A 135,657-nucleotide genomic window follows, 5' to 3' on the forward strand; every position below is an offset into this window, starting at 1 on the left:
CGAGGTGAGGCGGCCACCCTCTGCGGCCACAGCGGAGCCGCGGTGTCCATGCTGCAGGCTCCTGCGTGCCACCACGGGGCCGGCCGACCAGGGCACCGCCTCCTGCCCAACCCCCGGGTCCGCCGGACCTGCTGCCACCTGCTTCTGTGCAGCTGGTGGACAAGGAGTGGCTTTTATCTTTTCACATGCATGTTTCCACGTGCGCACTGTGGCCGTGCAGACGTGCGTGGGCCGGCCTCGGACCGCAGGCGGGCCCCTGGTGGGGACCGGCAAGGTGACACAGACAGACAGACGTCCGAGCCGCCAGGAGGGGCGGCTGAGCAGGGAGGGACCGCAGTTGGGGGGCAAACGAGGGAGGCCCAGGGCAGGGAACGGGCGTCTGCGGTGTGGGGCCCGAGCAGTGGGAGGGGAGCTGCGGGCAGGCACCCCGGGAAGGCGTGGAGAGGAAAGCAGCGTGGGCGGCAGGCCGGGGCATCAGCGCTGCGGCGCCGGCCGCGGGTGGGCGGGGCCTGAGCAGCCGCCGCAGGGACGCTCCGCACGCGCTGGCGTGGGAGGAAGCGGATGCTGGGGTGGCAACGTCACCACGGACCCCGGGGGCCCAGCACGCGGCACGTGAAGCAGGGGTGACGGCGCTGAAGCCGCTCCTGAGCCGGAGCGTGAGCCGCCTCTGTGTTGGTGGGACGGCGCTCCGCCGCACTGCCGGCTCACGGGCTGGGGGCCCAGCGCAGATGGCACGCACTGCAGGGGGGGGGGCCCGGGGCGGGGAGGGGGGGCCAGCTGGGTGGTCTGGGCGGTCTGGGCCAGGGCGGAGCTTCTCTGTGCCCGAGCGAGGGTCCCTCTGAGGGCCCAGGAACAGCACCTGGGGGCACTCTGGCGCCCAGCCAGGCCCGGGCTGGAAGAGCCCCACTGCCGCTGGCCCGGCCTGCTCACACAGACGGTGTCCTGGTCCCTAAGCTGGGGGGCGGGCGGAAAGGGCCCCGGAGCCGTGGCTGGCCTGGTGTCGGCCCTACTCAGAGACACAGGCCTCCTGAGGACGGCCGGTCCTGCCACAGCGGCCCGCCAGCTCGTGGACTCCCTCCGCACCTGCTTTCTGCTCTCCTTGGAGGTCTGCCAGTTGCCGCAGGGCGGGTCCCCGGCCACGGGGCGCTCCGGGAAGACGGCGTCTCTGTGGCTGCCCAGAGCCTGCTTCTCTGCCGCCCTGCGGGGAGGGAGGAGGGAGGGGGGAGCGACAACCCCTGAGAGCCGCCTGAACGGCGCCGGCCTCTCGGTCTCCTCGTGTGTCTGCCCTGCACGTGGTCACTGCCTCCGCTCTTTCCCGGGAGCTTCTCCAGGACCTTTTCCCCTTTGCTGTCCCGGCCCCACAGCCTCTGGGCTGCAGCAGAGGGGACTCTGTGAGTTGTGGGTGTGGCCCTGCCACAGGCCCGCCCCTGCCCGGGACTCGAGGTCAGGGTCAGACTTCAGCTGCACGGTCACACGCAGGAGTGGCCAGAGGTGTGGGGTCAGACGCCGTGGGCGTGCACTTCCCACGCTGGGTGCACACGATGCCCGCTCGGACCTCACAACCAGCTCACCCCGTTCACCCTGGGGTGTGCAGGGGGCCCCCCCCCATCCTAACAAGGGAGTGCTCCGGGTGTTTCAGAAAAGGGCGGGTCAGACAGAGCGCTGTCCGGGGCCCCTCCGGCCTGCCCCACAGTCTCCCGAGCGCCCACCTCTGCTCCCGGAAGTAGGGGTGCTGCAGGGCCTGGTGGGCCGTGATTCTCTCGTCGGGGTCATAGGCCACCATGGCGCGCAGCAGGCAGAGGCCTTGCGGGGGCAGGCTGGCCGTCGGGAGAGGTATCCCTGACCCCTTTTTAAAAGGAAAATCAAAACTCATAGCTCTCGACCTGCATTGGGAGCCCAACGACAACAAGCGGTCACGCCGTTACTGAGTGCACGCGGCCGTCGTCACGACGACTCTACAGGGCCCTGCACTGGGGGCCCGTCCGCCACCCGAGGGGCCCGGCCGTGCAGCGCCCAAACCACAGCACGTGCCGCCCGGGCTCGGCCCCGTGGGGACGGTGGGCTCACGGCACGGGGCCAGGTCCTCGCACTGGCAGACGTGCCCCGAGGGTGCCGCCAGCGGTGCGGTGGGGGGGGGTCTCTTCTCTGTCCTCCCCCCCCTCCCCCCAGGCTCTGCTGCGAGCCTCAAACTGCTCTAACGCGTGCGGTCCTGGGGCGTAAAGGAGGGGCAGCGGTGAGGCCCGTGCGCGGTGAACGGAAGAGCAACGCCCTTCCTCAGACAGACCGACACCACGCTTCCACCCGAGGACAGTGGGAGGGGGGGGCTTCCCCAGCAGCCGTCACTCCTCGCTTTCCTCGGTCTCGGGGCTGCTGGGTGCCGCCCACCCCTCAAGCCCACGGGGCCCTCGCGGGGGGGGGGGGCCACTCCCCGGCTCTTCTTCCTCATTGAGCAGCTCAGCGCCCTAGAGTCCTGGTGCCCTGGCTGGTGCCGGGGCGTGGGCGAAGCGGGGTGGCCGCTCGCAGCCCTCCTGCACCCGAGGGCCCTGCGTTGGGTCGGTGCCCAGGCTGCTGCCCGCAGCGGGGTGGTGGGGGCTGTCCCGTGACACTCTCGGCAGAGCGCCCCCCTGTGCCCCCGGGGCTCTGAGGGGCTTGCAGCCCCTTCGGCGGCAGCGGGGACCCCGGTGGACTGAGGGGCCCCACCCCCGGGCCCCCTGGCTGCCCCCACGGGACCCTCGGGGCCACAGGGCACTTACTGCTTGAACTTGGTGAGGGTCTTGGCGGGAGGGGTGCCCATGACGTCGTGGATCTTCGAGATCTGGTCCAGCTCGTTGACCCCGGGGAAGAGGGGCTGCAGGCTGGGGGGACGCGACGGGGCTGTGGTCAGGGCCGTCCCCGGCACCCTGGTCACCCCAACCCCGCGGCCCTGCGACGCCCACCCGAAGTAATTCACGGCCTCGGAGCGCGAGAGAGGGCGGGCTCCCCGCGCTTTTGGACTCAGGGGAGTCACCCATCCGAGTGGTCCCGGGCCAAAGGTGTGCACTTGCATCGGGACCGGTCACGCAGCCAGCGGGGGAGGAGGCAGGAGGCCTGGGCACCCCCCCCGCCCCCCGCTGTCCTGCGCTGGTGTGCATCCCCCCCCAGACGGTGAGCGCGCCCCACGCCTGACCGCCCGCTGTGAGCCATTGAGGACCCGGCTTGGGCAGCTTCGGGCTGCCCCCCGGGCCCCCTCCTCCCTTCTTGCCATGCCATGTCCCGTCCCGGGGGGAAGCCCCAAGGCCAGGGTGTCAGGCCCGGGGCCACCGCTCACACCCCCACGGCAGGACCCCCGGGTGGCGGTAACAAGTTTCCGCTCAGTTCCTAGCTTGGCGGCTGGTCGTTTCACCGCCGCCGCCGCCGAGGCAGAGACCCAGGGCAGGGGGTGCCGGGGGAGGAAGGCGCGGACCCCGTCCTGTTCTCCGTCACCAGCAAGCAGGAAATGTGCCGACAGGAAGCACGGTCCCACGGAAAGCAGGCACAGCCCCGGGACGACCGTGACACCGTGTGGCACAGGCGCCCCCCCCCCACCCCGAGAGCGCGAGGCCTCGCCCGCGGCCCTACCTGGCCATCTCGTAGAGGACGCAGCCGGCGCTCCACAGGTCCATCTTGTAGCTGTAGCAGCCGTCCGTGAGCAGGCACTCCGGGGCGCGGTACCAGCGGGTGGAGATGTACTCCGTGTGCGGCTGCTCGGCGTAGACGCTGCAGCAGGACCCGAAATCCCCGAGCTTCAGGACGTCCTGCTGCGAGGGGGGGGGAGGCAGGGACACTGCCCTCTGTCCTGGGGGGGAGGGCTGTTGCGCCGTGGGCCACCCCCAGCAGTCACGGGCATGGGGCTGGGGGGTCACCAGCACCTGCCCGGCTTGTAAAATGCAAATTCCCGGCTCTCCCTTTCTAAGCACCTGGAGGTGCCCCTCACAGGTAAGGAGGCGGGGCTTCCCTTCAGCAGGCCGTGTTGACAGGTGTTCTGGCTGTGCTTTACCAAGCTTTCCAAATGGCCACAGGTCCCGGAAAGAGTCAGGTCGCAGCGCCAGGCTGCGAAGGAGCCGCACCCCGCGGTCAGCTGCCGCGCCGCCTGCCCCGGGGCAGCCCGGCCTGGCCGGCACCCGTGGGCTCGCTCTTTGGAGCAGGTCGGGCGGACCCGGGAAGAAGCGGGTTTCAGGATATCCCCGCCGTTCTCCTTGCCCCTCACTTTCAGGTAGTAAAACCCAGGCTGTCGGTGACTTCGCGGCCCCGGCATTCACGGCCGCAGCGGACATTCCGCTCGGCGCGGCTCTGAGCCCGCCGGCCCGGGAAGCTCCGCGGGCCGCGCCTCCGCGCCCACTCCCCAGCGCGCCTCGCGGGGCTCGCGACGGAAAGGGCGAGGCGCGTCGGGAGGCAGGAGAAGCGCAGCCTGGGAACACAAAGCGGGGGCCTCGGGCCGGGGCGCCTCCGCAGTAACGGGGCTCCGACGGAAAGAGCGGACGGCAAGGCCGAAGGGGCGGGGTCCGCGGGGAGATGGAGACTCTAAGATAAAGAGTCAGAAGGAGACGCTAAAGCATATTTTCTCTAACTGGCAAAAATGAAACAGGACTCTGCCGGGCGGCCCGACGGACGGCACGCAGCCGAGGGAGGAGCCAGGTGGGCGGGCCGCCAGCCGTGCCCCGCGCGTGCGCGCGCACAGAGGAGATCCGGCCGGGACAGAGGGGAACGCCCAGCAACTCGGGGGGCGGGGGGCGGTTTCCAAAGGCGAGGCCCAGGTCCGGCGACTCGGCCGAATCCCAGGATAGCGACGCTGAGGGACAGCAGCCGGACCGGAGAAAACTGCATTCCAGCCACTTCCATCTATAGAGCCTTCTGGACAATGGAAACTAATCCTGTGACAGCAGAAAGCCAGCTGCTCTGCGCCTGGGTCGAGGGCTGGGGCAGGGGGCACCCGCGGGCCGTCCCCTCGCCACGGTGAGGGCTGCGGTGCCGGCGTCCCGGGTGGGCGCACGTGCCGAAGCCGCCGCTCGTTCACGTGGCTTTGGGGGCGCAGACCAGAGCCGGGGCCCCGACTCTCCCACTTTGAGGTTCCGAATGTTTAGGATGATAGTTTGAAAGGGGCTTGATTTTGGATATCGTCTGAGCCAGGTGCCCGAGATTGTCTTCTTCCACCACATGTACGGCATCGGTGACGTTTATCAACTAAGCCGTTTTTCCCAACCGGGAGGGAACACGGAAAAACAGGAGCAGACCCCGCAGCCAGGTATCATCTGGGCTTGAAAGCGCACCCAGCGGGAACCGGAGGTTCCACCTTTACGCCGATACCCATTTTTCACACAGACGCCCTTACCTTTATTAATATATTTTCCGGTTTGACATCTCTGTGAAATATTCCACTCCTGCGTTCAACAGAAAAGGAAGGACACAATTGGTCGCGCCTCACTCGCGCCAGTTGCTCCGCGCGGCCGCGGGGGGGCGCCGCGCCCGGCGCACCTGTGCACGTGGTCCAGGGCCCGGCACAGCTGGTACGCGTAGCGCGCCACCTTGCGCTCCGACAGCGGGCGTCTTCTCCCTGCGCGGCAAGCAAACGGCCCGGCGCCGGCGCCGGTACCGGCGGTACTTAGGCCCTTTTTGTACATAAAAAGCAGAACCCATTCTTACTTAACAGAGTGTGAAAATCTAGCCTCCCCTGTGAGAAGCCACGGGAAGCAGTCGTACGGGAAACATGGAGTGCGCCTACGGAACGAGCCGCTTACGTTCTCCCCAGCAGCGTGGCTCCGCCTGGCGCGACGGTGCCCGCGTGCCCTTCGCCGTGGGGGCGGTGTCGGGTAAGACCCCCGGGGCAGCCTGGTCTGACACACCTGCCGGGGCCTGGGGGCTTCCCCAGGACGCCGCCCCTCCGATTGCAGACCAGGGAGCGTCGGGAGTCCCCCGGGAACCCAGAGTTTTCCTGGGCTCCGGTCTGGACGGAAAGGTCCACTCAGAGGGGGACAGACCGCGGCCGCAGGGCAGCAGGGCCTCACTTCGCTCCCAGAAGACCGATGGCTTCTCTGCCGTCCTGCCCGGCTCTAACCAGGGGCCGCCTGCTGCCCCACTGGGCTGACGCGGGCGAGCAGCACGCCAGCTCGCTGGGCGTCCGCGCCGCCTGTGTCCCACGTGGCCCGCCCCGCCCCGCAGGCCTGTGGGACGTGCTACCCCTGACCGCACTCCGGCGCCCTCCTTCTCCTGGTTCGGGGACTCGTCGCTGCTCACTCGGTTTTAATGGCACAGGCGTGTGCTTTAAGCTATTACTTTTTAAATCTGTAAAGTAACCATTCTCACTTACCAACTCCGAACACCAGGAGCACGTCCCATCGGCACTATTGGCCCCGTGTTTCCTCTTTGGTCCCAGTGGAGGAGCCCGCTCCCCGCTCCTGGGCACCCCGCCCCTCTGCAGCCCTGGGTGAGGGCGCGGTGCCGCCCCCACCCCGGAACCCCCGCCCCTGAACCCCCTCCCGATGGAGGAGCGAAGCTGCTGGGGAAACAGGCGCCCTGTCTGCTCCAGCACCCTGACCAAGTTCAGTTTCACCAAACCCTCTCATCCGGAACAGTCCGAGCGTTGCCACGGGCAACACTAGTCACGTGGCAAAGTTCAAGTCAGCACGAGGATCACCTACGGCCTTTGCTGTCCTCCGTGCTGAGGGACGGTGGCTGCCAGCATGGCCTGCTGTGACAGAGTCATGGCACACACCCCCTCCCGCCAGAGACCACGGTCCCCAGGCCTGTGCCTGGCTTGGCTGGCCGGGCTTGGAGGCACCCTTGGGGGCCACCACAGTGTCCACGGCACCGCTCACACGCTCGCCCCCGGTGTCTCCGAAGGACGCACGGCCCCAACTGGCAGGGGGCGAGTCAGGCCCAGTGTGGAGCCTGGGCACGGACGGCGGCCCACGTCGTCGGTCCCGGCCACTCTCGAGGGCGGCCCTCCCGCTCTGCTCGCCTAGGCTGGCCCCTCTTGCACACGCGCTCCAACTCAGGACCCGCCGCCGCGGAGCCCACGAGTGCGTGCTGGCTCGCCTAGGCTGGCTCCGTGGACTGAGTGCTGGTCTGCGAACCAAAGGGTCGCTGGTTCCACTCCCAGTCAGGGCGCAGGCCTGGGTTGCAGGTCAGGCCCCTGTTTGGGGGCGTGTGAGAGGCAACCACACATCGATGTTTCTGTACCTGTCTTTCTCCCTCCCTTCTCTCTCTGAAAATAAACAAATAAATGAATAAATAAACACATGAAAGTTCTTGGATTAGCTTTCAAATGAGTCCACGTACCTCGTATCAGCTCATAAATATTCACGTCCATCAGTTCACATATCAGCGCAAGAGACCCAGATTTTCTGTCGCTGAAGAAGAAAGCAGGACTTTAAGGGCGTTGTCAGGCCTTCGTCAGAAAAGACAATCAAACATCTGACTCATCTGCAAACATTTCTGGTAAAAATGACGCACTCCCACACCAGACAGAGTCTAAGGGGTAATGACTGAAAGAGGAGAAGTTTTTACTTTAAGTAAATATTCCAGGTAAAATTAATTTGAAATCACAGCAGAACTGCACTTCAGGCAAACACTTTAACCCCTTCCCACCCGCCGGTTTCCGAAGCCGCGGGTCGTGACCCCGGAAACTCTGCTCTGGGCACAGAGAAGCCCGAGGGCGGGGGCGGGGCCCAGCAGAACCTCGGGGGGAGAGGGGGGGTGCAATAGCCCTGTGACCGCGACCTCGGTTTCATTGTACCTGAACAGCACCCATGGGGTTGGGGTACTCCTCAACGGGGAGCAGAGCCCAGGAGCCGGTCGGGAAAAGGGGGAAAGATGAGAGACATCACCCTTGTGGGGGGTGGGGGCAGGGGGCGGGTACCGTGGCCTCTGGCTGAGCCGCCAGCTTCTCCTGAGCTCACACAGCCCCGAAAGGGACCCCCGGCCCCAGGCCGGGCAGCCCGTGGGCCCCCACTGGCTCTGGGTGCCTCGGGTGGGGCTGGGAGGAGGCCCACGCCAGCTCCGGACAGAGACGCTTTCTGAAGGACTCGTGAAGCGCCGCTGCCGCGGGCCGGGCCGGGCCTGTGCCCCGCAGACGGCCGTCTCCAGGCCCAGCCCAGACTGACCGCTCCGGACGGCGCCGGCCAGGAGGCCACACAGCCAGGGCCAGGGAGCTGACGCCACGTTTAAAACTGCTCGCGCCTCTGGGAACGCCTGCCGCCCGCAGCTGTCGGAGGCTGTGGCTGCTGGCCGGGTCGTAAAGTCCAGGCTGCCTTCTCGGGACCCGGGCTGCGCTGGCCCAGGGCAGGCGGGACCTGGATGCCCTGAGGAGCCTGGCCCCCCATCTGGGTCCGGGTCCCGGTCCCGGGTGCAGGGCCCAGTCGCCCACGCCTGCAGACTGGCTGCATCTGGCTCTCCTGGCTGGTAAGCGAGCCTATGGACGCAGCCCACAGTTAGACCAGAAATGGCACCCCCTCACCCCTGAAACTGTGCGGTCGGAGGGAGAGCGGCTGCAGGCAACCACGGAGCGAGCGCGGCAGGGGAAGGGAGAGCCGTCCGAGGTGCGCCCACAGAGCCATCCCTGAGGGCTGCGGCTTGCACCGGGTGGGGGCTGGGGGGTGGGGGGTGTGGGGGGGTCTCCGTGCCCAGAGCCGCCACTGGCCCACAGCAGCCTCACTGGCCGGGAGCCGGGGACTCCGTGCGCTCGAGCGTGGCCTGGGTGGAGGCCCTGCTGCCTTAGGGGTCGGGCACACGGCCACGGGTCAACAGGCGACTTAAGATGAAAACCGTGACTCTCAGAGCAGCTAAGCAAACGTCTAAAATGCCCACCTCGGTTTTATTTTTCTTAAAGAGAGATTCAGTCACCGCCATCGAGTCCAGACACCGCCGCCGGGCCCGGGCGTACTTACAAGACCACCTCGTGCAGCGTGAGGATGTGCGGGTGCGGGTTCAGGTGCCGCAGGGCTCGGACCTCCCGGAGGCTGTTGGCCTGCTCCAGGCTGCTGTGCGGGCAGAGACAGGGCGCCCCGCGTCACTCGGGCCGGCCGCCGAGGCCGGCCAAGACGCCGCTAGCAGCCCCCCGCGGTCGCAGCTGGAAGACGCAGCAGGCTCAGCCGTGCCTCTCCCATGGGCGGCTACAGTTCAGCTTGTCGAGGTTCCGCACTGTCTCACGGAAGCCAGGGTCCCCCCAGCCCCAGCAGACGGGCAAACCATCCCACCTACGCTCCTGGAGGGGTACCCCGGTGGTTTCTGCTGCTGTTAATACATGCAGACACAGATAATAAAACCCCCTGTTCATCAGTTTATGGGAGCTAACCACCTGAGCGGTGTAAGCGCCACGTGAAAAGGAGCATTTTTAATTTCACGGATGGACCCACCCTTCCTTCTTATCGTTTCTGAGGGCTGCGCATCTTTTCAGCTTCCTTCACCTGGCCACAGGTGTCCCCTCAGCACCCGGGGGACACGCGGCCGCACGGCCCGCCCCAGAGTTCTGAGGGGAAGCGATGGTGGGGTGCCCTCTCCTCGGGCGGGCGAGTCCGCCCCGCTGCCCTCTGACCCGTCTCTCGCGCCGGCCAGCGGCTGGGGGCCCGGTGGGGAGGAAGGAGACCCCCCGAGCCGTCTGAGAGTGAGGTCGCCTCAGGCTAGAATGTTCTGGCGTCTCGGGGACGCACTGGAGGAAGAACTCGGGCCACACATTAAAGGCATTGCGACACGTAATTGCAAACAAATTCCCGTAATGTTTTAAGTGAATTTGTGATTTTGTGTTGGGCCACATTCATGGCCATCCCGGGAGGCCCCCGGCCTGCAGGCCATGGTGGGACACCCCTGTTCTAGACCCTTCTTTCATTGCCACCCGCAGTCCCCTCCCACTCAGGACAAAGAACAAAAAAGATGCTGCCCACCACGTGGGGCCAGGTCCAGAAGGAGGGCCCTCTGGTGGCTGGAACGGGGGCACAGGGGGGCTGGGGGTGCTGGGCAAGGAGCCAGGAGCAGGGCGGGGGGGGCCGCACCCCGGACGCTCAGGCGGCGGCCGCTGGCTGCCCAGAACAGGCGGCGCTGCCTTGGCCGAGCCCCGGCGGCAGTGGCGGCAGGAGTCGTCCAGGCGGACCACAGGGTCGGCTGCACCATCGCGTCCCTTTCCGGACCCTCACTCCCGCTGGGTGGCACTCCGGTGCGTGAGTGGCCTCTCATGAACGCTTCACAAAAACCTTACGAAAACCCAAATTATTTGGCAAGGCTCTATCTGAGTCTTTTAAAAATAATTTCAGATGCTCTTTTATTTAGAAACCCTGTGCCTCCTTGTTTTGATCAAGTCACACAGCCTGTCTTCAGCTATTTAAAAAATGCTGCCTAAAATAGAGCCGTACTTCTAAAATAGCCACTGACGGCGATGCCAGCCGGTCGAGAGCCGGGGGACCCAGTGCTGCCACTGATGTCAGCCCCCGCAGCTCGGCCCCCACCACCCCGGCCTCACCCTCCCTCTGCGGGCCGTGGGTCCTTCGGTCCCAGCGTGCCCTGACTTGACCCCACCCGCCCCGTCGCCGCTCAGCCTTGACGGGCGTCCGAAGGTGTCGAACTGGCCATCGGCCTTCAGCGGGGACCCTGCGCCGGGGACCCTGCGCCGGACCCCCTCACAGCGACTGCGGCCCCCCGGGGCACGGCAGTGACGGTTCTTCTAGTCCTGAGGACGTGGTCTGTGTGTGAGTCTCTCGTCCACGGACACGGAACTTGTGAGTGAAATACCGGTGCCTTCAGGTTCCCCGCTCTCGCCAGCGGCCCGGCGACAACGCCCTTGCGCACGCGGTGTGGCTCTCCCTGCACCCCAGCTGCACCGGAAGGCGGTCCCCGCTCGGCGCTGAGGCGTCTGCGGCCGGCCGTGCGCGTTTCTGGAGGCATCTGTGTGTCTGTCCCACGCATCAGCTCCACGCAGGCCCGGGTCCCTAGGGTGTGGGTCCTTCTGCGTCAAGGCGGTGGCCACAGTCTCCCACAGGCGGTCAGAGACCTGGTCAGAAACGCGCTCCACAGCCCGGACCCCCACGGCACTGGCGGCCGGCGCCCCGTCCGAGCCTCCAGCACCCGGTGCCACGGAGGCGCGGCGCTGTCCTCGCCCGCCGCTGCGGCGTCTCCGGGGCTGCAGCCCTCACGGAGGGGGAGCCTCCCACAGGGACGCCGCCCTGCAGCCCCGGGTGATTTCCCCGGGGAACGGTTGCAAACACTCAAGAAAGGAACACTCCGGCACATTTCACACAAGGAGAGGCACGGAGCACCAGCAAGCAGCGGACCTGCAGGGCGGGTCCCACACTCGGCCCCAGCACTGGCCGCCGGTGACGCCAGGCAGGTTAGGGACCTTCTCTCTCTGGCCCACGGCCCCTGGTCTGAAAGGAGGCAGCAGGGCCTCCGCCTCCAAGGGCCATGCGCGGGCGGTGACGCGAGGACAGGTGACGCGTGGGCGAGTGACGCGTGGGCGAGACCCACCCAGGGCTGGCAGGGTGGGCAGCGGGGCTCGGAGCGGCTGCCGCAGTCGCCTGGCATGGCTGCCGTCGCCGCCTTGAGTCTCTCCCGCCGCCCACACCCTGCGCAGGGCCGTCCGGAAGGGCGGAGAGAACAGCAGAGAGGTTTTCACCGTAGGGGAGAGCTAGTCGTTTGATGCTGCTGCTGGAGACTCCAGAACTCGGAAAGCGAGACAGAGTGTCTTCCGGGTTCAAAACCAAAACCAAAGAACAGCATTCAATGTGGGGATCAAGACTCAGCGACACGCCTTGGTTGGCGTAGCTCAGTGGACTGAGCGCGGGCTGCGAACCAAAGTGTCGCAGGTTCGATTCCCAGTCAGGGCACATGCCTGGGTTGCAGGCCATGACCCCCAGCAACCGCACATTGAAGTTTCTCTCTCTCTCTCTCTTTCTTCCTCCCTTCCCTCTCTAAAAATAGATAAATAAAATATTTAAAAAAAAAGAATCAGTGACACGAGAGCATCCAAAAATTATTAGCAACCTCATTCCTAGAAATGACACCAAAGTGCTTCACTTTCTAGAAGAAACATAAAGTCGTTTCTTCCTACCATTCGGAAACAGCAGCCATACCTTCCCCAACAGAGAAAGCTCACTCCAGACCTCCTGGGGCTGGCTGGGTGGTTTCACTTGACTGTTGTGCTTTTCAGTTTGAAACGATTTCAGACGCACAGCTGAGTCGCAAGGATGGTGCGGAAAGCTCCTGTCGCCACCCACCCCCGACGTTCACACCTCACCCAGCAATGATCAAAACCGAATTAACGTGGGCACGGCTCTGCTAGTTCAACCAGACGCTCTACTCAACCCCCCCGCCCCCCATTCTCCCACTACTGTCTTCTCCTCTTCCGGGGTCAGGACGCCGCCCTGCACTCGGGGGCCCTCAGGCACCTCCGCTCCCGGATGGTTCCCGGGGGGGGGGGGGGGGCCCTGTGTCGCGTCCCGGACAGGTGTGAGCGCCCCGGGCAGGCGTTGCGCAGGGGCGCCTGCACCTGCCTGGTCCGATGCGTCCTCACAGTTAAACTGAGACTGCGGGTCTCTGGGAAGCGACTCCGTGGAGGTGACGAGCCCCTCCCATCCCAGCAGGCAGGCCAGAGAGCGCGGAGCATCGCCTGTCCCATTCCTGATGGCGTCCCGTCAATCAGCTGGCTAAGTGGCAGCGTCCAGGCATCTCGCGGTGCAGCTGCTGCCTTTCCCTTTTCACTGTCTGTTCTGGAGACACAAGGCCCTGAGCCCAGCCCACGTTCAAGGGAAGGAACGCGGGCCCTGCCTCCCAGAGGGAGGCATATCCAGTAACTCGAGGACACAGTTGAAACCACCACGGTAATTACCAACAGGGAGGGGAGGGCGGGCGGCGGCGGCGGCGGAGGCCGTGCGTGCGGAAGCCCCGTTCCCCGGAGCCTCCCTCCCGTGGGCGCGGTCTGTCTGTCCGGCCGGCGGGGGTTACTGCCGCGCCTCTCCGGTGGCCTTCTCTTTCCCTCGCTCCCGCCGTGTTTGCTAACGGGATTCTCCTCCTGTGAGTCAGACCTGCCCGGCCCCGGCGTGTTTACCCACGCGGGCATTTACCCAGGTCGGCGTGCACTCGTGGTTATCTGCCTGGGGGGGGATGGAGGGACGGATGCAGAAGTGGAGAGAGGCGGAGGGTGCGCGCACCGGCCAGCGCGCACCGGCCAGCACGCACGCGCACTGGCCGCGGCCACCGAGCTCGCCCGCCGGCGGGCGGTGCCACTCCGGCCGCAGTGAGCGCACGTGGTGCGGGAACCTGGTCTCCCGGCGTCCTCCTGCAGCCCAAGGAGCCAGGGCTCCTCAGAGACGCGGAGGGTCCGAGGGCCTGCGGCGCGTGTCTCCACGGGAGGCTGCTCCGCCACACGGGCCGTCAGCACGCGGGCCTCGCCTCCTGCACTGCCTGCCCGAGGCGCAGCGGTGGAGGTGGAGGCGGGGAGAGGGACCCCGAGAACGCAGCGCCGGGAGGACCGGCCGGAGCAGAGGACCGCGCGAGGCCGGCAGCTGCAGTCGTAGCAGAGCCGGTCAGCGGCCACCCGCTCCGGGCGGCCGAGGAGACGTCTGGACGCAGAGCTGGCTCTGCCTCCCTGCGACCCAGAGGGACAACTGTCGCGTGGCGTCACATCTCTAAGCACCTGTGCTCCTGCACAAACCAGCGCTGACCGCCTCAGTCCCATGGGGACGTCAGGAGGACGAAATTAGCGTCCTCCGCCCTCTCGGACTCCAGTGACTGCCCCACCCGCCCTTCTGCTCTGCGGGGCCATTTTTCACGCGGAGGGCCTGCAGCCCAGGCCTGCCCCCCAGCCCCGCAGAAGGCTCTGCGTCGTGGGGGAGGGTGACTGCCTGGGGAAACGTGCGTAGGGGTGCGGAGACCTCGACCCTCTGCACTGGAGGCCGGTCTCCCCCTCCCCCTCCCCCTGGTCTGCCGTGGGGCAGGCTCCGCGGTGAACCCGAAGACCCGGGAGGCTGCTCTGAGGGGCGGGGCCGCCGCCGCCGCCCTCCAGGGCACGAACCCACACCAGAGAGCCCCCCCCTCCACAGATGCCACCCGCGGAGCCAGCATCCCCAGCGCTGAAGGAAAGCTCGGTTCCTCGAGTCACAAGCCATTAAACCGCACGGGCGTCCGGTGCCCTGGGACGGAGGTTTCATTGCAAAAGCCCAGCACACACGACTTCACGGAAACGGGGAGTGTTGAGAGTGAGGCACGCGTGTGCAGTTTAAACTCCTGGTGGCCGTGAGTCACTGGCAGCACAGTGAACGGGGACGCCCGTGACACCCAGCACGGGAGGCCCAGGGCTAGCCCTCGCTGCCTGCGGAAGCCTGTGCCTCGCGAGCCGCCGCGTGCGTGCGGCCCCCCGCGGACAGACGCCGCCCCTGGCTCGAACCCGCAGCCGCGCGGTGCCCGCGGGGCCGGCCGCCTACCTCTCGAAGGGCTGCCTCATCTGCTTGCCTGCGTAGCAGCGTCCGTCCCGCAGGCTCTGCATCTTCACCACTTCCGAGAACGTCCCCTCGCCTATTTTGCCGATTACTCTGTAGTCTGCGAGCGAAACGACCACGAAAACCAGCTGCCCGTCACGCGCGCGCGCACTGTGCGCTCGTTCCCAGCCGGCGAGCCTCTTCTCTGTAACCAGCTGGCGGCCTGCGTCCAGGCTGGTTCTCCTCCCCCCCGCCCCCCGGGGTTCAGGGCGCCCCTCACTGGCTGTGCGGGCCGGAGCACCCCGGCCTCTCTGCGCTCCCCACCCGCACCCCAGGGCAGGGGACTGGTGACCAGCACCCTGGCGGGGTGCCAGGCCCAGAGCCACAAGACCTGGAGAGCAGAGGGGCAGGGGGGCCGGCGGGGGTGGCTCCGGGGGACATGGGCCTGGGCATGTGGTGGTGGGGGCGCTGCCCAGCAGCCTTGGGGTCACCCTCTCTGGTCCCATGGGGGCTGGGGCAGCTGCCTGCCCCTCCTGCAATCCCTGGCGTCCTGAAACCGACGGCAGCAGCACCCAGCCTCGCCGCCACCGCTGTCATCACCTGCAGAGGTGACAGTTTCACGAGCCTCTGATTCACGATGGGCGACCCCCTCCTGCCTGAAATGCCCAGTTGCAGCCCCCCCGCCCACGCCTTTCAGACACGGCACCTCTTTCACACCTGGTGTGCACTCTGGTTTGTTCACACCAGCAGGGAAAAGGTTAATATATTTTTAGAAGCAATGGAGGCTTTTAGAAATGATGCGTACTTTTTTAAAGTTCCTATTTCAGTCAATTTCCTACTTGGTTTTTACTGATAACAAGCTCTGAATGTACCCCTGGCTGGTGTGGCCCAGTAGGTTGGGCACTAGTCCGCGAACCAAAGGGTGGCCGGTTCGATTCCCAGTCAGGGCACATGCTGGGGTTGCGGGCCAGGTCCCCAGTAGGGGGCATGAGAGGCAGCCACACACGGATGTTTTTTCTCCCTCTCTTTCTCCCTTCCGTCCCTTTTCTCTAAAAATAAATAAATATTTTAAAAAAAAAACAGGACAGAAGAAATGGAAGGGCAAACTACTGTCTGAGAAAATATTTGCAACAAATACGACACCACCTGCCATGTTCATGAAGGTGTCTCCTTTTGCACCAGCGCCTGCCTCGCGAGCCTGGCTTTGTGTGGCGACGGGCACCGCACCTCGTCTTTGTCCGGTGGCACCAGGATGGCAGTGTACAGGGACACAGACGAGGCCCCCCGCAGGGCCGGCGGCAGCTACTGAAGGTCAGGGTGCAGCGGCCAGAGGGGTGCAGGGTTGAGCGGAAGCGGGAATCTCACTCCAGTGTGCACTCGACCACAGCTGCACTGAGCAAACCCCCTTCCGACAACAACGACGACAACGGCGACACCGTGCGCTTTAAGGCGGCTGAGCGCGAGCTCCGAGTGCGCGCCGCCGCTGTGGGGGCCGACCAGAGACCATCACCACCGACCAGCGGTGAGCGATGGAGGGGCTGGGGGGGAAAGGGCCACCTTCCCCAAGGCTCCGCCCTTGTGCTGGGGATGAACCGAGGATGAAAGGCAGGGGAAGAAAACAAAGAGGAAAGCCCCCATGAAAAATCTCCTGGGAAAGTATTTTCCTGCTCTTCTCCGACAGGGTCTGGCGTAGTCCCACAGGCCGTGAAGGTCAGACGAGACTCTGGTGCTGGCGCGGAGGTGGGGACCCTCTGCACCCTGGGTGGGCGGGCAGACTGGGGCGGCCTCTGGGGAGAGCAGCGTGGAGACGCCTCAGAAAACTGAAGATGGATCTGCCTTTTGACCCAGCGATCTGATCCCACTCCTGGGAGTGTGTCCGAAGGAACCCAGAACACTAATTGGAAAGAACGTAAGCGCCCCTGAGTTCACTGCAGCGTTATTCACGATCACTAAGACATGAAAACAGCCCCAGCGTCCATGGGTGGATGAGTGATGAGTGAATGAAACAGCCAGGGGACGACGTTTACACGGTGGAAGACGACTCGGCTGTAAAAACGAAGAAGAGTTAGTACGGACGGACCTGGAGAACATGATGCTCGGTGAACTGGGCCAGGCGGAGAGAGTCAGACACCAGGCGATCTCACGCACACGTGGGATCTAACAAACAAACTGAACCGACAAGGAACACGGGGGCAGACTCACGGAGAGCAGGATGACCGCGAAGCGGGGCAGGGGAAGGGGCGGGAGGATCGAGCAGAAAGGAAAAAGGACTCATGGACGCACACATACACACCAGCATGGAGATTGCTGGGGGGAGAGGGGCACAAGGGGACAAACGGGTGATGGAAAAAGTGCAGTAAAAACCCAGGAAGTTAGAGGAGAAGCGCGAAGACACCCGCCGCTGCGAAGGGTGCGGAGCTGTGCCCGCGAAGACAGCCACCCCGCGCACATTAACGGGAGGAGAGACGATCGGCAGCCGCCAAAACACAGAACAGACCCCCACCCAGGCTCCACCGGAAAGAGGACGCACTGTCACCGAATGGAAACGGTGGAGGAAAGGAAGATAAAGGAGACCATTTGTGTTCATTAAGAGTCTATTCACTTTTATTAGGCCGAGGCTTGTTTGTTTAAGTGGGATCTAAGCCTTATTTAACCGTGGAAGTGGAGGTCAAATTCACTTCTTGTGAAAGGAGAAACTTGTCAGGCCCAAGCGCAAACATTTGTATTCAAGCACGGCCCCTGGAGACATTTTTTCCCCTAAAGGCCTTAATCGAGGCAGGTGAGCCGCATCATCCGGGCTGGCGCCCAGCCGGCTGAGGAGGGTGGAGGAGGGGGGCAGGGGGCGGGCGGGGAGGGGGGCAGGGGGCGGGCAGGGGAGGGGGGGTAGTGACTGTGCGAGACCCAGGCTCCACCACGGCTGCCGGGAAGGGGCCTCAGCTTCTCGTCTCCACTCTCTTCAAGAGGTTAGCTCCCACGTGCACCCACCACAAGGACGGGGACCCCCGAAAAGAGGGCTGCGCCCATTAGTCACACGGTGCAGTGAGGAAGACCGTGACCTTAGTTAGCACGTGTCATGAAAACACACAAGGACAATGTTCCTAAACTCAAAGAAACTTTACATTTAAATCGCGCCCGGGAGCCCAGTGAGTCCACGGCTAGGGATGTCCACCACACAAAGCAGCAAGGTCCTAGCAGGTCGCGGCACAGCAGAAACGACCCCGCGTAGCCCCGGGGTGTCCGTCCGGGGAACAGACCCATGAAACACGCACGGAGAAAGTCTGGAAGCCGGTGGGAGGAAATGGGAACCGCGACTGACTCAGCCAGTGGGAGGGGAGGGTCCCGAGACTGACTCCAAACCCTCTGTCTGAACCGAGCGCAAAGCCAGCATCACTGTCACTTAGTTTTGTCTCAGTGTAAAGGGGGAAAGCCGCCAGCTGATGCATCTTGCTATGGAGACAGAAGGTGATGCGCACTGGGAAAAGGAGAACAGAGCAAGATTATTGGAGGTACCTTGCAGCTTTGACTCTATAGAAATACACTCATGAGGGACAGAAAGTTGACACCTCACTGCAATTACAACAGATAATTTCAAAAACTCTTTCTGTGATATAATGCACTGCGACTGTTTTAAGAGCAGGTGCCCCCATCAGGACACATACAAGAATCAACCGATGGATCCATAAATAAGTGGAACAGCAACATCGACGTTTCCTCTCTCCCCACCCCCTTCCTCCCTCTCTCTAAAAGCAATAAATAAAAAATGAAATAAACAGCCCTGGCTGGTGTGGCTCAGCCTGTGAACCAAAAGGTTGCCGGTTCAATTCCCAGTCAGGGCACATGCTTAGGTTGTGGGCCAGGTCCCCAGTAGGGGGCAAGCAAGAGGCAACCACACATTCATGTCCCCTCTGTCTAAAAATAAATAAATAAAATCTTTTAAAAAATTAAATAAATAGATAAATAAAAGTGGGGATAGACACACATTTATAAAGACACGTATAAATATATACATGTACAGATACCTGTTTAACATACAGGGTGGGGCAAAAGCAGGTTTGCAGCTGTTCATGTGGAACACACAATAACTAACAAATAACAGCACAAGAAAACTGTCCTGTGCACTCGGGACTGCGACCCTGCTTCTGCTGACCCTGTACACACGTCCGTAGGCACAGGAAACTGGCCGGAGCGGTTGCCTCCGGCAGAGGGGCCCAGGGGCTCTAAGAAGCAGAGGGATGCTTTCTTAGAAGCATCCTCTAAGAAACAGGATGACTGAGCGATCAAACCTAACGTCACCGAAACTGGGGCACGCTGCCATGCCACTGTAGATGGGACACACTGACAGGGACACGTCCCCTCTGACATAGTTCTGACAAAAACATTTGGGCTAAAGCTAAACACGAGGAAAAAATCAGACAAATCCACAGTGAGGAGCATTTAGCAAAACACATGGCGTGGACTCTTGATACATGCACCGAGCCCTGCAGCTCATTTGCTTGGAGCATCATCCGACACACCGAGGTGGTGGGTTCAATCCCCGGTCAGGGCCCGTATAAGAATCAACCAATGGCCCTGGTGGGTGTGGCTCAGAGGACTGAGCACCAGCCTGTGAGCTGATAAGCTGCTGGTTCGATTCCCAGTCAGAGCACGTGACTGGGTTGCAGGCCAGGTCCCGGGTTGGGGAATGTGAGCGAGGCAATCGATCTATGTTTCTCTCTCTCTCTTTCTCCCTCCTTTCCCTACTCTCTAAAAATAAATAAATAAAATGCGTAAATATTAGATTAAAAAAGTGTCAACCAATGAATGCATCCCTAAGTGGAACAGCAAACTAATGTTTCTCTCTCTTTCTCAAAAAAAAAAAAAAAATCAATAAAAAAATCTTTTAAAAAGAAAGAAAAATGTTGTCATGAAAGGCACAAGAGGCAGGACACTGTGTAGATTAAATTAGACCACAGAGACAGGACAACAAAATGCAATTTTGTTGGTTTTGATTGGACTCTGGAAAAAAAGAAAACCCACGATAATGGACATGAGTGGGAAGACTGGGAGCATCTGAAACACAGGCCACCCGCTGCGTCAGCAGGTTCCGTGTGCCCTGCCTCCGTAGGACAGTGTCCTTGTTCCGGGCAGACACTTGCCGAATTCCGAGGGGGGAAACGTCAGGATGTCTACGATGAACTCTCTCTCAAAAGGTCCGCGGAAAATAAGTCCATGATCTGGAGAGAAAACGCCAGAGCACAGAGGGGCATCTCGGGTGAAGGGTTTATGAACATTTGAGGAACTCTTCTCGCAACTCTTCCGTAGATTCGAAAAGTTTCAAAACAAGTAGTTGAAAAGTTCAAAGGAATATGGTAAAAAAAAAGTGTGTATGTAAGTTCACACTGTAAGCAAAAGTGCACCGTCTGGATTCTAGCCCGGGCTCTGGGTGCCTTAACGAGGAAGATGGACGCGTCAACACTGTCCAGCAGGAGAAAGTAAGGGAGCTTGGAAGGGGCGAATGAGATCAGTTATTTTTACTGTCTTCGTTACACCGTTTATCCCACGTGCCGACCGACAGTCAGGACACGCTGCAGACTGAACATTACAACTATACCGACATGGTCTGATCTCTTCACAACAAAGGAGATCGCAATTTTATTGGCACCTCCGGCTCACCGGCCCTGACAGCCCAGGGAGGCCCGGGGTCCCGAGAGGCGCCGAGGACGATGAGGCACGCCCAGACCTACGTGTTCCGACCGGTCCCGCCACTCACACTCGCGTCCCCTCCCCTCCCTGGCCCCACTCACTTTTCATCCTCGATGCGGAAGCCGGCGACAACCCCGTGCCGACACTGGACGGAGAAGAAAGGGGCAGGGAGGGTGGCCCCTGGCTTCCACTCCTCCGAGGCAGGGTCCCGTACTGGGACCTCCGCGTGGGTCGCTGGTCCGAGAGCAGGGATCGGGCCGCCCTGTGGTAGCCCTGTCACCCTGGCAACCGTCAAGCCCAGCGCAGCCAGAGGCCGCCTCCCGCACGTGCGCAAAACCTTCCGCCGGCCGCGTGGTGCGTGCGCCCTGTGGCCCGCGGTTGGATCTCGTTGCTAAGCGACCTCCCGGGTAGCTTTACAGCTATTCAGTGTAGGCGCCCTACGCTAGGACCGTTCTGCGCAACCCTCCTGGGAATTTACGGGTTCGGGACCTAAGTCCTTGACGGACGACAGCCTGGAGCTTTAACTGGGTTGGGGGCGCACTAGATAATTGTGGACTGCAGTCCCATCCAACGGCTGAGCGACTATTAACTGGTCTGGCGCGCCGCGGTCCGTTGGTAAGCCTTTCTCTTGAACGCCACAGACGTGGAGCTGCAGGCACCGTCGCAGGCCTTGGGGGTGTAAAGGAGGGCAGCGTGGACAAGGTCCCTGACTTCCTGAGACTTGCATTCTCCTGCAAAGTTGAAGAAATTACTATGTGAGTGAACGATGCGTGCAAATGTGGTGACGGAGCAGACAGTGGCTCAGCCCTCGGGGAACCGACAACGCTATGAAAACCGCAATAATAACCATCTCTGTATCGGTTCAGCGTTTTAGGAAGCTCCTTGTCTTTCACGGGCGTATCTCATCCTGACTACTCCGTGAGATCAGGTATCCCTGTTTGTTTTTTACTATTAACCTTTGAAAATAAAGGCGTAAAATGTGCCTGTTGTACAAAAATCAAAGTGCAAACATATATAAAGTAAAATTTGAAATAATCCCTTCAAAGCACGTCCATCCTTCTCGTGGCCCACCCTCCCCAGAGTTAACCTCGGACAACAGAGGGGTGGCATCTTTGCAGAATTTCTGTGGATGAATTTGGACTGATTTTCCCCATCATTGAAAATTATAGATGCTCTTCTATAATTTGTGTGTTTTTTTTCAATTAATAAATCCTAGTCATCTTTTGAAAAGATCTTGTTTATTTATTTTTAGACAGGGGGAAGGGAGGGAGAAAGAAAGGGAAAGAAACATTTATGTACAGTTGCCTCTCATCAGCACCCCCCCCCCCAACACAGGCATGTGTCCTGACTGGGAATCAAACCTGCAGCTCTTCAGGTTGCAGGCCAGCACTCAATCCACTGAGCCACGCCAGCTGGTGGTAAACACACTCTTCTTTAACATGACACATAGAGAGCTACCCTATGCTTTTTAAGTGCTTCATAATATTTCATAGTATCCATATACTCTCAGTTTTTAGTCACTTTTCCTTTTAATGTTTGTTTACCATTTCTGCTATTACAAATGATACTTCAGAAAATACCTGTGTGTAGATCTTAGAGCACATGTGTAACTGTTTCTGTATGAAATGATAGGTTGAAAGGCACCTACTTTAAATGTGGAGTGAGATTAGATCACTCTCCAAAGACACTGTGTCAGTACACACAGGTCTACTTATATGAATTCTCTCCTCCCCACACTGCTTGGATGCCAAATAGTATCCAGGAAGGTTGAAAAGCCATTCCGGAAAAGGTCAGCACATGAAATTTTATTTCATCACGGTTTCCAGCTCTCTCTCATCCTCCTTCCAGAACACGATTCGTCTCTTCTCCTCTCAGTGGAAGCTCCCTCCTTCTCAGTGCAGCAGAAGCTCCTCCCCCACAAACGGTCCCTCAACACTCAGCGGGCCCCACCATCTTTCACCCAGAGCTACCTTCCTGGGACCCCGTCTCAGCTGAGGGCAAAACCGCTGCCCACGTGTACCCCGGCTGACACCTCCTTCCTCACCATTCCCCCTGTGGACCCCAGTTTCCTGCTCACCCCTCCTTCTTCTTCTACCCGCCTCACCTCTTGCTTGTCCCAGCCTCTCCTCCAGCCCCACTGTGACCAAGTCTCCCCAAGTGCCTGGCACAATATAAACCCAGATTCTTCAACCCGCATGCAATCTCCCTCCACCTGAAATATTCACCCCTAACCCTTGGCCCACCCCATTTTCTCCCTTTCCCCTCTTCTCACACCTTGGCACCCAAACTGATTTTGGTTTAGACAGTCATTCCTGCCTCCTTGATGCCAGCAGCCAGATGCGGATTCCATGCACAAGAGATGCTCGAGAAACGGAAACACCATCGGTGTTGTTCTAAAGTATTTTTTAAAGATTTTATTTATTTATTTTTAGAGACCGAAGGGAGGGAGATAGAGAAAGAGAGAGAAACATCAATGTGCGGTTGCTGGGGGTCATGGCCTGCAACCCAGACATGTACCCTGACTGGGAATCGAACCTGCGACACTTTGGTTCGCAGCCCGCGTTCAATCCACTGAGCTGCGCCAGCCAGGGTAAAGTAAATCTTTATCCGGAAGTTGTACAGTGATGTGCAACAGAGAAGCCAGTCCTGAAGAGCCTCACCCTGTTTGGTGTTCTGCTCACAGTAGCAATTTCTGGTTGTTGTTGCTAATATTATTACCATTGTCTGTCCTTCCCCCACTGGGCTGTGGAGCACCTACCCCGGGGCTTGGCGCAGGCTGTGGGCTCACGGACAAATGAACAGGGGCGGGTTGAGAATTTTCTGCCCGACAAATTTCTCTTGGACTCGGGACAAAGGGGTCTGCACACCCTGGCCCCAACTCACTCAGTTCGTAGGTTAGAGCTCAGCTTTTGAACTCTGCAGGGACGCTGCCTAATTACAGCCACTTGCGTTTTTTTTTTTTACTCATTCTAGAACTCTTCCTCAGACATCGGCTTGTCGCTATTTTCCATTAGGCTGCGTTTAGCAGACGACCTGTTCCCTTCTTAGTGATGATGCGTCAGTTTAGACACCCTTGGACAAGACATGATCGCCACCTACTCTGTCTTCGCTTCCGTACAAAGGTTCCGATCCATACACAGAACGATAAACTTTATAAGCTGAGTTTAAAGCAGATGGACCATCGAAAATCCAAAGTTATCTTTCATGCACAAAAGTCCCCCCTCTCGAACATTTAAAAACTCGAATACTAACACTGTACTATTTAACTCTGCTCATGTATCTGCGTTTTCCCAGCTCAGAGAATGAAAATTAGGACTCGTTTGTCTCGGAAGAGCAGGTAGACGGAGTGAGAACCGGTGGGAGAAGTCAGAGAGGGGGTTGGGAGAAGAGCAGGGCCCCGCAATCCCCTTCCCCCCATCACCTCCGGTCCGGAGGAGCCAGGCGCCCTCCGGGTGAGGAGCCACGGCGTCGGTCTCGGGTGCCCCCTGCCGTCGGCCTTCAGTCACTGCGTCTCTCAGACCGTGGGACCCGCCTCCCCGCCCGCTCAGCAAACGTGGATGGGGTTCCGGCCCGAGTGCGTTAAGGCCGGACCTCTAACGGATGACGGTCACCTGAGCTTCACTCGACACGCCTTCATCGCCACCTGCTCAGCGCCAGGCACTGTTCTAGGTGCCTGTGATGCAAAACAGAGATCAGCGCGCCCCTGCAGTTCAAGGCATAAGCAAGCCCTGGAGGAAACAGAGGGATTCTGGGTGCGGGTCGCGATTGTAAAAACAGGGGTCTGGGAAGCTTGCTGACACTGACGTGACATTGACGCACTGGGACCTAGAGGGGACGAGGGAGGCGGCCTGGGCGGTGACTCGGGGGCCGGGGGCCAGGACGCAGGAACAGAAGCCCCACGGCCTGGTGAGCAGGTACCGGGAGGGAGGGTGGTGGGGCCGCTGGGGCTGGAGCAGAGGAAACGGGGGAAAGGGCAGGTTAGATGGGGTCTTTCTTTTTAATTTTTTTTTAAAAATTATTGATTGATTTTAGAGAAAGAGGGAGAAAGGGAGGGGGAGAGGGAGAAACATCGATTTGTTTTTCCACTGATTTATGCGTTCTGTGGCTGACTCCTGGCCAGGGATCCACCCGCAGCCTTGGTACATGCAAACGACGCTCTAACCGGCTGAGCCACCCGGCCAGGGCTAGACTGGGGTGGGGTGTCGTTCGAATTGCTGCTACTTTGGGGTGCAGGGTTGCCAACAGGACTCCCAAAGTTGAATTTCAGGTAAACAACCAATGCCGGTTTAGTGTAAGTATGTCCCAAATACTGCATAAGGCATACTTACATGAAATTACTGGCTAAACCTGGCAATCGGATCAGGGCCGGGCCAGAGGGGAGCGTTTGAACAGAGAAGTGACTTCGTCGTGCAACGTGGGATGAGTCTGGAGCTAGCTCATTCGTCCGTCTGACTCCTACTCCAGACAGTTCGCTAGGCTCTGAGCATTCTGATGAAAACGAACGGACAGACGCCTGCCGCCACCGGCAGCTCCCTCCGCCCAGATCTTCCCAACATTATTATTATTATTATTATTATTATTATTATTATTACTACTACTACTACTACTACTACATACAGATCCTATTCCTTTGGCGCGAATACTGTCAGTTGCCCACCCAGCAACTAGTTCATGATTTATTCGTGTGCTAGTTAACGCGAGGCAAAATGAAAACATTTTCCAGACACTAAAAAAGGGCGAGGAGACACGGAGGAACCATTTGAAATGCCATTTGCAATTATTTAAGGATAGGCTTATGAGAGAATATTAAATACAAAAAGGAAGATTAAAAATTATATTCTTTTAAGCAAGGTTACATTGAATTCCAGATATATCTATATCTATATCTATATCTATATCTATCTATCTGGGGCGTGTGTATATATACACACACACACATATGTACATACATATACATAGAGTTACACACACACACACACCCCTGCACAGTGAAAAAAAAAAAAAAATTGGCAGGAAGGAGGCCAAGACCCCAGCGGCGGTTACTACCGGGAGGTGGGGAATTTGGTGGTTCTTTTGTCCTTTCTCGGGTTTTACGTTATTTTCTAAGCTTTATTTAGCCATACCAAAAAGCTGTGGATACACGAAGTTTCCAAGCTGCAAAGATTCTCGACGATTAAAAAACAGCATTGAGATGCACTATTTGAAAACCTTTCTCCCGAGCCAGGGCTCCAAAGTGCAATTTGCATTTTCTCTGTGAAAGCCTCCCATTCGCTCTGAGGAGCCGCCTCCCTTCTGCTGGAAATCTCCGGGCTCTCAGGTTTTTCTCCGGCTGCAGGGAACCACGACAGGTACCGCGGAAATCGGATGGAAACTGGCGTCGCTGAGTCAGCCTGAACGCGCTTGGCTGGCCGGGCGCAGGCTTGGCTTCCTCATAGAGGCTCTGGCGGCTTTCTGACGCCAGCCGGCCGGTTAGCTCAGTTGGTTAGAGCGTGGTGCTAATAACGCCAAGGTCGCGGGTTCGATCCCCGTACGGGCCAGGTGCAATTCACTTTTTAAATCAAATTACTAGTCGCTTTACACTTCCGGTATTTTGAAAAACGCTCTTTTCCAGAGCTGCAAACCGCGTGCAAACCAGAGAGAGTCGCGGAACGATTCCGCACTCTGTCTAGAGTGGTCGCAGACGGCCCGGGAGGAGGCGGGGCAGGGTCCCGCCTACGCGTGGCCTCCCTGCGGGGCTTTTTTAGGGTGCTCTCAAGCGCTGCCACCCGTTGCTTCCCGGTGCAGGGCTTCCGAGGGCCTTCGGCGGAGACTCCGGTCTTCCGGAGTTCGTAGAGCCGAAAGCCAGACTTGGAATTCATTCCCCCTGCAAACAAGTACGGAGAGCCGAGGGCGTGCCCCGCCGCGCGGGGGCCCGGAGCAGATCGGGAGGTGGGAGACACCGGAGCCAGCCCCCGCGCAGGTAGCGCCACTCGCTGAGCCAGGCGGTCTCCTTGTGGACGCCTTGGAAACCTTCTCTTGCCCCTTTGTTGCTTTTCAGAGAGACCCTGGGCTTCGTATTTCTCCCTCGTGGGCCCGCAATTTGCAGCCACTCGCGCTCAGGTCTGCAGGTGTGGTCAGGCGTGTTTACTTGAACAAAAGCCAGCTTTTCAGGGTCGGTGTCGTTTCGTATCAGGGTCCTGCAAGGGCTCCAGCCACTTTGGGAAAATCTCCGGTGAGAACATCTACTACGCCACTCGTTCCTTTTTCAGGCAGGTGTTGGCTCGGACTCAGGTTACAGCTCAGGCCCGCCGGCCACGGCGAAACGCCCAGGCCCGGTCTCGGGGTGTCGTGCAGCTGCTCCGGTGCGCACGGACGCCGGCAACCGGCCCGCTGTCCCGGTGCACGGCCGGTTAGAAGGAGAGCCTGGGTTGCTGACACCCGGTCAGACTCCGGCAGGTCGCGTCTGTGTCAGGCTCCTTGTCACATGCAGGGGCGCACAGAGGAGGAGGCAGCCGAGAGGGCTGCCCGCAGAGTGCACGCTGTCACGCGCCAGGCCTCGAAGGGGTCCAGACTATGTCTCTGGGACGGAAAAAGTATTTTGAGCAGAAGGCATTTGAGTTCCCGGTCTTTTCTGCCGAAAGGCGGAGCCTTCCTAAAGAACTCCAGAGGATTCAGCCGTCATCAATCGCCTGCCCTTGGGGGCCCTCATCGCCGGAGGCGGCGCACCGACCTAGGCAGGCCCCAAAGCCAGCCCAGCTCGCGCTACCGGCCCCAGCAGTCGTGCGTTTCCCCGAGCGCCCTTCTCTCCTTCCCTCCCCCACGCAGACAGCGTGTAAGCCGCGCATTCCACCTGCCTCTGACTCACGTTTTCCTGGGAACTTCTGGTAGGTACATTAATAAAAAGGCATCGTCAAATTTTTGTCTCTTCTCTTGTAAATTTGTCTTTTGTCCTTTTAATTGGCAGATCCCCCCCCACCCCGCCCCCAAATAGCTTAAGTGGGTAGAGGAAAAGTTTTTCTTCCCCAACATTTGAAAAGGTGACAAAGTGGGGTCCTGGATGAAGGGGGACCTTCTTGGCTTAGGGGTCAGAGGGAACCTTTCCGACATCCGAGGATGAGAGGATGAGGAGGGCTTTCTTGTAAAACTTGATTGAAACGAATTCCACAACCTGACCTCCCCTCTGGCCAGTCCTCAGTGAGGCCCCTAATGAACTGAGTTACAGCGCTGCAGAGAGCACAGGTGAATGTAACAGAGGTACTGATGATTGTGGTGGTGGTGATGATGATGATGATGATGATGATGATGATGATGATGGTCCTGTGGAGAGAAAAATGATCCGAAAGTCTTCCAGAGCCTTCTCTCCCACCAGCCTTGCCCTCAGCCTCCCCCTTAGGGGTATGATGGCGCTCACAACATTATACTGCAAATGCCAGTTTTCTCTTTCTATTTCCTGCCAAAACTGACCTACGGAAGGCAGGCTATCGGACAGACGCTGAATAAGTGTTAGTTGACTTACGGCCCTTCTCTCTCCTCTTTGGGGAGAGAAGCTGAGACGGACCGAGGCACACAACGGCAGCTCCAGGACTCACAGAGCCAGGAGAGCAAAGGGAGAGCGGAGTGGGAAATGCTGGGCTGAAGAGAGGGGGCGGCAGAGCTGGGGACGGAATGTGCACAAGGGTGGGAAGCTTTCTTAGCTGGTCCCCCCATTCATTCATTCATTCCTATTCATCCACCCATCATTCATTCCTGGAGGTGCGCTCTGGGTCGGGGCTCGTGCGCCCAGTCTGGGTGAGTGGCTAGAGTGGGGTGGCTCGCCCTGGGAACAGTTTGGGGTTTGGGAGTACACTCGTTAGAAATGCACATTTAGAATTCCTTCCCAGATCTATTAACTCAGAAGGTCTGGGGGTGGGGACTAGGAATCCACAAGTCCAGACAGGATCCTCAGGGGACTCTGACGCACGAGCCGCTGAGACTATTTGGGTAGTGTGATGTCAGGTCGGGGGCGCTGGGACCCCGAAGATCTCCGCCCAGGAGACCCTGGACAGATCCTGGAGAAGGTGACCTCCGGAGGTTAAGGCCACGACAGGCGTCCCCTCATTGGCTGATTGGGTAGTCGATAAAGCGGGAAGAGGCGTGGCCCTCTCGGACCCCGCCCACCGCCTGCTCCCGCGGCGGCCGCCTTCCGAGGTTTCTTGGCTTGCGGGGCACTCGTAGCCGCCCCTTTTCCAGCTGACGCACTTTGGAGCCGCCGTCACTCAGCAGCGGCGGTTCGAATCCCCGCGTCGGCCGCCATGGCGGGCGCGGAGCCGGAGGCTAAGGGCAGCGGCGAGGGCGGTGGCGGCGGCGGCCGGGCTCCCCCCTCCCGGAGCGGCAGCGCCGTGCGCGTGGCCCCGCTGGGCCCCGAGCAGCTGCGGCGGGTCCTGGAGCAGGTGACGAAGTCGCAGCCGCCCGCCAAGCCGCCGCCGCCGCCGCCGCCGCCCTTCGTGCTGCAGGACGCGGTGCGGCGGCTGCGGGACGCGGCCCAGCAGGCCGCCCTGCAGCGTGGCCCGGGCTCCGAGCCCCTGCGCCCGCCGCGCCTGCTGCCGCCTCAGGTGAGGCGCCGGGAGGGACCTGGGGAGCTGAGGCCGGGGGTGGGGCGCGCCTCCGCGTCACCGCACGGCCCAGACCTGCGGGGCCGAGAGGCCGGAGGCGCCCGCCTGAGAGCCCGGAGTCCGCACACTAAGCCCCGCACGCCCTCTCTGCCCCACGGCCCCTCTCCCAGGCCCGTGTCTCGCAGTCCGCACGTTTTGGGACCTAGTGCGTACACGCCCTACACGGGGAGCGCGGGACAGACTCGAGGAGTGACGAGGGGCCGCTTTAGAGCGAGCCGTCCCTAGGCCCGACACCGGAGACCTGGTTGGATTGAAAGGAACCGGGTGGCAGGTGCAGTGACTCGACTCGGGACAGAACGAAGTCCGTGGTGGTGCCCGGCGCAGGACCTGGCGCCCTGGGTTTGTAACGCAGTGCCCAGCACGGCGCCTGGCGCGCGCTTCGTGTGTGAAATGTGCAGAAGCACTCGGTACACGACAGAACCCCGTTTCTCAGTGGCGTCATCTCCAGGGACACACAGCTGCGGGCTCCCGGGGCAGGAGGGACTGCAGCAGGGGCTCCCAAGCCCAGAGGGTCCAGTGTAGCCCCCGAGGGCCAAAACCACTATGATTCTGCCCAAATGCTTCCTTCCCAAAGCTGTGACTGTGGATAACAATCTCTTGGGCCTCTGGTTTCCTTATTTGCAAGAGGGATGGTTCACTGGGTGAGTTTCCTGGGTCTTACTCTGCCGTGGAGACCAATGCCTCCCCGTAAGCTGGGCACAGCATGTCCCTGGAGGCAGAACCAGGACCGTGGCTGCTGTTTGCAGAGACGCTGCGCGGCGCCTGGCACTGTGCTGGGCCGCCTGGTTCTCAGCGCGCTCGGAAGCGTTTGCATCAGCATTTTACGGTCGAGGAGCACGCGCAGAGAGGCTGAGGAGCTTGGCCCAGGGTCCCCCAGGTGTGGCTGCATTCCAGGGCCTGTTGAAGGTGGCCACAGTTTTTTGGGTTTGGAGTGGCAACTTAGGAAAAAGTTCCAGAATGACATTTTCCATCAAATGAAAGCAAAGTTAATTGGAGTTAGGCGGCCCCATTGTTTCTGTAGCTAATCTCATCAGGACGACCTCAGTTCTGCCCAAATTCACAATAATGTGACCGGCGGCCCATCCGGCTGATCCTCGCTGAGCCCCAGCTGGGCCTTGGAGGCCTCAAGGCAAACCGGGGGTGTGCCTTGCCCCCCAGGAGGGTGTAATCTAACCAGGGAGGTGAAAGGGGCCTCAGGTAACTTCCGACCACCGAGAGCTAGAGACACTCTTGGAGGAAGGGAGAGGCCACTTCCGGCTGAGGGACCAGAGGAAACCTGGTGGCACAGGTGACGGCCGAACTAGATTCGGAAGGGTGGGTGCCCTTTGAAAGCGCATGGGGCTGAGAGGCAGCGTTGAGGGTGGGGTGGGTGGTGGGGGTCAGGTGAAAGGCCAAGGCCAAGTGGATACACACTCCCGAGGGTCAGAGTTCGGCTCCCGTCCCTCCCCACTGCTCCCCGCCCCCCGCCCCCGCTCCTGCCCCACAGAAACATCGCTTCCTCCCACTGACAGGCCGAGCCCTGTCGTTTCTCCCTACGCCTAGGATGCCCTTTCACCTGGCGACAGTTCTGCGCAGCCCCCGGCCCCCGCAGAGGTCGCCTCTCCCGGGAAGCCTCTCGGGCTGCCCCTGCCCCCTGCCGCTCTCGCTGCCCCTGGTGCGCGTGCATGGTGGCATTGTTTCCCCGGCTGCGCTCCTTGGGGGCCCGGTCTGCCTTCCGAGTCAGCAGGGGAGCCTTCGCACTTACAGGTCTGGGGCAGGAGGTCTGATCCAGCTGGTCTGCGGGTGGTCAGCTGAGGCAGGGCAGGGACACTGCCCACCTCCCCAGGGGGCGGCCGGGCTCTGCTCACGTTCGAGTGTTGGCGCCCGGAGAGGCCCGGGAAATGTCCGCCGAGGGAAGCGAGCACACGACAAAGCGCCCCGTCGGATGCCCGCACGGTGGACTAGTGTCCACGGCAGGTGAAACGTTCAGGCCGCCTGCCGCGGTGACAGTCCTCAAACAATAGGGTCTGGTGCACGCACACAGGGTGTGCATGTGCGTGCGTGCGTGCGTGTGCACACGTGTGGAAACCTGGGTTTAACGGCCTTACCAGGCAATGTCCTTAGAGCTTGGAGAAACATTTTAAGTGACTGATAGCCAAGTGAAACAAATGTGGTTCTCAACATGCAGTGTAAATCTAACTGTCGTTATCGGCCTCCATTTAGTAAAAGGGGGGGTCTAAAGAGGGCCTGTCGATGGCCCCGGATCAGTGGTTCTTGTCTGGGGACACTGGCAATGTCTGGAGACATGTCTGGTTGTCGCAGTGTGGGGGGTGCTGCTGGTGCCCCACGGACAGAGGCAGGGCTGCCTGTCAACACCCTGTTGTGTGCACGACAGCATTACTGGTCCAGGTGCCAGCCGTGCCGGGGTTGGCAAAGCCTGCCCAGGCCGACGAGGTTCATCTCTCCTCTCCCCCTGGAGAGGGCCACTCGTTGTACCTGCTTTGTGAGGGCAGGGACGCTGCCGCGCCGCCCCTGCCTTGAGCCCAGGACAGCCGTGTCCCTGACACCCAGACCATTACCTCGGGCACATGGTCACTGCCCAGTAACTGTCTGTGGGTCGTCGTGGGTCACAGTGCCCCCCTCGGTGGGCACCCTGCTGTTAGGGACGGTGGGTGCTGCCTGGAGCACCCAGGCGCGTGTCTCTCCGCCTGTGCTAGGCTTTCATGCGGGGTTCAGGGAGCGGAATGGCTGGGCCAAAAGCACGAGTGTTTCGAAGTTTGTTCGGTGTTTTTAAAACAGCTCATTGAGGATATTACAGCCCCGCTCCTACTACAGATGTGCCCTGGAGAAACACACACACACACACACACACACACACACGAGCGTGAAGGCTCACAGCAGACCCCAGAGTACAGGGTTGGAGACCACCGATCCACGCTCGGGAGAGTGCTGGGGTCACACGGCCGGGGAGGAACCCCCAGAGCCGCCCGCCTCGACACGGACGCATTTCACAAGCAACAGAGCGAGTGAAAAGCTCCACTAAGTCGCAGGAGATGATATGCATTTATACAAAGTTTAAAAAATTATACAAAGTTTAAAAACATGTCGAAACTGAACTACGTATTTTTAGGGATGGCCACATGTAATATGAAAGATGCATGAGGATGGTCAGCAGCGCATCCGGGCGGGGCGGGGCGGGGCGGGCGCCGGGGCCTGGTTCTTTGTGGCTGTTTGGGTTTCTAAAACGTCGTTAGACTTTTAAAAGCGAGCCTACATGCTGAATTGCGTCCACTTTAGGGCACAGAACTCCAAGTAAATACACCTGTAAACCTGTAAGGGAGGATATTAGCAGGTCGTGAAATCAGTTCAGTGGATTATGATAGTACGGTAGATATAATCGGAGGCATTTATGCAGGAATGGTAAGTAGTTTCATGAACTTGTAATATTATTTACATATGCAAATGTTGCTGTCCTCACCTATGGTTGTGAAGGAAAAGATGCCACTCTGGTCAGAAAGATTAGGAAACATCACTCTGCAAAGTGCAGATACACAGACTTGTATATGTGTGAGATGCATTTTGTAATTTAGAAAAACTCTCAATAGTGGATTTAAGGTGAGAACAGAATTGCGGAGCCGTTGATGAGCTAAACGCGTCTTCTCTCTTTAAGCAGCTGGAAGCCGTCTGTGTCAAGGTGACGCCTGGGGAAACGGAAGGTCCGGAGAGGCCGACGCCCCGACTGGCCGCCATCCAGCCCCGGACGGCCAGGCCGAGCCAGCTGCCTGGGCGGCACGGCAGCGTGCTGGGGCCCAGGGTCCCCAGTCTTCAGCTGCTTGGGGCGCGGCCCCTCCTGAGCACCCAGCCACAGCCTCCTGTTCGGGCGCCCGCACAGAGGCCGCTGCCCGCCCTCCGACCAGTCCCTGCGAAGAGAGCCGAGGTCCCCCCGGGTCTGAACGGACCGGGTGCCACGCCGGCCCCTCAGTCTGCCTCTGACCCGCTGGCAGTGACCCCCGTTTCACCCAGGTCAGCAAATTTATTTATCCCCAGCCTGCACACGAAGCACCCTGAGAAACCGAAAAAGACTTTAAAGGTGAAAACACGTTCTGGGCGGATATCTCGACCTCCCAAGCACAAGGCCAAAGATTACAAGTTCATAAAAATGGAGGACCTGGCCGACGGCCACCCGTCGGACTCGGACGACTACGCGGAGCTGAGCGTGGAGGAGGAGGAGGAGGGGCCGCGGGAGCAGCCGGCGCTCTTCGACCTTCCGAGCTGCTCCCTGCGGCCCAAGACCTTCGGGTGCCAGGCCTGCGCCAAGTCCTACATAGGGAGGGGGGGGCTGGCCCGGCACTTCAGACTCCACCCGGGCCACGGCCCGCCCCAGCCTGAGGCGTCGCCGCGCGGGAAGGCCGGCAGGAGCGTCGCCCAGGGCCTGCCGTCAGCACGGGGTGGCCTGCAGGTAACGGTTCTGTCTGGTCACCGTGTTCTTGTCGCCGCCCGTCACCTGAAGCGAACCTTTGCCGTGTTGGGGTGGGGGGGGTCAGGCTGAGGCTCACGCAGAAGCCCAGTCATCGTGGGGGGAACCTGAGGCCCCACCCGCCAGCCCCTCGGCCAGGCGAGCGAGGCGTGTGCTCTGTCTGCAGTGGCGGGCGTAGGGGGCCGCCTCTTCAGTCCGGGCGGTAAGACTGCTTGCTGCTCGCCCTTGGTTGACCTGGCGGAGGGTCTCGGGGACGTCGGGATGGGGGACAGCGGGCCGCAGGGTTGCTGCCTCGGGCACCAGCAGTGACTCGCTGGGCAGTGACGTGCTGGGCATGTCCGTCCTGTGTTGCTCCTTCCAACACCATCCAGAATGGTCAGTCTGTAGAAGCTGAAGAGGCGACGGTGTCGGACCCAGCAGGCGGAAGTTGCTCAGCCCTCTCGGAAGCCGAGAGACACCCAGGACCCACGGGGGGCTGCGCCGCGGCCCCCGCACAGCCCGGTGCCGCCGCCCTGCAGCGTACCTCCAGGAGCAGCACCCGCCTCCGGGAGGTACGTGGCTCTCAGACTCTGCTCCTGAAACCCGTCTGGCGTGCCGTGTGGCAGTTCGCTATGAGGCTTCTGAATTTACAAGTAAAATGCCCAGCGACTCCGGGTCCCCCTCCTCTCCCGCCTGCATTCGGCTCGGGTGTCCTGACTGGCCGCCTCAGGGCTCGTTTGCATTTCCATCTCTGGCGCTGGCTGCAGGGGAGGGCAGGGGTGTCCCCAGAGCCATGTCCTTGTCCAGAACCCGGTCTCCACGCATGCTCGGGGCTGTCGCAGGGCATCAACTTCTCTGAGGCCAGGACTGATCACGGGACTGTGCGAGAGGGTGGGCGGGGGTGCTGCTCACCACGGCGGGACATCCGTGGTGAGAGTTGCTTCACTGCTGAGGTTTCGGGGACTTCCTGTCTCCCGTGTTTATCGCACCCCCTTGTTGGCTGCTGGGAGATGCCTGTGGGCTCTCGGAGGCGTCAGACGCCTTCTTCTGGTAGTTTCTCCACCAGTGTGACCAGCAGGACCTGGTGGAGTTGGCACTGCCCCAGCTGGCGCAGGTTGTGACCGTGTATGAATTTCTTCTGATGAAGGTGAGTCCTCTTCACGTTTCTAAATGATCTGGGGGACGATCAGAAGTTATGCAGAATGAGCCAGGCCTTCTGGGATCATTTCCCTCCGGGCCAGAGCTGCAGTGAGGCTGCTGGTCCTGCCGACGCCTGGGCGGGGCCGCTGCCCACACGGCCAGGTCTCGGGCGGGCCCCCCCTGGACCCCCTTGTCGCTTTAGCTTTGTGTGGGAGGCACCAAAGGGGGGCAGCAGACCTCGGCCCCCACCCTCGCCTCCTGCCTCCTCTATACGGGGCTCTGCTCCCCGGCGAGCCCACTCTGAGGAGGCGGCCTGGCTGGCTGCAGCCGCACTGCCCACTTCCAGGCCTGGACCTCCTCCCCGCACCGGGCCGTGAACACGCCCGCCCTCAGGCCTTCCTGCCACCCCCACTCCCCCAGGCCCTCCTGCTGGGGCACGGCAGGCTCTCACCGGGGCATGCAGGACGCCCCTGCCTCCGCCGGGCCTCCGCTGGGGCCTGAGGAACCTGTGTGCTCCCCGACTTTAAGTTTCCGGCCGTGTTTCCCGCGCCATCGCCTCGGGTGTAAACCCCGCCGTCATCTTTACCCCCACGAAGGTTGGGAAGGACCGTCCGGCGAAGCCTCTCTTCCCAGCCGTGTACAAGGAGTTCGAAGAGCTGCACAGAATGGTTAAGAAAATGTGTCAGGATTACCTCCGCAGTTCCGGCCCCCGTCCCCAGGAGCCCCTGGAGATCAGTGACGGCGAGGTAACCGTCCCGCGGGGACAGCTGTCCCTGGGAGCTCGCGGGCGAAGGGCGTGCGCCAGGAGGGAGAGCGGTTTCTGGAGCGGCACCTTCACCGCGGCCTCTCTTCCGCTCTCCTCCTGTCAGGCACAGGGTTTCCTCTCCATACGAAAGTGGCACATGCTTTTTTTTTTCTTTTAAAGAAAACTCAGAAAGGCAGATAAGGTAAAAGAAAATTGACAACACCGGCCCTGGCCGGGTAGCTCCGGTGGTGAGTGTGTCGTCCCCATGCGCCGAGGTTGCGGGTTCAGTTCCCCTGTTCCCCCATCGGGGCACATGCAAGTGTCAGCCAGAGATCAATAAGGGGAACAGCAAACCGACGTCTGTCTGTCTGTCTGTCTGTCTCCCCCCACCCCCCGCCCTGCGCCGTTCCCCTCTTCTCTAAAAATCAATAAGTAGGAAAACTGACAGCACTGGACTCCCCTCCCCCACTGATTATCAGAGTTAACGCCGTGGTCACCAGGGTTTCCTTCATTCTGCAGGTTTCTGGGGGCGGGCCACAGAGAGGCCAACAGCTGTTGTTTCTGGTGGTTCTGACGGATTTCTCATTTCAGTGTCATTGTTATCATCACATTTCCTGCATCTGTATTGGGCCCTTGATGGGAACATGTTTTTATTTTTAAAGATTTTATTTATTTTATTTTTAGGGAGAGGGGACGGGAGGGAGGAAGGAAGAGAGGGAGAGAAACATCAGTGTGTGGTTGCCTCTCATGCGCCCCCTACTGGGGACCTGGCTCACAACCCAGGCGTGTGCCCTGACTGGGAATCGAACCAGTGACCCTCTGGCTCTCAGGCCAGTGCTCAATCCACTGAGCCCCACCAGCCAGGGCCGACACATGTTTTTAAAAAGACGTTTGGCTTATCGTGGACCGACCCTTTGCTGGGTGTAGCGTGCACCACGTGGTCAGGTCATTCGGGGGCCCTCCCTGGCCAGCAGGGAGACCCGGGGCCCCGCCCCCACTGCCGGTGCCTGGGAGCCTTCCATCGTCTCTGACAGAGTCCCCGCATGGTTCGCAAGGCCACCCTGTCAGCCTGGTAGACGCTAAACCTGCCAATCCCCAATCCTTCCTCTAACCTGGCTGTGCCCTCACTTCCCCGCCCCGCCCCCACCTGCTGTGTGTTCTCTCTGTGAGGTCCACGCAGCTGTCACTCATGACCTTCACACCTGCTGCTGCTCGTGTGGACTCTGATGCGCTCCTCGCCAAACCCCTTCGCGGCCGCGGAGGTCTCAGATGGGCGGCTGCCGAGGCGGCCCAGGCCCTGAGCGGAGAAGCCGGGCTCCAGCGTCGGGCCCCAGCCCCCCACACCCGCGCCCTCCCCACCAGCTGGGGAAGGAGACCTGGTCCAGAGTAGGCAGGATCACTTCCCTGAAGGAGGCGGAGCGGGCCAGAAAGTGACCTTGGTGTCAGACTCACATCACTGAGCTTGTGGTGACACTGGAGAGAGTGTTTGACAGTTTTTAGAAAACCGCTGTAGTGTCTTCTGAACTGCTGACCCGGAACGTCTGGCCCTGATCATGGCCCGTCTCGCCATCAGCTCCTCCATGGAGCTCGTGCGGACCTTCCTTTTCCTCAGCGTTTGGGCGGCGCCTCCCAGGACAGAGGGACGCCGCAGGCGTGCACGCAGGCCTTTCATCCTCACACCTTGCTCTCCCCAGGTCGCCGAGTCCCTGGGGATCCCCGAAGGGTTCCTGCGGAGGAGAGAGACTCGCTCGGATGGTGGTCCGCACCCGTGCAGCAGCCAGGGGCCGGCCGGGGCAGACGGGCGGGGGCCGGAGGCCGCGGTTCCCAGGAAGAGGGAGAGCGAGGTGGGCGTGGCGCACAGGGGGCCGGGGCTCCGCGGGGTGCTGCGGCTTCCCTTCTGGAACTCTCCACGCTTCTCCGGGAGGAAGGGGTGCCGTCTGCCCGCTTCCTGCTAGTCTCAGCTGTTTGGGTCTTCTCCTCCTAGACCGTGGAGGCGGGGCTGGCCTCAGCGAAGAGGACCAGGAGGGCAGCTCTGCCCCAGGAGCCCACTGCGTCTTCTGCTGACAGCGCGGGCGCCCCGGCGGCCGGCGAGGGTAAAGTGCTTGCCCTGGTCGTGCCCCGCGGCTCAGAGGCCTGCTTTGCAGGGTTGCTGCCCCTGTGGGAGCGTCTGGGAGCCCTCCGGTTCCTCCAGACTTTGATTCCAGCGCCCCCACGTTTCAGAGCTGCTGTGGTGGGGGGTGGGCGGTGGGGTGGGGGGTGCTGAGAAGCGGGGCAGCGCCGAGAGCAGGGCCGGGCCCCAGGTGCACCGCGTCTGTGGCTGGGTTCCCCAGACTCGGCTCTGGGTGCCGGCTGAGGTCTCACCTGCGACAGCCAGGCCTCCATCCTGCGCCGGCCAGAACCCCTCAGCCAGCTTCTGAACAGACGGCCCGCTGAGAGTGACAGTAAAGTTCCGAAAGCTTCTGGGGCGGTGGCCTCTGGTTTGAGGAGGGGCCATCCTCCGTTTTCGGACTTGGGACCTCACTCCCTGGTGGGTGGGGCGGTGGGGCGCTCTCGAGAACAGTGAGAACCCTGGCACCCGCTCTCCTCGCCTCCCGGGCCTGCGTTTCCTCTCGCAGCTGCTTCTGCACCGGGAAGCTCCCATGCCAAGTTGCAAGGAGCGTTTATGTGTTCCCTTTTCTTGCAATAAGATTAATCTGGACCAGCTTATTCGGACGGTGCATGCGACAAACGGGCCTCAGCGCGGCTCACGCGTGACCACCTGCTCTCCCCACTGTCTAGGTCCCGCCCCCCGAGCGCACGGGAGCGCCTGCCGCGGTCCTGAAGACGGCCACACACCCCCGGTTTCTGACCGCGACCCCGGTACGCCCCAGGCCGGCGGGCAGCTGAACGCGCTTGCTGACTGCGCAGCCCCCAGCGGGCCTGCAGACCCCGCCCCCTCGCACCAGGATACGCAGCGGGGACGGCCTGGCGCGCTGACCCCGGAGCAGGCGGTAGCGTTCCCCACGGAGGATGCTCAGGGACACTCTTCAGACCTACACGCCGGGGACAGCCTGGGGAGCTGCGGACTCTGCAGCAGCTCGATGTCCGAGGAAGGAGTGGCATCCCTGCTGCCTGGCGGTTCTGGACGCAGCGGGGCAGGACCGCTCGGCCAGGTGCCAGGCTCCCCCGTGAGTGGCCAGCGCGCCAGCCCCGCCAGCCCGGGGGAGGCCCCTCCGCTGGGGGACGTCCTGTCTGTGCGCGTGGTGCCGGTGCCCGCCACCCGCAGCACCGAGCCTGAGCCGAGGCCTCCGCTCTCCACACAAGGGGGTCTTGGGAGCCCTGCGGCGGACGCGGACCAGGCCCCCCACGGGACGGGGACACACGCTGACCAGAGAGGACGGGGGAGCACGGCGGCCGCGGGTGAGGCCGCGGTGGTGGGGATCGCCGGCGGGTGCGGCGTGCTGCCTCGGGGGCGGGAGCAGACCCTCGTTCAGACTGCCGGCGGGCTTCTCCCACCCCGCCCGGGTTCCGCGGCGTCCGGGGAGGAGGGAGTGGCCACACTGACCGAGGCGGAAGGGCCCGTCCTGCACACGTGCCCACCGGAGGGGCTCCTCGCGCAGCCGTGGGGGCAGCGCCCGCCTGGTGAGAGCCAGTCAGAACCGTAGTCCCAGCCGTGCGTGTGTTTGACCCGAGGAGGGTCGGCTTCAAGCGACACGTGTTGCGCCGACGGGAGCGCAGGCAGAGACGAGCATTTATAAAGAGCGGCGCCTCCCCCTCGTGGTTGTGGCCGCAGCGCGGTCCCCACGCGAGGAGTTTCTCCCCACGTCTGGCTCCCAGAAGCTGCTGGTGCAGCTCTGTCCCTGCCGCCCACCGGGACTCGACCGTCCCCTTGCTCCTCGACGCATGCTGCTGTCTCACCGCACTGGGTCCATGCTAGAAGCTGCTTCTGGGGTCAGTAAGAAAACAAGCAAACGAGCTAGCCGTTCTGGGCAGCATTGTACCGGGGAGCAGGGAAGAAAGTTGTGTCTCCTTGCATCTCACAAACGAGGCACATGAGGCTTCTGTAAAAGGTGGAGCCTGGATGACCCCCGGGCAGCGCGCACGAGAAGCCGGTCAAATCCGGCCGAGGCCTGTGGAGTGCGTGTCTACTCTCTCCCTACAGGACGTTCCTCGAGGGAGTGTCCCAGCACGCCTCCGCTTCACCGTGGTGTGGGCGCCGCTGTAAGCGGGCAGTGAGTTTGCCAGTGGAGGAAGACGTGCCCGCCGTGCGTGTGTGTGCGCTCCGCAGCGCGGGAGGCTCCGGCGGCGCAGCCGCAGAGTCCCCACACATGTGACACAGGACTGACCTCGGCCACCGGGGCCTGTGCCCTCTCTGCGGGGGCAGCGTCCACAGGGCCCCCAGCACCGAGACGGAGAGGAGCCAGCGTCATCATTGTCACGGCACCGCACCGACGGACGGACGTGACCTTAACTCAGAAACCACGGGAAGTGTCCCATCCCCATCAAGAACTCTCTGGTGTACAGAGCACTTGAAGCGCAGCAGCGAAGGGGCCCTGGACAGACACCGGACGCGCACACCGCCCAGGGGGAACCGCAGGGCGGCTGCCGTGGGCCTCTGGGGTGCCCCTGTGTGTGCAGCACTGACCGTGGCACCCAGGCCGGTTCAGCAGCGGCACCCGGCCAGGCTCCCGAGGCAGCAGGCCCCCCACGCCCACCAGGTCGTGGGGGTGCGGACCGGTGAGCAGGAAGCAGGGGCGGTGGGAGTCGGTCTGCAGTGCCCTCTGAGGTCCGTATGTTTTTAATTTATTGACTCTAGAGAGACAGAAACATCGATTTGTCGTCCCACCTGTCTGTGATTCACTGATTCTTGTGCGTGCCCTGGCCAGGGATCGAACCTGCAACCTTGGTGTGGCGGGACGACGCTCCAACCAACCGAGCTAACCGGCCAGGGCTAAGGACCGTGTTTTTCAGATACATTTTTGTTTTCATCTCGGGAACAACATGCCCGTAGTTTGAAATGTCCAAAGGGCTACCAAAGGGCCTTGACGAGCAGCGCCAGCCCCGACCTCAGCCCTCAGGTGCCCTGTGACTGCGGCTGCCCTGCTGCCTTGACTTGTCCGTTGGCTGTGGTCCGTGGGCGAACCACTGACACGTGGGGATGGTGCACACCCCCCTCCCCCGCACTCTGTCGCACACGTTGGTGTTAACTCAGGACTTGCTTCATACACTGGAGTGTAAATACTGTTCACCGCTGAGCCTCTGAGCTGTAAGGATATTTTCTTGTGAGCTTTGGTTTTCCTAGAGATAATGGCCTTGGATTTTTTAAAAAGAGATTTATTTATTTATTTTTAGAGAGGGAAGGGGGGGAGAGAGAGAGAAACACCAATGTGTGGTTGCTGGGGGTCATGGCCTGCAACCCAGGCATGTGCCCTGGCTGGGAATCGAACCTGCGGTGCTTTGGTTCGCAGCCCACGCTCAATCACTGAGCTACGCCAGCCAGGGCGGCCTTGGAATTTTTTAATTTGCTTTTCTTTAAATTAATCTTTTTAGAGAGGGAGCTAAATATCCATGTGAGAAACATAGATTGGTTGCCCCCATCTGGGGGTCTGGTCCACAACCTGAGTATGTGCCCTGACCGGGAATAGAACCAGCAAACCTTCAGTTTGCAGGCTAGCGCTCAATCCACAGAGCCACACCAGCTGAGACTGGTCTTTGGTTATTTTTAACAAAATCACACATGCATATAGTTTAAGGTGTCAATTTCCTAAGATGTATTTATTTTTTAAAGAAAGGTGGCGCTCCTTTTTATGACATGCAAATGCTGTGCACAGCTGAGCTCTGTGTGGTACATTGTGATTACTTTTTTTCTTAAAGATTTAATTTATTTATTTTTAGAGAGGGGGGAGGAGGGAAAAAAGGAGAGAAACATCAATGTGTGGTTGCCAACCGGGGACCTGGCCTGCAACCCAGGCATGTGCCCTGACTGGGAATCAAACCTGCGACCCTTTGGTTCACAGGCTGGTGCTCAATCCACTGAGCCACACCAGCCAGGGCCATTGTGATTATTTTTATGCTTTTGTATTTCTTGGAGTTTTATATGTATAAACATATATATGTTTACATATGTATGTTTTTAGTTTTAATTAAAGGTACTTTTCATGAATTCGTCCCCAAACCTTTCCCCCAACCCTGTTCTGTTTTGTTGGTACTTTCACGCTCCTGCACTGCCCGCTGGGCGGGATTTCTGGGGGCACAGGAGAGAACTGTGACTCAGCCGCTGTGGTCAGGAGTCTGCTGTGGTTCTCTCGGGACTCCGTGGTTTCTTTGGGGTAGAAACTGCATTGCAGATTGTCTAGAATCGTGCAGACTTCGGGATGCGGCAAATTCAACCCCCGGAGATCTCTTCCGTCAGTCTGGTCCCTCGGTGCGAGGTCTCTGGGTGAGTGCCACCCGGTAATGTGTTCCTCACTCAGCGCTTTTGGTTCTGCTTGTCCTTCGCAGCATCGATTCTTCCTATTAATGGCCAATGTGGTGTCCAGGGGATGAGGCATCAGGAAACAGGAAACGTCCCAGAAAGGCCTACAAATTGTTCTGTGTCTCCCCTGAAGAGCATTTGTCTCGGAGTGTCCCCCCAAACACGAAACTGCCCACAGACCCGTGCCTCTGGGGGCCCCGCCCACCTGTCCCGGCTCAAGCGCCAACCACGTGGTTCCCAGCCTGCAAGACATACCATGGGAAACTTCTATGAGGTTGGATTTCCGCAAATACTGCAAAGGCAGAGGCAAGAGAAATTCTAAAAATTGTTGCCTGTAAGTGCTTTTGATGGGTCAGCCTGCACAGTCAGGGCGCCGGACTTCTCCTCGGAATAGCCCGCCGGGGACCGAGCCTTTCACTGGCGGCCTGCGTCCTCTCCTTCCCCGGGGAGGCCCTTGTTTCCAGGGTAACGGAACTTCAGTGTCTCGAGGCCCCACCCGGTATCCCACAGCGCGAAATTTCTCAGGCCTCTGTTCCTGGGGAGCACGGCAGAACTGACCCTCCCGCCCTCCGTGTTTCTCTGCGACCACTGCCACGCCACAGGATTTATGCCAGGAGAGCCACGCGGAAGCACCACCACTCGGGTGGTTGCCGATGGGCCATTTTTTTTATAGGGGGTGATCCTTTTCATGGTGCCATCGTTGCCCAGGTGACCCTGTGGTATTTTAAACATCAGCCGTAATTGCAAAACTAATACAGCCCCAGAAGTTCAAACAATACCAGCAAGTATAAAGTATAAATACTAAACCAGGGACTCTGTCCACAAATGTGAGCCCTGTAAAATACACCTGGCTTACAAAGACAGGACCACTCCATTGCTCTGGAGGAAGGAGCTCATTTATTTCACGCCCAGGTCCTCGTGGCCGACAGGCTCGCCACAGGGACGGATGGCGCCGAGTGGCAGATGGCGCGCAGCAGTTAACGGGCGTGTCTGGAGAGGCCACAGGGAGCGGTGCAAGGGTCCTGTCCGGGAGACCCTAGAAGGTGGGCGGGTGGCCGTGCCAGAGTCCGGGCATGGCGCCGGGGTGCGGGCGTGGGTCCCCACTGTGGGACGGTCCGTGTGGGGGCTGCGGGAGCCTGCGGCGAAGGCAGGGCTCTGGAGATGGCACGCGGACCGTGGTGGGAAGTCACAGAGCTCGGTGCCCTGTTTCAAGCAGCATGCTTTCCAGGAGCAGCCTGCTGTCGCTGCGCACGCAGGGCTGGTGCAGCCACAGGGACAGGTAGGTCAGGGTGAGGTTGCGGTCCGTGGTGTGCGCCAGCCCCGCGACGATGGCGCGCTTCAGGAGCAGCTCCTCCCGGTACATGGCCAGGAGCTGGCGGGCCACCTCGTCTGGAACGCGAGAGCCTCCCTTCAGTGGCAGGATCCGAGGGGGCAGCCTTGCCCGGGAAAGGCTGCCGCCCGCACGCGCTCCTTGCCGCCCCCCAGAATCGGCAGCGGCACCAGGACTGAGGACCGACAGCTGGAGCCCGTTAGCAGGAGCTGCTGCGGTGAGTACCGCGAATGAAAAGTGACTCTGCCCTTTCTCCTCAACTAAGGACCCGCGATGATTATAAAGAGCAGGTCAACCCCAAACTGACAGTATTTCAACACACCAGGCTAGCTGACTTGACCTTTTCCTCCCTCATTTAAAAGTGAGATCTCACATCGATATCAAAAAGCTTAGCCCTTCTTTTGAACTAATAAAGCTAAAAATAACAGTGTCTCATAGAGGTTGTTCAAGTAATGAATTCCAGTTTCCAAGCAGTCTTCTTCCATGAGGTTCACTGAAGTTTTTTCATTAAAACAAAATGAAAAACGAAACAAAACACCCACAAAAAAAAAAAACTTCAGGAAAAAAGTCAAGATTTCTGTCTTTGCAGAAGTGGCAGACTTTATTCTACTCACTGGTTTTAAAGGGCCAGTCACGGCAGCTTGCTGCCTGGGTCTCTAATTACTTTGTCACCATTCTCTGGTGGTTAAAACGCAGCGCCGGCGCCCTGCCGCCCTGCGGCCCCCCACAGGCCCCCCCCCCGCCCCGCGGCCCCGCGGGGAGCACTCACAGAAGCGGGCCGTAGGCCACGTGTGGAACAGCGGGGGCCGTGGGCCGTCCTCCCCATAGTGGTAATTTTCCAGTTCACACACTCCCTTGGTAGTTGAAGAGAGCTTTTCCATTTTCACCTGTATTTTCGTCTGAAAAGATAATAATTTGGAATGTAATAATAAGAGTTGAAATCTCCTCCGGTCTCAGGTTCCAGCACTCTAAGATTTCAGAGCTAGGGAAGTAAGTGTCAGTCTGCTGAGACCAAACGTCCAGTCATTCGACACCATTCACTCCACGCACAGCAAGTTTCCGGGCAGACAGTGGCCGATTTCATTAACCTGGATTACTCGGCAATGAGCCCGACTTCCAGTCCTGGAGCAGAAGGAGCTCCCTGAGAGTTTCCCCGGGCACTAACTTCTCAGCACCAACCAGAGATGAGGAGGGGTCGTCCGCAAGGCGGACTTCTGCCGTTGTGGAAGGCAAGACGGACAGGCCGTAACTGAGCTCACTCCCGACTCTTACTGACCGCCTCTGGGAGTCCCTTCGGAGCCCAGGTTCCTTGTTCATCACATGGTGACAGTGAGAGGCAGCCCACACCCCGCAGGACGGAGCTCAGGAAGGAGGCGACGGGACCCTGGCGGTGCCCCGGGGTAGCCAGCCAGGCCCCGCGTGCAGCTGGTGCCCCATGCGGACACCGCCCCCGCTGCCCCTCAGCGGCCTGACGAAGTGCCTGCCGGTGCTGGGTAAGGGCTTGCTGACTAGGACAGAGGGGTGCTCAGCCATGAGAAAGAAGGAACTCTTACCCTTCGCGACGGCGTGGGTGGACCTGGGGGGCATCATGCGGAGTGAACTGAGCCAGTCAGGGAAAGACAGACACCACGTGGTCTCACTCACGTGTGGGACCTAGTGACCACAATAAGCTGACAAACAACAGAAACAGGCTCAGACACAGAGAACCAGACTGACAGCCGTCAGGGGGGAGGGCAGTTGGGGGGCTCGGTGAAAGGGTGAAGAAAGCAGCTCCCCCAAAAGGAAAACCTCTTTGACACTGACAACCGTGCGGTGATCACGGGGGGTTGGGGGGAGAGGGCAAAGGGGGGTAAATGTGCTGGAAGGAGCCTTGACTTGGGGTGACGAGCACACAGCACAACACACAGGCGATGCATCACAGAACCTGCAACCCACACACTTTCACCAACCAGTGCCACCCCAATACATGCAACACGCACACACATACACGAAGCGGACGGGCGGGGCCACCAGGAGCTCAGGTCTGAGTGGCACGGGCTCGAGGACACATTCCCAACTCCTGGGCACAGCCCCCTCTGGGAGCGCGGGGGTGGGGGTATAAAGGATCTCTAGGGCGCCCAAGTCTTCGCCCCTCGCACCTGGTCCTCCCGCCACCGGACCCTCCAGGGACACCTGGAGCGGCTCGCGCTGCATGCAGCCAGCATTGACCTCTAAAGCATGGCACTCCTTTCCCAGGTCCTTTCAGGCTCGATACGTCCCTTGGCTCAGCCCCAAGAGGCAGGCTCCCTTCCCGTCCGACAGCTGGGCAAGCGCCCAAGGTTGCTGAGCTCGGGAGGGACGAGGCCAGGACCCGAGGCCCCGCTTTCTGACCCCAAGCCCCGGCACCCAGCGCGTGCTCTCTCCCCCACACTGGGCGGCAGCTCTCTGGCGCGCCCTCCTCTAAGAAAAGCTGCTGCAGGTCAGGACTGCAGGGGTCCTGCAGGCCCCACGCCAGCCTGCTCGTGTGCACTTGCCACAGTCAGACGGGTTATGGGAAAAAACACTGGAACGGTGACCAGCCTTTGACAGCTTATTAACTGTGACCTTCAGCGGGTCACTCTGCCTTTGTTACCCCCACTGGCCCAGAGCGCGCCCACCAGAGACACAGGGTGGACAGGGAGCCAAAGCCAAGACAGCGGGAATCCCAGAGCCCACCCACGTTGTCCCCGCCCTTCTGGGCGTGGGGCTGACAGACGACACTGCTCGCCTAGGGCGAGAGGGAAGGCAGCGTCCCCAAATGGCAGGACAGTCACAAAACCCTAGTTGTCCAGAGGAGACAAACAGCCCCACACACAGCCAAATGGCTGAAGTCAGTGTCGCCTTTCGATCTAAAACAAAAGGCTATGTCACCGAGATGCCCTCAATGCGCCATTCATCTTCCCATTCCAGTGTTTCTGAAAGCATCCCGCACCTCACGAGTGATGCGGCATTTGGGAGGGTTAGTGTTGTTTCCTGAAAAACTCCTTTGAATCCTAACTCCGAGTAAACGGCATGCTGAAGAAATGTAATTATGTTCAACATATTCTGTTAAAGAAGGCAAGGAAGCATGTAAAGTATAGGAAGCACTTCCATCAGCAAAGGTTGAAACTAAGGATTTTATGGTCACGGGCGAGCTGTAGCTATCCAAGTTCAGACATGCGCAAACCCTCATTCCCGGGCCGGCAAAGGGGCGCCGTGCGGCGTCCACGGTTGGTGGCCCGGGCGGTGGGCGCGGAGCTCCAGTCACCAGTTCACCGAGCGACCACTTACCAGCCAGGGCCCACAGGCCGGCCGGCCCGCAGCTGGTTCTGTAGGGCTGCAAGCTAAGAACGGGGGCTACATTTTTAAGTGGCTGAAAAAAAATCCAAAGAATACGTGGTGACGCGTGAAAACTATGCAATTCAAGCTTCAGGATGGACAAGGAAGGTTCTGCTGGAACGCAGCCCAGCCACTCGCCTCCGCCCTGTCTCTGGCCGCATTGGGGTCACCGAGCAGAGCCCAGTGGCGACAAGAGAGGCTGGGGGCCTACCGAGCCGTAAAACAGTTACCATGGAGCCGGCAAGGGGGTGAGATTTGGTCCCATGAACACCTGGGACCAAAAGAACAAAGGTCGGGGCAGCATCTTGGGGACAGCAAGACTTGCGGACCAGGCAGAGGCGGCTGAGGAGGGAGAAGCCAGTGTCTGAGCAGGAACGACCACGCAGAGTCGAGCGCGGCCCAGTGGCAGGCGAGCCCCCGGGCCAGAGGCGCCCGGGAGTCAGGGACGGCGCGCAGGGGCCGGGTCCCTGGGCCTTACCAAAGCGTCCAAGGTAGCTCGCAGCTCCTCGCACCGCGCCTCGAGCTCCGCGCTGTACCCCGCAGGCGTCCGCTCTGCATCTCCGCCGCAGGCCGGCCCGCCACTCCCGAGCTCGGCCTCGTCTCTGCTCCTGGACAGAGCGGAAGAGGGGGAGCGGGTCACGTTCTGTGCGCTCGCCTCGGCCCGTTAGGGCGGACCCGAGATGACGCGACGACGTCCAGGAAGTGACGTCAGGGGTTCCCCAAACGTGCTGCTTTACGTAATTAAACGTCGACTCGTCTACGTACACGACGGATACATCCGCCAGTTACTCAACTCGGCACTAGAGTGAGTCAATCACTTTCAGCCCTGGGGCCCCCTCGGCGCGGGGCGCGGGGCTGGGCACGGGGCTGGGCACGGGGATGACGAGCTCGGAAGGCATTCCGTACACTGAAGGCCGTGCCCCACGGGGCAGGAGAATAATCAAGTGGGGCCACGATCAACACGGAAGGGAAGAAGTTCCATACTAAAACGGGGGAGGGAATGTGGGAGCAGCTCACGGGGCCGGCTGAGCAGGACTCCGCAGGAAAGCGCGGCTGCGGCCCGGAGTGCAGGCCAGGAGTTCGCGTCTCTAGGCTCTGGCTCAGAGACGCACACGCTGGAGGGTGTCTGCACGGAATTACAACCTCGAGAAGAGGTTGATCTACCGGGAGACAGCGCTGGCTCCCGCGGGCGCAGCGCTCAGTGCCCGAGAGCGGGCCTCGCGGGGGTCCAGGCTGCTCCCTGTCCTTCCGACTGACTGCTGTGCAGCAGAGGGTCCTGCGACCCCCTGCTCGAGTTCGATTAACGTGCTCGGGTGATTCTCAGAACTCGGGGGAACGGTTCACTCACTACATTACCGCTTACTGCGAAAGATACTGAAGAATATGAAAGAACAGCCAGATGAAGAGGTGTGTGAGGCGAGGTCCAGGAGGGGCTTCTGCCCCTGTGGAGTTTGGGGACACCCTTCCAGCACATCGACTGTTCTCACTTACCAGCCTGGAAGCTCTCCAAACCCCACAGGTATGGCGGATGGAGCCACAGGTGGCTGCTGCTGGCGGTTAGCTCAACCTCCAGCCCCTCTCGCCTCCCACAGGAGTGGTGCTAAAAGTTCCAGGCCCCTGTTGCTTGGTTGGTTCCCCTGGCAACCAGCCTGCATCCTCCAGGGCTTCCCCCAAGTCACCTTATTAACATAAACTCAGGCATGGTCCAAAGGGGCTTGTTACAAATGGGAGACACTTCTTTTACCGCCCCGGAACTATTTCAGGAGCCGGGACTACTTGAGGACAAAAGACCAAACATTGTAAGGAGAGATTCTCCCATTGCTCTTGTTAATTAGGGAATTATAAGGGGTTTGGGAGTTGTGTGTCAGGAACACGGAGGAAGAGATATTTCTTACTGTAAATCACAATGTTGCAAAATAAGACGCAACATTATGAAGACAACCTCCCCCTTACCAACCACCCCAACACTTATTCTTCCCAGAGGAGACCAAGGTCATGAACTGTGCCTGCGTCCTTCCGATCTATTTTTATAATTTTATGTATTTTGTATATTTAGATGTAACCAGGAACAGGACACAGGGTCCAGCAGGAGTAAGGCCTACTTGAGGGTGGTTGGTAGGGTGATAACAAGGGCGTGATAATTTATAGTTTTAATTTGAACATGTCACCTCAAATGTCACATGGCATGCTCGAGTGTGATATTGTTATATTGCAGAATTACATGCTTATGACTTTGTAATAAAAGAGCCTGTAATAAAACAAGGGCGTTATTTGTGCCAGATCCCGCACAGTGTAATTTTGTATTTAAATGTGCGTTAATACTTCATACTTGCATGTATCATTCTACCACTTGCTTTTTTCCTTAATATAATTTAAGTTGTCCATGTTGATGGAGACCACCCTTCCCCCATAACAGACCCCCACAAAACTCGTGCCCAATCATTAAAAATGAAGAGCTCGGAGGGGCCGTAGCTGTACTTACAATAAATTGATCTTCGTGTTGGCGATATTATTTGCAATAGCAAAGCCTGCGTCATTGAGGGTTTCCCATTTCAGGATTAAATTATGCCAATCAGCGGCATTGTCCTTAATTTTTCTCGCGCTGACAGATAAGACAGGCTTTCTGGGCGTTGCACTTCCCGGGGTCTTTGCTGGTGGGCAGTGAAAGAAACACAACTGTTATGGAATTCGTGGCCACAGCTGGAGGGCAAAGGCTCTTAGAACTCCCCACAGTGAAACTGAATGCTGCATCAACTGGACAAATAAGTCACGTGGACACCGGGAAGTCTGGATGACCAGGAAAGTTCCCGGAATGAGAAAAAAACAGAATGGTTTTCACATTTGAAGACTCGCCCGCGATGGCTGGATCCTTTCCTAGCTTAACGGATCCACACAGCTTTACCTTAAGCACTTCGGCTGCTTTCACGGCTGGAAATCGGGAGAAGTTGTGACTTTCTGCTAAAACCTCCCAGCCCCGAGACTGGGTACTCGTGTCACCTGGTCTCAGGCACTCGGGTGCCTCACGTCTGTTCAGAGCTTCGAGGTGCCCAGGACACTGACGAGGCCGACCCCGAGGGGCAGAGGACCTCAGGACCTGACCTCCTCTCCACCTCAACCCTCGTCCTAACCCCTGCCTGGAACCCCCTTAACCTACAGCTAAGATGAACTGCTGGCAGCTCTCAAAGTGGGGTCAGCTGCAGACCTTTACACATGCAGTTCTTTCTGCTAGAAAGTTCTTTCCTCTCTCGGGCTAGCGCTGCCCATGCCCCAAGATGCACCCAGATCCCAGCCCCTGTGGGAAGCCACCCCCAGACCACCCAAAGCCCACTCAGGCTGTCTGGGCTCTTCCAGCGCTCCTGTGCCCTCTCCCCCTCCCTACTCGGAACCCATCAGAGGCTGCTCTGCTCCTGGTCCCCAGGAGGTCGTCTGAACTCCGTGAGAGGCCTTGAAAGGGTGCAGTGCATGCGCAGCGGCACCGTTCGGAGTCCAGCCCTGAAGACCATCCCGACTGCACCGGAATCCCAGTGCTGCTCTCGCCAGCGGTGAGACCTTGGGCACGTTAAGTAACCTCTCAGAGCCCCAATGTCCCCATCTGTAAAATGGGGATAAGACTTCAGACTCTCTACAACTCTCTACTTCAGAGAGTTGGCATAGAGGTTGGATAATATACGGAAAGCTGTGAGGGCCTGGCACGCAGTAAGTGTCCAACACAGTATCTGCAGTCACGAGGACTTCTCCAATGCGTGGCCTTCCATCACCGCCAGGCAACCCACTCAGCTCTGAGCACGTTGCCTGCAGACAGCATCAGCTCCCGCGGGCCAAGGGCTCATGCTCCGTGTTCCTTCTCATAGCCTCAGCACACAGTAGGTGTTGAATAAAATGTGTCGACTAGGGAAACTGCGTGCACCACCCATGCTACATCGTCTTCCAAGGGGTTCTCTCCCCCAGTACGGGCTCCTTCAAGGCCAGGATCCCATCTGATTCATCATCTGTCAGCCGCACCCCCAGCACGTGCTTAGGAACCAAAACCAGTTCTGACCCCAACAATGTCACAGGCTGGTAGGACAGGCAGGCCGGTGACAGAGGGCAGAGCAGCGTGAGGCCGAGGGCGGTGGGTGGCTCCGCCACCTCGCCCTCCAGCCTCCCTGCCCATCTGCGGACATCGCCTTATGGGATCGCCGTGAGGCTCAAAGAGGTGACCCCCGTCCAGCCCTCCGAGCACTTCGGGGCGCACAGGGACCACCCGCCGAGTGCCAGCTCTTAGTGCCAGCGGAAGGACTGTGCCCGGTAACTCCGCCCGGGGGCCGCTCAGGGGCAGCGCTGCGCTAATGCTATTTATAATGTCAAAGACGATGCGAGCGTCAGGATCCGCGGACACTTTTTTGCGTGCAACTCGTTCTGCGCTTGGAAAAACTGATGCTCGGCCTCACCGACCGGCTCCCGGGCCGACAGCAGGGCCCGCGCGGGGCCAGCGGGCTGGGCCGGAGCGACGCGGGGACCCCGCTCAACCCCGAGGCCCCGGGCCTCCCGCCCAGTCCCCACAGTTCCACCCCGCCCCCCCCTCCCCGCCCCGGGAAACCGGCCCCTCTCACGCACCTTCCATGCCGGCCGCAGATCCCCGGAAGGAGACCCGAGGCCCCGCCCACTGCGCGCTCACGTCACTTCCGGCTCGCCCCTCCCGCCGCCACTTGTGGCTCCGCCGCTCTAGCCCCCGGAGGAGCCGGCTGTCGCTCGGCGGGGCGGGCCCGGTGGCCCAGGGAACGAGCTTCCGGCAGCTCCCGCGGCCCGGAGTCCGTCCCTCCTCCTCCGGCCCGGCGGGCCCGACGAGTCCCTGAGGGGCTGTGGCGGGAGGTGAGTCCGGCGACGCGGCTGGCGTCGGCTTCCCCGCCGCCGCCCCTCGCCTCAGCGACTTGGGGTCGCCCTGCCCGGCTCGCCCCCTCTCCCGCTCCCGAGGTCTCGCCCGTGCGGGTGGCCGAGGCTGCATGTCCGACCACGAAGCGCCCGCTTCGCAGACGCTGGCGGCCCGCGGAGCGCGGCAGCTGTCGCCCTCCCGCTTCGGCCCCCGCCCGGCGCGCCCCGCTCCTCCCACGCCGCGCCCCCCGCCCGGCCCCCGAGCGCCGGAGCCTGCGTGCGTCCCCGGCCCTCTCAGCGCCCGGGCTTTGCGCGCCCCGGGGCCTGGGCGCGTACCCCGGGGGTGCCGAGGAAGCGGCCGTTCCCTGGGTGCTGCTTCGAGGCCCGGGAGGCAGAATAGGTGGTGCAGGCTGCAGAACGGGGCTCGGGTGTGTGCTCCGGGCAGGCGCTGCCGCGGCTGTGAGAGTCCGCCCGGCAGTCAGCGAGCTGGAGGTGACGCTGGGTTCTGCCTCCGTCCCGGGGAGCGTGAAGGGGGTCGGCGCGTGTGGAGGGCCAAGCCCGTGCCGATAGGCGCTGCCTTCCCACGAAGAACGGCTCTCCTGCCGTGGCTCTTCCCGGCTCTGTGCGTCCTCACTTTCTCGCGGAGGTGCCGCCGTTTATTTTGTTCCACCCGTGGGCGGCGTGTGGGCGCACACTTGCGTGGTCTGCTGGAGTGACCGGCTGCCCTCGGGGTGCACTTCTTCTTGGCCGAGGTCCTGGAAACTTTTAAGGAAGGGAGTCTCTGGAAATCCCCAGACCCAGACGCCACCCCGGGCCCTGGTCTCCAGAAGCTCCCGGTTCCCTGAGCTGCAAGGCCTCTCTGCTTGCACCCACCCAGCCAGCCGCAGCTCCTTAAACCTCTGACCTTGCTGGGGTTTGCAGCCCGACTTGCACCCCGCGTTCGTTCTTTCAGCAGGTAGTTATTTGGGGTCCACTGAATGCCAGCCACCGACCCGGGCTCTAGGGTGCGGGGTGGACCGGACAGACCCAGTCCCGCAGACCCCTGCCTGCGGGGGCCCTCTGGCTTGGAGGGGGCGCAGACGGGACAAGGAGGTCCTCACCGAAGGATCGGCTAGGCGGCAGCCTCTGTCAGGTTTCCGTCGTCCCTCAGCCACGCTGTCTCGTGGTGGAAAGTGGGCCCGGCTGTGTTTGCGGACTTCTCTTAGAGCGGCTGCTGCCCTGGGAGATGGAGGCGAGTGCCGCCCCACAGCAGCCCCTGTGCAGGGGGTGGAGCAGCGGCTGGGGCTCCTCTGGGGGAGGAGGGGACGCCTAAGGCAGCAGCGGGCTGACTGGGAAGAGTGAGGGGCAGATCGGTTGTCCAGCGGTGGGGGGGGGGGCATGGGGGCCTGGTTGGGGACTTGCCACCCCGGGGGGACGTGAGCTGCCGTCCAGAGCGCGGTTCCCCTGTGAGTGGCGGCCGAGTGCTACGGCCTGGACAGGAGACCCGGGAATGTTTGCCTAAGGGTGGCCGCGGCCGCGGCTGTGGCAGGGCGGTCTTCTCTCTCGGGCTGTCGTATGGGGGGACTCCTGGCAGTGTTTTGAGAGAGAAGATAATTAAACAAAAGCGCACGGAGCGTCGGTTGTACCGCGAGCTCCGTTGGTCTGTGGAGCCCCATGGAGCGTGCGGACTAGGAGGACGTGGGCAAAGGCAGGAGGGAGCCACCGACGGGACAGAAGCCGGCGGCGGTGCCGTGTGTGACCGCCCTCGCAGCCTGTGCTGAACAAAGGCGAGCGCGTGTCTGTGTCCGAGGGCGTCCCAGAGGGCTTCCTGTGGAGAGATCACGCAGCTGCGGGCGTGCGGGGTGGGGAGGCCCGGCGGGCTCAAGGCTGGGCTCAGCGGCCGGCAGGCCCCGCCATGCAGAGCGGGGCGTGCGGAAGTAGGGCGGCCTGGGAGGAAGCTGGGTGCTGAGCACTGGCCGGCTGGCCGGCAGGCACCGACCGGGAGGTGACCCAGTCCCGCCTGGAAGACACCTGACTGCATCAGTCTCGTTAGGTGCAGCCACAAGGTTTTCACACTTAGAAACACCACAGATGTTGTGGCCCGACTTCCAAAATGGACCGCACCACTGAGTGCTAATCGCCGCTCCCTGGAGGTTTTGGAGGGAGTCCTCCAACCACTGGAGCTGTCAGCACGCTCTGGTGACCCAGCGCCGCTGTGCAGCCAAGGGAGCCGTTTGGACTTGAGGTTACTGGTCTTAGCTCCGCTTCCGAGACAGCGCCTGCCACGGTTGGCGGCAGCGTGGGGTCAGGGCGCCCCCCACCCGCCCCCGCGTGTGGGAGTGATGGTGGCACGTGGGGACCAGGGCTCCCGACCTGAGGAGGAGGAGGAGGGTGTGCAGGGCTCTGTGCTTCTGGTGGGAGTGTCCCTGCTGAAGGAAGCACCTCCAGCTGCGGGCTGCAGCGGCCGGGCGGGGAGTTTCTGCCCCTGGGGAAGGGAGGCAGGCGGCGCCTACAGCACGGGGGTTTTGTGAGGGTTTCAGGCGGTGCGCCAAGGACAGGCGCTGTTCAGTAAGGGTGGGGGCTGTCACCGCTGTCGCTGTTCCTGTCGCTGCTGTCCCCTCGGTCCCAGTGTCCCATGCCCTTAAGTGACCTGCGTGCTTTCCCGAGGTGTCTGCCAGGGCCCTTCTCACGGGAGTCGGCCCCCGTTTGATTTCTGGGTCAGGTGGGTCTCGCCCACCTTTTGGGGCACGTGCACAACCAAGGCTTGGTCTTGCTTTGAAAAGATTTTGTTTCTTTATTTTCAGAGGGAGGGGAAGGGAGGGAGAAAGAGAGCAAGGGAAACACCAATGTGTAGTTGCCTCTCATGCGCCCCCTAGTGGGAACCTGGCCTGCAACCCAGGCATGTGCCCTGACTGGGAATGGAACCCATGATCCTTTGGTTTGCAGGGTGGCGCTCAATCCACTGAGCCACACCAGCCAGGGTGGCTCGGTTTTGCTTTGAAAAAGTTACAGACTTATGCTGTGCTGCTGTGTGGACAGCACCAGTGTTCACCATCCTGATTTCTGTCACACGGGGCACCTGAAACTGTGAGATTTGGGGCACATGTCGGAAAAACTCCCGGAGTTTCAGCTTCTGCTAAAAGAGGGCGGTCAGTGTCCATACCCGCCGCAGAGGGCGGGGCGTGTCAGGAGTACCTACGGGAAGTTCCCGCAAGTCTGCCTGCCTGCCTGGAGGGGCCGCTGTGACTCTCAGCGACAGAGGACTCAACCTAATGCTCGAGAAGCTGCCTGTGCCCGCAGGCAGATCCGGGGGTGGTGGTTTCAGCGGCGAACGGGGACCGCACTGGGGAAAAGGTGCTGCTCTGCTGCTCTTCCCTCTTGCCACTCCTTCCTGCCTGGCAGATTTTCCTGTCTCACAGCGTGTGCACGTAGTCAGCGCGGGCTTCCTGAGCGCCTCTGGTGCGCCCAACCCTCTCTCTCGCAGGGGCCGGGGGTAGAGGGGCGGGTGGGGCGGGCAGGCTCTGCTCCTGTGGGGGTTGCAGACCCGGGGTGAGGCGGGGGTCAGGCAGAATCGCAGAGAAAGGCGGTGTGTGGAGAGAGCTGGGGGAGGGGGTGTGGTGGGGTGCTCAGCGGGGGAAGGTAGCCACATTTGGGGACGGTGAGGTAAGGCCTTGTGGAGGAGGGGCCTTCTCGCAGAGGCCGCACACTGAGAAGCAGCAGGAGCGGAGTGAGAAGGAGCCTCCCAGGTCGGGGAGCAGCCTGCGCAAGGGCCTCTGGCTGAGTGTCCCTGGGAGGGGGCTCGGAAGCCAGTCAGTCAGCTCTGCAGGAACAGACAAGCCCCAAACGGACTGCAAACCCAGCGTCCCAAGAAGGTTCCAGTCGAGGAGTTTGACGACCTCCGTGGACCTAAAGGGCTGAAGTGCCCCCAGGTGTAAGCAGGTACAGAGCGTCCACCTGCAGCTGCTGCCTGTCTGTCAGAGCCGTGACCGTGACCGTGACCATGGGAAGGGCCCAGGACTTGGAGGGCAGACGGAGTTCACACGTCAGCCTCGTGGTCTTGGGCGAGTCTGTGAGCCTCTGGCCTTCGGCACCTTCTTCTAACAGTGGGGGACGACGCCCCCCATCCTGCAGGGGAGGGGAGGGTCAAATGAGGGACAGAGCGCCTGTGAGCTGAGACTTGCTGTGTGAGGATCGAGGGTCTGCTGAGGGGGTGTTGCTGAGGGGGGCGTTGAGCCCGAGGAGCCGAGAGGCGCGGGTCGCGGAGGTGCAGAGGGGGGCGCGTGTGGTGGAGGCTCTGAGCGTGGCGGAGGCTGTGGGCCGCAGCTGGGGACCCTCGCAGCCCGGCACACCTGGGCCCCTGGGGCTGCGGCGCTGCTCTCTGGCACGGCTCAGGCTGTACCAGCGACGCCTCTCCCACTCTGGGATCCACACCGCTGCCCTCCCCATCGAGACCTACGGAGTCACAGCTCGTCCCGAGTGGGTTGGGAATGTCCCGTCTCTCTGCCTCCCTGGCTAGCTCAGAAGATTCTTGAGGATAAGAACTGTTTCTTACTGTTCTTTCCACCCTCCATGGTTTTTATCACAATATAGATTACAGGGACCAGCACATAGGTAAGTGCATTTTGAATTAAAATGCTAAAAAGAAGTGATCTCAATGACAGCTGGTTTATTGCCTCTGTCTGACTGAGCCCCAGCTGCAGTTTTTGCCCGCCCCCACCGTCGGACACCCCCACCGTCGGAGAGGACGTCTCTCCGGCGCGACTGCACGGCGGAAGAACGACCATGCCTTGTTCTCCGGCCCGCAGGTTTCCCCAGATGCCAAGGCGGCCCCCCACGGCCCCCCGGAAGACCGCCACCGTGCACCCCGGCCATGGCGTCTGCGGCGGCGCCCGTCACGTTCAGGGAGTTCTGCCCCTTGCACTACCTCCTCAGCGCCATCCCCGCGAAGGTGCAGAAGGGCTTCCGCTCCGTGGCGGTGCGCCTGACGGCCCTGGACGCCAGCCGGGACTACATCGCCGTGGGCAGCAGCACCGGCATGCTCTACCTGTACTGCCGGCGCCTGGGCCGCATGAGGAGGCACAGCTTCGAGGTGAGTCCGCGGCCCGCTGGCCGGCGTGTGCCGCGAGCACACTGGCTGCCGCGGTGCCGGAGCGAGGCCTCGGCGTCCCACCCCGGCACCGCTTCCAGACCGCCCCAGCGGGGCTGGAGTGCGGATAAAAACAGTGGAGTTTTAACTTCCTCCTCCTGCCTTCAGAGATCTCGCGTCACTTCCAGTGCGATGCCAGAACAGTCTAGCGTTTCATACCTAGCAGGGACCTTCGGAAGTAGCTGCTCTTCCTGAGCGTTTTGTTCTCACGTTGCCTCGCCGGATGGGCTTGAACACCCGTAGTTGCTCTGGCGGACCTGTTACGACACCGGGACTGGCGTCGGTGTCGGTGTCGGTGTCGGCCGGCCGCCAGGGCCGGCGCGCCTCACGCAGGGTCGCCTCCGAGAGCACCGGCCGCCGCGGCCCGGCCAGCCTGCGTTCGCGCTGCTGCCCTCGGGCGGTCTCTGTGCTTGTGTTGTGTCGGTCGGGCGCACGAGTGTCCGCGGACGCCCTGAATACACTCCTTTCGTGGGTGCCCCGGCCGTGTCGTGAGAGAGGCTCCCAGGTGCCCCGGTCGTGGCTCCCGCCTCTCGGCCTTGTGGGCTCTGCCCTGCTCCGCGGGCTTTCGCAGACCGAGGCGAGGCTGTGGTGCAGAAGAGAAATGTTTCCAGATACCTGTGTTTTGATCAGCATTCCACTTCTTAAAGTCTTAATTTAAAAGGTTAGTTTTTTTAAGCCTCTGTACTCAATTTGAATGACAGAAGCGCTTCGCGTGCTGTAGCGCTTGCCTGTGCCAGGCGTCATGCGGCCTTCGGGGTGCGTCTGAGCCCGCGGCGCCTGCACGGACCCCTCGCGGCGGGGGCTGTTTTACCCCCCTTTACTGGGGGCAGGTGAGGCACAGAGTGGGTAAGGGACAAGCCCAAGGTCAGGGTTAGTGAGTGATGGCCCCATTGTCTGAACTTGGGCAGATTGGCTCTAGAGTTTATATTTATATATATATATATTTTTTTTTTAAGTTTTCAAAGAGTTGTCTTTGTGTTTTGTTTTTTTTTAATTTTTATTTATTTTATTTTTAGAGAGGGAAGGGAGGGAGATAGAGAGAGAGAAACATCAATGTGCGGTTGCTGGGAGCCGTGGCCTGCAACCCAGGCATGTGCCCTGACTGGGAATCGAACCTGCGGCACTTTGGTCCGCAGCCCGCGCTCAATGCACTGAGCTATGCCAGCCAGGGCTATATTAATATTTTTTATATAAAAATTAAAACTACGCTGTTTCTTTTCTTTGATTAGTAGCTTATGGATTTGACTGATCCGATTTTCCAAACCTTTACGACCATTACCTAGTTCATCTTTACAACTGTAGTTATGCATTAATTTACCTAAAATCTCTCAAACGCTTCAACACTTAACCAGCAAGACGGATGAGCCTGACGGCAAACTCCTAACAGAACAGCCCAGAGGAATTAGTGCCCCCACACACACACCGGGACTGAGCTGCCGAGGAGCAGAGACCAGGGAGATGGTGGACGCAGCCAGAGGAGGACGGCAGCGCCCCAGGGTGGGCGATCGGAGTGACCTCAGGTTTCTCCCCGGAGACCGCGGGAGCTGGGGGTCGGGGCCGGGCGCAGCGTCCCGAAGTCCCGAGGGAAGACCATCGGCGAGGGGTCCTGCACCCGCGAAAACGCTTGTCGGGAAAGAAGGTGAAGCACGCGTGTTCCCGGGGGGGTGGGGGGGGGAGACCGAGAGGTCTGCTGCCAGCAGACCTGCTCGAAAACCACCGGCACGTCAGTGAGGAAGAGGAAGAGTAAACAAGTACCTGGATACATCTAGCAGGCCAGGTCTCTCTCGTTGAGTTCTTTAAAATACATTTGACAGGCAGCAGAAATTTAAAGACACGTGGTCTGGTCAAGGTTTTGGTGTGTGTACATGCAGTAACGCATGAGAGAGCTTCAGCACAGCAGAGGGGAGTCCGGGACCTCCGTGCTGGTAAGGTCTCTACGTGCTGCTCGAAGAGGTGACGTTGCAATCCCCACCGCTGCCACCAAGACAGCCCGACAGCAGGGTGCCGTGAAAGTGACTCCAGGCGTGTTAGAAAGGGGTTTTTAGACGTGTACACATGACTCACAGGGAAGCGGGAAAGGGGAAGCAGAAGAGGGGAAAACAGGAGGAGTGACCAGAAATCAAATGCAGTGATAGATCTAAATCAAAACACACCAGAAGTTATATTAAATGGAAATTATCTCACATGTCAACTCAAAGACAAATTATGAGAATGGAGAAAAATCATGAAACCACAGTATGTTTCCTTTAAGAAAATCAGTTGACAGTAAACGGTGTAAGAAGGTGAAAAGTAAGAGGATGGAGAAGGATATACCATGCAAACGCTCATGAAAAGAGATCTGGGGCGGCCGTATTGATGTCAGAGCGGTCTCAGCAGGGAGGCAGCCAGGGGTGCAGAGCGGCGGGCCGTGCCGGTGGAAGGGCCAGTGGACCAGAAACACACAGCAGTCCCAAGTGTTTGTGTCCCCAGCACCAGAGCCATGTGGCACACGGGGCAACACTGACCGCACTGAAAGGAGGGAGAGAGGAGCCCGTGATTATGGCCGGAGACTGCAGCGCCCCGTCCTGGGGGGCGGCAGCAGTGGGGAGAGGACCCACAGGGACGCAGCGCTGAGCAGCGGGGTCAGCCCCTGCGGTCTGCTTGCCGTGTTCAGAACTCCTTACAGCTGGACCTGGGACACCCACTCAGACAGACCGGATTCCGGGGCACAAAGCACACCTCACCGAATTTAAACTCCAGCAGGCTTTCCGGGGGCCTGTGTGTCGCCTCATCTGTTTTCACTTTTTAATTGAAGTGTAATTTACGTGAAGTGTACTGGTCTCAAGTGCACAACTCGATGGATTTATGTGTGTGCACCCGTGACGACACCCAGGTCAAGATACGAACGTTTCCAGCAGCTTGCAGACTCGCGGGTGCCACCTCCCAAGGTGCTCCGCGCTCCTCCCCAGGGTGCCTGCTCTTCTGACCCCCTTGGGGTGCAGCTCACTACTGAGTCACTTTGGCGTTCGGGCTTAGTCTCCTAGGGGTTTAGGCGGTGCTTGCTCCAGAACGTGTGTCTGGATAGAAAGCAGGCCTTATATGTGGTCAGTAGAGCCTGGCATGTGTTGTTTTTTTCCCCCCGAGATTTTATGTATTTATTTTTAGAGAGGGGGCAAGGAGAGAGAAGGACAGGGAGAGAAGCATCAGTGTGTGGGTGCTTCTCACACACCCCCTATTGGGGCCTGACCCGCAACCCAGGCATGTGCCCTGACTGGGAATCGAACCAGCCACCCTTTGGTTCCCAGCCCGCACTCAGTCCACTGAGCCACACCAGGCAGGGCATGTGTTTTCAAGAATAATGCTTTTGGAAGCCCTTTCTTTTCCTGTGCAACTCAGTAGGAGAGAGCAGATGGAGACACAAGAAGTTCTTCCTAGTGGGTGCCAAAAGCACGAAGAAATGTTGTGAGAGGCTAATAATAAGCACAAAAATGTTACAAGCTTGTTAAACAGATGGCTGTGACATATGAGTTCTGTCCAGAACGTATTCAGCCATGTAATATGAAAAATGGAGAGATTTACTGAAGAAGGTACAAGAAACTTTGCACATAGACAATGACACCTCAGTCCCCTTCAAAGTAGGCACCTCGGGACCTCTCACAGTTCTCCCAGTCGCCATCAGCTGCCCTGTTGTATTTTCCTGGATCGCACTGATGGTCTGAAGTCTCTTCCCTTTCAAAGGTGACTTTAGTTTTGGGAAAAGCCAGAAGTTGCAGAGCGCCAAAGCTGGGCTGTAGGGGGCTGAGTCACCTGGGTGATCTGATGTTTCACCAAAAAACTGCACGAGACTCCACTGGTGCATGAGCGGGTGTGTTGTCTGAGGAAGCTGCCAATCGCCAGTTGCCCATCGCTGCGGCCTTCTGAGTCATCGGAATGGTTTCCGTGGAGGAATGTTCAAGCTTCAAGCAAAATTGGGTGCAGATTCGTTGCTCTGCTCACTCAGGCATTTTGAATGCCCTGGCCACACGGCGCGCATGCTCCCTCAGCAGCACCTACCACTCCCGCTGACGAGTGCAGTGAGGGCATCACTGTTCACGCCAGTGCACTCCAGTCCACTCCCCTTGGCAAGCAGGTTACATCGATGTCATGCAAACTGCTCTTGTGATACTGACAATGGCTGGACTTTTTGTGGAAGGACCTTGTATGTGAGAATAGATGAGAAAGACCACTCGACCTGAGTCTCTAATTTTCTGTTTTGAAATCAAATGTATGGTCTGCGATGTCTCTCGTCAGCACTCAGTGGACTGTTGAAATTTCAAGGCTTTGCCATCAAATCCCGTGCTGCAGCCACAGCCAGGCTGGCCCACGTTTCCACCACATTTATGCCACCCTTGGCCGTCCCCGTGAGCCCACCTGTGGTCGTCTAGGGCTCACCGTGTGCCGGGCCCAGGCGAGGTCCGGGAGGTGCGGGAGAGACCCCTGCAGGCCGGGCCCCTGCCTGCGGGTGTCTGGGCTGAGGGGGAGGTGAGCGGGAGATGGGGTGAGGAGTGCCCACAGGGCTGGCCCAGGTTTAAAAGACTTTATTTACTCATTTTCAGAGAGAAGGGAAGGGAGGGAGGGAAACCTGGATGCGCGAGAGAGACATCGACCCGTTGCCGCTCGCACGCCCCCAGCTGGGGCCTGGCCTGCGACCCAGGCGTGGGCCCTGAGCAGGGATGGAGCCTTTCAGCTCCCAGGCGGGTGCTCACCCACCGAGCTGCACCGGCCAGAGCCCGTCCGGTTGTAGGTGGGGACGCCGGGGAGGGCTGACGGGGAAGCGGCAGCCAGACAGAGACCTGAGCAGAGGGAGCGGCACGCCGTGCTGACGGGTCTGCTAGAGAACCTGTGCTGTAGAATGTTGTGAGCGTTCACCCGACTCACACCTAATGTGCACGTGCACCTGGCGTGTGTGCGTGCATACGATACCTAGCATGTTCTTGTATTTTACGTTAGATTCTAGCGGCAGGGGGAAAGAGGGCGAGAAACATCATTGAGAGAGAGAAATGTCAATTGGCTGCCTTCTGTACGCGCCCCGGGGGCCTGAACCTGCAGTCCAGGCGTGCGCCCTGACTGGGAATTGAACTGGCGACCTTTTGGCTCAGGGGGCAGTGCCCAGCCCCTGAGCCGCACTGGCCAGGGCTACTACACCTAGTGTATTTTTAAAAGAGATGCAGGGATGGCAGTGTTTGTCTCTCCACGTCAGCAGAGGTGCATTCCCTAGTGCTCCCTCCGTCTTTCCCTGTGGAGGGAACCCTGAGGCCCGCCGGCCGGCGCCCTGAGATCCAAACTCTCGTGTGTCGGCAGCGTTACAAGACGGCGTTGCTTTTCAGCCCGGGTGCCGCAGCACCTGAGTGTTCATTCGGCGGCACTGGCCTCTTGGATTGTCAAATTTAAAAACTGACACCAGCCCTGAGAGGTCGCTGGTTCGAGTCCCAGTCGGAGCACATGCCTGGGTTGCTGGTGCGGCCCCTGGTGAAGGCGTGTGCAGCAAACCACCGGTCGATGTTTCTCTCTCATGTCAGCGTGTCTCTCCCTCTCTTTTTCCCAGCCTCCCTCTTTCTCTCTCAAAGTAAAGAAAATCCTATTGAAGATGACAATAGCCGATACAACAATAGCTGTCTGGTGTGAGAGAATCAAAATTGTACCTATTTTTTTGGTTAGGTCGGCAAAAATTGTATTTTTTGTGTGCTGCAGAGTTTCCACAATTCGTCTGAGTGTGCGGGGGTGGGGGTGGGTTAGGAAGGCTGCTGCAGGGCAGGACGGGGCTGCCCCCCCGTGGAGGACCGTCAGCCCTGTCTGCCGTCTGGGTCCTTGCTCTCCACTCGCCCCATTTATTTTTGCACCTTGCTTTTTCTTCCTTTTCTCTGCCTGTTGGGTTAATTACCAGCCAGGGCTCTGTCATGTTATACTATTCTTTTTATACATCTTGCGGTATTCACTTTAGTAGTATTTGGTTAAGGCTTTTGTCCATGTTCATGAGGGTGTTGACCTGTACCGTTGACCCTCAGACGACACGGGTCTCCACCGCACGGTCCGCTTACGCAGATTTCTCTCTCCCGGGAAGATGTATAGGTAGCACTGTGAACGCGTTTTCTCTTAGGGTTTCCTTAACAACACTGTCTTTTCTGCAGCTTGCTTTATTGTCGGAGTACAGTGTGTAACACGTATAACGTGAAATATGTAACTGTTTGTTCCTTGGCAAGGCTTCTGGTCAGCAGTAGGCTATCAGCAGGTGCGTTTCGGAGGAGTCCGAAGTCATGGTGGATCTTTGGCTGCACCCCCGACCCCCACGTTGTTCAGGGGTCAGCTGTGGTTTTCTCGCGGCGTCTCTGCCGGACCCTCCTATCACACGTGTGACTGTCCGGTGCTGCGGTTGCCGTTTTCACTGCCCAGGCTGGACGGTGTCGCTGTGTCTGCAGTCATCGTCCCCATTCCCTCGTGTTCCCCCCCTGCTGCCCTCACCGTCCCGCTGCTGCGTCCAGCTCCTCCCTCGCGGCCACGCCCCTCCCCCTGGAGCGGTCCTCCCGCGGTGCTCGCGGCGAGCACCCACCCCGGATCTGTTTGTTGTCGTTGGGCTGTCTCTCTGCCTTTGAGTTTTGGGCAGGCGTACCTCACAGGCCGACAGCTTTTCTCTCTCAGCACTTCTGAAGATGACGTTCCACTGTGTCCTGGGCTGCATCGTTGCTGTTCAGAACTCTGTTTTTCAGTAATCATTCCTGTTTGCTTATTTGCCTTCCTGTGACCTGCTGCTGTCTTCGAGGCGCTGCCGTCTCGCTGTAAGACATGTGCGTGTGTGCGTGTTTGCGGGTCTCGTCCGGGCCGGTGCCCCTGGGGACACGGGTCTTGCCTCAGTCCTGGGTCACCCTCGGCCCTCGTTCCCGACGACACTGCCTCCCTCCCCTCCCTTCCCCCGCCGTCTGGCAGCCCGGTCAGATGAGGTCGGAGCTCCGTGCTCTGTCCTCCGACCCTTCTCCTGCGTATTTCACCTCCCGTGTCTCTCTGTGGCGCGCGCCTGCCGTCCTGCTCGGTACTTTCTTCCAGCTGCGACCGATCTGCCGTTGGAGCCGCCACTGCAGTCTTAAGGCTTCCGACGGCTTTTCATTTCGCTCTGGCTGTTCCTGGTGGTGGCTTGCTCCATGCTTTCGTTTCCTTTTATATTTCTTTAAAGTTCCTAAGCATATTTCTTTTCGGGGTCTCCCCAGCCTAGATGGAATACTTGGGTGAGGGTGAGGGGTCGTCCTGTACCATACTGCCTTTTCTAGTTTGTTCTTCTTCACGGGCCTGTTTCCCTCCGGCCGGGGCTGACGCCGAGCTGCGTGGCCGACCTGATGTGTGCGGGTGCCGGGGGAGCCGGCCCAGGACTGCGCCCCAGGGTGGGTTGGTTCGCTCAGCCAGGCCTCCGGGGTGCTGCGCGTACGGACGCGCGTCCGTTGAATCGGCTGGCCCGAGGCTGCTTCCGCGTGGAAGGCAGACGCCCGCTCTGACGCTGAGCAGGGCGGGCGACGGACCGCAGACCCTTAGGAGGGGTCTGTCTCTGTTCACTCCCATCGGTGCCAAAAACTGGGAAAGAAAACGGGGGTTTCATGGGTTTGTCTTTCTGGGTCGTATGCATTTTTCTCAGCGGTGTGCACAGGCTGTAGCCTGATGGAGTCTTCCAGTCCACTGCCCAGGCCTTCCGCTTCGAGAGTGGCCGGCCTCCAGGTTTTGGTTTTGGGTGTTTTGTCTTTCAGGGAAAGATGGAGTCCATCACCGTGGTGAAGCTGCTGAGCTGCTTCGATGACCTGGTGGCCGCGGGCACCACCTCCGGGAGGGTGGCCATCTTCCAACTGGTGTCCGCACTGCCCGGGAGGAACAAGCAGGTCAGCACCAGGCACGTGGCACGGCCGGGTTTCCCCGGGGGCCCCCTCATCTGCCTGGAAGACGAGGGTCCGGAACAGCTGGGCACTGTGTCCTTTCTGGTCCAGCAGTGTTCTCGTCCCCGGTGGGACACCTGGCAGAAAGCACACGTGGGCGGTTGAACGTCTGCCCAGCGTTCGCTGGCGGTTCCCCGGGGTTGGCGGGGGAACAGATGGCACCCAGCTCCTTCCTGCAGGGAGAGGAGGCCCCGCCCCCTTGTGCACAGCGCCGCCTCTCACGGCGCCACCCCTCCCTCCCCGTGCGTGTGTCTCTGTCGGGGCCGCACAGCTGCGCAGGTTCGACGTCGCCGGCATCCACCGAAGCAGCATCACGGCTCTGGCCTGGAGCCCCAACGGCATGAAGCTGTTCTCCGGAGACGGCAGGGGGAAGGTCGTCTACTCTTCCCTGGACCTGGACCAGGTAAACCCTTTTCCGCGCTCCATCGGCGCCCCACTCGGAGAAACAGTACTCACGCTTGTGTCTTCGGTTTCTCAGCTTGTGTTCTTCGTCGTCGTCCTGTTACAACCTCAGTTGTTATTAGTGACCTTGTCTTTCAAGGGCTTTTCTGATGTGTCATAACCGCCTGCGGTTAAAGAGTGGCCTTTGTTTCTCCCGGGGGTTCACTGTTTTCCTTCTCCCGGTGTCTCTTCTGCTGCTTAGAAGGGAGTCCCGGTCTCTGCTCCTTTGTTGAGGGGCTCGGAGGAGCCGAGGGACCCCCTTCTGAGCCCGAGCGGGGGACGGAGCCCGGGGCTCTCTGTGGGCTGGCAGCCCGCCCTGCCCACGTGTGACCGCCCGGTGTGCGAGCCAGTGGCTGGCAAGGGCTTGGTGGCGGCACCCGCCCAGCCCCGCCCCCGAGCTGGCTGTTTCGTCGAGCCCCCCCAGTGCGCCCTGAGCTGTGTGTTCTCCCCGGTCAGTGCAGGGACAGACCGCTCCGCTGCGGGGACGCGGTCGCAGGCCCCGGTCAGGAGCGGGTAGCCGGCGGGGCACGGCTGCAGACGAGCCCCCGCCCCAGAGCCGCCCCCGTTGCACGTGTGGCCCCTCGCCTGCCTGTGCCCAGCTAGACGGGACCCCTCGGTGGCGCGGGGGGCCTTCCGCGCTCGTATCGGTAGCCGTTATTCCTGGCCCGTGTGGTTTTGTACGAGTTCTATCTACCGAGTGGCCTGTGTCAGAAATCAAAACTAGGCCCCGGCTGGTGTGGCTCAGGGGATTGAGCGCCGGCCTGTGAACCGAAGGGTCGCCGGTTCGATTCCCAGTCAGGGCACGTGCCTGGGTTGCCAGCCAGGTTCCCAGTAGGGGGCGCACGAGAGGCAACCACACACTGATGTTTCTCTACCTCCCTCTCTCCCTCCCTTCCCCTCTCTAAAAGTAAATAAGTAAAACATTAAAAAAACCTTAAGACATTTAAAAATATTAATTGTATCTTGAAACAATAAACCTATCACGTGTTAACACAAGTAGGAGTGGCGTTGCTGCACACGTCTGTCGGTCTCGCCCACGTCTGGGTCGGTGGAGGGCACCTGGGTTCCGCACTCGCTCTGTCCCGAGCGCGCAGCGCTGGCAGCGGAGGTGCAGGGCCCGGCCTCTCGCAGGCACAGCCTTCGTGGAGCATCGCGGCTGCTCTCCTTCAGGTCTCTCCCCGGGGGCACCGGCAGTGTCTGTGGAGGTCGGTCACCATGCGGCCTGACCCCGCGTGGACGGAGTTCCCGTGCTCTGCCCCACAAAGCCCACAGCCTGCCTGCCCTCAGACCGGCTCCTCGGCCCCACACACGCTGCGGCCGTTTGGAGCAGGCTGGCCCCCGGGCGAGGCCGGGTCCCAGGCGTGGGCACGCTCGGCCGCACAGCGGGGGAGGGAGCACCTTCTCGTCAGCGTCTCCGTTGTTCGGTCAGAAGAGTCTCCGGTGACTGGGCACCCCCCTCCCCAGGCTCACAGGGTGGGGTCTCGGTCTCCAGCTCTGACCTTCACTGGAGGTCTCGGATTTCACCGCGGGCTGCAGACCCTCCCCGTCCCTCGTCCGTGGAGAACAGGTGTCCTGCATCCCTCCCGGCGAAGGCCCCGGTGGACGCCCCGGCGGGAGCAGTGCTAGCGCGGCAGGCGAGGAGGTGTCTGGGGCCGGCTCCACCGGCAGCGCCGACGCCCGCTCGGGCGCTTGCTGCTCGACAGGACCAGGCTCCCGTGCGCAGTGGCCGCACACGGTGCACACGTGCCCGAGAACCGGGGTTCCAGGACGTCGTCACCTCTGTGCGCCAGAAGCACTCTCTGTGAAATCTCCGGGAAGTGCGTGTTCGTGCTGCAAGCGTGTGGCACAGGGCGTAGTGGGACGGGTGGATGTGGGTTCCCCGCTCAGTGGGCCCCCGAGCTCCCTGCGGCTCTCCCGGGCAGGGCCTCTGTGCCGTCAGTCCCGGCGTCCCCTCTGAACGCGGCTGGTGCAGCCTAGGGCCGTCACGGACGTTGTTGGGACCTCGCAGACCCTTGAACAGGGCCCTGGGGACGCTCGGGGGTGCGGGCCACGCCTGGAGCACCGCTGCTCTGCAGGAGGTGTGCCGCGACCCTCAGGGTGCCGGGGGTGCCCGTGCGGCACTGGTCTGCGGCAGCTCGGGACACTGCTCCCGCCGGAAGCGGTATCCTCGGCAGGCTGACGTGTTTCCCCGGCTTCATGGAGGCTCTGACCAGTTTCCTAAGAGACCCTGCTGCTCTGTGAGATTTGTAGACAAGAAAATGGGAGGACGCATGTTTTTGCAAAATTCAGTCCAGGAAACGTCATTGCCTTCAGCACAAGGTGAGCCAAAGACTAAAAGGCGACCGCTTGCGTAACTGCCAACGTGGGCAGAGGGCTTCCTAAAACACCCGTGACGTCTGAGAGGAGTGGGGCTTCTGTCCACGTCGCCGTGGCCACGAGAGCTGGGTGGCTGCGAGGGCGGGCCGCGCGCTGCGTGGGCTTCACCAGCGAGTCCGACCACCGCTGGCCCTCCCCGGCGGCGAGGTCTGTGGCCGCGCACCCGTGTGTGTCTCAGCGGAAGGAGCTGGGTCCGGGGAGGGGGGGACACACGCAGAGCGCAGAGCGGGGACGCCGGGACGTGGGGTTGGCGTTGGCAGCCAAGTGCCTTCTAGACTTCTTCCGCTTTCCCTCCTTACTGTGTTTAGTGCCGTCTTAATTTTAGTTTGCGCCTGTTTTCTCTGACCCTTCCAGCTGGCAGGGATGAAATGTCCCCAGAGTCGCTCTGTGGGAGGCGAGTGTGAGAGGGGCTCCGCTGGGTGTTGTCACAGTCATTCTGTGGGAGGCCCCGGGGCTCCTTCGTGGCAGGAAGTGGCGCTCCTGCTCCCGCTCCCGCGTGCGTTTCCGTGAGTGTCCTCGCGGCGTCTGCCGAGGACACAGGGGGCGGAGCTCTGGTCCAGCCTCCGTTCGGCCGATTCTGCTCTCAGGAGCGAGCACTTCCCCAGCCAGGCCCCTGGCGCAGGGCGGATGCTGGACCCAGAGTCAGGGCCTGCGTTGTCAGGGGGCCCTGGCCGACACGCACCTGCCGGGGCGGTGCGTGCTGGCCCCGGAGGAGGCCGGGCCTCGGTGCGCCCGCCTTGGCCGCGGGTGACGGGCTGCCTCCCGCAGGGCGCCTGCAGCTCCCACCTGGTGCTGGAAGAGCCGTCCTCGATCGTGCAGCTGGACTACAGCCAGAAAGTGCTGCTGGTGTCCACCCTGCAGCGCAGCCTGCTGTTTTACACCGAAGAGCAGTCCGTGCGGCAGGTCGGAGCCCAGCCAAGGAAAAGGTGAGTGCTCCGGTGGTCCAGCTGGGTGGTGGCCGGCCGGGGGGGGGGTGGGTGTTCAGTTTTTCTGCATTTCCAGCCTGCTGCACGCAGGCCCACGGAGGCTCGGGGCCTGGGGTTCCCGGGGGGGCGCAGCCTGCCCGGGACTCGCCGCCCCGGCGCCAGGGGAGGAGCCTGTGCTCTTGCGGCGCAGCCCCTCTGCCTCGAGTCCCGGGGTCTGGGGGGCAGGGAGGGTCGGGGAGCGGGAGGGTTCCAGGCGGAGAGATCGTCCCTCCTGTGACCTGATGCCTGGCAGAAAAACGGTGGCGGGGCGGGTTGGGCCAAGTCCACGTGCCTGCCGGCCCGTGGGAAGAGGGGCAGCAGCACGTGGGTGGCGTACGCGTACGTTCACGGTCCCACGCGGAGGCTCCCGGGCAGGCTCCCTGCAGCGTGTGCGTTGCGGGGGGAGGGGGAGGAGGGCGCATGGAGGGGCGCGGGGGCGGGTGGGTGGGAGCTGGAGGAGTCAGGGCACCGGCCGGGCTGGAGGGAGGGGCAGGAGGCGGGGTGTGGGGAGCGGGAGGCAGGCTGGCCTGGAAACGCGGTGGCCTGGCAGGGGCTGAGGAGGGCCCGCGAGGCTGGCGGTGCCAGCGGGAGACAGCGGCTGAGACACCAGCCGGGTGTGGGAGGAGCCAGGCTCCCCCGCAGCCCTTTCCCACGCAGGGCACTGCCACCCGGCCCCTGGCTTCTGTCCACCCTGCCGAGCACCACCAGCCCCATCCCTGGTCCGGCCTGCCCACAGCAGTGACCGCCTGTCGCCGCCACCGCCGGGGGACGCGGGGGACCCTGTGGTGTGGGCCCTGGTTTCCCTCAGCCGGTGCCCACCCTGCCCGGCGCCCTGCCCGGCCTGGTCTGACAGTGTCCCGCTGCGCTGCGACCTGTTGGAAGGCAGGTGGGGTGCGGAGAGGTATCAGCTGTTTCCTTTCACCCGGGCCCGGTCCCCTCAGCCTCTCTCCTCACACCTGGCCTTCCGGGCCCTGCGGGAGCCCGGCCCCTTTCTGTGAGCCTCGCCTGGCGCGTCTGTGGTCAGGCCCCGGGGTGGCCAGGCCCCGGGGTGGCCAGGCCCCGGGGTGGCCAGGTCCCGGGGTGGCGGCCGCCCGAACCCGTGCCCCAAGTCTCTGCCTGTTGTGTGCTGGCGGGGTCGGGCCTCGGGGCGAGTCCCACCTGGCCGTAGCCGCTCACCCCAACCTCCGTGCCTTCTGCCGACCCGCCATGTGCCAGCACCCGGCCCCAGCGTGTCCCTGCCCAGAGTGCCCGTCCCTCTTCTCCACCTGGTCATCCGTTGCCCGCTCAGCGTCCAGGTCCTGCCTCCTTGTGCGGCGGTCACAGCCCGTCCCCTTTGTGTTCTCTGCTTTGACCGCCCCTGAGCCCAGGGCGGTCCCTCCCAGATGCTCTCATAACCGCCCACGCACAGTGCACAGTGACCCACAGGATGCGGGGACTCGCTCCCTGCTCGTCCAAGGGGTCGCACAGTCACCCCCGGTGAACAGGGAGCATGGAGGTGACGGGATCTCTCAGGGGCCCTGTTCCTGGAGGGAGGCAGCCTGGCACTCGGGTCGCCAGGTGGAGGTCGGGGCGGCAGGAGAGGCGGGAGGAAGTGGGGGAGGGGTCCCGGCGGCCCTGCGAGGACCCTCCGGTCTCCGTCAGAGAGCCCCACCCCCCGCCCCCAGCAGACCCGCCCAGGGTGGCGGCGACACACCGCTGGGTCGCCTGCGCGCACTCCCGGCCAGCCCGGCGGTCTCCGCTTCAGAGTGGGTTTGGTGTGTGGTGCCCTCCTGGCCGTCCGGGGGTGTGGTCACCCAGGGCGGAGCCCGTCACTGCAGTGCGGAGAAAGACCGCCCCGGCCACTCGAGCTGCGTGGCTGTGGTTGGGGGGCTCCCTCGGGCCCGCCCGGGTGTTGAGAGGGGTGCGGCACAGGCGCCTTGTCCTCCGGGCTCGGGGTGGCGGGGCGCTTCCGCAGGCAAGGGCCCCAAAACGCCGGCCTGGCTCGGGCTCGGCCAAGAGACGCCCGCTGCAGCCCCGGCAGCGGCCCCCCCCGGCAGCGGCCCCTCTGAGTCAGCCCGTGTCCGTCTGCCCTCTCCCCCCGACCCAGCGCTGGGAGGTTCGGCGCCTGCTTCATACCGGGGCTCTGTAAGCAGAGCGACCTCACCCTGTATGCGTCACGGCCGGGGCTCCGGCTGTGGAAGGCCGACGTCCACGGGACCGTGCAAGCCACGTTCATCCTGAAGGACGCCTTCGCCGCGGGAGCCACGCCCTTCGAGCTGTACCCGCGACTGGAGCCCTTCGACGGCGGCGGTGGCTGCACCCCCGAGAAACGCCTGGGGCTCGTGTCGTGTTTCTTCCAAGAAGGCTGGGTGCTGAGCTGGAATGAATACAGTGTTTACCTTCTAGACACCGTCAACCAGGTGAGCGACCGCGCCGCAGCCCGTCCTGGGGTCCATGGGCCGCCCGGGGGCTGCCCCTGACCGCTGGGGCAGGCAGGGTCGGCTCCCGTGCTTTTCTTCCTCCTTCCGGGCCGGTCCCGGGCGTCACGGGGAGTCCTGCTCGTTTTGCTGGATTTGAAAAGATACTTGGTTTGCTATTTGCAGTCCTCCCCCCGCCAGGAAATTGGGTGTTGGGTTTTGTGTGAGTGCTTTTCGCACCTGAGCACACAGTTGAACTTGTTCTTTATAGCCCATTTGGGTTGTGTTTTTCCTGACTACCAAGTGACTGAGGGTATCAGATGCTGACGCGAGTTTGACAAGAGCACCAGCAGAGAGTCCCCACCGAGGGCCTCCCCAGGGTGACGCGAGCAGGGCAGGGGCCTCTCCCCGGCTTCCTCTCTGCCCTGAACTCTTCAGCCCATTCCCTGCACCAGGTGGAGCCCAGCATCGTGCTGTATGTGTTTGGGGCAGTTTCCAGCGTTAAATCACAGCAGGGAACAATGTCTGTTCCCGTCAGGGCAGTAACAGAGCATTACCTTTAGGGCCAGGCACCGGAGCTTCAAAAAACATAAAACGAAACTTTCACTCTGGCCTCTTTGCCTGGGTTGGTTAGAACATTGTCCCAAAACCAGGAAGCTGCGGGTTCGATCCCCGGTCAGGCCGAGTACAGAGGCAACCAGTCAGTGCTTCTCTCTTGCTGTTTCTCTCTCTCCCTTCCTCTCTCTAAAGTTAATGAAGAAATGGGCTCAGATAAAGATAAAGAAGGAAACAGAAACTTTCGTTTTAGTTTCTTCTTGAGAGTAGAGCTGTGTGAGGCTGACAGGCAGGCCCCACCAGGAAGCAGGAGCTCCGTGGCACAGGGCGTGGGCGGCAGGTGAGCGCATGGTCTCGAGAGTGGCCGAGAGGCGGGGAGAGACTGCCCCTCCCTCCCGGGAAGTTGCCAGTGAGGAGGGCGACGGCAGGCCACACACCCATCGGGTGTCACCGCCCTGTGGGTGGAGTCGCCCTGAGGAGTCCCAGGAAGCTGTCACAGCCACGCACAGTGGCCTGCTGCCCTGCTCGCGCCCTCAGGTCTGTTACTGCTGCCAGTTTGGTGATTTTATTTGTTTCATTTTTTATTTCTGGACAGGCCACAATCGCCGGCTTGGAAGGATCAGGTGATATCGTGTCTGTCTCCTGCACAGAAGACGAAATATTCCTCCTGAAGGGAGACAGGAACATCATAAGGATCTCGAGCAGGCCGGAAGGACTGGCGTCAGTAGGTTCGTATTCACGATACAGTTGCCGTGTGCGCAGCTGGGTTTCGCGTGTGAGGCTTACCGGTTTGCTGGCTAAGTGACTGCGGCTTACCTAAACAAGGAGTTCCGCTGGAGGACTTCTCACCGTTCTTGAAATACTGTCTACAGTACCTCCCTGGGAGGTGACCGCCTCACGGCCTCCGTCAGACAGGGCCCGCTCTTGGCAGAGTTGCTTCCGTGGGTCCGGCCCGCGGGGGTGGTGAGGGGGGGGAGAGAGAACGCCAAGTCCACTTGACTGACCTCTGATACTCTGGCAGCGGTTGGGGTTAGGGCTCCAGAAGACCTGTATTCGCATGAGATCTTAGAGCGTTTAAGTCTGCCCGCTGGGATGTATCTCTTACTCTTAGTGCAGTCCTTGCTTGTAGAACTGGTTATTAGTCCGTGTGCTTTTGGCTTTCTTTTTGTAATTCACGGAAGCCCAAATTCCAGTGAGCAAAGCGGCAGTTTCCCGTGCACACACCCACGGTGCTCAGTGTGTGTGTCTGGGGCTGCCCGGTGACCTTGCTCCCGGCGGCACCCAAGCAGGCGGCGGGCCTGCCCCGCCCCTCGCGCTCTCTCGGACCCACTGTGCGCCCGAGACTGTGCTGAGCACCTAACAGTCACGACCTCACCCTCAGAACAGCCCCTGTGGGGGGCACCGAGTGACTCGCTGGGGACGCTGAAGCCCGGCAGGGTGCCGTGAGAGCCCTAAGGACCCCGCCACTGCAGTGCGTGAGCGGCACCCCAGGGGCGTCTGTCTGGCCCCGAGCCCCGCATCTGTGGGGCCTCTGGCGTCCACAGAGCAGGTCCACAGGTGTTCTGTCTGTGCCTTGTAACAAACCCGTGGGAAATGCTAAACCTGTCTCCCTGCCACCGGCGCCCCTCCTCATCCTCCCGGGGTTGGAGTAGCCTTGTCCCTTCCTTGCTCTGCATCTGCACCGTCCGGTAGGTGGCCACTGCCCACACGCGGCTGCCGAGTGCCTGAGGCGTGGCAGGAGCAGCCAAGGAACTGACTTTTAAGCTTTGATTCATTTTAATTGATCTGACTTTGAACAGCCACGTGACCGGTGGCTTCTGCAGTGGGCAGTGCAGCTCCAGGGGAGCTCTGCCACCAGCCGTGTGGTCTTCCCAGGCCACTCCCTTGCCCTTTGGTCCCCGGCGTGTGCGCGGGGCCTGCAGCCCGCCCCCGGGGGCCCCGGGGGAGCAGGGACTCTGCCTGCCTGGTTGGCGGCCATGTCTCAGCACGTGGGTGGTGTCTGGCGCTCAGTAGGTCGAAGGGGACTGTGGCTGGAGCCGTTCCGGCCCGGGTCACCTCCTGGTGCCGTGGTGAGAGGAGGGCGGGCCTGCGGAGGTGGGAACTGGCCGGCTCTCCACCATCGCCGCCAGAGCTTGGACGGGGCGTTCCGCACCCCCGCCTGTCCGCGCCCCCCGCCTGGACTGGGCGCTGGCGGCTTCAGTGGGCGTCTGTCCGGGTCTGTCCCCGTGGAGAACTGCCTTTCCTGCCTGGGTTCTGAGAAGTTCAATTTCAGGTATACAAGGTCTGTCCAGAAAAAGCCCAGCCATTGCTAATACGATGAGAACAGTCTGCAGGACGTGGATGTAACCTGGCAGCCAAGGGGAGTGGACTGGAATGCTCGTGCGTGAACAATGATGCCTTCACTGCACTCGTCAGTGGGGCCGGTAGACGTCATTGAGTGAGCATGCGTGCTGTGTGGCCGTCGCATTCAAAGTGACTGAGTGAGCAGAGCAACGAGCCCACGTCAACTCTTGTGTTAAGCTTGAACATTCCTCCGCAGAAACTATCTGGGTGATTCAGAAGGCTTTCAGAGACGATGCAGTGAGTGTGGCGCAAACACAAGCGTGTGGCACAAACGCACCAAAGACGGTCCAGAATCTGTTGAGAGTGACCCACGCTCTGGAAGGCCTGCAGCAAGCAGAGCACCTGAGACTGCTGAGCGTGTGCGGGCTGCAGCCAACAGAGATCGGCGACCGACAGTGTGAGGACTGGGAGCGGAGCTCCAGGTTCCAGAAGCTACTGCGTCCGAGATTCTGACGCAGGATCCTGGCATGAAACGTGTCGTGGCAAAATGCGTCCCGTGGCGTCTGCTACCAGCGCAGAAGGAACATCGTGCTGCAGTTGCCAATGACTTGATTCAGACGGCTGCCAATGACCTGGATTTCCTCAAGAAGGTCATGACTGGAGATGAACCGTGGGTCTGCGGCTCGTAAGACCAGGACAGGGAGGCCCAGTCGTCCCCACGGAAGCCGCCTGGTTTTCCACACCCGAAGAAGGTGCGGCAAAGTCGCAGCAAGGCCAAGACCATGTTAACTGTGTTTTTTGGTTGGGAAGGTGTTGTCCATCAAGAGTCTGCTCGCCCCCCGAGACCCAATGATTAACAAGGAGCATGACCTGTGTTCTTCGTCAGCTGAGAGATGCAATACGATGAAAACGGCTGCAGCTGTGGGCAACTGGTGATTGGCAGCTTCACCACAACAACACGCTCATTCATGCATCATGTCTCGTGCAGAGTTTTTTGGTGAAACACCAAGTCACCCAGGTGACCCAGACCTCCTACAGCCCAGATTTGGTGCCCTGCAACTTCTGCCTTTCCCCAAAAATAAAGTCTAAAATCCCCTCTGCAAGGGAAGAGATTTCAGACCATTGATGAGATTCATGAAAATACAACAGGGCAGCTGATGGCAACTGAGAGAACTGTGAGAGGTCCCAAGGTGCCTCCTTTGAAGGGGACTGAGGCATCATTATCCTGTTTGCAGTGTTTCTTGTATCTTGCATCTTCTTCAGTAAATTTCTCCATTTTTCATAGTACATGGCTGGACACTTTCTGGACAGCTCTCATACATATATATTTTTTTAAAGATTTTATTTATCTAGTTTTAGAGAGGGGCAAGGAAGGGAGAAAGAACAATGTGTGGTTGCCTCTTGCTTGCTCCCTACTGGGGACCTGGCCCACAACCCAGGCCTGTGCCCTGCCTGGGAACCAAACCAGCAACCCCTTGCTTCACAGGCCGGCACTCAATCCACTGAGCCACACCAGCCAGGGTGAAATACTTTTCGAATGTCCACTGAGTAGTGTTGTGTTAAAGTGTACTCAAGGCCTTGGGTGCCTGTGAGACGGCAGTAAGCCCCTTTTGAGACGAGCCTCCCTCCCGTGTAAGTCGTCTGTGAGTCAGCATGAGGGGTGCTCCGTGGGTGCTGGTGTCCCCCTCCTGTTCAGTGCCCCTCCTCCTCCTCCAGCTGCAGGACAGCTGCGGTGGCTTGGGGTGCTGACTCTGACCCAGTGTGCTGATGCTCTTTGTGCTCCCTGGGGAGCAGAACCCAGCGGTTGGAGTCTGCGGGCGAGTCTGAGTGTTGCGCGTTGCCCAGAATTCAGCGGGCTGGTGTGCAGGGCAGGCTGGCGTCAGGGAATGCCGACTCTCTCTCGGAGAGACAGGTAAAGCTGACTCTTCTTCCGCAGCGCGAGACGGTCCGGAGACACCAGGATGCGCGGAGCAAGTCCCCGCACAGCGTGCAGAGAGGCCGCCGCCGGGGGCCGCGGCCGGCGAGGCGAGGCTCAGAGGCGCCTCCGTGGCCAGCTCCGCGGCCAGCGAGCCCAGGAGCAGGAGCAGCTCGCTCAATTCCACGGACAGCGGCTCTGGGCCCCAGGCGGCCGCGGAGCTCGGCGGGGGCAGCCCGCCCACCTCCCAGAGGTTCAGTGTCATCAGCTCGGAGGACTTTGACCAGGAGCTCGTGGTGAAGCCTCTCAAAGTGAGGAAGAAGAAGAGGAAGAAGAGGGCAGGTACGTCAGGTCGACAGCAAGGGGCACGCTGGCGCCTCCCACCCCCGGCAGCCCGGGGGTGCCGCGTCCCGCTCCGTGGGCGCTGCCCTCGGGGGCAGCGGAGAGCACCGCGTTCCCGCCCCCCACGGGCTGCGCGCTCTGTGCACCCTGGGGCCCACGGAACGCTGCGCACCCGTGTGCTCGCCAGCCGCCCAAGGGGCCTGGGGTGGGGACACTGGTCGGCCCTTACAGTGCTGGTTCGTCCGTGTGCACCAGTTGCTAGGCCGCAGATGTCGTGACCCTGTGCAGAAGGCCCCGGAGACCAGTTTGTCGCCGGTTGTCAGGATGAGTCGCTTTGTCTCAACTGCGGGTGTGTTTGTTACCAGATCGGGATTTGACATTGAACCCTTGAACTTCCTACTCCACGGTGCCCATCTAGCTCTTGGCTGAAGATCACTGTAGTATCGGAGGGCATTGTTATCATATTCCTAAGCATTTTAATAACTTAAAAAAGTGTGTAGTTTGTCTTTTATTTTTTAAACATTTTATTTATTTACTTTTATTTACTTATTTTTAGAGAGATGAGAAGGGAGGGAAGAAGAGAGGGAGAGAAACATCAATGTGTGGCTGCCTCTCGCACGCCCCCCACTGGGGACCTGGCCTGCAACCTGGGCACGTCTCCTGACGGGGAATTGAACTGGCGACCCTCTGGTTCGCAGGCTGGCGCTCAGCCCACTGAGCCACACCAGCCAGGGCATGTTCTTTATTTTCTGAGTTAATATTTTGTGAGTGAGGCCTCAGCGCCCATTGTGTGTAGAATATTTGCATCCATTTGAAACATCCCTGTGTTGGCATAATTTGTACTTAAGAAATGTATTCTTTGCCAGTTTAAGATGTACTTTTCATTTATTGAAAATGTATCTTTTAAGCCAAAATTTTGGTTTTTAACGCGTACCTCTGTGTAGAGTCACACCCCGTTGTGAACGCTCTTGTTTTAAAACAGAAGGCGGGGGCAGTGACACCTGGCCCAGCTCCCTGGAGTCGACTCCCTGCGGCGAGTGTCCCGGCGACAGCCCCCAGGCCTTGAGCGCAGACCTGCCGTCTGCGACCTCGAGTCTGGGCCAGCTGAGCACCGAGTCCCCCGACCTGGAGAGCAACCTCAGCGCGGACGTGAACGGTGTCCTGCAGGACAGTAGTGACCCGGAAGCGTTTAGTGTCCTGGAGTTGCCTGAGCCCGGCCCTGACGTGCTCAGTAAAGACGACACCAGACTGGAAACCCCGCGGTGGGACCAGGCAGGCGAGATGGAGCCCCACGGTGAGGTGCTGAGTTTGCCGCTGCGGCCGAGGGAAGACGCGGAGGGTGGTGGCGTCGCAGCACCCAAGGAGGAGCCTTGTCCTGCGGACGACGGACCCAGTAGCAGGCGGTCGCCTGGCCCAGAACAGGATAGCTCTGCTGAGGCCCCGGAGGAGGGGGGCCTGGAGCCTGAGCCCCCCCGAAGCACGCTGTGTGAGGCCCCCCCCCTGGACTTGCCCCCAGCGCCCTCCAGCCTCAGCTGGGCTCCCGGCGCCGAGGGGTGGCCGCTGGAGCCCGGGGCCGCCCGGGGCCGCGCCGAGGAGACCGGCCGAGAGCAGGGCCTCCTGCTGCACGCGGAGGCTGCTGGCCGCCTGGGCTCCGGGCCCTGGCGCGAGGCTGTTGGCAGTGACACGGGCCAGAGCGCGGGGGCTGCGTCCGAGTGTGACTTGGGGAGCGGGGGCGGGCGAGGAACGGCCCCAGCCTCTGCCTTGGCGGCCAGCACCCGTGAGCCTCGCCCCGAGCACCCTTGGCGAGACCAGGCGCTGACGTCCAGCGACGAGGAGGACATCTACGGCCGTGGGCTGCCCTCCTCGTCCTCGGAGACCAGCGTGGCGGAGCTCGGGGGCAGCCGCTCCCTGCAGGACCCGGGCCAGCCGGCCCCGGAGGACGCCGGGCTGCTGAAGGCCGACCAGGTGGGTGGGCTTCTTTGTCCAGGAAGGTCGCTGGCAGGCCGGCGGTTTTCCTTCTCATGGAAGGAAGTTCTGTTTCCACTGCGAAACCTGCGGGCTGAACGTGCTGAAGTCCGGGTGGGGGGCGTTTCCGTGAATGGCCTGGATCTGTGCTGAGCCCTCGTCACCCCTGCTCCGTAACCGCTGCTTCAGCGGCCCGCCCAGCAGGGCACTGAGTGCCGGTCGCCTCCGCAGGGTGAACCGCCTGGGGCCATTCCAACGCCAGTGGGCAGAGGACCTGGTGGGCGGTGGGGGGCTCTGGGCAGGCGGGGGGCAGGGACGGTCCTCGCTGCCCCTTCAGACGGGTGTGCGCACCGGACGGCAGCAGGAAGGAGCCTTCCCCCTGGCTGTCTCCTCCACCTTCGGTGTGGGTGCAGGCTCCCAGGGGCCGGTCTGCACCGCTGGAAGTCAGTTATTGACTGTCCGGGGTCGTTTTAGATAAAAAAGTGGTTTTTAGCTAGCGCGCACTCTCCTTAGCAGGCGAGCACTGCTGGAGGGACGTGGGGGAGCATGAGCCGCGTGTTGGAACTTCCCCGCCCAGCGGCTGCGCGAGTGGATGCGCCGTGCGGAGTCCCAGCCGCACTCTCAGCCGCCTGTGCTTTCCCTGCGCACCCACTGGCTTCCCGGTGCCCCGGACGGTGGCGTGTGGCGGCTCCGGCTGTGGGCAGGGCCGTGCCCAGCACTCCCCGAGTTCGGCCCGTTCCCTTCTATGAAACCGAGCAACCAGGAGGGTCGTGCTGTTGTCGCCCGCTCCACAGAGCAGGGGACCGAGACCCGCAGGCGGAGGGGCCACACGCAGCAAGCGCAGGGCAAGGCGGCCCCAGGGCCCCTCGGCCTCCGAGCTGTCCTGCCTCAGAAACAGCCACGAGGCGCACTTGCTTTGTGCCGGAACGCCCGAGGCCTGCCCGCACCACTCGTGCGTGTGCTCACCCTTTCTTGAGGGCCCCGGCCGCGGGGACGCCACCGTGCACGGGGCAGCCGGTCGTGGGCGTCAGTGTCGGGTCGTCCGGCTGAGTGGGGCTCGGGGACGGTGGGGAGCAAAGTGCAGGACGGCGGGGCGGCCTCGGCAGAGACGCCCACCCAGGTCGGCCCACCCGGCCTCCCCCGCGCCCCTCGGGGGGCTGGAAAGCCCAGCCAGCGGGGGAGGTGGGTGGGCGTCAGATGAGGCTGGTCGTGGTGAGCAGAGCCCCCTTCCAAGCAGCGAGCTTCCACTGGGGGCAGCTGGGCAGATGTGTTGATTTCTTTTGCAGAAGAGCCAAGGCTTTATTTAGTTTTGGTGTTTGAAAGAACCCTAGCAAGTAAACCCTAGTTTACAAAATCCAGCCCGGCAGCGTGTCCTGGCCGGGTCTCACAACCCTGGGCCTGGAGGGTGACGATTGGGAGGGTTCGCAAGTGTGCTCAGCGCACACGCCGCGCACACAGGCAGCGGCAGAGCAGCTTCCCCTGCCCCGGCGGCAGGGCACTCACGCACAGAACACGTCTTGGGGTGAGCCGTACCTGCGGTGCGGAGCCCCGCCCGTGAGCGTCGGCGTGACTTTGGGAAGGACGTGACAGGCGGGGCGGCAGCTGCGGGGTCCGACGCCTCCCGCAGCCCTGCCCGCCTCCCGCAGCCCTGCCCGGGAGGTAGCGGGGGCGGTCTCTGCGGGCTCCTCAGAGGCCCCCGCCTCCCTGCGTTCAACAACAGCCTGTGGGCCTTCCTGTTGACCACAGCGCAGCACACGCAGCCACGCCGTCCGCCACGGACCTCACGGGGCTCTGTCCTTAGTTTGCAGAGAGCTGGATGGGCTACTCTGGCCCCGGCCACGGCATCCTCAGCCTGGTGGTCTCCGAGAAGTACATCTGGTGCCTGGACTACAAGGGCGGCCTCTTCTGCAGCGCCTTGCCGGGCGCCGGGCTGCGCTGGCAGAAGTTTGAAGATGCCGTCCAGCAGGTGGCGGTCTCGCCCTCAGGTTCGCCCTCGCCCCGCCCCAGCCCCCGCCCCCAGCCCCCGCCCCAGGGGCCTCTGCCCCTCAGCAGACTTGCCTTGGCCCGCAGGTGTGAGGGGTTTTCTCCAAACGTGAATTGCGAATTGCTTCGTCTGATGTCAGTAGTGTTAGTGAGCGTTGGAGCTTTTGACTGTTTGCTAGTTGCAGCTGTTAACACACTCCGTATAAAAATGAATCGCGTTTCTGTTTCTCGGTGCGGCTGCACAGCGGCCGCACGCAGGGAGCTGGCCGAGCGCATGCCGGGTGCGTCCGGGCTGCCCGGTGTCCTCTCCAGAGACGGGTTTTGGGCGAGCCAGCGTGGGGGTGTCCTCTGCCTGAGTGGGGGGCGGCCCCCGACAGTGCAGAGAAGCGGCGTTGGCTTCGCGGAGGCCGTTGCTGAGTGAGGCTGCCTGGCTGAGACGCCCTTCCCCAGGCTGGGCGGTGCGCGCGTGGGACAAGCGTGCCCTCCGCGTGTCTGCCCTGCAGTGCCCGGCGCATTGCCGGAGCATCGGGAGGGAAGTCGGTCAGAGCTGCGTCTGTGACCCGGGCCGGTGCCCTGCGAGCTGGTCCCCCTGGGCACCCCCAGCTCCCCCTGGTCTCCGTTGCTGTTTAATATAGGAGTGGGCGGGGCAGCTTGGTCTGCTCTCTCGGCTTGTTTGAAGAGTGTTTTCCCTTAGAGACTGATAGGTAATAACAACCTACCCCATTACCCGGCGTTGTAGGATGGTGGGTTTTAACCCTTTTTTGTTCATTTACCTTTGGGTCCACATCTCCATCCGTGTAGAAACTGTGGTTCGTCCTGATTACATTGGTCACCGTGTGTTTTGGAAACAGTTCAGTCCTCCTTGCTGTGTCTAGGGAGAGCTGTCTGCCCCGGGTTGGTGGTTCGGGCTGAGATGCCTCAGGGCCTTGTCTCCAGTGAGCACCAGAGCCCGGCACCTGGGACGCCCTGCAGGCGTGGTGTCTCTCAGGCTTCCTCCCCGCCCTCTGACCCGCCTGCGCCCCCGGTGACCCCCTCCGTGCCCGGCGGTGCCGCACCTCCACCTGTGGAGCGCCCTCCTGTCTTCCCTTCCTCCGCCCTGCCCCTTCTTTTTTGCTATTTACCAGAATCCCTTTCTGAGTGAAAAAAGCCCAGCCCAGCTCAGGTGCTTCCTTTTCACGCATCTGGTCCCTGTAGCCGGCCCAGGAGCGCCCCCACCTGGAGGCCCCGGGGGACCCTCAGCTGTCCTAGGACACTGACCATGCCTCCCGGTGTTGCCTGGGACTCGTCTCGGCAAACCCGAGGACGCCGGCCCTGCTCCTGCCCACGTCCCCCCGCCTGTGAGGGGCCCGGCTCTGGGCCGTGGGTGTGCTGTCACCTGCATTTCCCAGGTGAGGGAACGAGGCTCAGAAGTGTTCAGTGACATGATGCCGGGAGCCGCACAGCCGGCAGGTGTCGGCGCAAGGGTCAGACCTGGGCGCCACAGGGCCCCTCCGCCAGCAGGGGCAGTGTTTGCGCGGCCCTCTCCCCGCGGCCCCCAGAGCCGTGTGTGTGTCTGCGTCGCTGACGGGCTTCTGTCTGCGCAGGGGCCCTCCTCTGGAAGATCGAGCAGAAGTCGAACCGAGCCTTCGCGTGTGGCAAAGTGACCATCAAGGGCAAGCGGCACTGGTACGAGGCGCTGCCCCAGGCCGTGTTCGTGGCGCTGAGTGACGACACCGCCTGGGTCATCAGGACCAACGGAGACCTGTACCTGCAGACAGGTAACGAGGCTGCAGCGCTCGGGGGCTGGCGGGGCTGGCAGGACTGGGTCTTTCTGCGCCTGGCTTGGCTGGAACAGCCACGGTGCCCGAGAGGCTGAGATCAGCCTAAGTCAGCACAGTTCTGGAAAGAGAAGACTTGTCGTTGGAACGCATTGGCAGTTTCCTGCTGGCACTTCACACCCAGCCCCGGACACAGCCAGGGCCGGGGGGAGCAGGCTACCTAGTGAGGCGTGGACGGGAACCGCCGCGGGCCAGGTGTCCTGCGGGGCCAGGTCCCGGGAGGAAGGGGGGACAGAGGGGACGCCAGCACCGTTTCCCTGTGGCCTGGCCGGAACGCGCTGCTCTACACTTGTTTACATGTGGGTCAGGAGAAGCAGCGAGAAATAATTTGCTCTACATAGCGGTTCAGTTTGTCCTGGGAGATGGCCCTGAGGGGGAGCCTTGGCGGCTGGAGGAGACCAGTGGGACCAGTTTGTCAACGATAGACTATGCCGAGGGCCGCGCCTGCGTGCTGGCAGGGGTGTGGGGCGAGCGTCCCCAGCAGTGGGGGCCCGAGGGTCTAGGGGGGCTGTGGGGCCGGAACTCTCTTCCGGTTTTCAGGAGACCGTCTGAGGTCGGCACGAAGACCACTCCTCCCACACCCCACGCTGCTGTTGCTGCCGAGTGTTTTCTCACCTGCCGTGAGCTCTCGGGCTGACTCCCGAGGGCCCGAGCCCGGCCCACCGGCACGGCCCCCAGCGGTGGGAGGGCCGGCCCCTCCAGAAGCTCCTGCCTGAGCCCCGGGCAGCCTCGCCGGGTCCTGGGCGGTGGGCGGCCCTGGTCTCCCCTCAGGTGGGAACAGCTCTGGGGCGTTTGAGTCTGCTGTGGCAGGAAAACGGGGGGCTTCTGGCCTGGGGTGAGGAGCGGGTGCCTCCCAGCAGTGCCCTAGGAGTCGCCCGGCCAGGGGTGTTGGACGAGCCCCTGCGTGGAGGGGTGCTCCACGCAGACCCACTGGCTGAGTGTCTTGGGGCCGGCCCGAGGGTTCGCAGTGTAGGAAGTCCTGCCCGTGAGCCCTGCCTGGCTGGTGGGAGGAAGTGCACGCCACGGCCTGCGACTCCACAGGGTGTGCACGTGTGTGTGCGTGTGTGTGTGTGTGTGTGTGAGACCAGTCAGGCACCCACCCAAGGCCACGGCGTGCGGGTTTGGGCAACGGCTGTTCTGCCAGCTGCCCGGGAGTAGCCTTGCAGGCCGCTGGCCGGGGGCTGCCGGGGGCAGGGAAGGCACCCTGCACGGGGGTCAGGGAGTTCAGGGTTCGGGCTCCTGCTACCTGGCGGCAGCTGGACCCCACTGCCCGCACCGAGGCCCCAAGGGCTCATGGGAAGGGCTCCCGTAGTGATGAGGCCCCTCCGTGCGAGCAGCCGTGGGCCGGAGGAGCGGCGCGGGCCCGCATACACCGGTGCGGAGGCCGGGCGTTCCCTCTGGCGCACGGCCTCTCGGGGTTCAAAGGGCGTCTGAAAATGTGTCAGCTGAATGTTGTCTTGAAGCCTAGTTTAGCCGTTGTAGGTAGGCCATACCTCCCTTTCCCTTTTCTGTTGAATGTGTTGGGGCAACGTAAGTTGATAAAGGTATACAGGTCTCCGGTGCACAGTCTGTAACACGTCATCTGCATGTGGTGCTGTGTGTTCGCCACCCCCACGTAAATCTCCTTCCTCCCCATTTATCCCGCCCCCCCGCACCCTCATCTACCTCCCCGACCCCCTCCCCTCTGGTGATTGACGAAACGTTTTTAAAAGTACTTACTACAGAAGACCATAGCAAAGCACCAAAGAAGAGAAGTAAGCACACCATAAAAACGAGGCGTGAGACCCGACCACATGTCCCTGGGGACTAGCTGCCCGTCTCCCCGGCAGGTCTCAGCGTGGACCGCCCCTGCGCCAGGGCCGTGAGGGTCGACTGCCCGTGCCCGCTGTCCCAGGTGGTGGCCCGCGACGGCGTGGTGTGGGCGCTGACCGAGCAGAGGGCCCTGCTGTACCGCGAGGGCGTGAGCAGCTTCTGCCCCGAAGGGGAGCAGTGGAAGTGCGACATCGTCAGGTACCGACGGGAGGGCGCACACACCTGCAGCGTCTGGGTTGTCCCGCCGTCTGCTTTTCCTCGGCTGGACCCCCTCGGGGCCCCGGGGGGGGCGGCTTTTCCTGGGCGGAGGCCGTGGTGAGGTGTCCCTGCAGGGTCCGAGCCCCTGTGAGCGGCCTGGCCTTGGGCGCGCCCGCTGTCCCCCTCTGGCCGGCACGCTGGGTGTGGGGTCGGTGAAGCGCCGCCGCCCTGGGCGTCACCGCGAACACCGTTGGGTCCCAAGCCCCTCCCGCAGGTCTCTGTTCCGACCTGCCCCTGCCGGGCAGTTTTGGTTTGGAACCTCAGGTGGTTCAGAGCCAGATCGGCTTCTTTGTCATCATCCTGGTCGACTGAAATCGATCTCTGAACTGTAACTTGGTTCCATTGTATCACTCAGAACTCTAATGACAGAACTACCACCGAATCATTTTGCTGAGGTGGAACTCTCGAGAGTTCTTGCAGAAAAATGTGGTTAGGACGCTGGCTTGCACTCAGCGGCCCAGGAAACGTGAGCGGGCGCCTGTGGGGGCCCGCGTGGCCGGGCCGTGTGTGTGGACGTGCCCGGGCCCCCGCCCCGGCCTCACGGAGCTCCCGGCCTGAGGGAGCCGCGGGAACTGCCCGGCGCTGACGAGCGCAGGCGGTCCCGAACCAGGGCCGCAGCACGCAGCCCTGAGGGCGCCCGGGCTCCACCTGCCGTGGCCGGGAGGGCACCGTGCGGGGGGCACCCCCACCGAGCCTGGGAGAGGGTGAGGTGGCGCTGGGTGGGGGGGGAGCGTGTGCTCAGCTGCCGCGTCCTGGCACGGCCTGGCGCACCGGTGCAGGGGCGGGGCGGGGCCACTCCCTTTTTTCTCAGGTTATGTTCTCCCAGGAGCGTTCCCTATCGTTCTGGGTCTTCAGTGTGTCTCTCAGAAGCTAGGACACTTTTGAACAATTCATGTTGCCCAGCAGTCTAACTCAGAACTCAGGCTTCCATCCTCGGGCCTGGTGGGTGGGGCCCCGACGGTCAGTGCCGACCCCCGTCCTTCTCTGCCCGCAGTGAACGGCAGGCTCTGGAGCCCGTCTGCATAGCCCTCGGGGACCAGCAGACTCTGTGGGCGCTGGACATCCACGGGAGCCTGTGGTTCCGGACCGGCATCGTGCCCAAGAGGCCCCAGGGGGACGACGAGCACTGGTGGCAGGTGGGTGCCGTGCTGCGGGGCACGTGCTGCGGGGCCTCCCCCTTTGGGCCCCCCTTCCCCGGAAGAGCTCGGGCGGGTGGGGCTCAGTGGCAGCAGGCACTTTTCCCGCTCGGCAGGCAGACTCCGCTGGGCCCCAGCCCACACGCGGGAGGCGCCGGGGGCGGTGCGTCTCAGGCAGTAACTCGGAGGGCGCTCCCTGTGCCTGGATGCGCGGGCCCTGCTCACTCACTTAGGGGCCGTCCAGGGACCTGTCACGCCCGGTGGACCCGGGACACCCGCTGGAGGGCCTGGGTGGCAGTGACGTTTCACTCTGAGCGAACGTGCTGAGAAAGGAGACTAGACAGCAGCTTTGGGAAACTCAACCCACAGTGAAAGCTCACGCATGGCCGCGTGTTCAGGGAGCCTCTGCGCGGGTGGGGTTCCGGCAGAGAGGAGAGGGTGTCCCCCAGCCGCGGGAGGGGGGGGCTTCGGGAAGTGAAAAGGGGTCATCACGCCGCCTCTCCGTGACTCGGTGCCAGGCAGAGTGGCCAGAACGCCTTTTCAGAGGAGGGTCTCCTGCCCCCACTTTGGGGCCAGTGCGGCTGGAGCCCTCAGGCCCCCGGGGGCCGGGGAGGGCGCACGGACCCCCGGCAGCAGCGGTGGGACGTGCAGCAGCTCTGCCGTGCTGTCCCCGCGGGCTCGGGCCTCACCGCCCGTGGCCCTGCCTTGGTGCCCCTGCGGTGGGGGTGGCAGAAACGAGGCGTGTTTGCTCCTGCGTGAGTAAGCGTGTGTGCCAAGCGTGTGTGCACCCGCACCTCTGCCTGACCGCACAGGTGCTGCTCGGAAAGCCACGCGAACGACGTTAATGCACCTTCTCCATGCTTGTCACCGTGTGCTGTGGCCTTACGTGCTCGTGTGCGTGTGTGCGGGGCCGGGCTCTGTTTCCCAGCAGCCCAAGAGGACCAGAGAGCAGTTCCTCCTGCTCAGAACGTCGCCTCTGGAGAAGCTGAACCCACAGACCCGTCCTTGGGGCGCTCGAAGGCCGTGCCTTTGGTCGCCGTGAGGCTGCGTCTGGACAGTCAGCGCGTGGGGCCAGTGTCCCGCTGGGCTGCCGGCCTGCCTTCACTCACACTCGCGTCCTGCTGCTCTGCGGACCGGGGTGTGGGGCCGCGTCAGGCGCAGATGCCCGCGGGGCCTCGGCAGCGTGCCCACCTGGGCAAAGGGGGCCCCCGGGGCGGTCGGAACGGTGGGCAGGTGCCAAGGCCCAGCGCCCCGTGGGCCCCGCAGCCGGGCCTCAGGGTCCCGACACGTGAAGCCCCCGCCGGAGCCTCGGCGAGGGCAGCGGCTCCCCCGGACACCGGCGAGCAGGGCTCGTGTTCCCCGGGCGCCCTGACGGCCGGCGCCCACCGTGCCCCTGCAGGTGAGCATCACCGACTACGTGGTGTTCGACCAGTGCAGCCTGTTCCAGACCATAATGCACGCCACCCACTCCGTGGCCACGGCGGCCCAGGCGCCCGTGGAAAAGGTGGCAGACAGATTGCGCACGGCGTTCTGGTCGCAGCAGCTGCAGTGCCAGCCCAGCCTGCTGGGGGTCAACAACAGCGGCGTCTGGATCTCCTCAGGCAAGAACGAGCTGCACGTCGCCAAAGGAAGTCTCGTCGGTGGGTGAGCCCCTTCCAGTCTTGCGGGGGCTCGACAGGCAGCTCCCGGAGGGAGGGCCGGGCGGGGATGGGAAGGACTCGGCTCCCCGCCCGCCCGAGGGGAGGGGGAGGGAGAGGCCCCTGCCGGGGGCAGGAGTGGCCGCCGTGTGCCGCTCCCCCCATCCGTCACTGCCGCACCGTGGGTCCCAGCGTGTGACCCACCGCCTGTGAGCACGTTCCACCGGGAACCTGGCGTGATGTAAAGCAGACGGAGCTCAGTTTTACCTTAAAACAGTTTTACGTTTAAATGAGAAAGATCCACCCGAGTCTGAAGGGCCCAGGAGAGAGAACAGTCTGTTTCCTAGAGGAAACGTGTCGCGCTGTCGAAGTGCAAAGCCCGGCCAGGTCTGCAGAGGCAGGCGCGCACCGGCCGGGCTCCGCCCTGTGAACGGAGCCCTGCTCTGCTCTGTGGCCTTGGCCTTCCCGCAGCTCTCCTCCCCCACCCCCGTGGCTTCCTGGCCCGGGCAAGGCTGTGGCTCGGCCTGTTGCTGGGAGCGGAGAGGGGCCTGGCCCTCGCGGTGCTGGCCGGCAGCTGCGGAGGACCAGCTGCAGGCCGGGACTGACGCCCCGAGGTGGGGCTCCCCCTTCTCTCTCTGACGCGCCCCGTCTGTCTCCGTCCAGGCACCTACTGGAACAGCGTGGTTCCCCGCGGCACAGCCTCTGCGACGAGATGGGCCTTCGTGCTGGCCTCTGCTTCGCCCACCAAGGAAGGTGGGTGGGGAAACGCGGTGGCCCGGACCCCACGGTCTGCTGTGGCCTGCTCCGAGTGGGGGGTGGCGTCACAGGCGGCTGACCCTGGTGGGCTGAGCCGAGGGCCCCCGAGGCTGGACAGGCCTGACCAGGAGGGAGGGGTCCAGAGCAGTGGAGCGTCCTGAAGGTGGGGAGCACGTGGGGCAGCCGCTAGGGCTGGCGGCCGGCGACGCCAGCGACACGGCACTGGGCCGCAGGCCACAGCACAGCCGCCAGGGCGCCCCGGGGCTTCCTCGGGCACCGTCCCGTTGCCTCCCGTGGATCCGGCCGCCTCCCAGCAGTCCCTGTGCGCCTGCCCGCCCACGGCCTCTGGCCGGCCCGCGCCCCGCGAGCACGACCCGTCAGGGCAGACGTCCCCTGCGGTGGCAGAGCCCCCTCCACCGCCAGAGCTCAGCCCCTCCCGCAGCCTGGGGCTTGGAGCCAGGGTGTGGGCAGTCGGGGGGGCCCCTGGGAAGGAGCTGAAGCTGCCCCGGGCTGCATCGAGGTTGATCGAGGGGCTGTCGTGCCGCATGCGGTTCTGGGGACACGGTCGTTTCGCTCAAGCCTCTGCACCCCGGAAGTGGGGGACGTGGTCAGGACGGTGAAACGCTTTTGCACCGGGTTGATCTGACCCCGGCTCTGAAACCCGTGAGCCCCGGAAACAGAGGCGCGCTCCTGAGTTTGGCAGAGACCCATTCGGCAGCAACACCCGGCCTGACGGCTGACCGAGACCACTGACCGCTGACCACACTCGGACTGCAGCCAGCGCTGCACTTCCCCGGGGCAGCAGCTCCCTGGGGCCGGGGCGGAGAAACCTGCCTGCCCGCCGCCACAGGTTGTCCGCGTCCAAAGACACGGTGAACTCCACAGCCGCCCAGCCGCAGGTTTTAGATGGTGTTTTAGATGATGCCTGCGACCCGGGTTTTAGCTTCCCCCAGGGCTGTTTGCGTTTTAAGCCGAAGCTACAAACCAAAGGGCCCCAAAACTGGCGGAGGGATGGGAAGAGCCTCGCCCGGCATCTCCCTGGCGCGCAGGCCCGCCCTCACCCACCGCAGCAGGGTGGCGGGCACCGCGGCGCCGCGTCTGAGCGGCCCTGCTGACCCCCTCCCTCCGAGTGCTGATGAAACTCTCCGAGCGAGAGATCCCCGGCTGCCATAGCACACCCCAGGTCGGAGCGCCAGGCCAGCACGTGGCCTCGTGCGATCTCACCTCGTTCCGACACCTCGCCATGCTGAGTCACAGGGCGTCCCCCGGCTGTAACTCACGGCACACAGCGCTTCTGCGAGCGCACCGTGAGCGAGTGTGCGGTGAGTGTGCGTGAGTGAGCGTGCAGTGAGTGTGCGTGAACGAGTGTGCGGTGAGTGTGCGTGAACGAGTGTGCGGTGAGTGTGCGTGAACGAGTGTGCGGTGAGTGTGCGTGAGTGAGCGTGCGGTGAGTGTGCGTGAGCGAGTGTGCGGTGAGTGCGTGCGCGAGCGCGGGACCTCGGGTCAGCCGCCTGAAGGCGGAGGCTGCGCGGTGCCTCCGCCCATGACCCCTGCGCCTTCCTCCGCAGGCAGCGCCCTGTGGCTGTGCCAGGGCAGCAAGGACCTGTGCAGCGTCAGCGCCCAGCACCCCGAGTCCCGCCCGTCCACGCTGCAGCTGCCGCCCGACGCCGAGATGAGGGCCTACGCCGCCTGCCAGGACGCTCTGTGGGCGCTGGACAGCCTGGGCCAGGTGTTCATCAGGACGCTGTCCAGGAGCTGCCCCACCGGCATGCACTGGACGCGGCTGGACCTGTCCCAGCTAGGTATGCCTCTCGTGCGTCGTGACGGCCTCCGCGCCGCGTCCAGACGTGACCCCTAACGGAGGTTCCGGCTGCCATACGGTGTCTCGCGTTGGTCAGCTGACAGCCAGTAGCTTTGCCTGTACCAGCGTTTGGTGTTTGGGAACACAACCACACGCACTGACACGCACACAGAAGAGGCGGGGGCGGGGTGGGGGACGAGAGAAGGGAGCGACGGGGGCGTGCCGTCTGCCTCCTTCCCGGCAGCCCGGCTGCGTCTCCGGCTGCCAGGGGCCACTCGCCCGTGCAGCTGGGCCTGCCCGTGCGGTGCCTCCAGGGCGCCGTGCAGACGTGTCTCCCGTCTTCGTCCAGCAAGGCCCGGCGTCCTACAGCGCACCTGTAGGAGCGGTTGGTCCTCCACTGGCCGAGCACACTCTGTCCCCTGCGCACTGCGCGCGTGCTCTCAGCGGGCGTTTCCGTCGGACTCCGGAGGTCCGCACCCGGAGGGGGGGGCTCTGGGCAGGGACCCCGTGCTCGGCCACATCCCGGCCCTTCAGGAAGGTGAGCTGTCAGGGGCAGTTGTCGTCGAGTGCAGCTCCACTTCTCAGCAACCCGGCACGGGGGTTTCACCCCTGGCGCTGCTGATCACAGGTAAAGCTGCCCGGCACGCAGGGTCGAGGCGCTGCCGCACCCGATGCGTTGGCAGCCCCCAGCCTGGCCGGGGCGGGAGGCCGGCGGCGCCGGGTTCTTCGGAGCGGTCCGGAGGTGTGCTCCGCCCCTTCCCCTCTCGGTCCTGGCTCGGTGCAGGCGTTCCGACCTTGAAAACATTCAAGCGAGGGTCTGTCTTCCTGGTGCCCACAACGTGAGCCCGGCTGCCTCCTGCTGGCATTGACCTTGGGCAGCACAAGGTCGCTGTGAAGTCTGGAACGTCACTGGTCTTCTTGCAAACAGAAGTTGCATTTTCAAGGATGGCTCTAGCGAAGCGTCAAGTCACGAACACAATTCCTACCTTCAGTCTCTTCTCGAAGACGCGGCATCCCTCCACTCTGCCCTGTACGGACTGCCACGCCGGTGACCGCTCGGAGCTGAGACTCCTGATCACCTCGCCGTTAAGCCCAGGCACAGAGACGGTGCGGAAGCTGTGAGTCGGCACAGTCCTGGTTTTCGGAAGGAGAGTTGCGTCACTTGCGGGCGTTTACGATGCCCTGGCACGCACGCGGGCGTCAGCGGGCGTCACGCGGGCGCTGGGCGGCTCAGCCGGTGAGTGCTCTGTGGGGACAGCTCACCGGGTCTCAGGGGTGCGGACGTACTCGGTGGCGGGTCACGCCTGCAGGTGATGACAGGACTGTGATAGGCGGTAACTTACGCAGAAGAGTGTTTTATAGGTAGTGAAACGCCAAAGAGACGCCACTGTTCCTCCGGGGAAGGTGTCTGACGTGTTGAGTAGAATAACGAACATTTTTAACGGGAGGGAAAGCGGCAGGCAAGTTGCTGTGGGCCCGGTCGCTGGGCCCGTGGCGGGGCGAGCCCACCCTCCGAGACCCGACGGCGCACACCGCCCTCCTCTCCCCCGGCCTGGCCCTCCCCTGTCGGTCTTTCAGAACCCGCGTCCCCTGCGCGGCAGCAGAGCCCACGGTGGAGCTCTGGCACCGGCGTCCTGGTCCCTGCAGCGGGGACGGCTGAGAGGCCCTGGGCCAGCCGTCTCGTGCTTCAGTTCAGAAGGGGCAGGCCACTCCTGCCCACGGCCCGTTGGCCAGACGGGGACCCTGCCTCGCCGAGGGACTGGGGGAGCCACGGCGTGTCTGGGGACGGCAGTGGCCTCACCTCCTGTCTAGACCGGTGCCTCCCTGGGACACCAGGCAGCGAGGCAGGAGGCGCGGAAAAGCCCTAACTGGGCCGCGTTCTTCTTCGACCTGCCTCCTCCGTCCAGGGCCGGCTGTTGACGTTCCAGCAGCCCTTTGTATTTGCTCTAAAGGAACGGACGTCCTGCCCTGGCTGGTGTGGCTCGGTGGATTGAGCTCTGGACTGTGAACCTAAAGGTCACCAGTTCGATTCCCAGTCGGGGTCCCCCCCTCTGTCTAAAAGTAAATAAATAAAATCTTTAAAATAAAAGGATGTTCTTCTTGTGGCGGGAACACCGTGTCCCAGCAGTGGCACCGTCCCCGCTCGTCAGAGCGGCCACGTGGCTCTTCACGGGCGCTGCCGCGGGCGAGGCTCCCACCTGCAGTTACTCTTCAGTCAGCCCGTTTCTCAGCTGTTCCTGGGGCTCCCCGCCGAAGCTGCTCTCTTCTGATTGGTACAAGTCTTCTAACATGCAGAGTAGAGACCTGGGGAGTCCGTCTGAAGCCCCGGTGAGACGCCCTGCAGAAGAGTAAGGGGGGAGCACGCAGGTGTTTCAGGGTCGGAACCCCGGCCTCAGGCAGTGCCCAGAGCGGTGCCGGGCCCTTCCGTGCGGCCGGCGTTGGCACGTCTGAGCTGGTCCCGTGCTGATGGCACGGGACAGGATGGCCACACGGCAGGATCCGTGCCTGTGGGTGCGGACACGCGGTCTGTCCCCTGATGCCGTGTCACCGGGGCCGGGTGGCCCAGAACAGCACAGCCAGCAAGCCCAGCCGCACCCCCTTCCCCAGCGCGCAGCTCTGGCGAGCCGTCCGCTGGCCCGGCCGTCAGGAGGCGCCGCGTGCCGCTTGAAGACGCGCGGGAGACCCGCCCCGCCCCTCACAGGGCGCGGTGCGCAGGTGTCCTGTGAGCACGTGGAGAGATTCTCAGCGCCATGCGCTGTCCGGGAAATGCCCGAGAGGTCACCGCCTCGCACCTGCCAGAACAGCTGGCACAGATGGCGCCGAAGCGCGATGCCGGTGAGGGTCCTGGACCGCTGGGGACCCCGGCGGTGCCGCAGAAAGGTGAACGTGCACCGGCCTGTGGCCCAGCAGGCCCACTCCTCGGTGTTGTTCAAGAGAAGGAGCACGTGTCCCCGGGAAGTCTTCCCCAGGAACGGCTGTCGCAGCTCTGCCGCTGGTGGCAGAAGTCGGGCGGATGAACTCGCCGCGGTGTCGGTGCCGCGGTGTCGGTGCCGCGGAGTGAGTGCCCTCGGCCCGGAAGCAGCGACAGTGAGCAACGGAGCTGCACCCAGAGGGCATCCCTGGGACTGCTTCTGTGGACGGACGTCTAACCGGGCCGGACTCACTGCGCTGCCAGGAGCCCAGGGGGTGGCCGGAGGGGTCCGCGGGCACTCTCCAGGGCAGGTTGCCAGGCACGCAGTTCGGCAGAGCCCAGCGAGCGAGGTGGCTGAGGCAGACAAGCCGGGCTGGGCTGGCCGCCGCCCTTAGCTCGCCCGCGGCCTCTTGGCTTCGCCGCCTGCATGCCGGGGAGCCTTGGGCGAGTGGCTGCCCGCCTGCATCTCGACGGCCTCGTGCGGACCCAGCCTGGCCGTCCCACAGCGGCTGGCCGGTAGTGGCCGCCGCGCTCTCCTCTCGGAACAGCTCCTCCCACTTCCCTTCCTCTCAGAGTCAGCGTGGTCGGCACGGAGTGATGCGAACAGGAAAGCAAAGATTCGGGAGGCTCCCTTAGTTCCCCTCAATTCCGGTCAGGGTCAAGGTTGCCTGTGAAGGGGTTTTCCTCCGCCTCCCTCCCCCAGTCCAGAATCCGCTGGTGGTCGTCAGGGTCTGCGCGGCCCCCGTGGGGATGCCCGTCCCCGAGCTCGGTGACACGGGCGCTTCCTGGCCCGCGGCAGGTGGCAGGGCGGCCAGAGGCCCCGGCCACTCTCCTCGTCCCTCCCTCCGCAGGGGCCAGCGTGCGTTGCTGGGTTTCGGTGAGGGGTCCGCCACTTCCCGGCGGTGACCGTGTCTGTGCCTCCCCCTCCCTCCCTCGCCCGCAGGAGCCGTGAGGCTGACAGGCCTGGCGTGTGGGAGCCAACACGTGTGGGCCTGCGACTCCAGGGGAGGCGTGTACTTCCGCGTGGGGACCCAGCCTCTGAACCCCAACCTCATGCTCCCGGCCTGGATAACGATCGAGCCGCCCATCCAGGTGAGTGCGGGGCCACGGGGGCTGCCCAGATGCAGCTGCCGGGAGAAGCACCACAGCTGTGCGGGGGCGGGGGGGGGGGGCTCCCAGCAGAGGGGGCGGGGCGTGTGTCCGCGAACAAGGGGGGCTGTTCTGCGGCCCCCCAAACTTAGGATCTGCCGTCTGTGAAGTTTAGAGCTGCACAGATTGTTAAAATTATCTCAGCCAGCCCTGAATTCTGCACCCTCCCCAAAAATTTTATTTCTTTTTACAGAGTGAGCCTTATTTCTTTAACTCTGTCAAAAAGCATAGAGAAGAAAGTAAGTAAAGGCTACTTAAAGCCTTGTCGTGGACGTAGCCTATTAGTGTCGGCGTCTTGTGAGTGCCTCTCCGGGTTTATTCAGGAATTCTCTTCCCTGGTGTCCCCGGCGTCCCATTCCGATTTGCGGTGTCTTCTGTCCGCCGCACGCGGGTGTAGGACCAGCCCGGTTTGCGTCTCCCCCCGTCCTGCCAGTCTCGCTGGGGTCTCTTCTTTCGTCCTGTGGTCGGTCTCTTGCAGTTCCACGGCTGCAGGATGTCTGATGGCTCTGAATGGCGGTGTTGTGGTTCAGCTGTAATTTGTGTATGGTCTTGGGAGGCAGTGAGCTGTGTGTACCTACGCCGCCATCTTGACTGGAGGTCCTACAGCGTATCTAAATGTTTTCTTGCGCTCTTGACTGTTCCGCCACTGGGTCAGAAGAAGTCCGACTTCAGAGCACTGTCGAATCGCCCTTGAGGGTCTAATGGGCCCTGGCTGGTGTGGCTCAGTGGATTGAGCGTCAGCCTGCAGACTGAAAGGTCGCCGGTTCGATTACCGGTTGGGACACATGCCTGGGTGGTGGGCCAGGTCCCCAGGTGGGGGCGCACGAGAGGCAACCCCTTAAAAACAACCTGACAGGCCGGGTTGCTGTGCTGAGTGTGTCTCTGCTGACGTTTGTGACAGGGAGGCCGCCGTCCTGCTCGTGGGACTTCCTGTTGGGTAGAACACGGAGCTGCCACAGGCAGAGGCGGCAGAGGGCAGGAGTGGGTTGCCTTCGGACAAAATAATGCTTTCGTGGTGCCAGAAGGGAACCGAGGGTGGGAGTACAGGCCCGTGGTCACTGCCGCGTACATTTTGGGCATGGTAGCCCTCAGGGATGGGGCAGCAGAGGTCGGGGGGCGGGGTGGTGCAGGGCCAGACATGAGGACCAGCGGTCCTGCCCTCGGACCTGAGGCATGTGCCGGGAGGCCGGACAGCAGAACCGGCCGGTCTGGAGACCTTTCAGGCCACTGGTGGGGGGCCGCGGGTGCAGGGAGCCTCCGCATGCCCCCCCCCCCCCGGCAGGGCTCCGGGGTGGGGGGGAGCGAGTGCAGCTCTGCGGGTGACGCTGCGTGAGCAGAGAGCGCTGTGCAGACACGGGGTTCCGGGACGCACGCTCACACTCCCTCCGCACACGGGGCGCCCCGCGCCCACGCACACGACGGCCGTGCAGCTGGCGTCCCGAGCGCGGTGGCCCGCGGCGGCCAGGAGAGGCAAGTGGACGCACTCCGGCTCCTTCGCGAGGCCCCTCCCGTCACCCGACTCCCCGGCGCACCGCGGCCAGCCCCTTCCTCCTCTTCCCTTCCGACAGTTGTCCCTTGCTCTGCCCTTTCACAGAGCGCCTCTCGTGGGTTGTCATGCACCGACGGGTCCTGCACCCTCGCTGCCGCCCGGCCCGGGGCTTTCCCCGGGACCCGGGTCCCCACTCCCTTCCCCGAGAACACCCGCCCCTCGGCCTGCGGCAGCACGGACCTGCTCCCCGTGTCTGCGCGTCCCGGCGTCTGCGCGACCCCGCCTCCTGTGGATGGGCTCACGCACCGCGTCGCGGCCTTGCCCGCCGTCCCTGGCCGAGCGCGTTTTCTGAGTCTGCGGTCCGCAGGCGGCACGCGTGGGCGCTCCGTCCCCTCTGTCGCCGAGCGGCGCTCCGCCGCGTGCACGGGTCCCGTGGCGAGTGCAGGTCCCGTGGCGAGTGTCTGCTCGTCGGCCGGTGGGCCCCGGGGGTGTCCTGCTTCCCGGCGGCTCTGAGCAGTGCTGCTGCCAGCATTCGTGTGTGCTCTCTGTGGACGTGCGTTTTCCGTTCTCTTGGGCGTGTACCTGTGAGCGGAACTGCAGGCTGGAATGGCGACGGTGTGTTTAACTTTTCTATTTAAGATGTATCTGTTTAGTTTTAGAGAGAGGGGAAGTGGGGGGAGGAGGGAGGGGAACATCCATCAGTTGCTTCTTGTACGTGTCCTCACCAGGGATCGAACCCGCAACCCAGGCATGTGCCCTGACTGGGAATTGAACCAACGACCTTTCGCTTTGTGGGGTGGTGCCCAACCCACTGAGCCACACCAGGCAGCACCAAGGTTTTAGTTTGATGATGGCTTATTAATCTGTTTTTATTTCGTTGTAATGCTTTGGGCGTGCTAAGAACCGTTGCTTAATCCTAGGTCAAGAAAAATCACGCTTAGCTTTTCTTCTAATTTTGTAGTTTCCACTTACATTTAGATGTTTGATTCATTTCGAGTTAGTTTCTGTATGTGGTGTGAGAAAGTTGTCCAAATCCATCCTCGTACAGGCGGGTGTCCAGTTACACCAGCACCATTTACAGAAATAACTGTTCTTTCCCCCGTACGTTGTCTGGGCAGCGGGCTGACACCAACCGACCGTACGTGTGAGGACTCGTCACTGAGCTCCTGGCTCCGTCCGGTGGTCAGCAGGTGTGTCTGTCCCTACGCCACATATCTGGTCACGTAACTTCGTCGTTGATTTTGAAATTAGGAAGCGATTTGTTTCCAAGATTGTTTTGGCTATTCTGTATCTGTCTAATATCCGTGTGGATTTTAGGATCAGTTTGCCAATTTCTGCAAAAAAAGAAAAAAGGCACTTGGGACTTGGATGGGAATCGCGCTGAATCTGCCGGTCCACCAGGGGGCGCTCTGCCCCTCGCCGCTGTGGGGGTCTTCCCGGCCAGGAGCAGGGGTGTGTCTGCCTCCTGGCGGCCGGTCTGTTACCCCGTCCGGCAGTGTCACAGTTTCCAGGGTGTACCTCTGTGTTACTTCGGTTCAAGTCACTCCTGGCGTTTTTATTCTTCTGGAGGCTGCTGCGCACGGAGTCGTCTCCTTAGTCCCATCTCCGGACTGTTACTTGCTGGTGTGAGTTTTGTGTATTGACCTTGTGTCTGGAAGCCTCGGTCAACTTGTTCATTAGTTCCGACAACGTTTTTGTAGGTTCTCCACGGTGTTCTGCATACAAGGTCGTGCCTGCAGACAGAGGCGATTGTACTTGCTCCCTTCCCGCCCGGCGCCCTCGAGCCCGCTGTCTCGCCTCCTCGCCCCGGAGGGAGCCCCGCGCACGCCGCCGAAGGGCTGGCCAGCGGGGCGTCCCGTCTTGCTCCTGATCTCAGGGGAAGGCGTGCTGGGTTTCACCGTGAAGTGCGCTATTCTTAGCTGTGGGGTTGCTTTGTTTGCTTGTTCTCCTAAAGAGCGAGCGGGGAAGGCAGGGAGGACGAGAGGGGGAGAAACATCTTTGCCGCTGCTCTTCTGCACGTTGAGGGAGGCCCCTCTGTCCCCAGCGTGGTGAATGTTTGCTGTCGTGAGAGGGTGTTGGGTTTGGCCAAGTGCTTTTTCTTCGTCTGTTGAGAGGATCGTGCGGGTTTTGCTCTGCTGACATGACGCATGACATGACGGGCTTGGTGTGCCGGGCCACCGCGCACGCCTGGGGCAGACCCGACGGGTCCCGTGTGGGTGTCGCCGGCTTGGCCGGCGGCGCTTCCTTGGCGGTTCCCGTGTCCGCGTTGGCGAGGGCGGGCACGGGCGGCCTCTGCTCTGCCCGGCCTGTCGCGCGCCCGTCCGGCTCGGTGTCAGGGCCGCACCGGCCTTTCAGACGAGCCGATGGGGTCTTCGTCTCATACATTTTCCGGAGGAGCTTCTGAGGGGCTGGTGCCAGCCGTTCCTTACGTGTTCGTTAGAACTTGTCAGTGCAGGCCGGGGCTTTTCTTTGTGGGTTTTTTTGGGTTTTTTTGTTTGTTTGTTTGTTTGTTACTGACTCAGTCTGTGTTTTAGCTCTGTTCGGAACTTTCTGTTTTTTCTTCCTGCTGCAGTGCGAACAGTGCCCGTCTTCCCGGGCGTTTGTCGTTTCATCGGTGTGGCACCCGGTTTTCCCTGTCCCCTGCAGCCCCTTTCCTTTCTGTAAGGTTGGCAGGGGCGTGGCTCTTTTTTTCTGGTTCTAGTAATCCGAGTCTCCTCTCTCTTTTTCTCAGTTAATCTAGCTGCAGGGTGGACAGTTCTGCCCACCTTCTCAGAATCTGTCCTTTGGTTCTGTCGCTCTGCCCCCCTCTCTCTGCCCTCCCCGTCTCCTCTGCTTCCACTTCGGTCCGTCCCTTCCGTGCCCTCCTGCCGCACAGCCCTCCGCCCGCCGGTGACCCCTCCGACGCCCCCGTCGTGTTCGTCACCTCGGCCGCGCCCTGCGGAGGGCCTGCAGGGACAGCGGGCAGGGTCCCAGCACGGAGCCACGCCAGGGTCAGAAGGGGCCGCCGGCTGGACGAGGGGCGCAGGACCGTGGGGGGGAAGGGCGCTGCTGAGCACGTGGCGGTGGCCGGGCCGGGCAGCCTCTGCTGTGCCCTGCAGCCCCCGCTCTGCCGCCGGGCTGCGTCGCAGACTGGGGCCGTGCGTGCCCCTTCCTCTCTGAGAGTCTCGCACGACCTCTGGGGAGGGGCACTGGGGGTGGGGGCTGCGCTGGAGAGAGCTGCTGAGAGGGGTGGGAGCACTTCGCCCCCGGACGTGGCCCGAAGGGAGCACATCCCATCCAGGAAGGGCCTGGAGGCTGTGCTCCAGGGCGGAGGCCAGGTGTGACGTTCAGCAGCACTGTCTCCGGCGGGCTGCGGAGCGGAGCCGGCGACCTCATGCACCCGCAGGGGTTTAGCACAGAACTGCCCCGACGATGAAGCTGGAGTGAGTCCTGGGAGGACGCGCCCGGCAGTGGGGCCGCCAGTCACTCACCCCCCCGCCCTCCGTGCACGCTGGCTAGACTCGCTCTTCGCCGGAGCGTCCTGGGCCGCGTGCCGGACGCGGCTGCACTTGGGACGAGGGGACGGGGGGACGGGGGGCCACAGGGCACGGCGTTGTGAGCCACCCGTCAAGCTCACCCCCCTCTTCCAGAGCAGTCACAGTTGCTCCGTTTCTGTTTCCTGTTCTCATCTCTGGTTGAACCTCCCCCTCTGGGAGTCTTGGGGTGCATTTTAACGAAGCATTCAAAACAAATGACTCAGTTTTCAGGCTTGCTAACATTTAGAAGGATGTGGAGAAAATATTTATAGTTGTGTTTAGCATCTTTTTTTGGAGTTCGCTTCATCAGTTGCTGAACTTTCTGTGTGCAATGAAATTGGCTCCGGAGCCAGCAGCACAGTTGACTCGGTTTCCCGGTGCTGCTTGCACGGCGCACGCGGAAGGGAAAGGGGTCCAGCGGGTGCTCCGGCGGCTGCACCCCAGTGGGCCCCGCCTCCTCTTCCACAGGGATCCCCCCCCCCCCCCCCCGGCACCCGGGCCTCCCGCGGTGGGAGGCTCCGGCCGCCCCTCCCTGTGTGGGCTGGCTCCAAGACCAAGACAGCTGTGCCTGCAGATAGCCAGGCTAACGTTTGAAAGGTGGTTTTAAATTCAGCTGCTTCACCTGTATCCGGCGACGCGACAGTGCGGCACCTCAGACCCGACGCGGGGGCTCGGCGGGCGGGCGGCGGGGAGCTTCTCCTACCCAGACCCGGCGTGGGGGCCTCGCGCAGCCGGGTCTGGGTTTCCCAGCATTCTGAGCCGAACTCACCCCCCACGTAAAGCCGTACTTGAGCCAGACGCGCTCAGCCAGCGGTCGCAGAGCTGCCCCCGGGGACGCGGGCCGCCCCCAGAGCCGGGGCTCTCGGCCCCAGACGGTCTGCACAGCAGGAGGGGCAGCCTGAACCCGTGCCCCCGGGTGTGGGGGGGAGCTCCGTCAGAGTGGCTGGAAGGTCATCTGGGTCACCTCTGGGGGGGGACACACAGCCTCGGGGGGGGACACACAGCCTGGGGGAGGGCATCGGCCGCGGTTACAGGCCGAGTAGAGAAAAGGTTTCCAGGCCCCCTGGCTCTGAGAATTTACTGCTGCTTTACTTTTCTAAGATCGTGTTTATTTGTACTTTTAGAAGGGAAGGGAGAGAGAAAGAGAAACATTGATGTGGGGTTGCCTCTCACACGCCCCCCGACTGGGAACCTGGCCTGCAGCCCAGGCACGTGCCCTGACTGGGAGTCGAACCGGCGACCCTTCGGTTCACGGACCGGCGCTCAATCCACTGAGCCACACCAGCCAGGGCTGCAAGTGATTTTTAAATCCTAAATACCTTATTTACTTCATTGCATAAGTCACATCCTTCTTTTTTTATGAAGTTTTGAGTATGAACAAGCCAAAATTTCAGGCCGCTGCCTTTTTTAATTGAAATTTTAGAGACAATTGCCCATTTACTTACAAGAAGTAACGTCCCGTGCACCCTTTACCCAGTTCCCATGACGACGACACCCTGCACAGCAGCACACTGTCACAAGCAAGGCCTGTCACCTTCCTGTGACCGGCAGTGGCATTCAGTCCCCTCACGGTGTGGCTCAGCCCTCGTCACCCCTAGTTCCCGGACATCCCCGTGGCCCCCAGAGGAAGCCCTGTGCCCAGCGGTCACTCCCCCCAACCCCCAGCCCCCAGCCACCTCCATTCCGCCTCCGCCCACGGATTTCCCTCCCGGGCAAGTCCGGTAACTGGAGCCACAGAGCACGTGGCCTGCTGAGGCTGGCCGCTGCCACGTTGTGTCGTGTTTCGGGGGCTTGTCCCGCACTCCTTTCCGCCGCTGAGCGCGACTCCGCCACAGGCAGACCCGGGTGCCTGGCGCTTTGCAGCTGCTGCGTGTTGTCCGCAGGGCGGCAGGCCGCCTCCCCGCAATGCGGTCAGACCCGCCGGGGGCTCGGGCGGTGGCCAGCATTGCTAAGCTGTGAAGTTTTGTTTCTTTTTTAAGATTTTATTTATTTATTTTTAGAGAGGAAAGGGAGGGAGAAAGAGAGAGAGAGAGAAACATCCATGTGTGGTTGCTGGGGGCCGTGGCCTGCAACCCAGGCATGTGCCCTGGCTGGGAATCGAACCTGTGACACTTTGGTTCGCAGCCCGCGCTCAATCCACTGAGCTACGGCAGCCAGGGCTAGTATTTTTTCATTAAGGTATGAATGTTGTTTTTTTGTTGTTTTCACTTGTTATTTTTTTAGACACGATGCCATTACACCCGTGAGAGACCACAGTGAGGTGTAAACATAACCTGTATGTGCATTGGGAAACCAAAATGTTCACGCAGCTCTGTTTATCACCACAGCCGCCGCACCGTGGCGGTGGCCGAGCGCGGACCTGCGCTGTCTGCGAGCTGCGCCTGCGCACGGGCGCGCTGCGTCTGGGTGCCCACGCGGCAGCCGCCGGGGCTCTCGGGCTATTGCTACTTTTCGGGCTACCGTGAAGACCGTCTCCACCGTGACATCCATGCAGTGTCCGTGTGGCTCTGGTGTGTACCCAGGAGTGGGCTAGCTGGTCACAGGGCCCCTCGGCTTCTCCCGTGGGGACCTGCAGGCCCCTCTGCACGCAGCTGCCCCACCCCACATTCGCCCCAGCCGTGCGTGAGGGTCCTCTTTCCCGAGTCCGCTCCGTGACTTACCGTGTTCCCAGTGGTGCTTGCCGGTGGTTCTGGGGTGCGCTTCCTAGTGGCGGAGGAATGGCGCCCGGCGCCTCCTCCTGTGCCCGTCGGCACTGGCCTGTCTTCGGAGAGAGGTCTCCTCCAGTCCTTCGCTGTCTTAGCAGTCCGGTGGCCGGGGTTCAGAAGGTCCTTGTTTACTCGGGTGCCAGATCCTTAGATGCCGGGCCTGGAAACCCGCCCTTCCAGTCCTCGGGCCGTCCCTGCCCTTCCTCTGCTGTGACCGTTCAGGGGAGGAAGTTACCCTTTTCGATGAGGTTCACAGTGTCTTTTTCTCTGCGTTGCGTGTGCCTTGGGGTCACATCTAAGACAGCGTTGTCGGGTCTCGCTCTTGCAGTCGTCTTTGTCCCATGATGTTGGTTCAGTCACCTTGGACAGGGCAGGGGCGAGGGTCCGGCCTGGGCCTCTGCGGGTGGGCGTGCAGGTGCTGTGGCACCGCCGGTGGGCGGACTGCCCCCTGCTCCTGGCATGGTCCCCACAACGTGTCAGACTCCGTGCAGCTGGGCGGGCTCCTGTCTGGACGCTCAGTCCCGCTCCCCGGGCTTCCACGTGGGTCTTCAGTCCGGGGCCTCGCCACTCGGCTACGGCAGCTTCAAAACCGTCTGAAATCAGGGAGCGTGAGTCTTCCAGGTTTGCTCTTTGTCGGGACTGTCGTGGCGCTCGGGGCCCCTGTGGTCCCACGCCAGTGTGAGGCTCAGCTGTGGCTTCTTCAGCCAGCGTGACCGCTCTCAAATGTGGGGCCCACCTCGTGGGGCCCCCCGCCTGCTTCTTCACGGAGGGGAGGGCGCGGTGCCCTCAGGGGCAGCCCACCAGAGTCAGGACACTGGGGTGCGGGTCTAAGGGCCATGTCGGGGCCCCGCCTCCCCGCAGTCGGGTGCACCAGGGCTGGGCCCGGCCCCGGAATGTGCCGCTTTGACAGTCCGGAGAGAGTGCCAGGACCCTGAGATTGGGAACCTCTTGGCCCATCTTCCTCGGGGGGGCTTAGGGTTCAGCGAGAACGAGCATCGTGCCTCAGAGCGGCCTGTGCTCGCGCCGGGCGGCCTGCACGGACGGCGGCTCCTCGCCCCCTCTGCCCTGCTTGCCGCTGGAGTGAGGTCACGGGGGCTTGTCCCAGAGGACGTTTGTGAAGCGACATTTCCCGGGTCGCGCCCACGGCTCGGGGACCCGACAAGGGTGGCAGAGGCGCAGCGGTGTTGGTGGAGCCCTTCGCCGCCTCACCACCCCGGTCTTCTCCACGTCGCCCCCCTCCTGCCCCTGCAGCCCCCCCGCACCCCCCCCCCCCGCACGTGCGTCCTGTTCCCACCGTGGACCTCGGGCCTTGGGCGCCCTTCCAGGCCCCCTCTGAGCCCCCCGTCTCCGTGCCCCGGCCCCGCAGGCCCTCCGCAGCCTCCCGAGGGGCCGTCCCTGGTTCAGAGCCACCCGCCCACGCGGGCCACTGTGTGCCCTGCTGCTTGGCAGCCGTGCTCCGCGCCCCCCGCCCCCCCCACCCCCCCCACCCCCGGCATATCCCTCCCTCCTCTCCCGGCCGTTCCCGTCCGCCCTGCGTTCTCGGTGTGGCTGTGGGATCCAAGGCAGCTCCCCTGGCCTCTGGGTGTGATGCCCAGTTAATGTGCCCTTGGTACCTCGTCCGCCTCTGTGGCCCTGCCAGCGGCGGCCCCGTGTGCGCCCGTGTGCCTGTGCGTGACCGCCTGAGCAGGGGCCTGTCTGCCTCCAGGCAGACTTTACAACCCAGGACCAAGGAACCGGGCTGCTGACCCCCGGCGCCATGCTGGGCACAGAGCGGATGCCCGAGTGCCTGCTGGCCGGCGGGCGGGTGGGGGGTGGGCGGGGGAGGCGTGGGTGGGCGGGGGCTGCAGGCTGGCCGCCAGCAAGCCGCCGGCGCTGAGAGTCTCTGGAGCCCCCGACCCGCGCCCCCAGCCTCCCTCTGCACAGCACTTGACCTCGCTCCGTCTGCAGTAACCCGCCCGCCTCCCCTTCTCGCCCACTTCCAGCCTGCAGGGCTCACCTTGGTCAGCGTCCACTGCAGCCCCAACGACCAGATGCTGTGGGCGCTGGACAGCAGGTGCAACGTGCACGTCCGCGTGGGCATCACCGAGGAGATGCCGGTGGGCACCGACTGGGAGCACGTGCCAGGTAGAGGCGCGCGAGCACGCGGCACCGCCCCTCGCGGGCGGCCCGGGGGCCCTCCTCTGCCCAGCTGGGCAGCCAGGGTGGCGTGGTCTTCTCTCCCCCTCCCCCCGCCGCTGCCCACCATGCGCAGGCCCGGCAGGCGCTCCAAGGCAGGGCACCGCGGCTGCCCCTGCCCCACCCGGGGCCTCTGCCCCGCAGCCTCGGGCTCTCGGCAGCTGCGCCAGCCCTGCCACCGGCACCTTCCCTGGGGTCCCCTGCGGGCACGGCCCTGGGCGGGACCCTGTCACCACGGGGCACGCTGGCTGGCGGGCGCAGGCTGTGGGGAGGGGGCGGGCGGCCCGCTGCCGCCACAGTCTCGGAGCAGACGGAGGCCCTTCCGCCCTCAGGGCTGCAGGCCTGCCAGCTGGCGCTCAGCGGCCGGACCGTGTGGGCCCGCTGCCCCAACGGCGACCTCGCCCGGCGCTACGGCGTCACCGACAAAAACCCCGCCGGAGACTACTGGAAGAAGGTCCCCGGGAGTGCGACGTGTCTCACAGGCAGGTGCCGGGGCTTTGGGCCGCGAGGGCTCCAAGGGGTTCTCAGGCCCCTGGGGCCACGCCCACGGCGCTGTCCCAGGCCACTGCCACAGGCTCAGCCTCCCCGCAGGAGCCCACCCCGGGTCACACCTGAGGGAGGGGCTGGGCACCTGGGCCGTCAGGGTCGCCCAGGGGGGCACAGGGCGGGGCAGTGTGTCCAGGCCCCCAGCCGGGAAGTGCCACATCTGGATGAGGACCGGCGCCAGGCCCCATCCGCGCCCTCCCCCCCCCCTCCCCCGGGCAGGGTGGCTGACGAGGGTGTGTCCCTGTCCCTGCAGTGACCTCATCAGACGAGCTGTGGGCAGTCGGCCCCCCCGGCTACCTCCTCCAGCGGCTGACGAGGACGTTCAGCCACTCGCACGGCGCCCAGCGCGGCCCGGCCGCCGCCGCACACCCCGAGGACCTGGAGGACGAGTGGGAGGTCATCTGAAGGCGCGGCGGCGGCGGGGCCGCCCGGGGCGGAGGCGGCGGGACGGGCACAGCTCCCTCTCAGACATGCCCCGTCGGCTCGGGCCCAGACACGTCCGGCCTCGGGGGACGCCCACACTCACTTTCATCCGTGTTCGCGTCCGGCTCGTTGAGCGCCCGCGGCCTCAGCCGGGCGGTCACCGCTGCTGTTGCTGCAGCAGCTGCGCCTCTGCATCTCTCAGCCTCTGAGCCCGGAGTGGCCGCCGTCTCTGGGCGGGCAGTGGCCCCTGTGCTGCAGCCACATTCCCCTCGCTGACCACGCCCGCTCCCCCTGTGGGACCGTGTGGCGAGCCGTCCGTGGGCAGCATGAGTCAGCCAGGGCAGGGCTCTGCCGCCACCGCCTGTGTCCCCGAGACAGCCCACCGCCTCCTGCGAGGGACACAGGCCCACACACATTCCGTGCCGGGCACCCACGGGGCCCCCGGGCCGTGTTTGAGACGTGGGTGCCGGGCGTGCCAGGAAGGGGACCACGCCGCACACACCACGGCACGCCCAGGCCAGGCACACGCGCCGCCAGGAGCACCCTTCCGCCACCACACACAGGCCGGTGGGCGACACGGGCCCGGGCGTGCGGGCGCGTCCCCTGGCAGGGACGGCAGGAAGCCGACGTGGGGGATGTGGCCGTGCTGGCGGACGGAGGCGTGCCCGTGAGGCGGTGTGGCGTGTGACCGGCGGGCACCGTGGAGACCAGGGGCGTCCTTAGAGCCTGAACCTACTAACCGTTGCCTTTCTCCCTTCGGTGTGGTACAGACTGCGTAAGATACCTCATTAGAAACCCGATGTTACGGGGGTAGGAGAGATGTGTTTTCTGAAGCCGGTGGCGGGCCTTTCGTCCCTCCCCCAGTTTGTCCTGAGCCTGCACCGTCCTCGGCTGCACCTTCCCAGACGGGGGGCCGGGGGGGGCGTCACCTGCTGTTCTCCACTCGCGGGGCAGTCGCAGGACCTGCCACTGGCAGCCCGGCACCGAGCGCGGGCACTTGGGTTGACCCCCCCCCCCCCCACAAGGTTGGAGCTGCGCCTGCTGCAGCCCCGCCAGACGCCCGTCCCTGGGTCGGCTGCACCTCGCCTGCACCCCCCACCTGAGCCCCCTCCCCCTCGTGGAAGCCGCTGTGCGCAGTGTCGTAGCCCGCCCGGGGCCCAGCCCTGCGAGGCCGCTGCTTCCCTTAGCGGGGGTGTCAGCCCCCGGGCCGCAGGCCACAGGCGGTGACGGACCAGCCGCCTGAAGACAGGGTCTTCCAGGGCTGCTAAGGGAGGACGAGATGCTGGCCCCAGACTTGGCCACACGCTGGCCTCCTTTTGGCAGAACCCCCCTCTCTCGGCCTGGGGACAGCAGAGGCCCCGGTGACCGTGGCTCGTTGGCTGCAAGTGGCGTGCCCAGCCCACCCCTCGGCGCCGAGCCCTCCCCAGCCCACCGGGCCTCCGTGTGTGGCTCAGTGCGGCTAAACCACTGTCAGCTCCAGTGCGTGCTGCGTACGGTTTTCTTTCTGGGTTTTTTAAAAGACTTCATTTGTTTTTAGAGAGGGGGGAAGGGAAGGAGAGAAACATCAATGTGTGGTTGCCTCTCGCACACCCCCCACTGGAAACCTGGCCCGCAACCCAGGCACGTGCCCTGACTAGGAATCGAACTGGCGGCCCCTTGGTTTGCAGGCTGGCGCTCAGTCCCCTGAGCCCCACCAGCCAGGGCTGGTTTTAATTTTCAGTTGTGCTGTGAGACAGTGCAATAAACTAGACTGTTCCGAGCCCTGACCAGGTGCCCCCCGAGGGCACTCGTGGAGGCCGACGTGCCCGCCCGTCTGGGAAGGACCTACCCACCAGACCCGCTGCCTGGAAAGTGCAGTGCGTGTGATCACGTGACCTGCTCCACGCTTGCATAGGCGCCGGTCTGCCCAAGGGGGCAGTCCTGCAGCCAGGGTCACCCCGGGGGCCGGTGTCCACCCTGGTCAGTCCTAGGCAGAGACCAGAGCCATTTCCCCCCTGGGGCCCACTGAGGCTGGGCCACTGCCAACAGGCTTTGGAGGGGTTCAAACCCCAGGGGCCCTCCAAGAAACAAAACCACACGTCAGACGTGCCCTCTGAAACCCAGCATTCGGGGAAAGATCCCATCTGTGACAGCAGGACAGCTGTCCCCAGGAACGGCCGAGTAAGAAATGGCACACTCAGGTCGGGACGTGGCCCCACCCCACCCTGGGGGGGCAGCTCAGCTGTTTGGAGCGTCATCCCCATGCACCAAGGTTGCGGTTCGATCCCCAGTCGGGACACATACGAGAGTCAACCAGTGAGTGCGTGAGTGGAAAACAAACCAATGTTTCTCTCTCAAAGTCAGTTTTTTAAAAAAACGTTTTAAAAGAAATGGCCGAGCTTTCCAGAAGACGTCCAGGAAGGCCTGGATCGAAGCCTAGGAAGGATGTCCGACACCCCGACGGAGGAGTCGGTTCCCCGAGAGACCCCGGCCCTTTCCCACGGGATGCAGGGGTTTAACCCGGCCTGTCCGAGTCCCCACGGGGGCTTTCACGTTGGGGGCAGGCAGGCAGGGGCTCTGAACATGGTGTCTGTCCCACCGGTGCCGCCTGGCCGTGGGGGACGTGTTGCTGGGCACTCACACACAGCCTCCTGTCCTCACGGGGGCCCCAGGGTCCATGCCCTTTGCCCTGTGGAGACTCAGAGCCCAGGACCCCGCGTGGGGTGGCGCAGGGAGCTCCGACCTGTGCTGTGCGACGCTCTCCAGGTCCCAGGGGAGGGGTGACGCTAGAGGCCAGCCTGGGCGGCAGGGCTGGTGACACCGGGCAGCCTGGCCGGGCCTGGGGAGGCCGTGTGATGTGGGCGGCATCGGAGGTGGGGGACGGGAGTGTGACCCCATGGCCCCTGTGTCCGCCGCTCAGTCACCGGCACACACAGACATCCGACAGGCTGGGGATCTGAGGCCGAGGGGGGACGCTGCCGGGTTTCTGGGTGGCAGGGCTTTCTGCAGCGGACGGACGCGGTGGGGCAAGCCGGAGGGCGGCAGGTTTTTGTTCAGCATCAGATGCTGCGGATTACAGACCGCGCACACACAGCCGGGAGGGGAAACCCCGCCCCGAGCGGGAGGTGACCTTGCGCCTGCCCGCGGCGCTGATTCGCGCCGGTTCGCGCCAGGAGAAGAGCCTCAGACGTGCATGGTCCGGGTGCGGCTGCGGGAGGGCCCTGGGCGGTGGGTGGGGACCCAGCCTGGCACTGTCCTGGGGAAGCCCCTGGGGGTCCCGTAGCAGCGAAACCTTCCAACCCACGCGCTGCACCCCCGACCCCTGCCTTCGAGAGCGCGCACCCCGTTTCTCTTCGGGAACCGCGGAGACTGACGGGCGCGTGAAGGGGCCGCGCCGCGCTCCCCGAGCACGGCTGGGCGGTCTGCCCCCAGGCTCCAGGGCAGGAGGGTGGACTTTCCCGGTGTGGCGGTGATGGCGCGGTTCCGGTTCCGGAGGCGACCGTGGAGACGGGGGAGCGGAGGGTGTGGGCGTGACGGTTCGGGGTCCCGGGCGCGGGCGGCGCAGAAAGAAGCGCATTCAGCGCACGAGCGGCCGGTCACACGGGTTGCCTGGAGTACGTACTTTTTTGTATCCTGTGAATTTTGAGCCACGTAAATGCATTATTTATTCCAAAAATAAAGTTTGCATTTTAAAAGCTCGGCTCTCCCTAACATCAACTCTGTGGTACGACACTAGCTGTGTCAGGTATCACAGAACAGTCACCAAAAGCTTCTTTAAAACCGTTCACGGCGTGTTTCACCACACGGCGATGCGCACACGACAGCAAGTGTAAAGGCGCTGAGTTGTGTGGTGACCTCATGGATGTAGAAGCCGTGCAGGAAAAATACACGTCTGTGTGTACATAGGAAAGCGGGGAGAGAGCGCACCAGAGCGCAGGCAGGGGGGTGGGCGGGGGGGTGGGGGGGGGGCGGGGGGCAGGAGCTGCGCAGTCCGCATGGGGCCTCTGGGCAGCCCGAGGGCGCTGCTCGGGCCCCGAGGTCAGTACGCGGAATTGTCTGTAACACCCCCAGGGCAGAAGTCTCCCTCTTCACCTCTGTCTCGATGGGGCTGGTGGCCACTCTCATGTACACACTTGTCATAACCCCTCAAACTACACACACAACGTCTGTGCATTTGTCACGCATCAGCTGGGTCTGCGTTTTAAAGTGTGGCCAGACCCAGCCACTGCGGGGCAGCCGGGTCACCGTCCCTGTGTCCTCCTGACACGGGCCCAAACCCAGCGAGGCCTCCTCTGGCGGCCGTCGCCTCTTCCCGAGGCCCAGGAAGCCGCCTGGCTCTGCACTGGACTTGGGGCAGCCCGGAACCTGCTCTCAACAGGAGACTGGGAAGTGAGCGAAGAAAGTGGGGGGAATCGGCGGGAAAACCGAGGTGACCCCGGAGCGAGGCTGTCCTGTAAAGTTGGCGCCGCGAGGCCGGGCACAGGGTCCTCGCCAGGACCAAAGGACCCCCCAGGCCGTGGCGACAGCACACAGTGTCCTGTGGTGTCCCTTTTGAGCTCTGGGAATGAGGTCACGATACCAGTAGGTGTCTAGGGTACGGATTCTGGCCCGAGCCCTAGCACGCTGGGGCTCGTGGGCCTCCGGGTGGGCGTGGGGTGGCCGGTACCGGCCACTGTCGGTTTCCCTTTGAGAGGCCTGAGGGACCTGCATGCTTCGCCACAGAGAAAAGTGGGCCTGTTGTGGGCGGGGCCTTTGCGGGGCCATCCAGGCTGCCTGCCAGTGGCCAGGACCTGAGCTGGTGTCTGCCAAGGGCCCCTGGGCTGGGCCTGGCCGACTCCAGCGTCCCCAGTTCTCCATGCTGGTCACCAGGGTGACCACGCTGGCTGCCCTTCCTGGGGCCAGAGGGCGCAGGAGTCTGATAAGCCCAGCTGGGGCCCACCTCCCTCTCTGGGCCAGCAGTGGCCACCAGATAACTCTTATCCGCCCTGCACCTCTCGCTCACTGAGCCAGGCACCAGTCCCCAGAGAGGCCCAGTGGGAGCCCCGCCAGGCGTCAGGCCCTGCTCGGCTGTCACCGGGCTGTGACGTCAGCCAGGCCCTGTCCCCCCTGGCCTTCCCTGCAGCTCTCAGCAGCACAGACTCCTGTAGCCTCCCCCACCTGTCCCACCCTCCCCAGCGAGGGCGTCAAGGGCTAATGTGCCCACTGCCAGCCTCCTGCCCTCTCGCCCCTCCAGGGGGTCCTTAGATGGCCCCAAGGTTGACCAGTGGGTGATGGTGCAGACCCCCGCTCGCCCCCCCGTCCAAACCACCCCTCTTCGGCCCTGACCTTCCCCACGTCTATGGCGCCCGCAATTTCTTTTACTGAAACCAGCCCAAGCGCTACCTCCTGCCTGCCTGACAATAGGTGTCCTGTCCCCCTTCCAGGCCGGGCAGCTCCCCAACCCGAGCGTCACCCCGTCCCCAGCCTGGGGAGCTCAGAGGAGGTTGTCACCAAAGGGGCAGCTGTAGGCCTGGAGGGGAAGTGGAACAGGACCTGGTCCTGGGCCCCGGGCCAGCCTCACAGGGCAGGGCTGGGGCTGGGGAGACATGAGCCGTCTGCAGGCCCAGGTCCTCCGCCAGGCACCGGCGGCAGGGCTCCAAGGGCTCCCCAGCACTCCCCAGGCCCCGCCTCTGCAGCCACTGGGACCTGAGGCTCTGGGCACTCCCCGTCTCCTCCAAAGCAAAGAAGCCCTCACCCACAAGGGCAGCCCTGGCTGGGAGGGCCTGGGGCCTCTCAGAAGACCCAGTGGCTCCCGATGCCCCAAGTTTTGAGCTGGGAGATGTGGGTCCACAGCCCCCAAAGCCACAGCTCAGAGAAGCTATTTGACTGGCCCAGGACACGCTGCATGCAGGAGGGGAGGGCCCCTCACTCCCACCTGGAACCTACAGTCAGCCCCTGGGCTGTGCACCCACCACCCCACGCCCCCCAGGGACTCGGATCACAGCCATTTCCAGGCAGGCAGGGAGCTTGGAAATGGTCCAACCCCTTTGAAAACATGGAGACACGGAAGCCCCAGATAAGGGTTTGTTCCAGGTCACCCTGAGAGTAGGCGGCAGGTGCAGGCCAGAACCAGGCCCTCCCCCCTCCCCCCAGGCAAGACCTTCCTGCCACCCAGGCCCCTCTGTGCCCTCCCACCTATGGGTCACCGCCCAGAGCCCCGCTGGCACTCAGGCCGGGCATGCTCCCTCGGGGACACTGGGGGCGGGGTGGGCAGTGGGCACCCCAGCCAGGCTGGTCACTCTTCACCACCCAGACCTTTAGCTCCCTGCTCCTGGCAGGACATTGTGGCCTCCAGCCCCTGCGGTCACGGGTTGGGTTTCACAGCCCAGTGCAACGCCCAGGCAGGGCAGCCTGGCCGCTGTCCCCGGCCCCCAGGCTCCTCGGGCACAGGCCCTGCTTCTCGACCAGGACCCCTCGATCCCACAGGGTCACGATGTGCCTGCTAACCAGTCTCCACCTTCAGAACCTTCCCGCAGAAACTGGCTCTGCTGGCTGGACAAGAGGGCTTCCCACGGGGTGACTCACCACCCACCACCCATGAGCACTGTCTGACACCCACGGGGGCAGGACCAGGGCGCACTGAGGGCGGGCCTAAGGCCCATCTAACCCCAGCTGAGGGGGCGCCCAGCTGGGGCCTGGGGCCCCTGGGCTAGGTGCCTGCTCATTCTCAGGAGACAGCAAAGGGGGTGACAGGGGGTGGCCGGGCCTGGGTAGACTAGCTTTGGCGGAGACAGTCACACTGACACCCAAGGAGGGGCAGGCACCAGTGCAGGACAGGAGAGCCCAGGAGGCCTAGCCACGACCACGCCGGCCCCCCGCAGCACAGCAGCCTTCTGCCCCCTACCGGCCAGGGGCCACAGCGGCCTCAAGGTCTGCCACTACGAGGGCCTCAACGGCCCCCCTAGACCTGAGGGGGCGCTCTTGGCCTTCATGCCTCGGCACTGCTGGGGGTCCTGCTTAGACACGTCTGTCCACACCCCTGCCCGCCGCACTCCTTCCTCCAGCTGGGAAGGAAGCTGAAGTCAAGGCCTGGCTCTTGGAAGCCATGTGACCCCTCAACCCTGCTCTGGCTCTTGCACGGGGCCCAGCCAGACCCAGGGATCCTCCAGCCGGGGCCCACCTGACCTCCCCGGCCCCGCCCTCCATGCGCGCAACAGATTAAGAGATTCCAATATACAGAGATCAATATATGTAAAGTGCTAGGTACAACGCTCTGAAAAATAGTATTCTCCAAAAATCCAGTGCTCAGGGTGCCCCGTGGGCTAGCCTTTGCCCGTGAGGTCCAGCGGCTGCAGGAAGGGCGGCAGCGGCAACTCATCCAGGGCCTCGGGGAAGCGGCAGGGCGAGATGGATGCAACCAGCACCTGCATGGCGCGCACGAAAAGTGAGGGCGGCGCCAGGCCTGCTAGCCACTGGAACTTGTCTTCGCCCAGAAGCCGCAGCCAGCGTGGCCGGTCACCCAGCAGCTCGCGGCGGGTCGGGCCGGTGGTGCCTTCAGGCGCATACAGCACCAGCAAGTCGAGCAGCAGCAGGCGGCACTGGCGTGGCTCCCCAGGTACAGTGGGTACACCCCCAGGGGCAGCTGTGGCCCCCGAGTCAAGATCCAGCCGGCGCAGCAGCAGCTCCAGCGGTGTGAGGCCGCCGCCATCGCGCAGAGCAGGCGATGCGCCGTGGCCAAGCAGCAGGAAGAGGCACTCCGCGCGTGCCAGCTCACAGGCCATGTGCAGGGACGTGCCGCCGCCCTCCACACGGCTGCAGCCACGTCGGTCAAGCAGGCGTGTGCGCTCCTCTGCCGGAAAGTCACGCACGGTGCGCAGGATGCGGCGCAGGATGCCCACGCGGTTGTAGCGCACCGCCAGCGCCACGTGCGGCCCTGGCGTAGCACAGCACCGGAAGCCGGCGCTGGGCAGGGCCAGCGCGCGCCTTGGGTACGTGGCCAGCAGATAGTGCGCATAGGCCTGGTGGTCGTGCACGAGCGCGTAGAGCAGCGCCTCTGACGGCGAGTAGGCGGTGGCGCGCCCGCGCTCGTCCCAGTGGAAGGCCTCGCTGGCGCGCATGTCCTCCAGCAGCCACACGGGTAGCAGGTCGCGCACTGCTTGGTAGAAGGCGAACGAGGACTTCCGGCACTGCTTCTGCGCCCGCGAGCGTGCTGCGCTGCCGCCTTCGGGCCCACCGATCGCACCGCCCCCGGGCCGCTGAGCGTCCCACGGCATGCTGGCAGAGGGGCGACTCCCGGCCTCACGGCATGGGCGCTCCACCTACAGGCGGAGGGGACCGTGGTGAGGCTGGCGAGGCGTCTGGGCCCTGACCCCACCACTGGGCTCAATGGGGGAAACCCGGGGGCCTTAGAGGGGATTCCTGGTCCTCCCTCACAGGGCCCCGTGCGTAGGGACCGTGTACCTACCTCCAGCTTCGGACCGGCCCTTGCCGTCACTCCTCACAGCTGCCTTCTCTCCCGGACCCTGAACTGCCTCCCACACCCTTACTCTTGCTGCGCTGGCGTCTTCTCTGGACAGGCCCTTCCCAGACTCCCCCACAGCCCACCCCAGCCCCACCCACTGACGAGGCCACGCCCCTCCAGCCAGAGAGCAGGGGAAGAGGTCCTGCTCCCACCTGGGCCGGCACGCCCAACCCCAACTAGAGGAAAGGGCAGGTAGGGGGTAGGAACACTGCACCGCCGTCTCTCTCTCACGCTGAGCCCAATCCTTTCTGCACGACAAATACCGTTCCCAGCCCTACCTAACCCTGACCCAGTTCTCTGACCCTCGACCACGGGTGGGGACCCCTAGAGTCTCCCCCCAAGGCAGGACCGAGGCAGAACTCTAGCCTCACAGGCATCTGGTTCCTGCTCGGAGCTCACCTAGTTCTGCAGTCGTGAGCCTACCCTTCCCGGGGCCTGAGCTTCTCCATCTGTAAGAAAGAAGGGGGATGCAGGCTGTGACCCCAGCAGGGTGCGTGGGGGGTGGAGATGGGACTCCAGCCTTCCCCCCAAGTGGGATGTTTACATGATGTCCACATCCCTCCGGCTCCTGGGAGGAGGCTGGCAAGCGAGCGGAGGCAACACGGAGACTGGTGTGCGGCACACCACGGCCTGCAGGTCCTGAGTCGCCCACGGCTCCCGACCTTGCCCACCACTGGACGAAGCAGGCCCGTCACCCCACTTTCCAGCGAGGGACAAGCTTGTCCGAGATCAGTCACAAGTCCGGGTGAAGCCAGGCCTACAACCCGGATCTCCTGCCGCCCATTTTGGACTCATTCCACACTTGGGGTTTCCCAACCCACAGGGAGCCCAGACCTTGCCCTCAACCTGAGCCCTGGCCTCGGACCACGGCCCCAGGTACCCTCTGCTTTCTCTCGAGGCTAAGTCCTCGGACACAAAGGGTCTGGGTGACTAAGTTACAGAGGTGGGCGCGGTGGGAGCGGGCTGCAGGCACAGCGCCCTTTTGGGGAGTGCTGGGACTGGAACAGCCCCCCACGCCTGGGCCTCCGCGCCCCAGGGGTACCCAGTGTGGACATCGTGGGGCGCCGGGAGGGTTACGTAAAGTTGGGCCGCCCCACGTCACTGGGCACTGAGTCACGGCCGCGGCTGGGTGACGGGGGGTTGGGCTGGCGAGGGCTGGGTGGCGCGCCCCGGGCCGCCGAGCCGCTCCTCCCGATCCCCTCCCGGAGGCACGGGGGACCTCGGGTCGCCGGGAGCGAGGCCAGCGTTTCTGTGGGCTGGCAGTGAGCGTAACGAGGGCTGCATCTGCGGGTGCGGGTGCCCAGGGGGCGTGAGGGGGGCGGCGGCCAGGGGAGAGCGCCCAGGGCTGGGGCTGAGAGCTAGGTGAGGGGGACTCACCGTGGGGGGCCGTGGGGCCGAGGGTCTGACGTCCCCGCCCCCGCTGCGGGCGGAAGCGCGCGCTGTCCCTCCGCGGGTAGGCGCGGAGGCGAAGGTCCCAGGACTGACGGGAAGGAGCCGCCGCCGCCCGCGCCCGCCGCAGCCGCGCTCTGAACCGCCGCAAGCAGATCGCTGGGCGGCGGTGCGGGCGCCGGCGGCGGGCGGGCGGCGGGCGGCGCAGTGCGGCCCCGGCCGGGCAGGACCGCGGGACGGTCCGCTACCGCCATTGGCCCGCGCTGCCGGCCCCCGACGCCGCCCATTGGTCGCGGTGCTGCACCATTGTTACGTCACCTGCCGGAGGGCGGGGCGCCCAGCCGGACCCGCGGAAAAGTTAGGAGAAACTTGAGGGCGCACCGGGGGGGCGGGGCTTCCGGAAACGCTGGCGGCGGCGAGGAAAGGCTCTGGGTGGCGGGCGGCAAGGGGCGGGGGCGCGCGTCGGACCCCCGCCAGCCGCGCCGCCGCTGGGTGAGAGTCCGGGCGCGCTCGTAGGCGCCCCGGCTCCGCGGACCAGGCCTCTCCTTGTCACCCCGAGTCGTATTCCAGGTCCCCTTTGCATTGACCGTCTGTGACCTTGGGGAAAACAGCCTGTACACGCAGGGGTGGAAATGCAGGAGCTGTGACCCCTAAGGGCCCTGACCCGCGTTCTGTCCCGCTGGATAGGAACAGAGGAGCTTAGGGAATGGATGAATGGCTACAGGCAGCAAGTTATGAGCGCCTGCTGTATGCAGTCTGTGCTGAGCGTGCCTGCTTTCACTTCATTTTCACATGTCACATGGGTGCTGGGAATCATGACACTCCGTTCACCTGCCCGGAAATTGGGGCTCGGGAAGGTGCCCTCCAAATGAGGAGCAGCCATTGGTGGTGGGATGGGCCCCAGCCTCCCCACAAGGGGTACAAAGTTTGGGCGTCGCTTGGACAAATCAGAGGTTACCAACCAGATAGCCCCGCCCCAAGGTGTGCATCACCACAGCGCACTGTGGCCTCGCAGGCCCACCCACACCTTCCCTCAGAGGGCCGGCGACAGCCACCAGGTGCCCTGGGTCGCAGGTCCGGGTTGGGGACTGCGGGGAGCACTTACCTGGCAGGCTGGGCTCCGTTTCTGCATCACTTTGGCATCAGTGTCTTCTCCTCTCCAGGTGTCAGTGCCCCCACACTTCCTGGCGGCTGTCCTGTTCTGGGGTCTCTGACCCATGGAGGCCCTTGGGGTGACACTTGGCCCCTGCAGGAGCACCAGGCCCTGGGACATTCCTAGGGAGGTGGTGGCTCGGGCAAACGACCTGTAGCTCAAGGCCACAGCCGCCCTGCTCCTCTGGTGCTGGTCCTGCAGGGCCGCAGTGGGGACCTTAGGCATGTCCATGGCCGCCCGTGGAACGAGGGTGACAGGTCATCACTGTAGGTGCCAGGCAGGGGATGCAGCTGCCCTCTGGCCCGGTCTCCCTCCACCCCTTGGCGGCCTCCTCCTCGCCCCTTCCATGTGCCCCCCTTGCTGGGGTTCCCCAAAGCCTCTTCCCAAAAGTCAACTCTGACCCCGCTCCTCTGCCACCTGGAAGGCTGCAGTGGACATGGGCCTTGCCAGAAAGACCAGGTGGGGAGGGAGGTCACCTTGGCCAGGGCACGGCTGGAGCAAAGGTCTGCGAGTGGCAGCGGGAGGTGGCAGAGGTCAGTCGGGGGAAATCCCGCAGGGGGAGGGGCTTGGGTCTGCCCCGAGCACGTGGAGCGGAGGGGTCCGGAGGCCAGCCAGTGAGCTGTGTCCTGCGCAGTGCCTGGGGTCCCGAGGCCCCAAGTGAGAGACAGCACTCGGGGAAATCTGAAGGTGCCCGCGCCCGTCCGGCCCCGGCGTCCCCCAGGGGGCCGCTGACACTGCCACACTCCCCGGCCCGGCGGCGGCCGGCAGTCCTCCCTCTCGGCGGCTCGTCCTCTTCACCCTAGGTCACCTGGAGACTCCCCCTCTGGGGTCCGGGCCGCTCTGGGCCACACACAGTCTCTGCTGAAGTGCCCCCCCCCCCCGCTGTGCAGACTGTCCCCTGTGCCCGGCAAGTGCGCGGCCTCCCTGCCCACAGCTCGTGGGGTGCGTGGCGGGGTCTGTGCCGGGTTGAGTGGGGGGTGCAGGGTAAAGTGCGCAGGTTCCCTCAGGGAGGTTGGGTGGGAGTGAAGGACCCCCAGGGAGATCCGGGAGGCCTTGAGGGGACCACCACCCTGCCCAGGCCTGATGCCCAAGGGAACAGAGGCTGCTCACTAGCTCCGCCTTCTAGATATGGGTTTGACCTTTGACCCTGGCATGCCGCTGCTGGGACCTGACCGAAGACACGCTCCCCCGCTCTCCTGGGAGAGCTTATCTTGCCCAAGCGGACACCTGAGTGTGCCCAGGTAGGGAGGTCTGGTCGGTGAGGTCAGAGAGATGGGGGAGGGGTGAAGGGTGGGGCCGAATACAGGAGGGCCCTGCAGGTCAGCGCGAGGTCCTGGGAGTGAGGGGCGCTGTGGGCCGACTTAGGTTTTCCCGGGCGTGGTGTGGAGGATGCCGAGGAGAAGCCCTTGAACTCTGTGGGGATGCTGACCGCCTGGGCGGGGCGTGCGAGGGAGAGGACGGGCCCGGAAGGCCTTGCAGGTCAGGCTGGGCGCCCGGAAGGGCGAAGGGGGAGGGGGGGGCGCTGGTGAAGTTGCCTGTCGGCCGCGTTGAGGGAGAAGCCGGGGCTGGTGAGAAACATCTGGGGTCGCATCGGAAAGCAGGACACGGAGAGACAGAGGAGCACAGGCTCAGAGGCCGGAGCTGGGCCCTGGGGCCCTGGGGCCCTGGGGGTCCTGGGGGTCCTGGGGGTCCAGAAGGGGCGGGGGGGGCGGGAGCTGGGAGAGGGCGGGGAAGCCCAAGAGCACAGGGTTCCCAGCAGCCAAGGTGTCCCGAGAAGGAGTGGGCGGTCATCCGGGACAAGGGCCACCAGCGGGGCTCAAGAGGATGTGGCTACTTGTAGGTCGCGGGGCCCTTTACAAAGGTCGGGGAATGCGGGGCGGGGGGGGTGCTCTTTGGACAGGCCTGGGTTCCAGAGAGAGCCGGGCACTGGGGAGGGCTGTCTGGGCAGCTAGAGAATGCCAGAGTGGGACTGACACACACGTGTGCACCTGTGTGCACAGTTTGTGTGTCACGTGCACGCCCAGGGCATCTGCCCTTCAGGTGTGGGCAGCCTCGTGTGCGTGCGTGTGTGCGTGTGTGCGCGCGCAGCGTGCCGTGTGTGATCATGCACGTGGCCCACTGGCGGACAAAATGCTGATGAGGCAGGGAAGACCTGTTGGAGCAATGACCTTGAGGAGGCCAGCAGTGACCTTGAGGAGGCCGGCAGGGCTGGGGCCCACCGCACCTGGCGGAGGGGCTGGGAGCGTGGGCACTTCTTGGTGGGGGGAAGAGTGTTGGGCGTGGACGCACGGGAGGGCCTGGGGTGGGGGGGGGTCTGCAAACCCTAGTCCGATGGCGCCTGTATCCCAGGTCATCCCTGAGTGAGAAGGGTCGAGGACAGAGCCTGAGGACAGGGGTTCGTTAACGGACCACTCGGAGGTCCTCCCTGGCCCGAGCCCCAGCTGCCCCTGCAGGGCCCGCGGAGCCTGTGGTCGGTGCGGGGGTGCAGCAGGTGGCGGGGCCGGGGAGCGGCGTGCCTGGTGCCAGACACACTGGGTGCAGCCGGCTACCCAGCAGCTGTGGGCCTCGGGCTGGGCGGCTCCACCTGTCTGAGCTCCAGCCTCTGGGCTGTCAAATCAGCGGGCGGATTCGGGGATCTCACAAGGAAGGTGTCCCTGTCCATCGGGGCAGGACTGGGCAAGGTCAGTGTGGGAAGCGGGCAGGACCAGGTCAGAGCGTGGGGACATCCTCCCACCCGCCCGTCCCCTACGAGGTTGGGCCAGGACAAAAGCCACCTGGCCCCCCGAGGTCTACTGCTGACCCCTGCAGCTTCCCCCCAGAGGGCAGGCCTGGTCCTCACCTGCCCTCAGCCCAGCTCTTCCGCCGGCCTGCGCCCCGCCTAACTAACTGGTCTTCCGGGGCTCCGCTTCGGGGGCTGGCACGGACCGAAGACAGTAAAACTGAGTGAACACTGGGACATCGTAGGAGCCAAAGCGTCCCACAGAGCAAAGGAGTGACACTGAGAATGCGTAGGGGGCCCCTGCCACACAGAAAGAGTAGCCGGAACGTGGGCAAGGAGCGCCGACAAGGAGGCCGTTCATTCCCTGGCCAAGGGACACGGGACAGCATTCGGCTTTGCAAGGAATCAGCAGATGTCCAAGCTCTTGCTCTGCCTGCGGGCCAGGCCCGGGGAGACTGGCACCACGTGGGCCGGGGGGGCAGGGACCAGGCGGCCCTCCCACGCCAGGTGCGGGGAGGCCCCAGCCGTGGGCCTCATGCACTCGTGGGTCCCCCAGTTTCTTTAATTACATTTTATTGATTATGCTATTGCAATTGTCCTGGTTTTTCCCCCTTCGCCCCCCTCCACCCAGCAACCCCCAGTCCCGCAGGCAATCCCCCCACCAGTGTTCGTGTTCATGGGCCATGCATGCAAGTCCTTTGGCTGCGGGGTGCAGTATGGGAAAGTTCTTTTCCTGTGCTGTACTTTGCATCCCCACGGCTACTCTGTAACTACCTATTAGTACTTCTTAATCCCCTCACCTCTCACCCATTCCTGCACACCCCTCCCGTCTCTTTATCTGTAACCTTTGGCATTTTAATTATGATGTGTCTCGGGGTGGGCCTGTTTGGGTCCAACTTGTTTGGGACTCTCTGGGCTTTCTGGACTTGAATGTCTATTTCCTTCACCAAATTAGGGAAGTTTTCTTTCACTAGTTTTCAAATAGATTTCCAATTTCTTTTTCTTTTTTTTTTTTTTTAAGATTGTATTTATTCAGTTTCAGAGGGGAAGGGAGGGAGAAAGAGAGAGAAACATCAGTGTGTGGTTGCCTCTCATGTGCCCCTACGGGGGACCTGGCCCACAACCCAGGCATGTGCCCTGACTGGGAATCGAACCAGCGACGTTTTGGTTCTCAGGCTGGCACTCAACCCACTCAGCCACACCAGCCAGGATGATTTCCAATTTCTTGCTCTTTCTCCTCTCCTTCTGGCACCCCTGTGATGTGAATGTTGGATCTCTTGAAGTTGTCCCAGAGAATGCTTACACTGTCCTCATTTCTTTGGATTCTCTTTTATTCTTGTTGTTCTGACTGGTTGTTTCTTGCTTCCTTATGTTCCAAATCATTGATTGACTCTCAGCTTCATCCAGTCTACTGTAGATTCCCTGTAAATTGTTCTTTATTCCAATTACTTAATTCTTCATTTCTGACTGGATCTTTTTTATGCTGTTAAAGTACTTATTAAATTTCTTAAAAATCCTTCTAAGCAGTGTTTTGAACTCTGCAACTAATAGGTTGGCTATCTCCATTTCGTTTATCTCTTTTTCTGGAGTTTTGATCTGTTCTTTCATTTGGGCCATGTTTCTTTGTCTCCTTGTTTTGGAGGCGCCCCCCCCCACCCCGGGTTTGTTTCTGTGTATTAGGTAGAGCGGCTTTGACTCCGTGTCTTGGTGATGTGGCCTAATGTGGTCGGTGTCCTGTAGGGTCCAGTGGCACAGCCTCCCCTGTCACCCAAGCTGGCTACTTGAGGTGCACCCCCCATGTGGGCTGCATACCCCTTCTTCTTGTACTTGAGCCTTGATTGCTGTTGGCACATCAATGGGAGAAACTTACCCAGGCCACTCAGCTGCAAGGACTGGCCGTGACCACTGACCACCAACCTCCGCACTCCATGGAGGATCAGCTGTGCAGGGGCAGGGTGGTGGTGCTCCCAAGTGGTTTGTTGCTGTCCACTGGGTGCACTGGCCCTGGGGCTTCCTGGGTGGTGCAGGCCAAGTCAGCCCCCACCTGTTTTTTGCCCAGGGTCACCCTGCCTGAGCTATAAGGGAATCTGAGATGGCTGCTACTTGTGCTGAGCTTGGAGATTCCCAGGTGAGCCAAGCTGTGACTCTGGGCTGGCTGCTGCTAGTTCCAGGCCTGGGACTCACTGCGGCCAGCTGCTGCTTGTTGGAGAGGATTTAGGACACAGGTGACAAACACACCGCCCATGGGCCGAATCCAGCCGTCCACCGTGTTTTATCCGGCCAGCACCTTGTTTCTACTCGGCGTCAGTGCTGAGCTCTCACTGAACTGTTAGGGGGTAGTTCCATTTATACGGTCCTAAAATTACATTCGGCCCTTTGAAGGCAACCTCAAGGCTGATGTGGCCCCTGGGGAAAATGAGTTTGACACTCTGATTTAGGATGTTGTGAAGCAGGAGCCAGGACCAGCCATTCCTATGAAAAAGCAGCTTGGAAGGGCTGGTAAGTTGGGTGGGGCAGAGTCTGGGGACCTTCAAGGCAGGTCAAACAGGGTTAGCCAGGTTGATGGAGTCTCAGATATGGCTGGATATGTCAGTATGTGTGTGGGGAGGGGGGGTCAGAAAAGGGACAATGGCCTCTGCGCACCTTGATGCCAGGCACCTCAGCCTCCCCCTGCACACCACTGCTGTCCCTCAAGCTGCCACCGCAGCGCCAGAGCCCAGAGGGAGTGAGTCTGAGTAGGCGAGTCCATGCGTGTGTTCTTTAAGAGGAACAGCTTAGGGCTCCAGCAGTTTCTTCCACTGACTCAGTCTCCATTGGTTTTTGCAGCCAGAAGTTGTGGGGACTTCTCTTCCTGGCCCTGGAACCCGGGGTTGGCACTGCCTGCTCCTGAGATGGCCCCCCTGAACTGTTAGCCGCCGCACGTGGGCGCGGGACCAGCCTGTTCTGCGTCTGCGCCCCTCCTACCCGTCTGGGTGGATGTGGTTTCTTGAATCCTGTGGTTGTCAGAATTCCATTCAGCTCAGTCTCTGCCGGTTCTGAGCGATGGTGGTTCTGTGTTTTAGTTGTAATTTTTCTGTGGTTGAGCGAAGGGATCTACCTACACCACCATCTTGACCGGAAGTACAAATCTAGACATTTCTTTTGTGGGCGTCTCGTCCCAGGGGAGCACTTGCCCAAGTGCCACACTCCATGTGCAATGCTCAGGACTGTGGGTTTGTCCATTTGCCTACTTTTTAAAAGTTTTATAAAAGAATTCAGCCCTGGCTGGTGTGGCTCAATGGACTGAGTGCCAGCCTGAAAACCAAAGGGTCACATTCCCAGTCAGGGCACAGGCCTGGATTGTGGGCCAGGTCCCCAGTAGGGGGTGCACGAGAGGCAACCACACACTGATGTTTTCCTCTCTCCCTCTCTTTCCCCCTCTAAAAGTAAATAAAATATTTTTTTTACTTTTTCAAAATGATTTTATTTATTTTTAGAGAGAGGGTAAGGGAGAAAGAGAGGGAGAGAAACATCAATGTGTGGTTGCCTCTCGTGCGCCCCCTAGTGGGGAGCTGGCCTGCAACCCAGGCATGCACCCTGGCTGGGCATCAAACCTGCGACCTTTGGTTTGCAGGCCTGCGCTCAATCCACTGAGCCACATGAGCCAGGGCTTAAAATCTTTCCTTTTTTTTTAGTGAAAAAAAGTTTCCACATGAAAATGGTAAGAAGACAAAGCATACATATTGTCTAAAAACCACGGGACGCCGCGCACTCACCTGTTCTGGCAGTTAACCTGCCAGAGAGAGAGTCAGCAGAGAGGAAGGGGCCCTCTGAGTTGCACGCGGTCCCTTCCAGCGGGTGACGCTTTCCCAAGGGACACACTTTGAGAGATCACTTGAGTGATTAAACTGAGTTTTCCGAGAGGCAGGCCCTGCTGGCAGGCGCCTCCGACCCCGAGCCCGGGAGGGAGGTGGTCAGCCAGCGTCTCGGAGCAGCTCCACGGGCTCGTCCGTCCCACAGCCAGACCCCTGGAGCCTGCTGGGAGGGAGGACCAGAGGTGAGTGGGCAGGGGAGCCCCTGGAGGGGGAGTCACTGCACCCTTTGAGCCCTCAGGTCCCCGAGGCTCTGCGTCCCACCGCCCTGACCTCCCTGACCTCCCTGTCCTCCCTGCTCCGTCTGGCCTGCCGCCCGGGTCCAGGCTGCCCTGGACTCGCCTGCCTCCTGCAGCCTGAGGGAGCCTGAAACATCCCCCGTCAGCCTGGCCCTTCCTCTGCTCAGAGCCCTGCGGGCTGCCCGTCTCAGACTCAGGCCCCTGGTTTGCCTTAAGACTGGACCCTTCACTGTCCACTGGGAACCTTGGCCTCGGCCCTCAGGGCCTCCAGGTCCTTGCCTGTGCTGTCCCTTCTCCCTGGACACCAGCCTGCATGGCGGCATTTCAAGCATCACCTGGCTGAACAGCTTGCCCAGCCTCTCTGGGTCCCTAGCACAGTGCCCTGTCCTCCTGAGGGTTCCTCCCGGGCCAGCCCACTGGGCGGGGCCTACCTGCCCCTGGGGGACGATTGAAGGTGCCGCATCAAAGCTGATGACTAAGTGGAGCAGGAGGTAATCATGCTGGGCGGGTGGGGTCAGAACTGGTGGGGCAGGCTGGTCAGCCTGGGGAGCGTGGGCAGGTGCGGAAGCCAGGGTGCACAGGTAGGGCAGGGCGCCGGAAGCACAGGAATCACCCGGCTGTGTCAGGGTCCGGCCACTAGGAGTCTTGAACACGGGGGTGGGGGCGGGGTGGAATGGGGTCCTCGCCGTGTCCCAGCCCAGGCCCTGGCCCCCCGCCACGCAGGACCCTGACCAACACAGATCTGGCTCCTGGGTGGAAGCCGGCGCTGGCCGCCTGGGGGCTTTGGTGGGAGGAGGGGAGGTGGCAGCTGCTCAGGAACCCCCTGCCGTTGACCCCGGAGCCACTGGGACCTGATCCTGGTGTCCTCACAAGCACTTCCAGGTGACACGAGGGGACCCTGAGGTTCAGGGAGGAGTAATTGCTCCGCCAGGGGTCAGAGCAGGTATGGAGATGGGTGGGGTCAGCTTGTGGGATCCGTGGGGTCCAGGGCTTGGAGGGAGGCGTCCCTTTATCAGACGCCGCTGTGGGCCCCGGGAGGAGGGGCGAGGCCCTGCCAGAGCCCGTGTGGGTCTGGCCTCGGGTCCGCAGGGAACGGGCGTCCAGTCCCGCCCCAGCCGCCGGTTGCCCAGCGCGGGCCGACGCCGCCCCCTGGCGGCCGCGCGCGTCCTCGCAGCCTGAGGTCCGTCACGCGGCCCTGCGAGCGCGCAGGGCCAGGCCTTCAGGGCAGCTGGAGCACTTTTGAGGTGGCTTCTGAAGCCCCATTCCCACTCTGGGCCCCGCGCCACTTCCTCTCCGCCCTGAACCAGCCACGAGCCTGCCTCCCCGCTGCAGACCTGCCGCCACTTGGCTGTTCCTGGGACAGCGCGCACCCCCCTTCCCGCAGACCCGGCAGGGCACAGGGTGGGGAGGGCGGCGCTCCTCGAGGGGAACAGGCCAAGGGGATCTTCAGCCTCCCAGGCTTCGAAGTGGGGGGCGACTGTGCCCCCTGCCCCATCGGGAGACAGATGCAAGCCCCCAGGCCCCTCCGCCCTCCCAGGGACTGCCGGCCACACCGTTCTTGGCCCAGGCCCCAGTACAGCCCTCCCTGCCCCAGGGGGCCTCCGCCCGGATTGCCGGCCACCCTGCCGGCCTGCTCCCGCGAGAGGCCCAAGGGCCCCTCCCCGGGCACTGGTGTGGGGCTTCCGAGCGCTGGCCAGGTCAGCACAGCGGTCCGTTTTACAGACGCAGACACTGAGAGCAAAGGGTCGGAGGAGCCGGCCACAGGCCCACAGCTGGGCAGGGGCCGGGCGGGAACCTAGCCTTCCTTTGTGACCTGCTGCTGCGCCACCCCTAGTGTCCCCGCGTCCAACCCGCCCTCCGCTCCCGCTGCAGGGACCCTCAGCCCCAGGACGTGCCATGCGGAGCCCACTGAGGGTTCAGTGCAGCCTGGGCGGGGGCAGGCCTCCCTGGGGGGCCTTCGCTCACTCCGTGGCCCCCTCCCGTCCAGGGGGGAGCTGAGGCCCTGGGGGCCGGAGCGCCCTGCCAGACGTCACTCAAGTCCTAAATGCCCCTGATGCCCACTGGAGGGAGCACCGCACTGGTGAGCAGAGAGGCAGGGGAGGGGCTTGTTGGCCCCAAGGAGGAGGGGGATTGGGCAAACTGCCCACCTTCAAGGTGATGGACAGGAAGGGGAAGGCGGGCGTGCGGCAGTTGGGCCAGAGCATCCTGAGACACAGTGCGACTCCCACAAGTGCGCCAGCTGCCGGCCGCTGCGAACGAGCCCACGGCAGAGGCTTGGCACGGCGAGGCCGTCTCAGGTCCTCCGTCCTGTGACTGGCCGGACAGTTCTGCTGCGAGGGGCCGGAGAGGCCGGAGCAGCGGGTCACTCGCTGCCCGCGCTGAGTCCACCTGGGCAGCTCCAGTTGGCGGGGAAACGCCCGATGCGGCTTCACCCGCGTGGCTGCCGTTGGGGCTCGCTGTCCTCATGCCGGAGCTGGGCTGGCGGCAGCGAGGGTCATCACCCCAGGTACAGGGCCTCTCCACACGCCGTGCACCTGGGGTGACAGTCACTCTGTTCCCCTCCTTTAATTTTTTTTTTAATTTTCTATTTAGTGATTTCAGAGAGAGAGAGAAAGATCAATTTATTGTTGCACTTATTGATGCACTCGTTGGTTGCTCGTCATAGGTGCCCTGCCGGGATACCAAGCCCACAACCTTGGTGTGCCGGGACGATGCTCTAACCAGGTGAGCCGCCCAGCCAGGGCTGCCCCTTCCCAACCCGCGCCGTGGAGGCTGCGGGGTGACCGACCACCGACAAACACAGACACTGGAAAGATCTCTGACCGGAGATCCGCACTCTGTGGACAGTGAAAATGGTAATGTTGTAGCGCGATGGACCGTGGGGTTTGGGGCAGCTGCTTCAGATGAGGTGGTCAGGGAAGGCTTCTCAGAGGAGGCGCCGTGTAGGCTACGCTCTAACCCACAGGAGGAGCCAGGCTTGGGGAGAACGGGGGAGGGTGGATTGCAGGTGAAGGCCCCGAGATGGGAATGAACTTAACCTGTGAGGGTCAGCGAGAGGACCAGGGGGCAGGGGGCGGAGCCAGACCGTGGTGCGTGCAGAAACGCCCCAGAGCCGAGGGGCCCAGCGCAGCACACACTCTTGCATGCCTGCTCTGGGCTCACACCGCTGAGGACCTCGGGGCTCACGGCAACTCATCAGAACACGCCCCTGACCCTCAGGGCACATGCCTGGGTTGCAGGACACGGCCCCCAGCAGCCACACATTGATGTTTCTCTCTCTCTCTTTCTCCTTCCCTTCCCTCTCCAAAAATAAATAAATAAACAAACAAATAAATAAAACAAACACCCCTGAAAGGGACAAAAGGGGGTGCCTGAGTGGGAGGAGAAAAAGCCGAGGCGTGGAGCTGAGGGCTGCAGAAGCAGGGGTTGCCGGACAACTGTCAGTTCAGGATGAGCTTGGGAGATAACGTCCATGACCTTGGGTTAGGCGAGGAGGTCTTGGTATGTTTTCATGAAAGGTAAGAATTCATAAATTGGACTTTATCGGAATTACAAAACATTTGCACGTCAAACGACACCATCGATGACATGAAAAGATAAACGTCTGAGGTAACATATTTGTAGCCACACATCCAGAACATCTTCTCAGGAAGGCTTTGCACCACTCCTAAGACACACAACTCAATTTCTAACGGGGCGGGGACTCCACCACACAAGGCGGGCAGACGTCCAGGACGCTCACGCACCGGCGTCCGCCTGTCCGTCGGTAGGGAAATGCACGCGAGAGCCACGAAATGCCACTCCACACCTACTAGGGTGTCTAGGTTAAAAAGACCCCCCCAGCCCTGGCTGGCGTAGCTCCGTGGATGGAGCGCAGGCTGCGAACCAAAATATCGCAGGTTCAATTCCCAGTCAGGGCACATGCCTGGATTGCAGGCCACGGCCCTAGCAACCGCACATTGATGTTTCTCTCTCTCTCTCTTTCTCCCTCCCTTCCCTCTCTAAAAAAAAATAAATAAATAAAATCTTAAAAAGAAAAGACACCCCCCCCCCCACCGCTGTTGACAAGTGTGTGGAGCGACCAGAGCCCTGTCTGTGCTCGGGGTGGGCAGGGCACGGGCTGCGACCACTTCGGAAACCAGTCCGGCTGTTCCTCAGACGTACCAGGGGACTCAGCAGTTCCATCCCAGGGATGGACCCGGGAGCAAGGACGACGCCCCCACGAGACGCGTGCCACAGCATTCACAGCCGATGATTTACCCCTGGCAGCGAGGACAGGGGCCACGTCCGTGCGTCCACGACGGTGAACAGTACGTGGAAAACCGCTCAGAGTAAAAAGGGAAGTCTCGCAGGCACCCACCACAGTGTGGGCGGGCCCCAAACACGCCCGCAGTCCGCAGGAGTGGATCGCACACAACGGTGCAAAGCGGGTGGGTCTCAAGATGCGTTCTCATCTCAATGAACATTTTTTTTTTTAGATTTTTATTTATTTATTTTTAGAGAGGGAAGGGAGGGAGAAAGAGAGAGAGAAACATCAGTGTGTGGCTGCTGGGGACCATGGCCTGCAACCCAGGCATGTGCCCCGACTGGGAATCGAACCTGCGATGCTTTGGTTTGCAGTCCGCACTCAATCCACTGAGCTACGCCAGCCAGGGCAATGAACATTTTTTAAGAGAAGGAAATGGGGGACTTGAGCTGGAAAATGTCCGTGGAGGTAATAGCTAATCAATGCACGTAAAAGGTCTTGTTCCAGGAACTGAAGGGGGGACCCACCCTGACTCCGGGAGACCGTGAGCAGCTTCTCCTTTGTGCCACTGCCCCCCCACCACGCCGGCCCCCCCCCCCCCAGCCAGGGCTGCACGCAGTGAAGATGGTATCCGAGCCCCCGTGCTCCAGGGGGAGACGCAGTCCCCCGCCCAAGACTCAGATGACAGAACGCTGCAGCTTTTATCTGATTAACCTTTTCCCTGAATTCCAAACCCCTGACCTACACTTTGTCCTTCGAAAAAGGGTCGGTTTAAAGTGGAATGTGAGACGGTCTGTCACGGGCCAAACCCACCGTCGTCTCAGATCGCGGCCCCCTGAATACAGCGCCCACAGAGATGCAGTCTCCGTCTCTGCTTACTGGGTCTGGTAGTGACAGGCAGCCCCAAATCCGGTGTTTCCGGTTCAGAAGAAACCGTCGTTCGACGCCTTTTGGCTAGGATCGAGCGAAGAAAGAAACCGAACACAAACAGCCACAATACTGCCTGATTCCATCTGCAGGGAATGCACAGAGAAATCACATCCACACGCACAGAGCAGCTGGGCGGTGGCGAGAGCTGGGGTGGCCCTTCAACCGAGTAAAGCTGCCAAGAGGCATTAATTAAGGTGTGCCTTACGAGGGGAGCTTGCTCTTGCGTGAATCCTACATCAGTAAAGCCGGAGGGAGGGAGGGAGGGGGCGGGGAGCTGGGCAGTGCTGGGGCAGCCCGAGCCTTCCAGCTTTCAGCCCCGAAGTCTTGGGACCTGTGTCATGTTGGGGTGTCCTTCTGCTCAGGAGCCCCAGGCGGGTTCGGCCCTGGAAGATGCGGGGCACCTCGTGAATTGTTTACAGAAAACTTCCGTGAGCGAGTGAGGCGTGTTTTGAATGATAAATGTTCCAAACCCAAACCACAACCCCCAAAGCCTGCCTTCTCCAAACCGGGGGGATCAGGTTCCTTCCAATAACGAGCTGCAGGCCCAGGGGAGGCCGCGCCCAGCCGCCGCGCGGAAGCCTGCAATTAGCGCGGAGAAGCCAGGGACCTGCTCGGCTGGGGCGGGGCTGGCGCCGCGGGCGCTTCAGGGCAGGGCGGTGCGGGGGAGAGGCCGGCGGAGGCGGGAGGCCTGGAGCCCTGTCCCCTGCTTCCCCCGCCGGAGCTGGAGCCGAGGGGCAGAGCTGCCCGGAGCGGGTGCGCGGGGCCCCTGGCTGGGAACCCGAGGCCAGGTCCGGAAAGACGCAAGGGCTGAGGTCCTCCCCGTTGGGGCCCCTGAGTGATAAGGGGGCGCTGGGAGGAGCGTTGAGCAGCCTCCGGGGAGCTCCTGGCGCCCACCCCCCCTCCTCGCCCCACCAACAGACCAACTCCCCGAGCACCAAGGCCCAGCTGCCTCGTTAGGGAAAGAGGTGCCGGCGGGTCTCAGCCCGGGGGTGGGGAGCGGGACTGCTCCCCCACACGCTCCCGGCCTTTGTTGTTGTCCAGCTGGAGGACAGGGACCTTGACCTTCATCCTCGGGCCTGCCCCGGGTCCTCCAGGCCCCTTCCTGCAGCCCCTATCGGGCCGCCAGGGGGCGGTAGTAAACCCGCCGATGCCCAGGCCCCGCCGCCGCAGGGCCCTGCGGACTGTGGAGAGAACTGCCCCCCCCCACGGCCCCGCGTGAGCGGGACGAGTCCACTGACGGCCGACCGAGCAGCGCCCACCTGTGCCTGAGCAATGACTTGCCAGGGGCGGCCAGGGAGAGCAGAGCCCACCCAATGCCTCCCTGGGGTCCGGACCCAAACCGGGCCCTAACCGGACCGGACCTGGGTCGCTGCCCGCGGAGACTGAGGCCGGACTCCGCCCCGCTTCTCCCGCGCCCCCCACCCCGCCCAGCTCGGACTTGCTCAGACCCACCCACGCACCTTCGAGGTCAGCCCTCCCCCCCCCCCGTGTCTGGGGTTAACCCGCCCACGGCACTTCAGCGGTGCCCTAAGCAGTCACGTTTGTGAGCCGCGGCGTGTTTCTGGTTCGCTCGAACACGTGTTAAAGCGAACTCACAACCACCAACACGACGTTCCCCGTCCGCACAGCCGTGGTCACGGCAGCGTTACCCACGACAGCCAGAAGGGGGGAAGGCGTGTCCGTGCACACATGGACGGGTTGGCCAGGCAATGGAACGTCAGCCTCCGGAGGGGAGGCGGGTCCTGGCCAGGCCGCGCGCTGGGTCGGAGCGTCGTTCTGGTGCGCCAAGGTGGCTGCGGGCTCCCCCCGCGGTCAGGGCGCGTGCAAGGACCAGCCAGTGAGTGCGTCGGTGCGCGTGGAGCAGCACATCGATGTTTCTCTCCCTCTCCCTTTCTCTCTCTCTCCCAAATCAATCAATAAAAATAATAAGTGACCCTGGCTGGCATAGCTCAGTGGATTGAGATCGGGCTGCGAACCAAAGCATCGCAGGTTCGATTCCCAGTCAGGGTACATGCCTGGGTTGCAGGCCACGGCCCCCAGCAACCGCACATTGATGTTCCTCTCTCTCTCTTTCTCCCTCCCTTCCCTCTCTAAAAATAAATACATAAAATCTTTTAAAAATTTTTAAAAAATAAGTGAAACAACAACTAGATGTTTTTAAAAAGGAAATTCGGCACATCCTACCCCATGGATGGACCTCAAGGACGCCGTGCTGGGTGAGACCAGCCGACCGCGACCAGACAAGCCCGGTGCGAGCCCGCGGCCGTCGGAGGCACGGGGGCAGGAGGCGGACCGGTGGCAGATCCCGGCTGAGGGTGGGGGCGGGGCGCTGGTGTTCACGGGGACAGAGTTTCCGGTGGACCGGAGGATGGGCGTTCTGGAGACGCGTGGAGGTGGCGGTTGCGGAACGCCGTGAATGTGTACTTAGTGCCCGAAACTGCATTTGAAGACGGGTAAGGTAGTAGGTCTTGTGTTGGGTGCATTTCACCACCATTTTTGACAACGAAACTCCACACACCCGAGAGCCCGTGTGCACCAGGACGCAGGCACCGAGCCAACCTGGAGGCCCTGCAGCCAGAGAGGAGCCCACGTCTCCGGGTGGGCTTGCCGGGCCCCGGCTGGGTGGCGGTGCCAAGCCAGAGAAGCCTCACCCAGGAGGCACCCCAGTCACCCGCAAGGGGGCATTACAGTGGCCAGCGGCTGGGCAGGCTTGGACTTGGGACCCACCAGGCCTAAGCAGAGCCTGGAGTCAGAGTGCCAGGAGCTGGGGAGGGGACCTGACTGTCACCTGGGTCTGCTGGCCTGCTGCACGCGCAGCCCCGCGGACAAGCCTGCCAGCAGGGGAGGAACGCCTCTCGGGCCCCACTGAAGCTCCTCTCCCGGAAGCTGCGGGGGGAGGGGAGGGGAGGGGAGGGGAGGGGAGGGGAGGCTGGGTGCGGCCAGCTCTGCTGGTTACTTCGCAGCCAGGACTGCGAGTGGGTGTGTGCAGGGAGGGGGCAGCGGCCACAGCGTGGACACGGGGCGGGGGGCGCACCAGAGGTGAGCTCTTGTGTCTGGGGGTGGGAGGCGGCGGGGGGGGTAGGTGAATGCGTAACGCCTGTCCTTGGTGTTGCCCAGGTGTCCCCGTGTGCGGGGGGGAGCACAGCACCCACACGGGGCTCTCGGGGAACCGAGGGGCTTTGTACGAGCCGCAGGCCGGTCGTCTGAGCTCACAGGCCTCCACCATCAGGGAAACGGAGGCAGGAAAGTTCGGGAAGGCTGTGCCCCGCCTGCTGCTCTGGGGACAAGGCAGCAATGTCATGTGTGACATGCCTCCTGATGGCGCACCCAGAGGAGGGACGGGTCCCCTGGAATGGGTCAGCAAGGGTGTCATTTGTGGCTGCCTCCCGGGCCCCCCAGCCCCGCCAGGACCCCAGGCTGGCGGCATGAACGCCAACCCCTCCCCACAGAGTCCTGATCGCCCGTGGTTACCTCGGAGCCTCGGAGCAGCGTGGGGGCCGGCGGGCAGGCAGACGGGGCGCCAGGTGCCGCTGCCCGCTCGACAGAAGGGACCGCCGAAGCCAAGTGGCCGGGGGCCCGTTTGGCCGGAAGGAAAGGCAGGGCCTGGCAGGGGCCGTGGCTCTAGCCCCTGGCTCCTCAGGGCTTGACCCCAGTTCCAGCTGCCCAGCCCCCGCCAGCCAGCATCTGGCCCGGGGAGGGAGGCAGCTACGCCATAAGCCCCTGGAGCCTGGGATGCTGGGGGTGACAGACAGGCCGCCTGGCCCCCGGGGGTGGTGAGGGCTGGCTGTGCCTCCCAAGCCGAGCCACCTGCAGCCCTGCACCAGTCTGCCTGCCTGACGCCCAGGGGCTCGGCCCAGCCCCCCGGGGTGAAAGCGGGGGCCAGGAGGTGCCTCTGAGAACAGGGCCCTGGCAGAGCCTCTGTGTGCCCAGGGGCTTGGGCCCCATGAGGGGAGGCTGAGCGCGGGGTGGGGGGGATCCCACTCCGACCCCTTCTTTTCACCTGGAGCTCCTCTGTGCTAAGACAGGATGCGTTGTTGAGCTTCTGAACCCCAGGACCCCAAAGGTCAAGGTGCACCGAGACCCTGTCCCTCGTTGGGTCTCCTGGCAGAAGACACCTGGGGAGAGTGAGAGGAGCATCGGACAGGCTCAGACAGATGCAGCGGAAGGCCCAGATAACCTCAGCCCGGACAAGATGGACCTTCGGTGTTCTCTCACGCTCAGGATGTTTCGAGGTGGCCAGGACTTGTGTGGCGAGCAGCGTCCCAGGGTCAGGACCCTGCTTCCTTCTGTCCTGTGGCCTGCTGTGCGTGGATTTATTTCCAAGATGACCTCGTGCTTCAAGATGGTTGCTGAAGCTCCTGCCATTGTATCTGCATTACGGGCAGCAGGGAGAGGAAAGGGGAGCAGGGTGTGCCTGGCCCCTTTAAGGACCCTCACTGACATTAAGCACTGTGTTTACACCCAGGTCTCAAAACTTAGTCACATGGCCACACCTGTGTGTAAGGGAAGCTGGGAAGTACGTAAATTCCAAGCTGCAAATCCCCAGATGAACAGGGGCACTGTCCCCTTGGGCCCCTGGGGAGAGGGGGGCCAGGGCACAGGAGCCTGGAGGGTGCCGAGAGGTGGTCTGTGCTACAACCGCGGAGGAGCTGGGCCCCCGGGCAGGCCCGTTCTGAGCGTCCGCCCGGCTCTATGACATGGGGGCGAGGAAGGCTCCCCAAGAGTGAGGAGGGAGACTGCCTCGCCCCCCAGGAGTCTCCTGGTCCAAGGTGTGTAGGCTCACAACAGCGCAAAACTGACCTTTGGTTTTCAGCCTCAAACTGGTCCTCACAGCCTGGCAGACCCGGGCCTAGGGGACTGGCCAGGGAGGTGTGTGTGACCACAGGGTGACACCTGGGCAGCAGGGCACTCGGAGAGGCCCCTTCTCCTCCCTTCCTGTCCCCTCGGCCCCCACCTCAGGGGTGGCCCCTGCAGTCACCGACCCAGATGTCCCCGTGACGGGGACTTCCCTGCCTCTCTCCAGGCCAGGCGGCCCGGTGGCGCCTGGACTCGCTGCAGGGGGAGGAGCCTGCCCCTGACTCCAGCCACGCCCCCCAGGGCCCACCTCGAGCCTTCCAAGGCTGGGGATGGGCGCAGCTGGGTCCCACATCCCACCCCTCAGGGGGCCTGGGTTTTGTAGAAGGTTCCAGATGTTTGAATACCACCCTCCGACCCCAACACCACCTCTTTGATGTTCTGGGCACCACATCCCCAAGGCCACTGGGCCTAATGGCGGAGGGAGGGCAGGCGGACTGGCTGGCACTGTCCCAGGGGTGCCCTGTCCCCACCGCGGTCGGGGTCTCGTTCCACAGACTGGAGACTGGGGCTCCGAGGTCGGGGCGGAGTGTGTGTGGGAGGCCAGGGCTCCTCCGCCCCTCCAGGGTCCTGGTAGCGCAGCCAGGCCGAGGGCAGGGCTGTGCCCGGGGCCCGCAGGCCAAGCTGCTGCCTCCATCCGGGGCTCGCTGAGGCTCTGTGGGGTCCAGGATCTGATAGGCCATTGACCCGTGGGGGCTCCAATCAGGGAAGCTCCTCCCAGAGCCTCCGGAGGCACGGGGGTGCAGCCCGGCCTGGGGTGCGCCCGGCATGCCCTGCGGGTCCGTTGTGACGGCAGCCCTGAGGCTGCATGAGCGGGCTCCCCCAGCTGCCCGGGCAGGGGTGCAGAGCCCCTGCTGCTGGCAGACCCACAGGCGGGGTGGGGGCGTTTGCTCCATAGGTCGTGGAGCCCGGAGGCCCCTGCAGCAGAGGGCACGTGGGTGGGCGGTGAGCGCCCGGCCCCGTCACCCTCCAGGACAAGGTCCCCGGCCCCCTCAGGCGGCAGGACTCACTCCGCGGCGTCGGAAGCTGCCACATTCCGGAGAAGGAGCCCCGAGACTCTGGGGAGCGTGCTCCCTGGCGCCCAGCAGGGCGCCTGGGGCCAAGGGCCTGGGACGCTGAATGCGCAGCGGCTCGGCCGTGGGAAGGACAGTGAGCGAATCCACAGCAGCCCCCACAGCCCCGCCCGAGGGCCCCGCTCTGGGCGGCGATTGCCAGGGAGCCCGGGGAACCGGGCTGGGAGGTCCTGGGCCCTGGTGTCTGGAGCCCACAGCCCCGCTGCTGGCCTGGGGAAGAGGCGAGGGCAGCCAGGAAAGGGTGGAGTTGGGGTGGGGGCAGCCCTCAGAGTCCTCACAGGACCCAAGGCAACAACCCTCCCACCCCTCCCCCCATCAGCCAGAGCCCGGAGTCAGTAGCCTGGCTCCGGAGGAGGCTGCGGGCTGCCCTGGCGGTCAAGCAGCCCCTGCTGGGGAGGGCAGGCCCCCTAGGGAGCCCAGGCTGCTGTCCTGCCTCGGGCGGCTGCCTCCCACCGGCTGCGGCACCTCCTCCAGAGCAGCGGGCTGGCCGGCTCCCACCCGGGACGCCCACCGCCCGCCATCTGGGAACCGCACAGGCCTGACCCCACCCCCATCCTCAGGGGTTTCCCTTGGTTCTGGGCCCATCCTCCTGGGAGATATGGAGGCCCAGGGGATTCAAGGCCCCCCCCCCCCAGGCCCCTAAGGGCTCGAGGGAGTGTCCAGACCCACTGTGGAGGCTGTGCTTCTGTGGGGTCTCCCTCCCTTTCCCAGCTGTGGGTGGTGAGGGGAGGCTGCCAGGCCCGGGATCAGGGCGGGAGAGGGGAGGGGAGCTGGCAGGGGTCCCAGCGGGAGGCCGGGCTGGGAGAGACCGGGGTGCCCCACTCCTCCGCAGCCCCCTCCGTGCCGTGGTTCTCCAGGCAGGCTAGGCCGGGACATCTGCCCGCTGCACACTCCCAGGCTGCACGGGCGGGGGCGTCCCAGGATCCCGGGCCGGCCAGCCTCCTAGGAAGTGTGAGCCCTGGCCCCACAGCTTTGTCCGGGTGGCGGCTGCGGTGTCCGAACTCAGGATGAACGAGGCCGAAAGTGAGAGGGTTGGAGCGTTTTGTTCTGTGTGCCGTGGACTTGTCAGGGGTCGTGTGAGTGTGCGTGTGCGACTGCACCCTGCGTGTACATTGTGTGTGGGTTGAGTGTGTTCCTCGGTGACTGCACAGGGGCGTACATGTGTGGGGTGGGTGGGTGGGTGTGGGCTGGGGCTGTTTCTCTAGGTGACAGATGTCCCTGTGTCAGGAACACACACTGGGTGTTGGGATATCTGGGGCAGACTTCCTGTCCCATCCCCCTGGCCCTCCACCAGCTTGTTTGAAATTCCTCCATCGGAGCATTGGGCAGAGCAATGCATTCCCTGAGCTGGGAGGGCCATGCCCAGGCCTGGAAATTGGCCCCCTGGACAGACGTGCAGCCGCTGCTTAACTGCTACAGCTTCCCCACCCGGGAGGCAGGTGAGTTACCTGCTTCCACCTCCCAGGGATGGAGTGCAAGCCTGGGTGTGCTCCGCCGGCCTGCCCCATGACACAGGCGCTGCGGCCGTGATTTGAGGAAGCTCCTGTCTGTCCCCTGCTCTGCTCCTTCCGTGGGGGTGGGGTGCCCCCAGCTCTCAGCACCTGGGGGTGGGGAGCCCTGTCCAGGCAGCTCCAGCTCCCGTGCCCGGTTCCCGCAGCTGGACAAGGAGGAGAAGGGTTTCTTCAGGCCTGACCGTCCTCTCCAAAGGGCTCCTGGAGATTCGGCCCCTTCTCCCTTTCTTTCCTTTCGGGTCTTCATCTTGTTCCCGCTAAGGCCTCCGGAGGCCGGATCGTGTCGGCTTCCCTTACGCTGTGTCCCAAGTGCCAGAGCAGCGATCGGAGGTCCCCGCTGGGCCGCGCCCAGACCCCTCTGCACCGGCTCTTCATGCCCGTGTGGCTCACAGAGTCACACCCATTCCGAAGGTGACAAAACTGAGGCTCACTATGTGAGACCCTGCCCGGGGCCCACTGACGACCGTGCACCAGAGGCCCTTTGTCTGCCTGGCTCCTTCCTCCGTGAAAAAGAGGAAAGTCCTGTTTTATGGGCGCGTTGGTTTAAAGAAGAATATATCAGTCACATATATGAAAACATTCTGCACCCTAACAGTCCTTTTTTCTTTTCTATTTTAAACAAAATTGATATGTTTTGTGGGTCCCTAAAAGTACAAGCGTGGACCCAAACCCCCCCCCAGAATTATCTTCTGGAGCTCGGGCCCCTTGTGGTACAGGCTCCCCCCACCAGGGGAGTGTTCTAGGAGCCCATCTGTGTCAGTGCACCAGCTGGCGTTGTGAGAGGCTGCGTTAGGCTTCGGTGGTTTTTAAAAAAGATTTTATTTATTTATTTTTAGAGGATGAGAGGGAGAAAGAGAGGGAGAGAATCATCAATGTATGGTTGCCTTTCACCCCCCCCCCCAACTGGGGGGCCCTGGCCCACAACCCAGGCATGTGCCCTGACTGGGAATCAAACCAGTGACCCTTTGGTTCGAAGGCCAGCACTCAATCCACTGAACTACACCGGCCAGGGCGGATTTTTTGTTTGTTTGTTTGTTTGTTTAAAGACTCTTTAAACGTGTTTGCCCATTTCAGGATGGGTGATTTACAAGCGCACCTGCCCACGTGCACTGACTGTTCAGCAGTTTTTGACCAAAACGGGCTTGACCGCCACGCCCCGCCCTCCCTGTTCACCCAGTCTTGCCCCGGTGACCTTGTTTTTTGTTTGTTTCCCTGGATGAAAGAAGTCCTCCCAGGGAAACGCTGTGCCGATGGGGAAGAGGTGACTCAAAAAGCGGCAGAAGCACTAAGAGGCATCGAGGCCGACCAGTTCGAGAACTGCCCGGAGCGGCGGGGAAACCGCCTTTGCCGGCCCGACTGCACCACGGGAGACGCTCTGAAGGCGCGCTCCCTGGAGCCGGCGAGGGTGAGGGGGCTGGAACCCGGGCCTTCTGCACCGGCCCCACCAACCTGCCGCTCTGGGTGGGGAAGGGCCGGCGGAGGTTTTGCCGACCTTGGCAGTTCTTACTAGCCGGTCTACGGCTTTGCCTGTCCTGTTTCTGAATGCTTCCAACGACGGTCACGGTGATGATGACGACAGTCCTGTAAATGCCCTTGACGCTCTTCAAGGCCTCTCGCTGTTATCTAATCCCCCGAGGACCCAGGAAGGGCTGGAACAGCGGGCCCACAGCGGAGCCAGCTGGGACGCACAGGGCAGAGGCGCGGCAGGGCCAGGGCCGGGGCTCTGCTCATCCTCCACCTGCTGGCGAGGGAGGGCCTGGCTTGGAGACACGCCTGGAGGCGGGAAGCCCTA

The 135,657-nt window shown here is 62.5% G+C and overlaps 5 protein-coding genes and 1 non-coding gene across 9 annotated transcripts in view; 3 read left to right on the forward strand and 3 right to left on the reverse strand.

The window, feature by feature from the left end:
• MOK (MOK protein kinase) overlaps positions 1-14,920 on the reverse strand; it is a 15,437-nt gene extending 517 nt beyond the window's left edge. The window contains exons 1-9 of the mRNA XM_045821968.1: positions 14,421-14,920; positions 8,901-8,990; positions 7,294-7,364; positions 5,491-5,569; positions 5,348-5,396; positions 3,598-3,776; positions 2,754-2,855; positions 1,710-1,883; positions 1,084-1,198 (exon numbers count right to left, since the gene is read on the reverse strand). Coding sequence (XP_045677924.1) covers positions 1,084-1,198; positions 1,710-1,883; positions 2,754-2,855; positions 3,598-3,776; positions 5,348-5,396; positions 5,491-5,569; positions 7,294-7,364; positions 8,901-8,990; positions 14,421-14,920 — 1,359 coding nt within the window. The remainder of the gene's footprint in view (positions 1-1,083; positions 1,199-1,709; positions 1,884-2,753; positions 2,856-3,597; positions 3,777-5,347; positions 5,397-5,490; positions 5,570-7,293; positions 7,365-8,900; positions 8,991-14,420) is intronic.
• Positions 14,921-25,559: 10,639 nt separating this feature from the next.
• Positions 25,560-25,633, forward strand: TRNAI-AAU. The gene has a single exon. It is a non-coding gene; the product is annotated as a tRNA-Ile (tRNA).
• A 2,697-nt stretch (positions 25,634-28,330) lies between these two features.
• ZNF839 (zinc finger protein 839) lies at positions 28,331-40,417 on the forward strand. 4 transcript variants are annotated; one of them, XM_045823509.1, is made up of 9 exons: positions 28,331-28,666; positions 32,376-33,164; positions 33,554-33,733; positions 34,216-34,308; positions 34,898-35,047; positions 36,741-36,890; positions 37,031-37,139; positions 37,825-38,445; positions 39,188-40,417. In XM_045823509.1, the coding sequence occupies exons 1-9, from the start codon at positions 28,367-28,369 to the stop codon at positions 39,259-39,261; spliced, it is 2,466 nt and encodes an 821-aa protein (XP_045679465.1). In that variant the 5' UTR covers positions 28,331-28,366; the 3' UTR covers positions 39,262-40,417. The 4 variants fall into 4 exon arrangements, with proteins under 4 accessions (XP_045679465.1, XP_045679462.1, XP_045679463.1 ...); XM_045823506.1 differs by having other exon boundaries at positions 37,825-40,417; XM_045823507.1 differs by having other exon boundaries at positions 32,379-33,164; positions 37,825-40,417.
• A 630-nt stretch (positions 40,418-41,047) lies between these two features.
• LOC123807934 (cyclin dependent kinase 2 interacting protein) lies at positions 41,048-50,891 on the reverse strand. The gene is made up of 5 exons (XM_045821979.1): positions 50,763-50,891; positions 48,649-48,817; positions 46,645-46,774; positions 43,600-43,729; positions 41,048-42,889 (listed from the first exon to the last, which is right to left on the reverse strand). The coding sequence occupies exons 1-5, from the start codon at positions 50,767-50,769 to the stop codon at positions 42,687-42,689; spliced, it is 639 nt and encodes a 212-aa protein (XP_045677935.1). The 5' UTR covers positions 50,770-50,891; the 3' UTR covers positions 41,048-42,686.
• On the forward strand, positions 50,880-103,551 carry TECPR2 (tectonin beta-propeller repeat containing 2). Its single transcript, XM_045821978.1, has 20 exons — positions 50,880-51,017; positions 55,802-56,085; positions 63,888-64,016; positions 64,342-64,473; positions 67,656-67,813; positions 69,939-70,251; positions 71,399-71,531; positions 75,023-75,343; positions 76,326-77,308; positions 79,110-79,293; positions 80,875-81,048; positions 82,938-83,118; positions 84,173-84,314; positions 85,714-85,954; positions 86,615-86,704; positions 88,276-88,509; positions 92,363-92,511; positions 102,260-102,401; positions 102,785-102,934; positions 103,252-103,551. The coding sequence occupies exons 2-20, from the start codon at positions 55,867-55,869 to the stop codon at positions 103,401-103,403; spliced, it is 4,227 nt and encodes a 1,408-aa protein (XP_045677934.1). The 5' UTR covers positions 50,880-51,017; positions 55,802-55,866; the 3' UTR covers positions 103,404-103,551.
• A 7,062-nt stretch (positions 103,552-110,613) lies between these two features.
• Positions 110,614-113,514, reverse strand: ANKRD9 (ankyrin repeat domain 9). The gene is made up of 3 exons (XM_045823715.1): positions 113,278-113,514; positions 112,300-112,349; positions 110,614-111,697 (listed from the first exon to the last, which is right to left on the reverse strand). Exon 3 carries the CDS (start codon positions 111,650-111,652, stop codon positions 110,702-110,704), a length of 951 nt encoding a protein of 316 aa, XP_045679671.1. The 5' UTR covers positions 111,653-111,697; positions 112,300-112,349; positions 113,278-113,514; the 3' UTR covers positions 110,614-110,701.
• Positions 113,515-135,657: the final 22,143 nt, after the last annotated feature.

Source organism: Phyllostomus hastatus, unplaced genomic scaffold (assembly GCF_019186645.2).
Source record: "Phyllostomus hastatus isolate PE091 unplaced genomic scaffold, TTU_PhHast_1.1 phas_scaffold_501, whole genome shotgun sequence".
In the NCBI taxonomy this organism is placed as follows: domain Eukaryota; kingdom Metazoa; phylum Chordata; class Mammalia; order Chiroptera; family Phyllostomidae; genus Phyllostomus; species Phyllostomus hastatus.

What these genes read in the sequence shown, in the direction of transcription:
- ZNF839 (XM_045823506.1), top strand. Translation starts at nt 28,367, where the DNA reads ATGGCGGGCGCGGAGCCGGAGGCTAAGGGCAGCGGCGAGGGCGGTGGC. An exon ending in ATGAATTTCTTCTGATGAAG is followed by an intron (nt 34,309 to 34,897) that starts GTGAGTCCTCTT and finishes ACCCCCACGAAG; the next exon opens with GTTGGGAAGGACCGTCCGGC. An exon ending in CGCCCCGGCGGCCGGCGAGG is followed by an intron (nt 37,140 to 37,824) that starts GTAAAGTGCTTG and finishes CCCACTGTCTAG; the next exon opens with GTCCCGCCCCCCGAGCGCAC.
- LOC123807934 (XM_045821979.1), bottom strand. An exon ending in GAGCTACCTTGGACGCTTTG is followed by an intron (nt 43,730 to 46,644) that starts GTAAGGCCCAGG and finishes TTATCTTTTCAG; the next exon opens with ACGAAAATACAGGTGAAAAT. An exon ending in GTGGCCTACGGCCCGCTTCT is followed by an intron (nt 42,890 to 43,599) that starts GTGAGTGCTCCC and finishes CTCGCGTTCCAG; the next exon opens with ACGAGGTGGCCCGCCAGCTC.
- TECPR2 (XM_045821978.1), top strand. Translation starts at nt 55,867, where the DNA reads ATGGCGTCTGCGGCGGCGCCCGTCACGTTCAGGGAGTTCTGCCCCTTG. An exon ending in AGACCTGTACCTGCAGACAG is followed by an intron (nt 81,049 to 82,937) that starts GTAACGAGGCTG and finishes TCTCCCCGGCAG; the next exon opens with GTCTCAGCGTGGACCGCCCC. An exon ending in CGACTGGGAGCACGTGCCAG is followed by an intron (nt 102,402 to 102,784) that starts GTAGAGGCGCGC and finishes TTCCGCCCTCAG; the next exon opens with GGCTGCAGGCCTGCCAGCTG.
- ANKRD9 (XM_045823715.1), bottom strand. Translation starts at nt 111,652, where the DNA reads ATGCCGTGGGACGCTCAGCGGCCCGGGGGCGGTGCGATCGGTGGGCCC.